The sequence below is a fragment of the Vidua chalybeata genome, chromosome 1 (assembly GCF_026979565.1).
Source record: "Vidua chalybeata isolate OUT-0048 chromosome 1, bVidCha1 merged haplotype, whole genome shotgun sequence".
Lineage (NCBI taxonomy): Eukaryota > Metazoa > Chordata > Aves > Passeriformes > Viduidae > Vidua > Vidua chalybeata.
The window spans coordinates 46579974-46724152 of record NC_071530.1 but is presented as its reverse complement, the minus strand read 5'-3'; the positions used below and the strand labels follow the sequence as shown (position 1 = coordinate 46724152).

Genomic DNA, 144179 nt, shown 5'->3' with positions numbered 1-144179 from the left:
TTGGTAATGAGGTGTGCCCATCCAGCATCCCGAGGAACAAATACTGTTAGAGAATGTATAGGAACTGCCAAGGCCAATGTGCTTCACCAGCAGGGCTTATTCCTGAGGACTGTGAATTATTTCCACTGACAGTGTGTCACAACCACTATGCAGTTGAGATTGCTGATATCTGTATCAGAGTGATTTGGAAATATGAAGGGACCAGTGATCAGAAAATGTATGAGCAAAGAGATAGAGAAGACCTAGTGGAAAGAGAAATATTGTGTTCCAGAATGTGCCCTGTTCTGGGACAGCAGAAAACTGTGGAACAAACTCTTACTAATTTTGCTTTCCCTGGACAAAAGAAGTTAGGACAATCGGAATAAGATTATGTCTCTCCTATGTACTTGTATATGTCCGTCAGCACCCTTGAGAGTTGAGAAAAATCTAATTTATTTTCAGAGATATATTTCTTTCCTTCCCTTCCTTTTTTGTTATAAACAGAAAGATTTATTGGAATCACTCCTTTTGATGTAGTGTGCAGGATTAGTAATTAGCCACACAGTCTGAAACGTGATGCTGGATATTAAACATAGCACTTCTCAAAAAAATATGCAATTCCTGTGATGATATAAACCCAAGCTTTATTTCTTACTACTTGTATGTTACAGATTGAAACAAATGTCATTTTATTTTTAGAGGTGTACTGCTCTTCTGAAGTAGTGTTGGAGGTTTTCCATAGCAATTCATGGTTGCTGAGTATGGGCACCTTTACATTTAAGAATGTGATGTTCTGTTTTTGTACACTTATAGTAACTTTTAAAACCTTTAGAATTGTTTAGTAGTATGTGCCTTTGTAGCCAGGTTCTGTGGGTGGCACCTGTTGAAATAAATTGCCTGAAGAGTTTTACTAAGGAGAAAACAGCCTGAAGGTAATTGATCTGCTGCAGGCTGGATCAGGCCCAGTTAATCTCAACGGTTGAGCCATCCCACAGCAATTTTATGAACCTTAATAAAATCAACCCTTCAAGTTTCTAAATGTTCCATGATTCTACTGATTTTGGCAAAAATTGAAATATCGTTTACAGGAGTGAAAAATCAGCAGGACGTATCATATTGCTCTTTTTCTATGCTGGTTAAGTACAAAACTCTATCTGGAGTCTGTACCCTTCAATCACTCAGACAGCAACAACAGACTCCTTTGGTTACTGAATTTATAACAAGGCTACTCAATTAAAATCAAATACAAAGAAAAGCAGATTGTGGGACTTTTTCTCCTGAAAAGCAGGTGGGGAAAATGGTATGTAGTCTTCAAACACTTGAAAGGTGTTCCTTTTATGCCTTCATTTATATTTAGTATGTAATAAGCACAGATAAATGTTTCTTGCACTATGAAACTGCCACACATAATTCATAGTGGAAGAAGAGCCTGTGTACTCAGGAGACTGTCTGTCTTCTATGAAAAATTGTACTTCTTCCTTGCTTGCTTTTTTGAGATCAGTGTAAGGCACGTCCTTTGCAGTTATCTCCCCAAAACAAATAGTAGTAGAAGGGTGGTTCTCCCCCAGCAAGGAGAGAAATATGAGCCAGGAGGACTTGGACACACAGGATTTCTGTCAGTCCCACAGGCTGGTTTGTTTAGTACCAGTTTTATCTTCACAACCTTATTGGGGTGTAAATGGCCTCACTACTACCACAAAGACAGCAAAAGCCACCCTGTTCTTACACTTCCATTGCCTCAGTAGCTGAATCTGAGCCAAAATTATTTTCCTGTGCTAACAATGTGACAGTTATCTATCTGTTTAATAATTTTTTTAAAAATACTTAGTAGGGTATTTGCCACATTAGACTCAAACCTTGTATTTCACAGGATAGGATTCATAAAAATAATTAGGAAAAGGAGATGGACATAAAGAGGTTGTAAACATTTTAGGAGAAACATATATATGTTATGTCAGAGGAAAAAAAGCAGAAAGGCTAGGAAAAGTAAACAGAGTTAAATGGAAAACTCAAACATAGAAAACTTGTTTGAGCAAGAACATAAAATGGAGAGTGCAGAGGGATAAAGAAAAGCCTGAAGACAGCAATGAGGAGCACCTGGGAGGCAAGGAATAGCTACAGTCAAGAAAGAGAAAAAGAAGAAGAGGTAAGGGAGGTAAGAGTGAAATTGATCTGTTTGGAGAGGCTGCATTTACTGAAGAGGTTACACTCTGCTATATTTAATCAACACTACCAAAAAGTGGTATTTAAATTAATATATTAATATATTCCTATTGGATGAGCCACTGCCTGAGTGCTGTTCAATGTGGAGTAGGAGAGCACAAGGAGGAGGAGGAACAGCGGCTTTGCTATAGCTGGGTCTTGTTCCACAGTTGTGCTGTATATTCACCACTCTTCAAAGAGGAGTAATTAGAGTAGGAGCTTCAGGGATGGTGACTGGGAGCTCCTGAAGCTCTGGAACAGTCATGAAACACCTCATGTCCCAAGGGTCCGCACAGGGTTTAGGTGCAACGGGGCCTTTTAACCTCTGAACTCCAAGCAAGGGTTTGGCTGGATCTTCAGGGTGCTCATGAGCAAAGCGACTGCATTGCAAAGGCAAACCCACAATAAAACTCCAGACGTAGAAGGAAGAGGGGTGTTTTCTGTGGTGCGGAAGCCCTATAGGACGCAGCAACAACACAGACAAGTTACCTTCTGGGAGTTAAATTTTGGGAATTTGGGCGGGCGGAGGGACGATGGGCACTTCCAGGGTGGACTCAGTTTAAGTAGACGATATTACAGAGATGAACGGCCCGGGAACAACGGGAAAGGCAACTGAGCGAAAAACCAAGAGGTGTCGGAGAACGAGGCCGCAGCACCGCGGGGGGCAGGCCCACCCGCACGGGGACGGACGGGAGAACCGCGACCGTCCCTCGGAAAGAAGAGGGAAGGAGTGAGCGCGAACAGCCCCGCTCCCACCTCCTCCTTCTCCTCCCCCTGCTCGCCGAGCTCCGGGGCGGTGCGTCCGTGAGCGGCGGGGCGGAGCGGGGGCCGCGGGGGCCGCTCCCCGCCCCGCCGGCAGCGCCGCCCCCGCCCCCACGTGTCCAGCCGGGCGGAGCGGGCGGCGGCAGCGGCGGAGCGAGGACCGGCCGCCCCCTCGCCCCGTTACTACGAGCCCGCCGGCTGGGGCTCCGCCCCGTGGCCTCCGGGCCCTGCCAGGGGGTGGGGGAAGCTCCTCGCTGAGCACCGCCCCCCTCGGCTCGGCTGCCCTCCCCTCCGGCGCGGCGCCCCGGCCCCGGCGGGGACTATGCGGAGATGGTCGTCCCGAGCCGAGGCAGGAACAAAGAGTCGCCGCCGCTCAAGCCCGGGCTGCAGCACCAGCAGCAGCAGTCGCCGGGCGCCAGCCCCAGCCGCGGCCGCCGGCCGCACTCGCCCGGGAGGCAGGGCTCCGGCGGGGCCCGCGCCATGCGGAAGGGAGGCGGCGGCCGGCGGGGAGCCCGGGGCGACCCCCGGGGACCCTACCGGGAGGGGCCCGCGGCGGACGGGGAGCGGGACCTGCTGGGCCGCGGCCCCCTGAGTCTCCTGCGTCTCTGCGGAGACCGGCTCCGAGGTGAGGTTCCTGCCCCGAACCCTGCCCCCTCTCCGCTCGCTCTGCCCCCGCGGGGATGGGAGCCGGCCCTTCCGCTCGGGAAAAGTGCGATGGAGCTGAGCGCCGCTTCCCGTCCCTCTTTCCGGCAAGTGGCGATACCCTTGCCCCGTGGCACGGGGTGGCTTTTGCCGGGGCAGGGATCGCCGGGAGGTCTTTTCCCGGGAAGCCGCAATCGGGGTCCGGCGGGCGGGAAGGTCCCTCCCGCGGGAGGGAAGGAGGAAGGGAGGCGGCGGGCGGTGTCTGGCGCTGCCCGGGGCAGCGGCGGCGAGGTCGCGCTCCCGCTCTGCCGGGCCCGTGCTCCAGCCTGTCACAGCGCGGGTATGGTAAAGAGAGAGAAAAGCTGACAAAACCCACACAGGGATCGGCGAGAAATGGGGGCGAGGGAAGGGGAAAAGGCTTTTTACCACTTCAGCATCCTTTGGAGGAGAAGTGGGGAAACGTGCTCTTTGTGTAAGTAACTCTTCTTAAAACAGTCTGTCTGGTGGTGTTGACTATCGCAGCTTGCGGTGCTGGCATGACCAGCTTATTTCTTCTGGAAAGCATGGAGGTTTCAGTATTCTTTAGAAGTCTGACTTTCTGCTTGAGCAAATTTGCCAGTAATATAGCTGTGTAGAAATTCCCTTTTGACAAGTTATTCTGTAAAAGTTACTTCAGAAATTAAAAACCTGATGATTTATGTAGTCACCTCAGTAGTCTATCTGTGATGTTTAAAGCTTGTATGTGTAGTTATGAACTTGCCGAGTGAAGTTTCTTTCAGCATTTTTGAGGTCTAGTTGAGATTTTTACATAAAACTAATGTTGCAGAGCTCAGATTTTTTTTTTATAGACGCTGTGCTTAAGTGATCCTTAAGGTGCTTGTGTTCTTTTGGCAGTATTTGTTGTCGACAGAAAGGCCTTCATCACAAAAGCTGATAGCAACATTTGGCTCACGTTCCTTCTGGGTAAGTAGAAGGAATACATCGTGGGGGAGCGAAGTACTGATCTTTTTACCTTTCTTTCTGTGTAATTGTAAATTGTGTCAAAATATATTTGGAAATACAACTTTGAAAAAGAAAAAAACAGCCAATATTGAAAAGGGACAGGAAATAACTTCCTACCTGGTAACTTTTGGAAAGCTGTTACTGTAGCAGTTGATGTGGTATCACAATATTTATAGGAAATAAATAGGAAAAAATATTTCCATGTATTTACATATTTCTCCTATCTAGTCATTAATTTGTAGGGGGCAAAAAAAAAGGCAGCAACTCTTATTAAGTAATGTAATCACAACAGCTTGTTCAGTGGAAGAACATACAGTTGTAGAGGGATGTAAATTCGGATGTTATTATCTTTGGGAATATTTTTGAATAAATAATGAAATGGTTAATGACCAAATCTTGAAAAAAACACCTAAAGTATTTGTAAAGAGATGCATTCCTAAAGTTAACAAACGTTAGGTCATAGCATATTTGTCACATGCACCATTAGATATACTCTAAAAGGTATTCTAATAAAGACTTTCAGGGTATTCCAAAGATGCTGGTACTATTAATCACATCACCAGTAGTCCTGGTTGCCAGAGGGAGTTTCTTCAGTTTGATGAATTACATTGCAAAGTAGTAGCAGGGAAACAGCCCTTAGCTTACAAACTAATTAATGAATAAAGTGTTCCTGAATTGCTTTGCTTACATCTGTTTATTCAGCATTTCCTAGACTTGTAGTTACTTAAATGAAACAGAAATGCTAAAATGATGGTCAGAATTGAAAAATGCTTTCCTCTGATTGAAATTTGAGAGCAGATTAGGGAGAGAGCTTTATAATTTCTGGAATTTGAATTTGTCCATGACACCTAGATAACCTATTAAATATTTCAGGGATTTTTTTTTTTCAATTGGCGTAATAGCAAAGTATGTACTAGCATACAATATTTGCAGTAGCAAAGAATGTACATATACTAAATATGAAATAGTGAGTTTTGATTAAGTTTAGTGGAATTTGAATTTTTGTTGTTGCTTTGCTTAAGATCTAAGGCCCATATTTTAAAAACAGAGGCTCCCACAGCTGGAGCTAGTTTAATTATAGAGTGTGAATTTTTTTCTCTTATGAATTATCTCCCAATTTACGTGCAGCAGTATAGTTGTCAGACTTTCAAGGATGTTCTTATACAACACTTCACCCTATTATGTTATTTGGTTTTTTTTTTTCATGATGACCATTGACTTGAGACCTTATTCCTGAAGACATCCTTATTATATTGCACAGAATTTCAGAATGTGACAACTTGACTAAGCTGCACAAGTAGTCAATGCTTGCAGGTTCCTCATTGTTTCCAGTTCTGCTGTATTCATACCTGGTCACTTTGTGGATATTTGCAAAATATGAATCAGTTTATTGTACCCTTCACATCCTCTTGGATTACAGTGTCTCAGCATTTGTTGTTTTCTTGGTAAATAAGGCCAAAGAATACCTCTATTCTTCAGTATTTAATTAACAGAATACTTTTTATATGCCATTCATACTGCTTTTCTTAGAATAACACACAAGCAAAAATAGGAAATCTATCAGATTTTACATAATAGCCCTGGTCTGCAAAAATCTTACCATATGCTTTGGTTTTAGGGCTTCTTAGGCTGGGTGAGAAAATGGCATCTGCAAGTTCAAGTACATAGTAGCTGTGTAAGTGTCTATAGCAGTAGGACTATAGTACTCCCTTCCTGTCCCCTCCGTCATTCCCTCTCCAGTAAGGACATTAATGTGATCAAAGGGTGGTAATTTGACAGCTGAGCTGCATGTTTTCCATCAGAAACTGGCTTAATGCAGTCTGTTGAAAAATGCTGATTTGGACTTAGAGTGGAAGTCTATGAATTAAGCCCATTGTCTCTTGAAATATGAGTAATTAACATTAATTGCTGTGTGATTATGAAAGATCTTCACTTCGTACTTATAATAAAATGATACTGTGAAAATGTATATGAAATTCTTCAAAATAACTGTGAATGTATTTACATTTACTGCATTGACTCTCAGTAAAACATTTACTGAAGGGAAGAATCAGATTTAAAGACATTGTTTCCTCTATGGAATAAGTGGTATGTCTGGATGTGAAATGTAATTTCCATAATAATAGATAATTTATTTGTATCTATAAAATACTGCATATTTGCCTTATTTGGAACCATGTGAACTTGAGTTAATGAGCAATACTGGTAACTAATATTCATTGGACTTTACTGTATATTCTTACCTAATGTGTGATCTGTCTTAATTTTTTTTTTTTTAATAGCTGGTGTGTGTGTATATGCAAATGTATTTCAGTATCTAATCTTACTGGGAATCTTGTGAATGTTGCTGAGAAATAAAATAATGCCTTGTGCACATGTGTAATTATTACTCAATAAGCAATAACTAAAAAAGGTATGGGCTGCTCTGTTTCTTTCCATACAATTGCTGCAGAACATGGCTTTTTTTGTATGGAATATGGTTTGCTGCATTGCTGATAGAGCTAATGTGCTTACCTGGAAATCCATGTCATATCAATGCCTGCTCTTCTGAAAGACATTTGCAGCTTTCCATGAGAACTAAAGTAAATGTCCTTAGTATAAAAATAACCCCTGCTGCTCCTGAACCTTTCCTAAAACATTAAGTTCTGCTTTCATCAAGCAATTTTGGTGATTTTTTTTTTTTTAGAAAGTATACAAAAAGGTGAAGTTTTAAGTGAAAGACTGAGGTCATTATTTTTTAACTGGAACTATATTTTCTAACTGTAAAACTCTGAGGGAAGTTTCAGTGTGGTATAATACCACCTCACCTGCTGTGTGAAGTGTTTAGCATGAGGTCAACGTTGTTAAATTGTACCAGCAGCCAGTTTAGAAATTTTTTTAGGTATTTTTTTGTGTGTTTTTCGTCTTGTTTTGTGATGGTGATTTTTTGTCTTATCCAGCTTCACCTTGAATCTCTTCACATACAAAACTTAAATTTTAAAATTAGGTCATAATGCAACACGCTACAGTTAGGAACCTTGTTGTGACCATGATAACAAGCACTGGCAGTATTAGCAGCACTTCCTGGCTCTGTGTTGGAGGAATATGTGAAATACATACATACATACATACATATATATATATGGAGTATATATATTTGGTATATATACTAGGGCATGAAGTGTACATTAAGTCCGCTTCCATTCCACATAAATTTAGTGGGTTTGCAAAGGTGTTTTTCTTTCTCTTATCCCTGCTGCTTTCCAGAAACAGACAAGCCTAGTCTTGTAACACGCGGCCTGAACAAATGTACATTCCCTAACTCTCGGGCTATATTCTGCATCAGCGTGCAGGCATTGCTGTGTGTTTTACCAATGTCCAAGCAACCTGACTCGTTCCATGTCTTCAGAGAGGCAGCAGCAGTGTCTGGGTGCCAGAAAGAAGGAAGGTGTGTGCTAGTCAGCACCCTGGAGAGGGACACAGTGCTCAGCACCTTTCTGGCCGCAGCTGGGTCTAAGCAGGGTGGGTGGTTGTCATCTCCATTTTCTCTCTCCTCCGTACAGCCTATGTGAACAAGAGGGTTCGTCATTAACAATGAAGATTTTCGTGGATTAAAGACAGCTAGTCTGCCAGATCATTCTATGGCAGAAAGCCTAGAGGGTAACTGAGACACCTTCAGTCTAGGAGAAGCATTGTGGTCCCCCTAAATGCCTTCCCATTATCACTCACTCAGGCAGGCTTTGCTTCCTTGGTGGGCTGCATTTGTTGTCAGCACTGCCCAAGTGAAATGGAGTGGTTCTTGCTCTCTTTGGATCTTGTCATGCTCAAGAGGTCAGAGGCCTGGACTGTTAACTCACTGCTTTATCTGCTTTTGTCTCTTCCCTTTGTCTCTCAGACTGCCTCCCTTGTTCTGTATCTATATGGCAGCAGTGCAGATAGTCTTCAAATGGTCACATGGAACCTAATTGTGTGCAGAGTCTATAATTTTTTATCAATTACAGTCTCAATTAGATTTGTGTTGGTTGTCATGGTCCATTTGGATTTCTCATATTTACAGCACAGTGTGCTCTGTAAATGAAAATTTATTTTATGAGTCCATTAGGAAAGAAAACAAACAAACATGACAAACAAGGACCAGTCCACTTAGTAGTACAGGCTAGTCTAACATAGGAATTCACTGAATCATCATTTAAGGCATGAGATTTTGAACTCACAAGTTCTATAGTTTATAGCTCAACTTAAAACTTCTAACTTGTGCACCTCTCAGCAAAATAATTCCCTAGATGATGGTGGGAGTTTCATCCTTCCTTTTTCATTGTAATGGTTTATCACCTGGGAAGCACGGAAGCTTCAGGGATCCAGCTGCTGCTGGATCTACTTCAGAAACTTTTTGGCTAAGCTTGCATTTTCACCTTAAAGCTTGAAAGTTTGGTCTGTAGCATTTCCATGAGTTAGCAGATTCTGAAGAAGCTGTCAGACAGTCAATACACCAGGAGGTGCAGGAGATGGCTGCAGAAGGCTGCAGGTGATAATGGCTGCAGAGTGACCTTAAGCCCTTTCAGGCCACCAGATTCTGCCTGTTAATTGCCCTTGCTTTGACCTAGCAGCGCTGCTTGCTGCTCGTAGTGTGCTTCAGGCGTTAGCATGAGGTAGTGAAAATCTGGCCAGGAGTTGAGCAAACACTCACAGTAGGCGTCATAAAAATTCTAAAAATATTTATGCTTATTTAAAAAAATGCTTTTAATTCAGTTTTGTTGTTGATAACTGAAATGTGTGCATTAGATGCTGGTGGGTCAGCTTGAGTGATGCAAGATGTAGGTGGAAACATTGCCTAGTGCTGAATACCACAGAAAATTTTCAAAGACCTGGCTGTGGAGGTTTGCTGGGGTCTTGGGTACCTTCTGTGCAGCTCTGAAGTAGTACTGCAATTACTGCAGTGAACATGAGTTCATGTTCAGTTATTTAAATATTTTAGTAACTTTGCACCTTTTGTTTCCTTTACAGCTGTTTTTGCAGGAGTCCTACACTGGTAAGGTTAAATATATTGCTTCAGAGTAATATGATATTTTAAAATAATAAAAATTTAATTTTTAGTTATTTTTAGAGAAGATGTTGGGATAATTTATATTTAGAACTTTCAAGACTAAATTATCTTTGAACTAAATAATTCTGTTCTTGTGAAGATGATGTGAAAGGTTTCTTAAGCCTGTTCAGAGAAGAGTGAAGCCTGCTTTTCAGGTGAAAAATTGCTGCTTAATCTTTCAGTGTCTGCATTTTAATTAAAATAATTACAGTTTTATGTATAATGTATAGTGTTATAGTATTGTTACTAATGCCATAGAATTTAATAAATACTCTGTGTTAATACTTTTTCAATTTAAAATTATCTGAATAGATGAGGATATTGGCATAATATATGAATAAATTACAATAGCAGTTTGTAAGTAAACTTTGGGTATTCATTGAATGGTCTTTGCTATCTATGACTTAGTACATATTCTAAACCTCTTTATTCCATTTTAATTGTTATTATTTTTTGGCAGGTGTCACATAACAACTCTTTTTGAAAATGACCGTCATTTTTCTCACCTGTCAACACTAGAAAGAGAAATGGCTTTTCGCACGGAAATGGTTAGATTATGTTTCAGTGTTTGGAAAACTTCTGTGTGTAATCTGATCATGGACTTTCCAGAATTTCTTAATACATTCTGCATAAGTATACATATTGATCTCTTACAGCGACTGTGCATTACACTTTTACGTGCAGAGTGTGTGACTTGCAGGTGATCCTTATGAATGTATCACTTCACAGTTCACTTAAAATATAATCTAAAAGTATGGTTCTGGAGAACCCAAAATACAAAACTGCAAGTATCTCAGACCTTGCTTTCAGTTATAGTCTTCTTATGCAGCCTTTGTTGTCTAAATATTTTTCAATTAATATATGTTGGCCTATATACACACACACACACACCCCTTTTGTCTGCTTTTATTTTGAGAATTGTGAAACACTATTTAATGCATAGTTACCAGCCCAAATGAGAGATTGCCAGGTCTGCTATGAAACAAAGTGGAAGGAAACCCACGTCACTTGTTTTGGTGGCAGTAATAGAAGAGATTTGGAAAACTGGATAGTCATCTTTAATAAACCTGTCCTGTTTGTTACGTTACAAAATTTGTTTAAAAATGAAGCTTGTATGTAGTGGTTCCTGAAGCAGAAGTGACATCTTTAATTGTAAATAATTAATCTGTTCTTCTGTAGGGTCTTTATTATTCCTACTTCAAGATCATTATTGAGGCACCATCATTTTGGAGTGGAGTATGCGCCATTATGAATGACAAACTAACTGAATATCCTTTAGTGATTAACACCTTACAAAGGTTCAATCTTTACCCAGAGGTGAGTTATGTTTCTGCAAATCTTTGGTTGTTTTAGCTTTGACTACAAATTTGTAAAAGTTAGTCTGGAAAATGTGTTTGTAAAGGTACAGTGACTTATGAATTGTTGCTTAAATACTGTATTTCAGTTCCAGATTTCAAATGAGAAAGTTACTTCATACATTGTGATCAATTTCCAAACTTCAAGTATTTTCAATCAATGATGAAAGCTTTCTAGATCTTAGTATTTTGTGCCCAAAAGTTGCAGACCAATTCTATACTTGTCTTTTTTGTTCTTTTCCCTGAAAGCAAGTAGGTTGCTGATGTTATGTACTTCAGGAAATAAGGCGTATGAAGTATCAGAAGTATGTGACAATAATGACTGAAGTGATACAGGTTGCAAGAGGTTATTTTGTTTTCCATTTTGAGTAGAACACACAAAACTCACAGGACCAAGCACATCACAGTTCCTAGTGGCTGTGAAATCCATGAGTGGTAATAGTTAGATGTTGCATAGGAAATTCTTCTGTGGAGGACTGGCTGCTGTTGATTTGTTGCATACTTAATGTTTCACTTGTTACCTGGTTGGATCACATTGCTACTCTGCTTTTTTATCAGTAAAAAGAACATGTGTTTAAAGTACAGAAATGTTGAGGTTTCTGTCTCTTAAGGTTTTGCCAGGGTGTCTCAAACATTTTGCTTCGGTTAATGTTAATTACATTTCTGTAATTTCATGTGTCAGCAGCTGTTTATTTTTATGAGAACCAGCCAATAATGGCTGTGATTGTTGGGTCCTAGCTTTTATACTCATTCTCCTTCTCTGTTGGAGCAGAGCTGCTTTCAGGAACTGTATGTGTAAGAGTTCTGGGTGTGCATGTATTTGTACAAGTTGCAGGTAGTGGTTTCATTTGCTTCTTAAGTCCTTGCTCTGGAAGAACTAAATGCTATGTAGGTGAGCACTTTTTGTTGCCCTCTCACTTGTTTAGGGTTTGCTTGGAATTTTTTTCTAACTCCAGATGGATTGCAATTCAGTTCTAGAAATGCCCCATTATGAACATCATTTGAATACTAAAGAGTTATTTCCTTTAGCTGAAAAATATTTCTTGACTCCAGCTACAGTCTGACTTTCAAAAATCAAGGATTACTGGTCAAATGAACTTGTTCTTAAAGACTCATCAGTATCATCCTGAAAGATGACTAAATAAATTATATTATGAAATCAGATAGAGTGGCTGACATTCTATAAGAACACTGGGTTGATTACAGTGCAAAATGTGTAGGTTTGTCTGTTCATTCAGATTTCTAGGATTATACTTGCTTGTAGAAATTGGTGATAAGGTATGAATTCATTCATCTTTTTTGTGCCTGTGTGGACATGCAAAGCAGACAAATAGTCTCCTCTACCCCTTTCAGTCATTTACTGCTTAATGTCTATATTTCCTGCAAATAGTGCTTTGGGGTTTTTTTTTTAAGTGTATTTCTTGAGTACTCCTGTTTCCACATAACAGTATTTATAAAACTGTCAATAGGTGCAATTTGACATTCGAAATACATTGTCTGAATTTATAGAATTTTCTTATGATTATAATGAGGCTGTGTGGTGAGAAGATGCTTGTGGATTTATTTGTTGGCAGTAAAATTTTTCCTTCAGATGCTCAGTATCCAGTCATGCTTCCTGAAAGCGTTTCATTTCCTGTTTGATATTTTGGGATCTTTCCAGCCCTTTCAGTCCATTAGTAGCACTAAGGCTGAATTCTAATAAAATGTTTGTTTGTTTAATGGATAGTAAAATTATATTAATCAAAACCAATCTGGAAAGCCCATTGCTAAATAGGATGTTAAATTAATTACGAAAAGTAAAACAATTCACTACTTTTTAAGGCTAGTTCAGCCAGTACTAGCCTTAAAAACTTTTAAAAAAAGGAAAAAAAGTAAAATGAGTGTGTAGCAATCAATACATCGTTTATGTAAATTATACATATACGCAGTAAAAAAACCTGTCGAAAGCTACAAGGTTGTCCTTGTAGCTGTACAATGTTAAAATTCAAATAAAGTTGATTTTTCCAAGTATTTGCTCCATAGTCAGGTTGTTCTAGTAATTGTAGTGTTTTCATTTCTGATGAAAAATTATAGATAATGTGTTAGTTTCTGTGGTGGAGAGATAATGTGTTAAGTTTGTTCTCTGGATGTTCATTGTTATGGAACAGTTGATATTTCTGTGTGTGGTGGTGATAACGAAGATGTGAGTTGAAATGAGGAGTGTGTTGCAAAGATCCATGTAGTTGGGTTTAAAGTGCATATTCAAAGGCAACTGGTGAAAGGGCATGACTTTTCTACGTGTTCTTTTGCAGCAAAGGACTGGCCTTGCCATAGAATGCTCCTGGGTCTGAAAGCTAGGCTTTTTGTTTTCCAAGTTCTGCATTTACTGCCTTATCTGATACAGAACAATAGAAATTCCAGAAACATCACTGTGCTCCAACTGACCTAGCAATTTTGTGCTGCTTACTGATTTGTTTCCATTTTTATGCCCATGTTAACTGTTTCATGTAAAGTAGCTTTTGGCAAAAAATAGTTTTTTTGCTTGAAATACCTAGCCTGATACCTTTTTAGGGAGTATTCACTTGTAAAATCTGCAGCAGACACAGGCACTTGTGACATAAACAGGTTTAATGGTTAAGTTGATTAAGTCATTGGATTTTTTTTTTTTTGGTGCAGCATTGGTTTGGCAAGAATGCTTTATATGCTTGGCTAATGTCACTTTTCAGGGCTGGTGATGCAAATATGCCATACAGATGTCCTTAACAAAGCACATTCAGGTGGTAAGAAGAAAGACACTGATTTGGTTCTCCATGTCTACTGATGTCTGTCTGGAGATGGGGCAGTTGTGTGCTTCATGTATGCACATGTGCACTACCAGAAGCACCAGGGCACAGATGTTCAGAAAGCTTCCAGGAATTCAGGATACTGTACTTTGTAAGGCACAATGTTGAGGCTCGGCGTCTTAGTCTAGGAAGATGTAGTTATATTTTAAATATACAGGATTTACATTGCGAAGGTGTGAAGGCCACAGGTGAAGTGAGCCATGAAGATTTGAGCCTTGAAATTAAAAATTAATGAATTTTAGAATCCCAGAACAGTTGAGGTTGGAAGGGCTGTCTGAAGGTCTTCTAGTCTCAACACTGCTCAAACCAGGGTGAAGTAGAGCAGGTTGCTCAGGGTCATCTCCAGTTTCAATTTGAATATACTCCACCTCTATGCAGATTGTTCCAGTGTTTATAACTCCCAAATAACCACTTGGTTTATAATTGGTTTATAACTCCCAATAACCACTCCCAAATTAAAAAAGTTTTTTTCCTATGTAAGTGGAATTTTTTGTATTTGAATTTGTGCTCATTGTCTCATCTCTTGTCAACCAAAGAGTCCGTCTCAGTCATCTTTATTCTATGTCCTTCTAGTCTTGCACAGCCCAGAACTGAGCTCAGCACTGCAAATAGAGTCTTAGCAACGCTGAGTGGAGGGGAAGAGTCGCCTTTCTTGTCCTGGTGACATCCAGCTGATGATATATTTGTCTTTTTTGCATCAAGGGCTTGTTGCTGGCTCAAGTATAAATTGTCCATGAGGAATCACAGGTCCTTTTCGGCAAAACTGCTTTCTAGGTGGTCAGCTTCCAACTATACCGGTACACAATGGTGTTCATCCCCAGTGCAGGACTGACTTTGCATTTCCCTGTTGGCAAGATTCCTGTTGGCCGATTTCTCCTGCCTTTTGATGTCCCTCTGAATGGCAGCACAAAGGATCAGTCTCTCCTTTCAGTGTTTATCCTGCAGATTTGCTAGGGATGTTGCCTTGTGCCATCATCTGGTATTAAGATGTAGAACAGATTGGCACCAGATTAAAAAAAATATCTGCAGTTGTCTCCTTACCTATCAAGACAGTTGTCTCAGAAGGTTATAAAGCAGGGCAGGTGTGATTTCACATTTGTAAATCCATGCTGATTGCTTCAAATCACTTTTTTGTCCTTTGTATATTTGGAAGTGGTTTCCAGGAGGATTTACTCCATCATACTCTCACACCCGTTGTCTGTTTTTCCTTCTTGCCCTTCTTGAAGACAGAAGTGACATAAAGAGTTTTATTAATTGTATGGGGAACAAGAAGAGAGAATCATCTTTCTCTGTGACACAGGGCAGAGGCAGCTAATACTGCAGTGGTGAAACATATTGTCAGTCTGGGAACCCCTGGGTTATAACTTTCAAAGCAGCTCAACTGGAATGACCACATTACTCATTTATGAACTCTATAAAGTCAGTTATATCCTGACAGAATAGCTTGGTAATGTTATTAACTAATGGCTTTGCTGTGAGATGAGTTCTCATTTTTGCTGTGTGTAAAGTACTGATGTTTTCTGTGTCAGGTGTTGAGATTTAGTTGAGTTGTTGTTATAAGAACATTACAGCATTTGCATGGAAAATGGAAATGCTCTCTTACATTGCATCTGGAAGCCCTTTGAATGCATGCTTAAAATTGACCTATCAAAATTTAACAGACTAAAAATCCTAAAGATTTGGTCCACTAATATTCTTGTGAGGTGGAGAAAATTAATTGGCTTGAATGAGTTCAGTTTGGTTAACTGTCCTCTATCAACAACATCTCTGATTTTAATATCAGATAAACAAAAATATTCAAATGAGGAACCTTCCAGACAATGCAATACATAGGGTTTTTTTTTTTCTAAATATTGCAGCTTGATGCACGAAATTATTTCTGTTATAAAGCATCGAAGTATCAATAGGCATACTTTTAGTCTGTTAATGAAGTCTGTTAGATGCCTCTAGGAAATTGTGGTCAAAAGTGCTGAGATAAATCCTGAGTTTGAAAATGAGCCTGGATGAGGGCCAGCTGTCATGAGAGGTTACTCTGGGCAGAAACTTCTAATCCTGTTTTCCCCTAGGTGGTCCTTGCCAGCTGGTACCGCATATATACCACCATTATGGATTTTCTTGGTGTACCGACAAAGACATGTTGGACTGTAAACAGAGGAAAAGGGCTTAGTCCTGTTGAAAGCTGTGAAGGTAAATTCTGGTTTATGATGGTTTCTCCTTGGAAGCATGCACTTGTGGCTTTATGTATTTCAAATACTCCTGTGTTACCAAGGGTGAAAAATGTGGGTTTTGCTTATTAGATAACTCCTCCAGCCTAGATTGAATTCCTGTCCTGGACTTCAAAACTTCACAGTTATGATCTGAGCCTTCATAATGTTGGATTGTTACAAACAATAAGATGTCCTAAATGTAGGAGCCTACTGTACATGTATTAATTTGTGTAACTTCTGAAGGATTCCAAATACATTCCAACTTCCTGCATTTCAAAATTTCCTCCCTCAGTTTTGGAGATTTTTTAGAGAAATCTTACCTAGTGATGCTGCTGAGAAGAATCCTCTTCCTCTCATGAGCAGCTATTCAGCATAAGAATTTCAACCTTAAACCTTGATTTGACACCAAAGCAAGGACACTGCCACTTTTTTTTCCCCCATGTTTGAAATATTGGCTTGTCAAGTACATATTAAACAATAAAAGTACCTTACCAAGAAGTGCTTTCGAGGTGTTCTACAGTCAGTTCAAGCTGAATAATAGATGATAGTTTGTGAAGTTGTTTCATTTTATCATTTAGAATGCTTTTGTGTGATGACAGGGTAGTATTTTTCCTTCGCACAAAGGCTGTAAGAACTTCAGAGCTTGAATGGTTCACTTTCTCTAATTTTGTAAGAAGCAATAAACAAGTGTACAACCCTTCATTCCTGTTTTTCATGAAAACAAAACCAACAGAAGCACCAGCTATTGAGACTACTGTGTTTTGTGAGCATATCATCATCTTACTTTAGAAAACTGTCTTGCTGTGTTTTCAGCAGTGGGAAATAATCAGTTTTGCATATGAAACTGAAGTTTTGCTGCCATTCATTTTAATGAATAAGGCTTTTTATGCTGTATTGCTGAAATGATTAGAGCCAGGAGGGTTTAAAGAAATAGTGGGAAAGAGAATAACGGCAAGAAGAGCGAGCACAGAAGTGTCTGTTAATGAATAAATTGAAAGACTTGCATTACTGGAAAATATCTTGGCTTATAATGAAACAAAGAAAGCAAAGAGCATTGTGTGTGATATGTTTAAAGATGGATTTATTCCTGCAAGAGATGGGAAGTGAGAGACTAGTATCAACTAACCTGTTCTAAAAAGCTCTGTGAAATAAAAATGTAATCTAGAGAATATTCTTAGTCGTATTTCTACCTTCTAAACCTCACAGGTTTTTCTTTGCAGTTAATGCATCCCTCTTGGCTTATTCTGTCACTGACTGCTGCAATGTTATATCTACCCCTACTCTTCCTGTTTTTTTTCAAAGCTGTGATCTCCTGATTGAATCTTCACAAGAGTCTTAATGACATCTACTTTTTTCTTTTGTCTCTTTCTCTAGACACACAGAGATACTATACTGATAGTTTATATATAATATAGATATATTAAGGTAGTATACTGATTGTATGGTGCTTTATAACCAATATGGCCTTTCTTCTGTATTTGACAACATATATTAACTGTTTTTTGTTAGGGTTGGGAGACCCTGCTTCCTTTTATGTTGCTGTGATTTTTCTGTTGAATGGATTCATGATGTCATTGTTCTTCATATATGGTACATACCTCAGGTAAGGCAGCTGAGACTGGGCTATTTAGTTGGTATTAGCTGTCTGTTTTTGGACAAAATTTGAAAAAGTGAATGTAAAATTATTTTTATGGGATATTGATTATTTGTTTGTACAACAGTAGTGCTTTTTTTTTACATGCACATTGTCACTAAAAAAAATTTTTCGAAAATTTTATTGAGGTTGTATCTCATTGATACCACCGGGTTGTGAATAAAGCTAGATATTTGTATGTGTTTTAAACAGCTTGTGACATATTTCTGGTCTTAAAATTATCACTGTAACTCATTTTTAAGCACAAGTTGAATGATGGTGTACTTTTAACCAAAACTGGGGTTTTCCCAGTGCTTTGCTTCAAGTCGTATTTGCTCGTATTTTCATTTTAACGTAACTGAGAAGGCAAAATATGTTTTGACCTAATACATTCTTTTGGACAAATTGTATGCACTTCCCTTTTTCTAGAAATTTCTTTTTTCAGTATCTGTCCTTACATTTCAGGAGCTGTAATACACTTTCATATAAAAATGGATTCCACATTCAGCAGAAAAGCAGAAGTGGAAATACTTCTGGAAAAACAGAAGTGTTCTGTTTACATCTGTTTTCACATGTTGGTTTTGCCAAAAAGTGAAAGGCAGCTATAGTTTCCTCTGAGAGATGTGATTGGTTTCCCCCTCACTCATTTTCTGGCTTCATTGTCATGGGTTTTCTTCTTTCTCTCTCTCAAGCATGTGCTGATAGTTAAAATAAGGAATAGCTCAGGGCAGGCACTGTCAGTAAAAACAGGAGGTTGCCTAGTGCATGTTTTGAGGAAGTAGGTAAACTTTGAATATTTGTGTTGTTAACTTGTAATATTTCTCTTAAGGGACTTATACATAAATTCACATTTTATATATGAACGTCATTGAAAAATCAGCGCACTCTTTATTTCTCACAACTTTCTTTAGAAAGCATCGACCTTGAGTTTTGTTTCTGGTTTGGGGTGTTTTTTGGCAAATTTTTGTTTTGTTTCTAGGGCTAACATTTTTAATGCTAAACGTGTTCTTACTGTCATTTTGCATTTTAGTGTTGAAGCTTTTCAAATTTATGGGATGTAAAGTTGAGTTTTACATGCAAGGATGCACAATTCCTGGAGATTGTTTTAGCACTTGGTATCTTTAATCCTCAGATTTTGTACCCAGAACCTACTGATTCTGTTTGACTTGTATATTAGTGATGAGTGAAGGATCTGAGAGGGTTTGATAGTTTTTCTTGGTTGGCTTTTTTGTGTGTGGTTGATTTTTTTTGCTGTTGTTTTGTTTGGGTTTTTTTAAAGAATCATAACAGCTGGCTGCTGCTTTTGTTTAGTAGCAAAAATGGTATTATCTGTCATTCAGAGTAGTAGTGAACTTGTGTGCACAAAAATGTTCTTTGCTTTATATCACATAACTTGAGCAATTACAAATATGTTCAAGCAAATAGGAACATTTTCTACTGCTCTTTTGAAATGGGAAAAATATAAGTAATATCTTTGGGTTTACTTTTGCTATTTATTCAATAGGTGAATTTGATATGGAAATATAAAAAATACTTAAGGGCTTAGAAAGCTTCTTCATGTTAACATTGCAGTATTTCACATAAAAATTATATTGTATTTTGCATTGACCATATAGTGAGTTTATATTAAATATGTTTTTTTTAATGTGCTTGATTTGATTACCCTAAATTAATCTTTTGATCTATATATGTTGGGTAATTGAGCATGCAGATTCTGAAATTTACTGCTCAACATCTTGGGGAAGAAGTACTGCATTTATGTTGCCTGGTTTTTAAAAGCACTGGATGTAATGATCTAAACCAAAATTTGTGAGCAGTGGAATAACTGTTTTCCAAGTTATTAACATTAAAATTGGTGTTCTGTGAAAAAGAGTTGATGTATGAAGGACTGGTGTGCTCTGAAATAAACACTGTCTAACTAGTATTTTAATATTGTATGTACTCTATTGATTGCTTTCCCTTGATGTTTGGAAGCTTTCCTCCCTTCCCCCCAATAAGCTTAGCTATACACAAGTACCGCTTCACATTTTGTAAGCAACATTGACCATGATAAGATTCTCTTGTACCTATTTTTCTTCTTTTCACAGTGGGAGTCGTCTAGGAGGCCTTGTTACTGTGTTGTGCTTCTTTTTCAATCATGGAGAGGTAGGTTTCCCTCTCCCACCATTCCTTTTTTTTTTTATTATTATTGAAGTTTAAGCTAATTCTGATTTCATTAAATGTAGTGATGTTGCTTATTTATTTGAGATTTAATTTAAATAACTTAATTAAAATAAATTAATAAGACAATTGAAAGCAAAATAGACTATGACTGAAAAATACATAGCACAGTCCAATGTCCCTTTAGTGCTTAAAATAAAACATCAGAAAGGAAATATAATGTAAATTGGTCCTGAGATTGAAACTTAGTAGCACAATGACTTGAAGTTTCAAAACAACAGAATACTCTATTTTCTTGCCCATACCACACATAACTGGGCTACATGTACTATATGAGTAAGCTTCAGAAGCTTCTTTAAATTGCTATATATTTTACTGGAAATTCATCAATACAAAGAAAAGTGCAAAGAAGCCTCTGTATTACTTATATACTATACCTAGGATACACAGAATTTAGAAATAGTGTATGTATATAAAGGATTCCAGTGCTAAACTTAAGTAAGCTGCATTGCAGGAAAGAAGAAATAAAGGAACTGTCACTTATATCATCTCCTGGTTTTCCCAGTTAATGCTGTTCATGTCATTGTTTCATATTTTGGAAGAAAAATCATAGCTTTCATTCTTATTCCTTTGAGCTGTTTTTTTCTTTTTTTTCTTAGTGCTCATTTTATGAATGGAAATTTGTAAAGAACTTCTAAATGGAAACTAACTACATTATAGATTAGTTTGGGGTTGAATTTATGTTTTGTTTTCTTACTTTACTGAGCTGAACTTGGTAGAGAACACTGAGCTATAAGAATATGTATTGTACATAACAGAATTAGAGATGCTTCCATTCCATTAAAGTAAGCTTTAACAGATTTCTTATAAAACAAAAATCTGTATGATAAAATAACTATTTAAATAACTATTCATTTGAAATGTCTTTTCTTTAAAAATCCCCCATGTATGCGTGGGGGATATTTAAAGAATTTAGGCATTTAAGAATTTAAGCATGTTAAATCATTGTCACCTATGGATGTTGAAGTGCCTGGTTGAGAACAGATAAACATTAGAGTTGCAATTATTTTGTGTTCTACGACTGTAGATACAGCATTTTATGTGGATTTCTGTTCTTAATGGCATCCTGAAGTGAAATGATGTTTGGTCCTTTGTTAGTGAATACTAATAGAATAGGTCCTGTTTTGCCAAGTCTGTGAAGGTGGTAAGTGTAACTTCAGAAAGAAATGTGTTGAAAACTTTCAGGTAGGGGTAGCAAAAAACCGTTTATTTCACTGTGGTACAGTGCAGTTCTTTCTGTAGGTGACTGCAGGAGAGCTTCTCTCTCTCTGTGAATGACTTGACTTGGGAAAAAAAAGCACAGATAATGTATTTTGGAGAATGGTGTGAAATCAGATCTGCATAGCTCTACACAGATGTAGTCTGGGCTTTGGTAGGGCTTAAGGAAGGCGACCCTGATTCAAGCTCAACTGCATGGATTTCTGGAGAACAGTAGGAAATACTTGCAGAGATGCAGTGTTGGATTCCAGCTGGCACTTCATGTTTGGTCTGTAGCTGAATGGAAAAACTCTGACTTATTTGATATTGTTGTGTATATGGCTATGGTAGTACCTGTAGTTCCAGGTGCACAGGGGGTCTCTCCTCACTGGGTGCTCTGTTGAATGCCGTGCTGTGGGTGTGCCTGTGTGTGTCTAAGAGATGCCCAGCTCTTTGATAGGCTTGTGATTATGTGCAGATCATCTTGTGTGGGTCGACAGTGGATGCAGTCGAGCTAGACTAGCTGCCAAAAACTTCCTTTTCTATTTGGGAAGGATGGGACTGAGCTACACAAGTAAGCCTGCTGCAAGCCTTGGTATCTCAGCTGTAATGCTATGTAAAAGTGGTATGTAAAAATGCTCTCTGACTTTGAGCTAGTCAACCTAAGGCTGGATGTTTTGGTTTGTTCTGTGCTTGTGCTACTGTATTTTAAAGATTCAAACTTAGACAAATCTGATATATTTCTACCTGCAGCAGAGTGAGTTTATAGCCTTGATAAATCATCCACAGATGATTGAATTTAGCATTACATTCCAAATATAGAAAAGTCGTGTAGCCCATGTTAGTCAATCCACTTCTAAGGATGCTTCCTTTTTATGATTGTGTATGCTCATCATTTTTTTCCTGTCTTATCTTCTCCAGTATCATAAGATTTGGTAAACCAAATGTTGCTGTAGTCTTGAAAATATGCAAAATGACTACACTGCTTTAGAATAATCATGATTATATTTATTGCTTATTAAAAAAAAAACTCATCACATCTGTGCAGTCATCTGAGGACAGCATATTAATACATATATTTATGAAAGGTTTATTTTAATGATAATTGGTGCAGCTTTTACCAAGAGTGCTTCTAGAGTCAGAGACTGTGATTAATGTGATGGGTTTCTGTTCTTTGCTTTTATTTTACACTATTAATTTATCATACTTGGGAAATAGCAAGACAATAAGCAAGGAATTATATAATGTTGATTTTAGTGACTTGTTTGGTAAGACAATATTTTAAAAAGTGGTTTAAAGATTCTGGGAAGCAAAGGAGAAGGAACATCTTGGCAGCAGTATTTTTGTAGATTCATTATAGTCCATGTTAAGATGAATTATATTTTTCTCTTGTAGCTGTAAAGAACTTATTTCTAATTTTTAATGCAAACCTCTTGATAGCCAATTTGAACCTGTTTTTTGTATGTCAAAGTACTCCTTGTAAAGTCGTATTTGTTCTTTTTTTTAAGGTCAGTGCAAGCACTTTGTAAAGAGCTGAATATAAACAGTCAACAGTTGTAGCTGAGCCATTTGCCATGAGGCCTATTATTTATTTGTCATGAATCCATTAATTAAGAAATTAATGAAAAGCTATTCAGTTGACTTCAGTGTATTATGCTTTGCTTTATTAGGGTTAAAGAGAATACATAAGTTATGTATAAGTAGTATAGGGTCTGTATGAGCTTCATTTCATGAGTTTAGTGTATTGGCCTGTTTCTCAGGCAGCTTCAGATTTTATACTTAATGTGCTGATACTAATAGAAATGTGAAATGTTTATAACTTAAAGAACTCTAGCATAATGAGGAATATATTGCTTTATCTTTCAGATCATCTCCCAACACACTAAGTGTGGCAAGTCACTGCATGAATTTGAGAATTATTTACCTAGGAGAGTTGATTATTTCAGCAAAATCAGGGACAAGTAGCTGCTGCCCTGCTTTTTTCTTGGATATTCTCTAGCTGCCACATTTCATTTTGGAAAAACAGTGATCTATTTTAATTAAACAGTGTATATTAGGCCCCAAGTGTGGAAGCCACTTTGTTTTCCTTCCTCTTTCTGACTAAAACCTCATATAGCTTGGTTTTTGCTTTATTGGAGTATCTGTAGTCATTCATTTTTAAATACAAATGCGCGGTTTTATGGAAGTGTATCAGTGAATGTTACCATCTAACCCAGTTCTTACTTTCAGTGCACTCGTGTCATGTGGACTCCACCTCTTCGTGAAAGTTTCTCGTACCCTTTCCTTGTGATGCAGATGTTGCTTTTGACCTATATTCTCAGGTACCTCTCAGTTTATACTGGGTCTTTACAATGCTTTAAAAAAACTGAATGTCACAGGACATTTATTTAAGTGCCTTTATTTAAATATTTATTTAAATGCCTCCATGTGCTGTAACAATGGTATCATTAACAGAGAAACTTTCCTCTGGCTGTTACATTGCAGACGCTGCACCAGTAGAACTGCAGTCATATTACTCACTTATTAAAAGGAAAAACTTTGCAACTTGAAGACATGATTTACATAAAAATCAGAATTACTGTGTTGGCAAATACGTGTCTAAAGTAAAAATCAGAATTTTTGGTTGATGTCCCTTCCTTCCCATGAGAAACAAGCTGATACTTCATCAATTGGTTTTGTCCCTCTTGGAGAGTGGTATGTTGGCTGCACGTAGAGGAAGCCTATGCTTTGCAACAGAGGATGCTATAGGCACCCATAAGCTAGTATGTTCTTGCAGTTTTCTATGACTAATTAACTAGTCTCATTAACTAGTTCAATTATTTAGAGCAGTCTAATTACATTAATGCAGGGATGCTCTTGAGTTCATTAGCCCTGCTTTTTCCGGTGATTATTTCTGGCTTGCAACATGATTATGTTCCTGTCTTGCCTCTGTTATTAGAAAATAAGCATGACCATTCATACTTAAGGGCTTCTCCACCAACTCCTTTGCATCAAATTTACAATGTATTTATGATTTAGCTGAACTTAGTACTTATAACCACCAATTTTCTTTTATTAGGTCATAGTGATTTGTAGTTATTGATGTTTAAAACAAAAGTATTTCCTGCTTGTCACTAATTTGTGTTTTTTTTATATGAGGAAAAGATACGTGGTGTCTAGAATTTAGTGAAACTTGAAACATGACATGTTTCAGAATTGAACTTGCACTTGAATCAACACAGGATTAAATATTTTAAATAGCTTTTATTTCAGGACATGGAGAATAGATTGGGGTTTCAGTTACAGATGAGTTTCATGTACTTGTCATTGTCTCCTTCCCTGAAACATCATTCAGGATTGCTAGCAGAAAGTTGCAGAAAGTAAATATGCTAGAAATGTGAGAGAAAGAAGTTAAATCACTTTCAAATGCAGACTATTCTGAAATCATTGTGATTTCAGCTGAAATGGGTATGGTTGTGACCTGACTGTAGAGTTGTCACAAGAAGGTGAAGCACTTGCAAATGTCATACTTTGGCCTGCTCTACTGCATACTGCCAGGAGAAGACTTGTTTGGTAATCAGTGACTCATCAAATACTTAGGGAACATTAAACATCAGAGCTGTTGTCATGGACACCCAAGGGAAAAAATATTACATTTATTTGAGCAGTGTTATTTGTAGTTGATCAATATCTTCCAAGGTAACTGTGTTTTTATCGCATTTTCTATTGTACTTTTCAATTATGTGCAAACACCTGTGTAATTGTACTTACTGATGCCTATTCTGTCTCTTTTTCCCAAGGATTCCGAGTATTAATACAGGAAGCTTGATTGCACTGTGTGTTTCTAATATCTTTTTCATGCTTCCCTGGCAGTTTGCTCAGTTTGTTCTTCTAACTCAGGTAAGTCCATATTTACCTCTAAATAGCCTCTTTGTCTAACCTGGGCAAATTGACTGCTCTGTATAGACAGCCATTGAATTCACAACTATACTTTTCTTTTGGTCAGATTTCATTCTCGCTGTCAGGAAAGATTCTCACCATTTACCACATCAATCTGGCTAGTCTTGAGTTTAAAAGTTGACTATTTACACCACTTACCATCCTGTCTCCAGGACTAAAAATATTTACTTTTCTCATATAAACAGCCTCTAGCCTGAGATCAGTACATTAGAACAAGAAAAAAAAAAAAAAACTTTGTCTTTTGAAGCACAAAAAAAAAAAAAAGCATTGATCAGGCTGTTAAAAATTTTAAATGTACCAGTGTTTGCATGGCATGTAATATCTGGCATGATTTTGCATGATTTTCTATATAATTTTGATGCGTCTGTGAGTAGTGCTGTAGTCTGAGATTCTGGACAGTTGAGGTAACTGTAGTTAGCACTGAAATCTGGTGAATGCTGAGTGGAACTGTAGGATACAGTCACACAGCAACTTCCTTTGTGTTTGAGTTGGTTGAAACGTAGCCTGTTGACTGAAATCCATCTGTGTCTCCAGACCTTTTCACTTATCTGCCTTACTTGAAGCAGATGATGCCTGGTTTGAGTTGATAGCTTTAAACAATCGTTATAAGCTGTGGTATGCAAGGTTTCTAACTGCATAAGAGAAAACCAATAAATTCTATAAAATATTGAGAAAAACTCGTCACTATAACCTGTTCAAGATGCTGAGCCTGAAATTTGAAAATTCAGGTTCACTTCATAGTTTCATTAATTTCCCATATGACTTTTAAGAGGCTGTCTAATCCATAAGTCAACAAGATTTATTTTCCTCAACAGCAAATTGTGGATGTTTCCATACTTTGCTGAAAACTTAAAATTAATGAGTAATTCTTTTGTGGTTTTGACTGATATATTTTGGGTGTTTTGGTTTTGGCTCGTTTGGGGTTTTTTTTTTATTGGGTTTTTTTTCCATTTTTGTTTGGTTTGGTTAATTTGGCTTGGTTTTTGTTTGTTTGGTTTGGGTTCTTTTGTGTTTGGGTTTTTTAATTTTTTTTTTTTAATTTAAAGGTGAAAGGTAATGTGTTAGTGCTTTATTTTGATGACTTGGATTTTGATAAAAGTTGAATACTTATTTCATAAATATTCAACTGTATTTGATAATTCTTCTTCAGAGTACCACAACAGGATTTTTGAAAGAAATAATTATGAAACACCTAAGTACTTAGCAAAAAGTAGCAATAAAAGTTAATGATTGTCTGAATAATCTTTTCTTTTGCATGAAGGAGTACACCAGTGCAAATTGTTTTAACTTCCTTTTCACTTTTGATTTTAGATAGCTTCATTATTTGCGGTGTGTATTATGGGTTACATTGACTCCAGCAAATTGCAGAAGATACTATCTGCTCATATGGTAATGCTTTTTTAAATAGACCTTAAGTCTTCTCAAACCTTAAGTCTTAAGTCAAAGCATGAAAAGAGACCATTTGTCTGAAGTGTTTTCCTTAGTTGCACAAAGGTTGAAAACATGCAGTGATGAGGGAGGGGTCTGGATTGGAACTAAAATTAGATTTTGAAAACTACTGTAGTCTTGACCATGCAAAAATCTTGTGGTTTAACTATTTGGGGAGATACTTAGAAAGGAGGACAAGAAAAGAAACTGTTAAGTTGAAAACAAATTTTTTTTCAAAACTGTATGAAAAAGTCAAAAAAGAAGGGAAAGATAAGTAAAAGATGTGTAAGTTTCTGCATAATACCTGATTTTAATTTTTAAAGTTGAGAACATGATCAAGTTTTGCTTTTTGAAGTGAGATTACAGTTTTAAATACAAAGGAAGATGTAGACAAGTTTTTTTTTAAGAAATGTGATGGTGTTTAAATTTTTTTTTTGCTAAAATTGTGTTATGCTAACTCAGTGGGTGAAAAGAAAATATTTCCCCAGAAAAGTAACTAAATTATATTTCATATGTTTTAAAACATTTTTTTGAAATACTGTAAATGATAAACTAAAGGCAGTGGTAAGTTCTATGTGATTCATTTCTCATGTAAAGCAGGGACAAAATAAGCAGATTTGTTTGGTAGCTTTTTGACAGAAGCAGGATGACATACTTAAGCTTTCTGGCTTATGTCAATAGCTATATCATAATTTAGGTGCCTAAATGCCATAAATAGCCTCTTTTCAGATAGATAAACAGTCATGTTATGTTACAGAGATAGCTTATTGAATCTGGGTAAACTGCCAGTCTGTTTCATGGTGTTTTCAATTATTGCCTCCCTCCTACCCTCCTCCTTCTGTGGAAAATGAAAGTCTTAACTATGTGAAGAGGGGAGTAGAAAAGTCTGCAAATTACTGTGTTATTTTTCCTTATTCCTGTGTATAAAAAACGACAGAGCTTGCTTATTGATTTTTGCCCTCCAAGTTGGAAAATGTAATTCAGATTGTTTTCTGTTAAAAAAGAGAGCACAGTAGATCAGGATGGTGGATGAAAGTTGTATTTCAGCCTTGAATTAGGTGCATATGATCAAACAGTCACAGTTCTGCTTCCTAACTTTGATGATGATGGTATTTTAAATAAATATTTGTCAGTTAGGAAGAAAGAAGACATCAAACATTCTATATAATTTTTATGTTTGTCCAGAATTCTAAAAGGTAACAAACAGGATGGAGAGAACTCATACAATAATTTAGAAAAAAATGAATACGTTAGATAAATTTCTGAAGTTATTTCTATTGTGGTACATAAATTTATCTTATGACCAGGATTTGTTCTTACATACTTTTAATAAATAAATTAAAACAATTAACTACACTTGACTACCTGCTGCCATTAGGTCCTTACAATCCATATTTTCAGAACAAATCTGCAAGTGTGTCAGGATTGCACTTTGCTGTAAAATAGGTGTTTTTAAAATTAAAGCTGTTAACACATTAGGTAATCCTTACATTTTCTATTTTAAATTGAATAATTTTTATTCTTTCAGGTATCTCTTCTGGTGTGTTTTATTCTGATGTTCGGTAATTCAATGTTACTGACATCATATTATGCTGCATCTTTAGTAGTTATCTCGGTAAGTTGCTTAAGAAGGATCATATGCTGTACTGAGACTGCAATGCTGTACTGTTATATATGTATTGATACAAAATGTGCAACTGCTGCACTACCAGACAGATGAGAAACATGAGAAGCAGAATTAGACCATAAAGATATCTGGTGAAAGGGTAAATGCTAATTCAAGAAATTATGGATTTACACCAAAACCTCTTTGTAAGAGAAACTCAGTTAAGATTCAGCTCTTCTACTTTTATAGTTCTCTTCGTTTTATAAAAATATAAAATTTACCATGTATGTAATTTTGATCAAAGTAACTGTAGCACAAGAAGCATGAGCAAGGAGGAGCTCTTAAATGCTTTTTATTGATAGTAAATCCTCGAGTGCAGAACAAATGACTAAGCCATATATAACAGTGTTTAAGACTGTTTGAAACTGCTGCATCATACCACTGTGTTAGTAAAATTATTCACTGAAGATTCATCATCTCACCATTCATTATCTTAATTTTTCTTTAAATAGGAAAAAACCCCACAACCTCTTTCAGTTTTGTATTGTTCCTCATAAAGGATTTATGTATGTAAGGAATAGGAGATAAAGTGTTGTGAACAGATCCTATTTAGCTTACTGCAAATCATCTTAATTTCTGGGTGTTTTTGTTTTTTGTTTTTTGTTTTTTTTTTTTTTTTTTTGTCTGTTTATTTATATTTTGTCGATTAGCAAGAGTGTGGCAATTTCTCACTTATGCTAGTAGAAAACTGCCTTGGCTGCATATTTGCTGTAGTATAGTTCGCTTGTTATGAATCTATTCTAGTTTCTTGTAGCAGCTTTTGTAATTATATATTAAATTCAGGTTGAGTTCTCAACCTGTTCAGTTCCTTGCCTGTTTTCTGCTTTGATAAAAGTATTTGTTGTTTGTGTATTATTTGGATGCTTATATTGGCCTCAGTCTCACATATGGACTGGATTTCTGGAAGCTTTTAATTACATTGTTCATCTAATTAGCCTAAAATGAGTCTTCCTTGTGTCATAAAATGAACATATTGTGAAATAGAAAGGAGTGACTCCTACTGCCCTCCATGCTCTGTTGCTGTACTTGAAAATTGTTTCTATTGTGCTGCCAGTAATTTATTTCTTGCTTCAGTGTCTTGTCGTTCACAGAAGCAGAGAGAGCTCGGTTTCCCACTGGTTTTGATTTAAAGAAGCTTAGAACTGAATAATACAGAATCTCCTTACTCGTTCAGGAGAAAAGTAGTCTTCCATTAATTGTACTCAAACTGCAGGAAGAGTTTTTATGTTGGCACATTTTGCCAGCGCAGGGTGAAATCATACTATATATATTCGTATGTCAGGTTGTATTTATTATGGAAGATTTTTTAATAAATGAATATATGATGCAATAGGCTTACCAAAAGGAAAAACTGCTAATTCAGGGTACTGGAATAGCTTGTTATTATTACATTACCTGAAAAAGTGCATTAATTTTTTTTTATTAGGGAATTCTTGAATGGAGTCCAAAAGTCTTGAAAAGGCGCAAAAGAGAAGTCTGTGTATGGGTAAGGAATTTCGAATATTTTGTATTTCAGGGAAAAACTGACTTTTTTTGGTTTTGTCAAATACAGAAACAACTGCTGGTTTCGTTTCTAATAATTGAAAATCGAGGAATATAGCTGAACTACTGTCTTTAATAAATTGTCAATTGTCAGCAATTAGTATTAAATTCCTAAAGAAATAAAGAGAGCATAAACACACATTTATATCAGAAAGCTGAAATAGCCTTTAAATGGCAACATGTTTAATTTCACATTGCCAACTTTATGTGTTTACAAAACCTAAGAACTGTATGGAAATCCTTTTAAAGTAAATGCCAATTTTGAAAAGGCAAGTAAAAGGCTAACATTTCTTGCAGAAATGGAGATTAAGGTACTGCATTAGATAATCACTAAAATGTGGATATCTATAATTTTTAAGGATATTTTTATGACAACAGCAAACATCTTAAAATTGCATAGGGAAGCAAGTTAAACACTGTAGAGTGTGTGGGTGGGGTTGGAGGGTAGTAGAAGTCATGTCCAAACAGGGAGAACACTCCCAAAACTATTATGAATAAAATGTAACTCTGTAGGAAACATGAGAATTGACTTGCTGCTTAAGACATAATGTCAACATGTAAAAACACCTGAAATGGGAGCCTACCAAGACTATGCCTGACTTAAGACCAGCATTCTTATTAAATGAAGGGTAGGCTGATAGCAAAACTGGATGAAATTCATACAGTTATTATAAAGGAATTAGACTAGGAAGGAATGAAAATATGTATAGCAAACTGCAGTGCATGTATACATGCCTGGCTGTAGTACCAGGGAAGATCAGAGTGTAGGCAAATTTCATGTCAGGTTTCTGCAATGGAAATCCAAGGCACTTGTGGAATGGCAAACTTTATAAATCTGGGTTTTGTAAAAGAATAAAAACTTGTATGATGAGGAAGGTGTTAGGCTGTATGTATGTGCAGCATAATGAGAGACTGTAATGAGAGACATCCAATGCAGCCTTTGTCGAAGGAAGTCACGCTTTGCGAAAGTGTTTGACTCCTCTGAAGGATGTAGATAAGGGTATGTGGGTGAATGTCACGTACATAAATTTCAGGAACTTTTTGGAGAAGCTGTCTAACTGGAACTGTAAAAGAAATTAAGCTCCATGAGATAAGGTATGAATGTTAGAAGGTCAGAAACAAAGGGTGGGATTAAATGCTAGGTGTTCAAAAGACCACCATGACTCTAAAAACATATGTAAAATAATTGATCCTAAATAAGGTGCTACTATTCAGCAGAGAAATCTCAGTATTCTTATGCAAAGTTCTCTGAACACACCAATTCATTACTGAGCAGGCACCAAAAAGCGGAATACTTGATGGAAATCACAGAGAAGGACCTGTAGAGAAAGCAGAATTTTTTTTTTTTATTTTGTAAATTCATATGTAACATTGTAAATATTGCATGTAGTCTCAGTCAATGTGTCTTACCAAAAAAAAAAAAAATTAAAAACTATAATGCCTTCCCCAAAATCTATTGACATTGAGTATGAAGATAATTATTAATGTAGATTTACCAAATAGCTGAGATTTTAAAATATGTTAGAATTCTACATCTTCTAAAATAAAGGTAAATACAACAAAACCAGTGAAGAAAAGTAGAATGTAATTACAGTTTTTTTAGTGCCCCATATGGTAGCAGCAATAAGCTTATAAGGAATAAGAAAGTTACTGTGGAAGAAAAACAGCCAGAGGCATTCAGTAAAGGACTAGGATATCTCCTAGGTATTTAGATTTCTTAGCAGCCATTAAATTGAATGCAGCCCCATTGTCACTTAAAAACCCTGGTTACATTAGGGCAAAGATCAGGTTTTCGTTGCATTCTCTCTGAAACCATCTGCTGTGAGTCCCAAGTACAAGATACTGAGACAGGTTGTCCTATTCAGTTGATCCACTTTTATAAGGAATTAGCTAGATTAAACTACACTGCCAAGAATTTAACTTTCTTGGTACAGGAATAAACTTTATACATAACTAAAAGTAGTAACTGGACATACTTTGGTTATATTCCCATCAACTTCTAACCTCAGATCATCTTGAGACAGTGATATAAACCAGCAAATTCCTCCAAAGATTTGAATTACCAGGCTAGCACAACCTGATAATATGGAGCAACTCTTGTCCAAAAACAATCCCTACACACTCATAGGCACAAAACAGATGGAATAGACAAAGAGGCTGCTCCTGTTTAAAGATAACTTTTCTAACCCCTCTTCTGCAGTGTTGTATGCAGTGGTACAGCTGTAGTGTAAATCGGTGGTGCAAAATTCTTTCAGTTGTAGCATAGGAGAGTTATAAGTAGTAGGTAATTTAAGAAACCTTTTAAAAAAGAAAAAAAATGTAGAAGATAAAGACATCCATTTCATTCTAAATATATTTTTCAAGGTCATTGAAGGATTTGCCTGGTTATTTGGGACAGTCACCTTGAAATACCTGACTTCTGTTGTGTTTGGAATAGCTGATGATGTAAGTTCTTTTATCAGAGTATCTGGTTGGTATCTTTCAAAAATTTTGTCATTCCTAATATTTGATTCTGATGTCTTACTGATATACTTTCCTGAATTTCCAGAATTTGTTTTCAGAAGTGTGAGAGAGATTGTATGTTTGCTTTTTCTTTCATTATGTATTATCACTTTGAGATGTTATTACCAAAACTTGCAAAAACGCAAATATTTTTACTTTTGTCTATGTGAATGCTCTGTATGTTTGTTTTTAAATGTGTATTTATAGGGCTTTGTTTGTCTTGGGTATCTTCTACCTGTGCCTTTATTTACTCAGTTTGTCAATTCACTCTTCTCCTAAACTAATTTTCAGGGCAGTTTTGAAATGCTTCTTGTAACAGGTACAGCCTTTGCTATATTTCAGGCCCTTTATTCTGTTGTTAAAAACCTGTCTGCAGATGTGTATCAAGGGTTAAAAGATAGGAAGGTCGAGTCTTAAAATATGACTACACAAAACTATACTCTTGTTGAATGCAATCACTTTTTTTTGCTGTTTTCTGCTTTTTATTTAACACTGTACAATCTGTGTTAGACCTAAAGATGTTATTTAATACACTGGAATTAGATTTTTGGTGCTCTGGTAACTACACTGTAAATGATATAAACTTCTGTTCTAATTAAAAATATTTCTCAATACAATAAAATTTCTCCTATTTATAATACTTTGTTATGGAAAACAGGACAGTTTTTGCTTACTACAGTTTGGTATTTCTTTCTTTTACCAGGCTCATATAGGAAATATATTGAAATCTAAATTTATTGGCTACAAAGATTTTGATACGTTAATGTATACCTGCGCTGCTGAGTTTGACTTCATGGAAAAAGAGGTAATTTGGTCAAAATATGTGATTTTGAAAGAGGGAACTTCTTGCTTTAGCGTTATTTGTAACTCAGACATTTGAGAACCGCATCTCCTTCAGCCATCCTAAGTTCAAATACATACTTGAAAAGAGAAATTAATGAACTAAAGGTAAATTTAATTGGGTTTATTGCATTTAAGTGAACTTTAACCGAAACAGTGTTTTGATTTTAGATCTAAGAAATATGCTTACTTGAATGAAAGAAATGCTTCCTCAGAAACAAATGAAAGGTTACAGTTCTGCAAACAAGATTTTATGGGGTTCTCAGTACTTGGTTTTGAGTATATGGAAAATGTACTGAGAGCTGCAAGGGCCTTATGTAGAAGGTTTAGACTACAGAACAGCATTGAAGCTTCATAATGTGGCAATAATAGACTTCTTTTAATTTATCAGTTCCTAGATAGGCATTTAGAATGTTTATAGATTAGTCAGTCTATAGTACTCAAATTCAGATGAGATAGAATCTATTTCTTATCTTTGGATGGCTTGCCAAAGAACTGGAAATAATTTACTGATGACTCTAGTATTAGGTCTTTAGTATGATTCCTGGGTGGAGTTTACATTTACATTTTACTCTAGGAAGATCTCCTTATATTAATTTCTTTAAAATGGTGATTGAAATAATTACAGATGAAGGAAAGCAATTAATGAACTTGATTTCCATTTTAGACTCCAGTAAGATACACAAAGACTCTGCTATTACCAGTTGTTCTGGTGGTTTTTGGGGTAATCATCAAAAGGGTAAGTGATTGATTTACTGAGTCACTTTTACCTTGAACTTACATTTCAGGTTTTTTTGAAGGGATTGCTATTTATTTATTTATTTATTTATTTATTTATTTATTTATTTATTTATTTATTTGAGATGGAAAGAAATTGATGTGTTGGGTTAACCTTTGCTGACTGCTAGGTGCCTGCCAAGCCATACTGTCATTCCCTACCCTCTGTATGATGGGGAAGGAAGAGTAGAAAAATCTCATGGGTCAAGATAAGTACAGGGGCATCACTCTCTGATTCACTGTCATGAGCAAAACAGACTTGAATTGAGGAAGATCAAATTAAATTTTTTGTGAATTAAAAATAAAATGCAAGAAGCAAACCAAAAACTAAAACCATCTGCTCATCCCCAGGCTCAATAGGTCCCTTCCATCGGCTGTAGTTGTTTTAAGAATGGGGTTGGCATAGGTTCTTTCCATGGGGTACAGTTCTTCAGAAACAGACTGCTCCAGCATGTGTCCCCCACAGCTTGCAGCTCCTGCCAGAAAACCTGCTCTTTTGTGGCTTCTTGTCCACAAGCTGCAGTTCCTGCCAGGAGCTGTTTCCTCTGTGGGCTCTCTGTGGGTTGTAGCATCCTTCAAGGCATGTGCACCTGCTCTGGCATGGGGTCCTGCACAGGTCTCAGGTGGATTTCTGTCTGCTTCACCGTAGTCCTTCATGGGCCTCCAGGGGAAAAAAAAAAAACTTACATCACCATGGTATTTTCCAAAAGCTGCAATCTCATGGTTCTCATGGAGCAGCTCCTTCGCTCCTTCACTGACCTCGGTGACTTGAGGGTTATTTCACTCCCAGTTTTCTTACTGCTCTCTCTTAAACATGCTGCAGAGTTATCTTTTTGTAAACATATCATCAATAAGGGCCCCACTAGTGTTGCTGATGAGTTCAGCTTTGGCCAGTAGTAGATCTGGTTTGAAGCTCTCTGGAACTGGCTCTCTGGCATTGGGAAGGCCCCTGGTCTCTTCCCACAGAAACCACCCCTGCAATGCTCCTGCTACTGAAATCTTAACATATAGTACAGTCAGAAAAAACACAGGCTTTCAGAAACATGTATTTAAAATTCTGTATTCTTTTTACAAAGATTTTTGCAAAGGTCCAGTCCTGAGTCAGTGATAAAACTTGATTTGGAAAGAAGTTTCTGTTATTTAGCTGATGAATACTAAAACTGGAGTTTATAACTGTTTTTGTAAATTTGATTATGTATAGTTTGTGTAAAAACAACTTACAGTTTGCACAGGAACAGATGGGATAACTGCTAACTGCCTGGCTAATTAAACATCCTCTAAAAGAAGTTTTAACTAAAACATTGCGTCTTTCATCTTAGCATTATCTCAAAAAGAGATTACCCAGGTGTAGTTTAATTTAGCAAATGTTGAAAATGCTTTAAAATGCTTTTGAAAGTATGTTCATACGTTTTGTTGTCTCTTGTTTTCTTCTTCAGGCAATTAAATATATTCTGTGGTCCTTATCTCACACAGGCCGATATGAAAAGTAAGTATTGTCTTCTCTTTTAATGTAAAACTGAATTTTGTGCTGGAAGTTCATTTTATTTGTTATATGCTACAAAATTCAGAATTCTACATTATGTAAGTCCTTTTTGAAAGGTTAGTTATGTGCAGTTCAGTAACTGAATGGATGCATTACAAACGGTATTTTTATATTATAACTAAAACTAAGGTTATCTGCTAAACCTGTTTTAGACATCTTAACCCATTTATGCCTAGATTTTATACCTAGTGATTTACTTTTCTGCTCTGTTCATAAAGCAGTATTTATGTGCCTTTTTTTTTCTTTTTTAGTATAAAAAGTGAATGCAAATTCTTTTTACCCCATTATTTTATTTCAGGTTATAAAGATACCTGAGTTTCATCTCATGGAAATAATTTTAAAAAATCAATACTCAAGATTTCCAAATAGATACAGGGATTGAGGAAGATAGTTATGATTAGCCATTTATTTCAAAACTTGCACAGAGGGGTAAAAAATTCTGACACTTGATTCATGCTTACTGGCTTAGTTGCATTATCTAATGCTGTTAGAAATTATTTTAAAATAAAACCATTTATTCTGTAGTACATAAATAATGATGGGTTTTGGGTTGTTATTTTTTTCAGAGAAGAACGTTTTAACCATGGTGAGGTAAGATTCTTTTTCTGCACAATTTTATTCCTATGTTAATGCAAATACTCAGAATTGAAATGGAGGTTGCAATGGGCTGATGCTCATACACATGGTTTTATTTGAAGCTGAGTATTTGCATCGTTATTTCCCTCATCTGAAGTTGGGCCTGGTATGTCACCAGAATAACTCTGAAATGTTGAACAAAGAAATATACTGGCCAATGGGGGTTTGTGCAAGAGAACAATCTTGGGCTTTTACTGTAGCTGTTCCAAAAGACATTGAAATTAGGCTGGACTTCCGTTTTCCACATGAAGACTGAGAAGGAGACTGGTTCCTTTACTGGGGTTTCACATGACATATAATATTCAAATTCTGAGATATGCCATAATGAATGTTGTAGTACACATGGTTCTTTTTAGTAAAACTGTGCAAGGCAAAGTAGTGTGTCCCCCTCTGGAGCCCTCAGCACAGGAAGAACATGGACCTGTTAGAGCAGGTCCAGAGGAGGTCCACAAAAACAGAGGGATAGAACACCTCTCCTATGAAGATAGGCTGAGAGAGTTGGGGTTGTTCAGCCTCGAGAAGAGAAGGCTGCAGGGAGACTTTAATGGGGCCTTTCATTGCCTAAAGGGGACTTACAAGAAAGACAAGGACAACTTTTTAGCAGGGCCTGGTCCAGTAGGACAAGGGATAATGACTTAGAACTGGAATCAGGTAGATTTAGGCAAGCTATAGGGAAGAAATCTTAATAACAATGAGGGTGGTGAAACACTGGGATCAGGTGGCCCAGAGAGTTGGTAGATGTCTATCATGGTTTAACCTCAAGTTGCCTTAGAGGAGGTTTAGATTAGATATTAGGAAAAATACCCAAAAGTATTGTCAAACAGTGGGATAGGCTGCCCAGGGAAGGAGTTTAGTCACCATCCCTAAAGGCATTTAAGTACATGTAGATGTGGCACTGAGGTCATGGTTTAGCAGTGGACTTGGCAGTGTTAGATTAATGACTGGACTTGACCTTATTTAGGTTATTTCAAACCTAAATGATTCTATGATAATCAATCAGATAAAAGCACTGATTGCAAAAATGCCTCCGATTTAGCACAGTGCTTTGGCAAGTAACACAGATTAATGTTAGGAGTAATAAGTGCCATATCTGATGCTTTTTAGAATACTAAAGCAAGGTGCTTCTGATTGTGTCATTATCAAGGATGATCTGATTTGCTTCTCTTATTCCATACTTTTGTATTTTGGGCACTAAAAAGCAGGGTCTCTTAACTTCTATAAAGAGGTTATACAAGAAATCTTACATATTCTGTTGTTGTCTAAGTTAAGCCTGTTAATGTCTAAGGATTTTTTAAATAGCTAGCTGTTTCTCTAGCTCCATTTTCTTTTATTGTTAATGTTTCTCCTTCCTGTTATTCCATTTATTAGCATACTATATGCACTTTAGATAAAAGATAACAGTAAGTCATTATCACCATCTTATTAACATCTTTACTTTGACTTGGACTCTTTCAGACAAGCTCATCATTTAAGCTATACTGAAAATGAAGTTGTATGTTGAAGGCAGAAATGAAAAGTATGCAAATTTGCTTCTGTGTCTTGTGGTTTTTTTTGTTTTCCTTTTCAGCTGGTATTCCACGCATTGCAGCTGTTGGCATACAGTGTCCTAGCGATTTTAATCATGAGACTAAAGCTGTTTTTAACACCGCATCTATGTATTATGGCTTCCTTGGTGTGTTCAAAACAGGTAAGCTTTTGTCCTGTAGCTATCTTAGTATTTAGAGTATTACACAGATATTTGTCCTAAAACAGATTTCTCTGTGTGTAATTGCTGAATCTGAGGGTACCAGATAAAAATAAACCAGATTATATTGCCTGTCAAAAATGGTTCCATTCTTCCTCTTCCCAAATAAAGCAAAAGTCTTGCTTTATGCAATGTGTCCAGCTGCATTATTATACAAGTTAACATGCTGTGTCTCAAGCTTGAGCACAGGGAGACATATCTTAGATTTACTGTATTTGCACACCTCTATGCCACGGCAAATTTTTATTGACTATTAATTTTATCCAGTGTTTGTCTTTGTTTACACTGTGTTTTCACAGCTCTTCCGAGCTTATTGCCTTGCATATTTCTTGTCTATTAATTCTTTCCAGAAGTCTCATTTGAAGTCTTGCATGTTGAAAACATTTCAGTCATCAAAACTCATATGCCTAACTCAGACTTCATCATGCTACTTTGAATAATGTGTAACATCAAATGTTACTAGATTTCCTCCAGATATAAAAGGTCTTAGAACAGGCTTTCTGTGTTTCATTATCTGTATTTCTGAGAAGTGAACATGATTAAATCTCTGTTTAAATAGCTATTTTAGAAGCTTTGATTATGCAGCAAAAGTAGGGTAAGTAGTCCTTTTTCTGGGAAGCAGGCAGGAAGGTAGATTGAAAAATGTCTGAACAGCTGGGCCAAGTGGTGCCAAGTCTGATTGAAGGCCAGTAACCTGAAGGGCCAGTGCTGCGTCCAAGACTGTTCAATGTCTTTGTTAATGGACTGAATGGTGGGGCAGAGTGTACCCTCAGCAAGTTTGCTGGTGGTACAAAACTGGGGGGAATGGCAGGGTCTTTCACGTGGTGCCCAGTGACAGCACCAGAGGTGATGGGCACACGCTGAAACACAGGCAGCTCCCTCTGAACGTGGGGAAACTTTTTCACTGGGAGGGTGAAAAGCAATGGCACAGATTGCCCAGGGACATCATGGAGTGTCCATCCCTGGCGGTATTGGGAAGCTGTCTGGACATGGACCAGGGACACTTGGCTCTGGGTGACCATGCTCAAACTGGCCTTCAGAGGTTCCTGTCACCCTGCACTGCACTGTGGTTTTGTAAAATGTCTAAAGGAGAATTAGGGTGCTATGGTGAAGGCAGTTCCTGTCTGTGGAACAGCTGATACCTGTGTCAAACAACTAGAAGATGAGCGAATGAGACAGATTTATGCGGAGAAGAGAAAGCTATCTCATGTTCGGCCAGCTGAAGAAATAATTGTTTTCCAGAAAACTGAACTGCTTCCTAAATGATCTTTAGAGAAGGGTAATTCTTTATAACACTGGACAGATTACACAGTATCGGTCTGCTCAAATGTGCTCATCCCTTTCTCGATGCCTGATGTACTTGGCATAGGTGAAAGTGCCAAGTGTTTGCCAACATCAAATTAATCTCTGCAGTTAAAATATAAAATGCTAAGAAATTATTGAAACCTCTTTCTTTCGCCACCTTGTAATTGAGTGTTTGGACTTAGGAATTTCCTCTACATGGCTGCTATTCTGGAAGATTCACAGGTGTTCAGTTTTGCAGCTCTTAGTTGTTCTTGAAATGCTGGCATCCTCTTAGGTGGTCTGGTCGTTCAAGCAATAGCAGTTACACTGGTTATTTTTCTAAGTGAACTTTCATAAGGTGTTTCTGAGCAATTTGTAATGTAGCTGCTTTTCAAAAGTCAGAAAAACAAAATGAAAAAATGTTCTTTTAACATGTAATTTCTAGATAACAATTATGATTTAAATTAAAGCTGTCCAAAGTTGATTTGTTCTTAGTTCTTTTTTTAACTGTGTATTTCTTGATGGGATTTTCTGCCCTGTTGGTTGTGGTGGTGGTATTTGTGTAGTTTTGTAGTGAAGTTCAGAACTATAAGTATTTATACATTTTGTGCCACAGTAAAGTCTGTGCTGACTCTTTTTAGCTGCATGGTGACTTTTTTTTTTAAGCACCTGAGTGATAGCATTTCAGTAATTTTTCCTGGATTGTTGTGGGTGTTTAGTACAGCAGCTGAAGTCATCAGGCCAGTTAGTGAATGCTGGTGCTTTTCATAATTGCTGCATGTTGGATCTTAGAGGATGCCACATGTCATAAGTGTGTAAATATTGGAAGGGAGGACAGTATTTTGTCAATATTTTTTTATCTGCTGCTTCCAACTGCATTTTGGCCCTTTGATTGTTCTGCTGTTTCCTATTGTAGAGTGAGGGTAAGCTTCTCATTGCAGATGATAACCTGTTCTGGGAGCTGCCCCTGTTGGATCAGGTGACTCTGGTCCAGTGAGTTTTCCTTCCTTCATTGAAGCATTATGGAGGCATAGCTGGCTTGAAAGAAACAGGTCATGGGTGCTAGGGAAGGGCTTTAGATTGCTGCAGGTCAGACATTTATTTTGTGCAGAAAGGGATAAATGACCAGCAGTGTTACATGATACGGCCTGGGAATATCCTGGCCCTGGCTTGGGCCTGAGGAGAAGTGTTCAAAGAAGTGAAATCTAACTTTAAGTGAACAGTGTAAGGGAAAATAAAATAGATTTCCTTGCCCTATTATTAGTGAAGGTTCTTTTGCCTGTTCAGCTGTTCCCCAAGTCGATGTTGATTGATACTCGTAGAAGACAAGCTGGATTTTTTTTCTGGTCTGACAGATGTGTGCTTGCTTTAGTAGAAAGAGGCTGATAATCTTCCAAGCAACACAGGACTGGCTTCAGCATGGTAGACAGACCCTGGCCCATAAGGCTGTTGAGCCACCATTGAGCAGATCACTTCTAAGACTTAAGCAAACAATAAGAAAGCTTTTTTGTTGTTCTTGTTTTGATTGGTTTGCTTGTTTTTGTAGGGCCAGGAGAATATCAAGTGGTTTTTAATGAGCTTTTTCTATCCTACTGGCAGCTGAGGAGAAGTAAAGAAAATTGAGGCTGAAAAATCCGATTGTATGTGCAATACGGATCCAGAACTTCTTGTATGGAGGAAGATGGGACTTGTGACAAAATGATTGATTAACAGGCAGTACACTTTATCATTGAATAAAGTTTTAGATGTTTGAGTGAACATAAGTTAATAAGTGACAATTTGGTTTTACAGATGCAAGAAAAATTTAAGCAAATTTAAGATAGGCAGTTATTGTAATTGAGGTCAATGCTATCCTTTCATCTAGCAGACCCTGAAAGCTTATCTGCAGTGTTATATTAGTATATCTACTTTGTTTTGAGGCTAAAAGTTACTATTTGCACAGAGAAAAAAATTTTGTATGTTGTGTTCTTTCAGTACATTGCATGAATCCCTGCACTTTCCATTTTACCATTACCAGCAGCTTGTGGCAGCTAATGGGCAATAACATGATAATGTTCTTTTTCTGATAAAGAATATTTTCATTGTCTGGAATGCTTTCTGATGAAAAGAAGTGACCTAATGTTGATTTTCATTGGAAAGTAATTCACTTCATAACACATTTTCAATAAAAGATTTTTAATGAAATAAAAATATAAAGTAGCTGCATCTTTGCAAAGGGAGAAACTACCTTCTTCTGTACAGCTGTATTTAAAGTATGAAAAACCTGTGATTAGAACCTTTACTTCTCTTAGGCTGAACAAAGAGGAGTGATTAAATCAGGGATCAGTTCAGTTTTGTCATTTAATTTACTGTTTGTGCTTCAAATTAGGCCCAAATCTGCTGTTGTTACTGTTCCGACTTTTGACCATTTGCATCCACACATTTCCTCTTTCTGTTAGGGGAAATGATACTATCCTGAGTGGAAATTTTGAAAACAAAATAAAATAGCTGGAGAAAGACTTAAAATATTCATTTTGGGAAAATAACCAAAAAACTAAAAACAGCCCAAAACCTTGAATTGATAAGAAAAAAAACCACATAAGGAACAGCATCCGATGAAAGAAACGCTTCTTTTGTATTGCATATATATTCAATCATTCTGGGCTCCTTGTGTAAACAAAATAGTGCTAAATTCAGGGACTTTGAACGTCAATGAGGCTTTATAAAAGCATGACAGTAATGTAATTTTCTTTGATTTTAAACACTGTGGAACTGTCAAAGTTCTAACATGTTAATGAAGTGACATTTTTGCAGCTGTTGGTGAAAAGGAGGTTTGCTCATGTAGAGCAGCCTACAAATGAATTCATTTCACTTCATCCTTCCAGATCCACACAGTGGTCAGGCCTGTTTGGGATATTAACTTTCCCTGGATAATATTGCTGTTCTTCTCAGAGTGTTTAGTGAGTCTTTAGGGATGAGAGTAGAGTATACTTTATTTTTGGAGAGGTGGCTGGAGAATTTTAATAATCTGAGGTAGTTTGTGGTTAGTTTATAAGAAAGATAACACACACTACCTAATTGGTGTAGTCAGCCTTATGGGAGCTTCTACTGAGAGAGACTTTCTTTTATTGTTTCATGCTTTAATTAAAATATCCCCAGGTAAGAGTACTATGAATGAAATGTATTTATTTAGCATGGGTTTGATATTTTTGATGTGTGGAGCCTTATATTTGGGAAAAAATGTAGTTTATACTTTCTTATTTTAGATTTAGTTCAAATACGGATTTGGTAAAGTGTTACTGCTGAAACTAAGCTTCAACACAGCAAATTTAGTACTACTTTTTTAATTACCCATTTTCATGTGTTTATGAATATTTGCTTAGAGCGTCCAGCAAATAGTCTTTAGGAAACAATGCAAGCCCCAGTTCAAGAAAGGAAAGAGTGATTTATAAAGGAGCATTAAGCTTACTGTCCTCAAAGTCTGTCTTTCTAATAAGTTTCAAAAGTTTGCAGTACAGTCTCTGATCGGTATACCACAGATAAAAACTCTAGATGGAAACAGGAGATAAAATATTGTAAAAGTCCAGGTAGCTTTACTGAGTCATCTTTACTTGCAGGTTTTGACATTTGAGATTTGACATACAACTTTAAAAGCTTACATTAACATGAATTTATAAAATTCTTATATTTATTTAGAATTGCAAATGAAATGTGCAATATTTGTTAAACATGAGTAATTATTAGGAATTATATTCTGAAATACAGTATGTATTATATATAATACTGTGTTCTGAACTATATTATAATACTATGAATTATAATCTCAAGTTCAGTGGAGAAGAAATAGCAGAGATAGTGCAATATATGTTGAGCACATAGTGCAATATATGTTGAGTTCCTAATATAGAGATAAAAATTAATTGTTCTGCATACAGCATTACAGAATTGCTGTCTAGGAATTAATCGATTCTTGCATTTCAGTTGTTTGGATGGCTCTTCTATAAAGTCCAGCCCAAAACATTGGTCTTTGCTATTTTAGCATTGATGACAATAGAGGGATCTGCAAACCTTCGAACTCAGTGGAACATCATGGGAGAATTTAGCAATTTGCCACAGGAAGAACTTCTAGAGTGGATACAAGTCAATACCAGACAAGGTAAACTATTTAATTATGTAGGATGTCTCCATTTATTGTGAGGTTGAGCCATGGAACCTGTCACAAATGACTGCAGAGGTGTTGCTACTATCTGTGGCTGTGGTCAGTCCACTTGTCCACATAAAAGCTATGTCCAGTGGAAAAAAGCACCAAAAGCTGTCTTTGTTAGACTCCCAGCTACTGATCTGGAGGTTCTAACCACTGGTGGAGTATTTTCAACAAAAGTGTCTTTGCCAAGTCCAATTAAAATAGGTTTTTACTTAAATAAGTATGTGGGTTCTGTATGTGAGTACATGATCAGCATTTTGCTAGAAAAGAATTAAAAATGTCTATGTGTGTTGTGGTTGCACCCCTCCTTTTCCTAAAATCTGTCAGAAAACTGGTTGGAAACAAGGTAGTTGCCTTTCTAGAGGGAATATATGTTAAAGCCATAGTGGACTGAGATTTTACTGTCCATTTAACACTGATGAAAGAGTTGTTATAATGAGTATATTATTCTACCCATTTGAGAAAAATAAGATGTATTAATTATATCTCCGTTCTTAGATGCTTAGTTATCTAATTGCTTATATTGAGCTCAAGGTTACAAAAAATCCAAACTAAAGCACTGATTTTGTGCATTTCCTGTTGATGTTGCATACAGCCTTTTAAAAAGGAGTACCCTACCCTTGTCATGTTTTTTCTACAGGATTACTGGTCAGATTGCTTCTCTAATTGTTTGATTCCTCATTTCAAAAACGCCTTTGATTGTGTTTTTCAGATGCAGTTTTTGCAGGAGCAATGCCTACAATGGCAAGTGTTAAATTGTCTACACTTCGTCCTATTGTAAATCATCCTCACTATGAAGATGCAGGATTAAGGTAAATTTTGCAGTTGAGGTTTTATTTGTGTCTGCTATTGATTCTTGTAATGTCTGTAATATACAGTAGGAATGGAATTGTGTTATGTTGTAAAATTTGTTAAAATCTCATAGAACTGGATTTGTTATTTCAGTCAGATTGAAAATGCGTTATTTATTGAGGATTTGTGTTCATCAGAATGGATACACTCTAGGGACACATATGGCTTCAAACTTACATACAAGAAAATCAGAATTAAGTTAAGGAATTGGATTTCATCAGTACATTTATATCCTTTCTTCATTCTAGTTTCTCCTGACATTGTAGACAGATATAATTTTTTTTTTCCAAGATAGCAAGTATATTTATTTCTATTAGCTTTCTATGATGGGCTGTCATTTTTTGTGATAATTGGTTAAATGTTGAAGCTGAAATTTTGTAGTGGAGTTACTAAGATTTGTACTCTTGTTGTTTTCAAAATCAGGATATTTGCCTAAATTGAAATTGATTTATCTGAAAAGGTCATGAATTTCTTTTACTAAATTTAATAGTGTAGCATCATTTTTTTGTTAATTTGGTGAAATTGCTTAAAAGAAATCCAACACAACAAAAAAGCGGCAAGATAGAGAGGGATAAAAGAGAAAGGGCAGGAATTTATTTTACATGACTTATGTCCTTAGTTCTCTACCTGACATTAACTGGCTTTAACTTTTGGTCAGCCCTGAACTGGTCAGACAGTGGGAGTTGGACGATCAGTGTAGGTCCCTTTCAACTGAAATGTTCTGTCCTAGTTACAAAATCATTGGACAGGGCATGTTTGGGAAAAGTAAGGTATAGGCAATACCTGTATTAAGTGTCAGAAAACAGATGGGCTTTAACAGCATCGTGCTTTGCACATTCAGAGGATATTACTGGATGTCATATGGACTGGAGGTCTTCTTAAAGGTCTTCTAGTTCCAAAACAGGCTCATGGTGTCCATGGGCTGATTTTGCTTGATGACAATAGGCGGACTCCAGGATTTGTGCTTTGCATTTCAAAATGTCCCAGCAAGGGCAGTGTGACCATAGTGACACATAGTGACAGGGATCTTTTGTGGGGAGACTTGGCAGAGGATTGATTCCTCCTGATCACCCCAGTCCAAGCAAGGTTGTTTCTAGCCTTGAGTATTACGTGGTGAATGCATTGCTTTGACATCTTTACGCTTCCAGTTCATAGTAACCATGGGTCTTGTTACATAGTTATCTCCTGCTACAGAAAAAACGGGCTGTCTGCTTTGTTCTTGGAATTATTATATTTCTGAAGACGTAATCATACTTAAACAAATGACACTATTAACGTAAACTTTGCTTCAGTATAGTTATCTTGTGAAATAAAAAAGTCTTTCTCTCCAGTCTAAGGTTAAAGCTTACATTTTCATGCTCTATTACAGCTAACTCTTAGATTTTTCTTTTTGAAGGGCCAGAACTAAAGTAGTGTATTCCATGTACAGTCGAAAACCTGCAAGTCAAGTAAAAAGAGATTTGATGAAACTAGGAGTGAATTACTACATCCTTGAAGAGTCATTGTGTGTAAGCAGAAAAAAGTAAGTAATCTCCCACTTTCTCACAAGAATAATGCACCCCTCAAATATGTAGTCTAAGATTCATATAAAGTTTTGGGATGTTGATTTGTGCTTTATTTATTAAAAGTGTCCAAAATACATTTTTGTCCAGCATCTGTAGATAGTAACTGATATAATTGACTTTGCCCTCATTAACAGCCGTGTGTTCTTTGTGTGAACCTGGAAAGCTGTGTTGTATGTGTTTTTAAATTTACTATAAAACTGAAGGAATTAAGTCATTACAAAGGAAATAAGCAGTTATTCTCTGATGGCAAGAACAGATGTGTGTGTATATTGAAAGCCTATTAATAGGTATGAATAAAAGGTGCAGAGTAAAAGACAGTTGGAGCACCAAAATGTTATGATCACTAATAGTCACTAAAACTTTTGTGACATTTAAGATGTTCTTCAGAAAGAGCTGTGCATTTACTTCCCCCCTCACCCCCCCTTGGTTTCTCTTTCTGGCCTCCAGAGCACAATTAGTTCAGATTTTTGATTTTATTTTCTTTTCATTTGGAATGAAATCAAATGTATCTGTTCAATTTCTTTTCTATTATCTTTGATAAAATTAGAATATTCTCAGTTATTATAACTTTGAAAGGCAGTTGTACAGGGAATTGATGTTGGCTGTGATCTTTTATAAAAAACAAGGAATTACTACTTTTCTAAGGTGTTTTATTTCCTGAATTTTCTTTAGAAATGTTAGCAATATGTATATCACCCTCCATTTTATAGGAAGATTTAAGGATCCCTGGTAATGTATAATGTGTTGCATAATTTGCGTTGTTTTATGTGCTTCCTCCTCCAAATAAATTCTTCATTAATTGCATAACCACAAAAGCCAGATGCATTTTACACATTCTCAATACTATTTTTAATTTACTACTATATTTATTGATTTTGTAATCTGATATTTTTCTAATATAAAGACAAATTTTTAAAAATACAGATGGCACAATCAAGTATTCATGGGGCACTATGAAGTAAGCTTCATGGATTTTTTATGGCATTTCTTCATTTCTCTTTTCATATTCCTATTTTTTAGGCCTGGCTGCAGTATGCCTGAAATTTGGGATGTCGAAGATCCTGCTAATAGAGGAAAAATTCCTTTATGTACCATTATGAGCAAGGATTCCAGGCCATATTTCATCACAGTATTTGAAAATAGTAATTACAGAGTATTGAAGATTCCAAAGGAATAACATTTCAATGCAATGAAGCATCAGTCTTTCAAATCTTTAAACTAGTAACTGTAAGAATTCTAAATCAGAAATACCTTTTTTACTAGACTTAAAATGGAAAAATGTATATTTTATTTTTTACCATTTTAAGTGAATTCTAATTATAGAAATATCTTAAACCTAACAGTTTGGATTTCTATTTCAGGGTCAGTCCCTTGAGATTTGCTATGCAAATGATTATATGTTTGCACATTTTATTTAACACTGATCCAAAAAGAGCTAAAAGTAGCTATGGAAAAGTTCGTAGGTGGACTTGAAACTACATTTTTTGGTGCATGTTATTGGAATCCTATTGATATTTAAAAAGAAGACTAATAAGGGTAATATTTGGAGTAAGCAATAGTTTAGCTTCTCAGTGTCCAAGGGTTTTTAGCATTGTTATGCATCCAGAATAAGCTGGCATAATATACATGAAATTTTTAAGGGAAAATGCTTTATTCAGGAAAAATCTGTCATAGCCTTAGAAAGATACTAAAATAAATCCTTCATTGCCTTAACTAGACCTTCAGCGCCTAACTTGATAAGAAATTACTTTCAAAATTTAATGCCCTTTTTCCTTTCCCTATATATTAGATCCTGCCTGGACTTTTTCATCAGCATTAAAGAAAAATGAAATTTATCCCAGTTGTGCTATGGGTGTAGTCAGTTGTGTGGGTATAATTGCTCCAGCATTATTAGACTGGTTCTGCTGTTTTTCTGTCATCTTGATGTCACACAAACCAGTATTATAATTAGATAATAGACAGCTCACTTTCCGAGATACCCGGTCCAAGGACACCCTTTAGTCATTTAACTGACTTGGTAGAATTTTTGTATGTTTATTGCCATTGGGAGCTATCACAGTAATTGTGATTCTACAGCATCATAAGAGTGCTAAGGTCTGATGTTTCACCATGTGTCTTTCATGGTTTGGATTTGTTTCAACTAGTTTTTTTTTTTGTTGTTCACATCAGTCTGTTGGTATGACTGGTCTTTTTAGCCCTCATAACATCTGGTGATCCTGGATGTTATAGGGACACCATCCATCACGCCTGTAACAGTGTCAATTAAATGGGAACCTGTGATAAAGTAGTAGTATAACAACTGATCAGTATTCTAAAACGTCTTATTTTTTATAATCTGTTTTATTGAGAGGGTGAGGGAGAATGGCTGAAAATGCATTAGCTTTTTAACTTTTACAGAGTAGATTTTGGAAAAATTTCTATAAGGAAACTCACAAAAAAAAGGGCTTTTGGGAAGTCTCTTTTTAAAATGTTAAGTGAATTCAAGGAAGCAGGAAAAAGTCTTTATATAAACATTGTGACTAGTGTTTCGGCACAAAAAGGTACTGTATTTTTATGAAGTTTATGCCAACTGTTGACATGTACTTACGTGGTTAAATAAAAAAGAGAAAGATGGAAATTGTGCTCATGTTTCTGGTAGGTGTTACACTTCTCTTATGTCTGTTAAACTGAAATTTAACACAGTTACCACAGCAGATACAATTGAAGCCGAACTTCCAACTAAAAAAATGCACAGAAGGGCTGCAGATGATTAAACCAAAATCGCACACCTCTTTCTGGCTTCCTTTTTATTCAAAATATCAGTGCAGAAATATGTGAAAAGACTGGTGGAATGAAGAAATATTTGGAAGTTAAGGTTCAAAGATGTGCTTTAGTAAAAATGTTCATCATTTGTTGAGGAGGTGACTGTTACTCAGTACATGGCCAGACGCTGCAAATTTTCATCTCCAGGGATATTATGCTGTTCCTCTCTTTAAACTGCTCTGAAACCCAAATAATTATTTTCATCTGTTTGATATTAATGTGATAAAATTTAGTAATGAAAAAGTATAGAGTAAAAAATGCAGCATATGATTGTGATGAAGAAATCTGTGAATTCTTGAATTCTTGTGTTATGAATTTCCTGTCATCTCAGTAATTTGCTCTCAGTTTCAAAGGAAAAATTTTTATTTAAATGACACAACATTTAACACATAGGAACACCATGTTAACATTATGCTTTTCACTGCAACCTCAGCCAGAAAACACAAGTTGGAGGCTTCTTAGCTCTCATTGAAGTTGCTTTTCTCTTCGCAACATCCAAATCGATAAATGTGTAACACAAGTAAGTTTGGCTTTAAATACATGCAGGCCTTAAAGTAATTTAGGCACAAAGCTGGAACAGTTCCATACTTGAAGACAGTTCCCATTACATTTTAGTAATATTGGCTAATTGTGCTGGTTTTGGCAGTGGGCCTGTGTTTTGGCAGAGCCAAGGTGTACTGCCACACTGGATGGGAAGTTGGGGGTGCGTGGGAGATGGGGACGAGACACAGCCAGGACAGATGACCCAAACTGAACAAAGGGACATCATGCTCAGTGTATAACAAACTGGGGAGAGGGAGGAAGAAGGGAGGGATGTTTGGAGTAATGGTGTTGGTATTCCCAAGTCACTGCTGTGGGTGGTGGGGCCCTGCTCTCCCAGAGATGGATGAGCACTTGCCTGTCCATGGGAAGCACTAAATTAATTCTTTTTTTTTTTTTTTTTTGCTCGTGTTTGCAGTTTTTGTTTTTTCTCTTAAACTGTCTGTATCTCAGCCCATGAGTTTTCTGGCTTTTGCTCTCCTCATTCTCCCCTTGATCCTGCTGGTGGAGGAGTGAGCAAGTGCCTGTGTGGGGCTTTGCTGCTTGCTTTGGTTAAACTATGACAATCTGCCAGAAATGTCTGTTGGAATCTGAAATACTGCTTGCTTTGCATTAAATTTCTTCAGTACAATGGGCACAGTTACAATTTGGTCTGATAATTGTGCAAGCTTAATATTCAGTGTGGAATCCAAATGAAGCACCTTTGTGAAATGAAGGTGCTAAGTCCTATTAAGTATTGCCCTGCACTTCATTCTATTAATATACCATTCTAGAAAATGCTCTTTTGACTTCCTTTGCAGTTCAGTTGAAACAGTGAACTTGAATCAATCTCTTGAATTTTTATGATTAAGACATGGAGTTCCAAAACACAGGACTCGCTCCAAGTGAAGAAAACTCCTTTACCAAAAGCAGATATGTAAGGAAGGGTATAAACAGGGTTGTCAGAAATCAGCATTGTTTTTCTGCATGGCATGCAGAAGCTCTAAATATGAGAGCTGGTCAGCTGTGCAGAATTTGCTTGAGTAGTGAAACCTGTCAGTGCTACAATAAGTTCTCAGCTGTAGCTGTACAGTATAAGCACTTTTACTTCAGTACAAAATCAAAGTCATGTATTGTGATGAACTGTTTGTAGTGGAGCTTTAAGCTGACCTTTTAGGTTGCAACGCAGTACTAGGAGGATTTACAGGGGTAGGCAGAATCTCCTTCTCAGCAAACTGGCTTGTTCCTGATTCCATGCTATAATTTTCTATTATTGATGTAATTCATATAATGTCTGAAAGCATCAGTTGTTTGAGTGGGTTCATCATGTAATAGTTCAACAACTTTATTACTTCCTGTTACAGCATATATAGAACACTTATTGCCAATAGATCAAGAGGTATGGATAGAAAACACAGAGTGAATGAATAATATTGATTTCATATCTGGCTGAGGACTCAGAGAGGATCCCTGTGGCCAGTCTTCTACCTGTCAAGGTTATTAATGTTTAAAGTGAGTCTTGAGTGCAAGTAGCATTTGTTTTGCCTATTTGGTAGGAAAGATGAGGTCCAGTTTTTAGCCTGAAGAATATGAAAACACTGACTAGATTGCATTTAAAGGTGATACTGAGCCTGCAACAGGAAAACCTCTCTCCTTTAAATGTTTACCTGAAAGGAGACAAATCACTGGTTCATTCTTTAGGCTTGACCAAGCTTATTTTCAAAGCCAGTACACCAAATTCTTTCTTCCATTACTAATAATCCCTGTGTTTGAGCACCTGAACAGTATCATCTGCATGTTACTGAGCAACCGATTGCTCAGCTTCTCTGACTACAAGTCCCTGGAGTGTCTTGAGATGCTGTTAGCAAATATTATTTACAGACAGTTAGTGTTTTGGTGTTGGTATCTCTGTCTGACCTCTGCAAAATAAATCCTAACTTCTTCTGAAATATTGGCGTTTATAGTTTACCTACTTCTGAAAATCCTGCTTTTTTCTTGGTTTAAGCAAGGTAGCAAAGCCTGAAAATAGCCCAGAGTAGGATGCCGCCTATTTTTTTTTCCTAAATTAGCTTTATGACGGTGTATGATCTGTTGTCTTGCTTTTATTTGGAATGTTAAAATGTAATGTATCTATAGTTGGAGAAGTTTTTCTTCCACTGCTTACTAAAAAATTTTTGAAAAAGCTAAAGTTATAATCAAGCTTAGTAAATGCATTGAGCCATTTGACTCAAAACACGAATTGTGTAAAAGCACTAGGTGTAGATGTTTTCCTTAACCTTAATTTTCTTTGTTCTAGATCCTTGCTGGATTTAGCTGCAGTTATCATACTACTGGCTGCTGCATGAATAATCTTTGATTTTATACACTTTGGCTATTTTTGTGTTACTACATAATCTGGTCATAAAATGATTTGTGTTGGAATGGTCCTTAAAGATCATCCAGTTCTAACCCCCTGCCATGAGCAGGGATACCTCCCACTAGGTCCAGGTTGCTCAAAGCCTCATCCAGCCTGACCTTGAAAAATAAAAAGAACAATTATTGTGAGAAAGAATAGATGGTAACAAGATGATCAAAAGAAATTGTATTCCACAACTTCTTTATTGAGAACTTTAATTTTAGAATTTACTACCTGCAATGCTTAAAAGCAATGAAACTTTACTTAGGAAGTGGTGCTTACAGAATCTGTAACTAATTTTAAGTTAATGACGTCTTGCCTATTTACTGGAAGAACTACAGGTTTGTTTCATCCATGAAGATTTGCCTGAAATAAAAATATATTGTAAAAAAGCTTTTGAATTAGGAGCTTGTGACATGTATTGTTTTATTGTCTTTCTTTGAAACCTCGATGTGCAACTAAATTAATATTTGAATTTAGAAGGAAACCTGTCAGCACTGATGGCTTGTTTTGTAAAGTTGCCCTTGCACATAAGGAAATAGTGAAACAATAAAGTTCCAATTGAAATAAATTGAAAAGCATAAATATTTGCAATGTCAAGGGGCAGCTGGAATGTCGAAAGGAAACATGGTTTCAATAAAGTCAGACTTCATTTGGAATGTCTCTTTCTGTTTTTTTTTTCTTTTTCCTTTTTCCTGTGTTCCATTTTGTTTTATTCTGTTTCTCTTCAGTGCTGGGAAATGGGATAAAACTGAACAGAATAGACTTGAGAAAAATTGTATAGCTGAAACTGAGAAGATGTTTGTGTCTTCCAAAAGTGACCTGGTTTTAGTAATTCTTGTCAAAATGCCTGGCTTATGCCAATGATCCGAACATGTGGTCTTGAACTGGTGAGTTAGTGGGAGCTGGGTTTGTTCTTAGGGAGGACTACGTTGCTACTACCCTAAGCAGCACATCCAGACATAGGCTTTACTGAGGAATTTCTTTAGGCTGCTGGAAATCTGCATGGTATCTTTTTTTAGGTCATAGTGGAAACCAAGTTTCTCAAGGACTTTGATTTCACCTTAAGAGCACTTTGAAAAAATGTCATGGTGCAGACCTTTGAAAGGAATATAACTTGGTCTGAAGTACAGAGGAGGCACTCTGGCCAAAATGAGGGATTGTTGGGATTCTTAATCAGTGGGAACATAATGAACAAAGCTTAGTACAAAAGAGGTGAAGGAATGGCTTTTCCAAAGTCGTGAATTATTTTGTGTGCCTTCATTCTAGAGTGTGCAGTCCTGGCCCAACTTCCAGAAAAAAGGTATTGGTCAAGTCAGTCACTCAGAACTGTCTACTTAAACTGAAACTTTCATCTCAGGAGAAAGGGAGAGAAGCTGATATCCTACAAGTAGCTTACTCTGGGCTATGTGTGTAATAGTTGTTATAAAGAGTAGCAATAGTAGTAATAACAGTAAATCTTGAAAGCTTTTCAAGAAATTAATACGTTTTTATTTTAAAAAGATTGCCTGATCCTCAATGATCACTGCTCCAAGCTGCCCTTTTGCTTTGGATGTAGGACTAGAGTTTATTCATTGGTTTTTGCTGCCACATGAAGAATTGCAGTCTTTCCACTCCAAGGCTCCTTTTTTTGTTCTCTCTCCAAGACTGATGTTAAAACCCATTCAGACAAGTCACTGAAGAAGCAACAGGACGATGTTGCTCTGCTGTGCTAAGCATTTCAGTTGGTAAGCTTTTGTGAAGAGCTGCGCTTAATGAACATGTGACCTGTACAATGCCCACTCCTGCTGTCAGAGTTTTTGAAACAGAAGAGGATATGTCCAGTGTGTTTAAAGCCACAAAATTTGAATGGCCTATGGTTGGTGATGTCACTCCATAGCACTATTGTTTACCAGCTTAACTGCTTGGTTTGTCTTTATTCAGGTGGGTTTTCTGAATTGTTTCAAATCATCTAGACTCTCTTAGGCAGCACATGGTTGCTGTCACCTTTGCTATTAGTGAAGTAAGGCACAGGACCTCTGTTCCCTATTGTCTCACTGTGCTTTCCCCTTCTTCCCCCATCTTTATACCACATTTTTACCCTTATTATCACTGTGCTTCACCTAATGCATTTGTGTTAAAAGTTATATTCACACTCTGTGACTAAAGGGATTTAAATGGTGTCTGTGCATAGCAGGCAACTACCATGGAGAGCTACTTGTTTCTGCGCTCCCCTGTTTAAATTCCACTAGTAAGTAACAACACTGATGAACCTTTTGATGTTGCTACTACTCTATAAATGCTTACAGTTCCTTATGGGACTTTCTTCTGTAAATTTGTGACAGGAAATTACAGTAAATACACATGAAAATTTTACTTTCATTTTATAAATCAGTGCAATTTCCTCTGATAAAGTGACCAAAATGTCAGAAGATATTCTCTGACAGTGTTTCAGATCACACTGATCTGTTCTGGTGGGTGAGGTTACATTTGTTAAGAACCAAGGATGAAGGAAGCACACAATTTTGAAATACAATTGAGGGTGAACATTTAATCAGTTTCTGGTCTCCTGATAGCCCTTCGTACTTTCTCATGTGAAGTGACTGTGTGACTGTGGGCAGCCTTCTCTGTTACCATCTGAGCTGATAGCAGAGGGTATGTGAGCAGAGAGACAATTTCAAGGTAAAAAGCAAAGGAGCCAAAACCTCTTGCTGTCTCAGCTTATTGAGTTCTCTGTATCTGTTGTTTCTGCACAGTCAGTGGCAGAGGTCCATTGCAGGGAATCTTTCTGGACATTACTTGCACCCTTGGACACAGACCCCGTAAATGAGGTTCACTGACTCCTTTGTGAGTGCCTAAATCACAGCTGTGAGAACAAGATGGGTGGCGGAGAGTGACCAGCAAGGTCTGTGTAGGAGACGTACTCATAGCTGGGAAGGTCACATTCTGTGCCATGAGCTGTCACCATGGAGCATGCTGACCTGCACAGCTGGCATGTCACAGTTCAGGCAGGTTTCATCTGTAGCAGGTATCACTGCCAGGTGAGAAGCCATTCAAGTGCTACTCCAGCTACTTTAGGGAGGTTGCCCTTGGTTTTAGTCTACATTTTCAGTATCCAGGAACCCATTTACTCAGGCTTTGCTTCATGAGTGGTTGGGTTCAGTCTCATCACTGGATGAAACTTCCCTACCCATTTACTAGCATGTGTGTTTGATTTTGGAAGGATTTAGAGAAGGATAAACTAAACTTTCCCTGAGGCAGAGATTTTCTACTTCCTCAGGATTACTGAAGTCTAAGCACACAATTTGTACAAGCTGTAATACCACCTCCCAGAACTATTCTGTGACTGAGAAAGATTGAAAGGCTATGGGGAGACACAGCCATCACATTCAACTAGAGAAAAACATCAATAAATTATTCTTCTTCATTGAATTAAATATAAAATGAAGGATGAACATTTGAAGAAATGAAAAGCTGATTTGACTTTGAGAGAATGGCTAATGCAAAATACAGTTATGAGAATCTTAAATACAGTCTTTCTCCAAATCTTTCTAAGGTAAGTGATATTAAAATGGTGGAAAGATTTAGTCTGGCTAAAGATGTATTTCCACATATGTGACAACATAAACAAAAGTGCCACTGGTGAATTCATTGTCCCCCAGCCAGCACTCATGCCAGTATGAAATTTCATGTAGTCAGGGCCATAAATCAGATCAGGAATTGGTCCAGATTAAACTCATCTGGGAAAATAATTTTTTCTTTTTTTTTTTTACATCAGCTGACTTTGTAGTCTCATTCATCACACAGCTACAGGAACCTTCAAACGACCAAGGAGAAAAAGCATCATGGAGAAATACACAGATAGTCAACCAGCTTTTTCAGTGGCTAGGTCAAACAAGACTCATAGGAGCCTGGGATACTGGACCTTCAGAACAGCCCTGCTCAGTCAGGCCCTACCAAAAAAACTTCTGAACTCTTACCTAAGTTCAATGAAATTTCATGAGGAGGTAGAGCTCTAATAGGATATTTCATACAGGTTTTGGTGAAACTGGTACACAGGAGGAAGGCAAGAGAGGTCAGTGTTTTCTTCTGCACTGCAAAAGCAGCAGAACCCAGCTGCCTGATTACCTCTGCCCCAAAACACTATTGTCTCTGTGCAGGTATAGTGAGGACATGGGAAACGGGGGTTATTATGGTAAAGGAGAGAAAGCTAAAGAAAGCAGGCTTTACTGTTCATAGGGCTATTAATTAGGGTTTTTTTTCTTTGGAAAGTGCTTATATTTCAGAGCTTTTTCCCGCAGCTTTGTGCATAAAAGCAAGAGAGAGACCTTTCACTGGAAGGATCGAGATGCCTACGAGGTATCTGTAAGGCATACTGGTTGCATCAGCCTGATTTTAAGATATTATTTCCATCCTCATACTCCAGACAGAAAAGCCCCTCTCCTGCCTCATATCTGCAGATTGTGCTTAAGGAGTGTATGCACATCCCTGCCCCTTTCCTGGCAGCCCCATAGCTCAAGGGCATGGAAACAGAGGCTCCAGCTGCCATGCCCTTCCTGAGTTAGCACAGGTGGGACCAGCACCTGCTGCAGGGTGGACCAAGAAAGAGAGGCTGTCTGAATGTTGTTTGGAGTGCTGGATACTCCAGCAAATCACCCATGTGGCCTACAGGGACTACAGTCCTGTTTCCAAGGGCACAACAAAAAGCCAGAGGGGGCTGCAGGTAGGTCCAACCCAAGGTCCTGTAGACTTGCAGGCATAAAAATATCAGCGCAGGTTTGGAAAGCAAGCTGTGGAGCTGAAGCATTTCTGTGGGTCTTGTGAAGTGCACAGGTTCAAGGGGACTGGCTTGGGGACAGTGAGAACGTGGAGTGTGTTTGTCAGCATTTGACCTGCAGACTCCCACAGCTCTGGAGAAGAACAGTGATGTGTGCTTCTCTAATATAGTGGGTTATTTCCTAAGGTGTGGTTGAGTCATATTTATCCCCTTTATTATCTGCTGATAGTTTAGCCAAGTCAACCAAACTTAAGGGTGAACAAGGCTTCCTAGTTTGGGCCCCTTCACCAATGCAAGTGGAATCTGCTGCAAAGGGCTAAACACTTGCAGCTGTCCATGAAGCCACTAGGAAATTTGACTGCAAAGTATCAGTTTAGACCAGGTGATGCAAGGCTCCTGTGTCCATGGAGATGGAAGGATGGGCTTCCTCACAGGGGTGTTGGGGATATAATTTCATTGATGTGTCTAATGCAAATCTGTGGTGTGATAATGGCTGTGAAATAGAAATCTAAGGCAGCACATCTGAAAAGTGTGGAGTAAAGGAGGTGTGTGGCCATGCACTGAACACTTGGGATAAACTAATGAAAAAGAATTCATCAGGGTAGCCTATTTCATGTGCTGTATAAATCAAATATAGTTTGTGGCAGTAATTCTGTTCTATAATGTATGTCCACATGTAGAAAGAATAAATAATAAAAATAATCAAAGAATAAATTAACTGTCACACGCAACCAAAATTTTGGCTTGGGCTAGTTTTGGAGGGATTAACTTTGACACATCTGTGGCTTTTCCAGTGTGCTGTGTGGTCCAAGGGCACGTGAATAGTGGATTTATGTTAGGCACAATGCAGGATCAGAGTTTTCATCCATGGTACCCTCACAGTGCTTTATCCTCAGAGTACATTTTACCAGACAGTTTTAGAAAGCTTTGACAGCTCGAAAGGCTGCCTGCTTTCTGAGTACAAAGCCAATGTCAGCAGCTCCACAAACTGCTGTTGCTGCCAGAAGGCATGGTCTGCTGGCTCTCCATCTCCACCCTCTCCTTTAGTTAGCTGAGACCTTCCTGCAGCTTTATGAGTAACAGGATATAGGAAACAGGTCAAGGTAAGACTTGGTGTTGCTGAAATTAAAGCTGATTTAAAGCACCTGTGTAAATTGTGTGTAGACATGTGTAGCCAACAGCTGAGAGATGAAGGTGAAGGAAACATGCACACTGGAAAACCTTTAGCAAGCCCTCTATGACTCTTGCTGTATGTTACAAAGTCACACCCTAAAGCCTGTAATTGTGAAAAGTGGGTACTGGTTTTGATATCAAAGTTGAGTATCTGTGAAGATAAGCATTGTGAGGTTGTGAATGTGTCCTAGGTAGAGAACTGACCACAGCTGAATACCTTACCAGCTCTGCTTGAGAGCTCTTCTGTTGCAAGGGAACTCCATACTAAAGCTGCAGATAGATTTTCTGTCGTTTATAAAAGCACCACATCTCTGCCTTTTCTAAATATCTCTGGGGATGGTGACTCAACCACTCCCTTGGGCCGCCTCTTCCAGCACTTGACAACCCTTCTTGTGGAGAAATTTTCATAGTATCCAAGCTAAACCTTCCTAGTACAGAGCTGTAAGATTTTAGCAGTTGTTGTCCCAGACACTGAAGCGCTGAAAAAATAATGACTGATGTGTTGAACATGACTCAGTACCCAGTAACAGCCCACATGGAGTGGGACAGTGCCCTCCTATTATGCAAAGGCCTGAAGGAGTTTCTGGAATCTTGCACATCGAGGATACCTGGCACCTAGAAGACCTGAATTACAGTTGTCTGGCTGGAAGACTGTTTATTTGCTAACTGAGATCAGTTTGTTACCTGGCAGCACACTGTAGCATCTGCTAATTGACTGGGAATAAAGCTCAGTGACAACAAGGAATTTAGAAACACTGAACTGAAGGAATGCACATCACCAGCTTCAATCCAAGGGTCCAAAGTCATGGTCCAAAGTGGCTGAGGTTTGCTTTCAGTTCAATGTTTCATATGCTGTTATCTGTATAAATTCAGTATGTCAGAGCTCTAGAAAATTGCTTTTCTTGCCTTTTCATATTCTCCATATGTTTTTGCTCAGGTAACTGCAGAAAGACAGCTCATTTCAGTGTAAAATTTCTTATGTCAATATTTTATCCTTTGTAAGCTGTATAACTAGATGAGATGTTAATACATAACCCAGAAAAGAATTCTCACTTTAAATGGAAATGCAAAAATAATGGAATTTTGCCATTCTGGAAATAGTTGTTTTCCTTTGGATTTAGGTTGATTTAAACACTCTTTTTTCAAGTGCTGGCTTACAGCTAAGAACAAGGAGTGAGCCTGACCCTGATGCTTCTTGACATGGTGTTGCTGCCTGTGTACAAATAAGGACGGGATGGATAAAGGGCTGGGAGCATATTGACTCTGCAGGCAGGGATTTAAAGATAGCAGCTGGCATAAAAGCAGAGGTGTAAAGCTTTCATATCGGTACCTCAAATGACAAAGGCAAAGTAGCTGCAGCAGTGCTGGCCCTGAATGTTTAGGCAGAAATGCGTCTGAGTTGCAGCGGTCTTCGTATTCTGCCCGGTCAGATGAAAAACCACCTTGTGTGCCTCTGTACAGCGGTGTTTGCATCCCTAACACTGCTCTGCCAGTGTGAAGGAGAGCAGAGATCCCAATTATTGCTCTGCCAGTGTGAGGGAGAGCAGAGAGATGCCCAGGCATCGCTGAGGGATCCTCACCTCCTGCGGCCCAGAGAACACCTGGAGACATTGCAGGAGTGTGGGGCTCTTGTCTGAACTACAATGGGGCTGAGAAGCACAGCTCTGGTTCCTACCTCCAGACGAGTATATTTCAAAGAAGGTAAAGAAACAGCCTCAGAGCCTTGCAGCAAGCTCAGTGTGGTGTAAATTCTTGAGGCAATGCAAGTAACGAGGAATTCAAAGTGTAGTTAAAGGTCATGAACTTCGCTTTCAGTACTACAGCAAAATACAATTAAAAAGAGACATATAAATAACAAATATGTGTGTCTTGATGAATATAATGGCATTTTGAAAAGGACAAAGGATTCCCCTGAATAATATTTAAACTTTCATGTTGCAAATTGCTCGAATGAATAAAAATGACATTTTTAGAAGGTCAAAAATTGCTTCATAAAGGCATCTAATCTTTAGAGTTCAGGAAAGAAATCTACTTCTTATAGCCATGCTTCTGTTCATGTTGCTCTAGACTCACTTCCAGCTGAGGAATCTGAGCTGTGGTGGAACTGACCCTCTTTGTCTCTGGATTAAGGTGTATCAGTCTGGACAGTGGCCCTTTCTGGATGCTTTTCATTGCCAGTGACTATGCAAGCTCAATAAACCTCTAGGTAAAGTCCATCCCTGTCCCAAAGAAAGCTGAGGGGGAAATTCTGAGCATTCTGTGCAAATCACAGTTTACGTGGCAAAGCAAAAATAGCAGGCAGAGGAGGCTGATAGGATTTTCTGTAGATGTGTGGTTGGCACCATTTTTCTTCAGCCCTGCATAGAGATTCTTTGTGAGCTGCCTGAAGTGTCCCTGCTCTTGCTTTTCTGCTTCTGCTCTCAGATTAGTAAGAGTAAGGGCTTCCTTACTTTCTGGGAGATGTTTAGCCATGGGCATAGAGTGTGGATGGTGGGGCCAGAAGGGTGAGGGAAAAGTAGGGGCTACCCCAGTACAGGCAACTCAGTGTCCACTACCTGGAAACAATGGATTGAACTTGTATTTTGGTGCTCAGCCTGTCTCCATTCAAATACACACCTAAATGTGTTTTTGGCATCAGTGGTGTTACAGACAACACAGTTAATTTCATACCACTATATCAAAGAATTGTCCCTACTCTTAAACCTTATCCCCCTGAGGCAAATGTCCCAGGGAATGCAGGAGGATGGGGTTGGAGAGATGGTAGCATGACCTTTTGTAGAAAGGGTAATCAGTGGGATAAAGTTGCAGATTTAAGTACCCATCTGGATTAGAGCTCTGCTGTTGCTACATTGATCCAACGTATGGAAGTGCAGTGTCTGGCTTGCTTTGAAAAATGCAGCCAGCAAGGAGCAATGTTGTCCTCTAGGAAATGTGGTCATGATCCTTCCTCCTCTCCCTCCTTGCCTGGCGGATGAGGAGAGCAGTTCAGCAGGGGATAAACCACATTGCCATCATTTGTAATGGGTTAAACAAGGGTTGTGGGAATTTTGAGCTACCAAACTCATCCCCATCTGGGAGGGAAATATGTCACAGATCCAAATCTTCTAGGGTCTGACCTCCTCATGGCAAATTCTCTTTCTTGGCCTGTATTGTTAGTCTTTTACATAGGACTGTACCTCACCTGGAAATGGCATGTGTTGTTGTGTCCCTTTATTTGTTGTTTTCTTTCTATCAATTTTGTGCAATTCCAAGGCACAGTTACAGTGTGGGCTGAGTAATTGTGTTGCTGCTTTACATGCCTCTTATATAATTATAGTTACAGAGACAATATCAGCCTCCTTCTCTCTAAAGTTGCACCATGGTAAGGCTCTTTTATCACTATTGCGTTTTGGGTAATTAATTTGGTCTGCTTAGTCTAGCACTGACTTGTAAAAAGAAGGATTTTTCTATGCTATCACCAAAGGGTAACAGGCATTATAGGCACACTTGTTCTTGGAGAGTCCCAAGGGTAACAGGGGTGCATGGCACAAGCTACAGCAATATGTGTGGTTAGCATTAGATCAAGGAACAGAAGGAATAGGAAGGCTTGGCCTGATCTCATCAGCAAATTAGATTAAATAGACTTGGCAGGCTGATTGAAGCTCTAGTTGTCAGAGTGTCAGTGAACCCTTGTTCGTGAGCTGATTGGAAAATTGCAGTTTTCGTTCTGGTAACTTTGAATGCCTTCCTTCCCTTCATCCTGCTATTGTTTCACTCTGATATTTGAGAGCTTGCTCATTGTGGTTGATATTTCCAAATAAAACAAAGTCACATTCAGTAGCAAAAGAAATACTGTTTGGGATTTTGCTGTAGGAACAGTTGTGAGAATGGAATTTTTCTGATAAATGTGTAAATAACTGAAACTTGGAGTTTGACCATCTGCCCACATCTGTTTCCAGCCAGCTTACTTGAGTATACCTTTGGATGGATGGTGACGTGTTGGGAAGGCAACTTCATTTCATCTTTCCTGCCACTCTGTACTGACTGATGAAGTGAGCTCAAGGTCACTGTGTACCCTGGTAGGTCTGACACTTCTTGCAATGGTGATGACCTGCTGTTGTTGGACTACTGAAGATGTACTATGGCAAGCATAAATGGCTGAATTGTGGGGATCAGTGATTTCACTGGTCTTTGGACCAAACCTCCCCATCCTCAGTGTGGGCTTGTTAGCAATGAATTTGTTCTTCAGGAGTTGTGGTGGGAAGTTCTAGTTAGGTCAGAGCAATGCACCCACCAGCCAGTGACAGATGCACTCTGCGCAAAGTGAGAGGCTCACTTTGGGGAAGTCTGAAGTGACACCGGGGCCTGATTCTGCCTTTGTCTTGCAATGTTAGAGAAATTTTGTCACCAGGCTCTCATGTCCACTAGATACTTTATTGTCACATACCAATCACAGTCTCTGGTAGCTCGAGCCAGGTGCCTCTAAAGATGGACCCCAAACAGAGACATTGGTTCCCTGTTTTGTTACCAAATGTTGCAATGTTGTTGTCTTCATACTCTCTTAGGTCAGATTTGGTGAGAGTTTCAGCTAATTCTGCAGTCAATGTTGTAATGTGTCTGTTCTAGTTCATATACCATGACCTAGGGGCTCTCCACTCTAGCTATTAATTTTTAAGCAATATTTAAGCTGCTAGCTTTGTCTATTGTAAATATTATTAATGCCCAGTCGTTAGCTCCAGATTTCACTTTAATCCATCTTTGACTTACACAACATAACCATAGAGTTCAGGTAAAGTTCAACTTGCAGCCTAACAAATCTAGATATTTATGTCTACTTTCAAATAATATAAAAATGTCAACAGGCAGGCTAACCAGAGACAGGTCTTAGCTGGAGCACCCGTATCTTTGTTCATTTCGTGTGTCTACAGGGTTAAGACCTTTGCAGGACCACCCTGTGTGGGAGTGAGGCAGGAATTTGTGTAGAGTTTGCTACTGGTGCCTCCAGTTTTCTGTCAGTTAAAGGTGTCTCATCAGGCTTGACAGTGTGCAGGCAATTTTGCACATGGATATGTGCACCCTTTTAGTGATCCTGGTGCAGATTTGATCTGTCAGGGCTGCTGCAGTTTGACCTCCGACTGTCCTCTACAAGCATGTCCCCACCACCTCCCAGCATGCTAGTGGTTCTCAGAAATGATCTGGCTAAAAACAACCCTAACAAGAATAAACTTTTCTTTCTGGCTTCAACAGCTGTGAGAAAACCCATTGGCTTCAAACCCCCCACCCCCCCACCCCCGGAGAGTTGCTGCCCTAAGGCCTAACAAGCTGTCAGCCTAAATGCTGCTACAGGATGCCCATCCCTTCTTTCTCAGGACCCTTGTCTGTAAGTGCATGGAGATGTAGGTGAAACTGTCTGCCCTGTTATTATCTTCTGTTGAAATCATGAAGAAGAAACCAAAGGAAAACCAGGAAGTGGGACTTATTCCATCACAACCAAGGGTTCTGCTCATGCTTCTAGATGTCTGCAATTTGCAGAGACTGCAGCCCAAAGAATTTTTAAGTGAGTAAGTCGCTAAGTGTTGTGGTGGAGGGTGGAAAAGAAATTAGATCAATTTTATCAGTCAGAGTTTAGGTGACATTTGAGATATGCTAAATTAACCTTCAAAATTTCTCCAAATGTCTTGTTTAGGAAAAAAAAAAAAAAAAAAAGATATTCAGTCTGGGTAAAACAGACAATGAATGAGTGCATGTAAACTAATTCCCTAAAGCATTCATAACTGCACTTCCTCAGCCTCCAATATTACATTAGGTAATGAATTATTTTCAAATCTGTCTTATTGAACAAAAAATACCACCGTCTGAGCTTGAAGGGGAAGAGGGAGCAATATATTTAAACTAAACCTGGATGCAGTTGAACACAGAGAGATTATTAAAAAAAAAACCCTGAATATTCACAATATTGCTTCCCCGTTCCAATTTAAAAAAATGAAAACAGGCTTAATTCTGTATTTTGTTGCTAGTACGACTTTGCCATTAGTTTGTGTGATTCCAGTTTCAGACCTTAAAAAATCTGTGATGAAAACTGAATGAAATATTAATATAGGTTAAATCTTGTGAAAATCCCTACCAGGCTTGCCTGGTGCTTGTAGGCCCTGTGCTTGCACTGCCACACGTGAGATGGTGACAAATATACACGCCCCTTCAAAGAGAACCTGTCTTTTGAGGATAGCTCAAGCATGCTAGAACCCCAGTATTGTTTCTGGAGGGAATAGATTCTGCTGGTCTAGGTGCCAGGTTCTCTCAAGGAGAAGCCTGGCCCATTGCTGCCTGGCTACAAGCATTCTGGCACTTAGACAAGGCCAGTTGTCAAGTCTTTCTGAGGCAGTACATCTCAATAGTCACAGTGGACCACACTCCCCGTGGGGATCAGCAGAATACACTGCCTTCAGGAAGGATTAATGCCCACTAATCCTCCATTCAAGAGAAAAAGACTCAGGTGTTTGCCAAGCCAATGAGCCAGTTTAGTCCTTTCCTGTCTCCCTGCACTTATTTTTTTTTTCTTTTTTTTAAATAAATCCTTCTCAAAATTACAAAAGCAGATCCAGGCAGTCACAGTGACTCAGCTGTAGAGCCATAAACAGTCCACATTGCAGATTAAATTTGAAATTGGTAATATCATTGTGCAGCACTGTGAAAATGTAAAATCACTCTTTTCCTACTTGCTACATGCAAAGTACCACATGAAAAGATTCACATCAAGCCAGAACAGTTGCTAGAAGAGGAAAAGGAGGAACTGACATCCTCAAAGTAGTTAGAAACCATCTCCCCCAGCACCCTGTTTTACCAGTACTGTAAATACAGTACTGAAAAGGGAGAAAGGAAACAGATTCAAAAGCAATATATGACAGAGCACTCATCCAGATGAATGTTACAGGGAGTGGTATTTCACCACTTTTCTGTGATATTTTTTACTTCCAAAGATAGCAATCATGATATTTTTAATCTGAAATCCACCCAGAGCTACTGCAGGTGCTGCTCATTTCAGTCAAGCATTTAAGAGTTTACAAAGATTTAAACTGATTAAGTGTTAGAGAGGAGTGATGAATTCCAAATACTGATGTGCTAATTACTTTAATGCATTTGTAGTGATTTCTTACAAGCATAATTGCCTTTCTTATTGAATCCAGCTCTCTTTGTTCCTTGGTCATGGGGCAGAATAGATAGGAGTGTCACCAAACCTCCAAAAACTGGAACAAGACTCCTTAACACCAATTTAGTGTTAAGGAGGGCATAATTTATTCAGGCACCTGGTTTCACAGTCTGTTCTTTATCTCTCTTTTTTATATCATCTTCCTGTTCTCATAAGGTAACTGTCCCAACAGTGCATAAATAGTATCACGTTGTTGTCCAAATTCTGGCTTTCTCCCAGATAAACTAAACAATGTTTGTGTGTTCCTTTTGATTTCAATGTCAAAATTTCAATTGACAATATTAGGAACAGGAAATCTCCTTCATAATCCTGTGAGTTTCTTCCTGCTACCCAACCATGGTCTTGTTCATCCCTTCTGTTAAGATGCTCAGTTTACTCTGTGTCCTGCTGGGATGAGGTTAGGAGTTTGCTTTACCCAGATTTCACCCAGCCACTGGTTTTCCTGTGTCACTTCAACATGTCCTAGAAGATACTGGGGCACTTGACTGATTTTGATTCTATATTAATAATCATTATTTTGTTTCTATCCCAAACCAAGGATGCAAAAATCATGTTGGAAGCTGGACAATCATTTTACCTTTGTTTCTTCCATTACACATTATGGCTAACTATTGCTTGAAGGGAAGAGGCAAAACCATGCAGAATATAACTCTGCTTTACAAATCACATAAACTGAAGAAGAAACTTGCTGAACTGTGCTTATAAAAGAGAAGCTCTTCAGCTTTGATACGAAAAAAAATAAGATGAGGAATCCAGTATTTCTTCCTCATGGTAGTTCCCTCCAGTAGTTAAAAACACCCAAAATCTGTAAAAGCTTTTTGAAAAAGGTGTGATTTTTATGTCTGTCCTTCCCATTGTGTGTGGAAAGGTATTGAATGACCCCTTGTTTCTTTTCCCTGATCTCCTTTGATCTCCTGATAACATTGGGAGCTCATGCTTTGTTCTTCATCATTATTATCATCTCTAGTCCCTTTCTAGTCTTGGGCATTGCATCCACAGCACTACTTTCTTTAGATAGAGGGGACATTCTTTTCCCCTTGATGCATAGTTTGGTGCTTGATTGTACTCATGCACCTTTTGTATAGGACTAATTTGCTGAATGTCCTTGCCCTGCTTTTGTGAACACTCAGCCCCCATCAATGTTTATCTGTTTGACATCTGCATAGCTTAGCAGAAGTGATTTCCTTTATATTTTCAAATCACTGATAAGTATACTGAATCAGATCAGTATGATATTTCTCCACATTCTTTTTTGATCTGCCTACAGGGTTCAGACTGCATAACACTCGGTAGCAAAGCAATTGCAAGAACCCTGGGGAAAGGACTTTCAGTGGAAGGTGATTCATCAATGCCCTCTTTGCCTGTACAATCCTGGCAGAGGGCACCTGCAGCCAGCTCTGCCTGTTCCCCACTAATCCCCTGCATTTCCTCCTGTCCCTTTTCTGTATAGCAAGTGGAGCTGGAAGATTAGATGGAAAGGAGACCCCTGTCATCAGGGATTGTGTGGGGATTGCTCTGGATTTCAACACACTGCAATATGGTGACAGGAGAATTTCTGATGCACTGTAAGGGATTTATGAAGCTGCAATGGGGTGGCAGGAGAAAGCCCTAAATGGGGGGGTTTGGAATGCCAAAATGTCATGCTGCAGTTCTGATTGTAGCTGTGGGTTGTAGTAAACAAGCTTTCCTGATAGTCACTCTACTTGAAAAGTCTTTTTTTTCCCCCTCTGCTTTTCAGCAATGCTTTAAAGAACTTAAAAGCAGCTTTACAGCAGAAGTGCTACTTCTGTCTCTGCTTGCAGGTATGCCACCTGAAATAGTATGAACCATAAATTACTTTAATAGATAACAGCAGAAACTTAAAAAATCTTTGTGATTCAAACTTCAGAGGCAGCTAATGTAGCAATTCAGAAGAGGAAAACTGGGAAACTGCAGTCATATTTTGTGCTGCTGGCTGAAAAGATCATGAAATGACTTCAGCTAATCATATAAAGATTGTCAGTCAATAGAGCAGTGGTTCTGTGTTTAAATGGTTTAATGACTCTATTGGTGAATGTCCTGTAGCTTGATAATCATTTGTCTTTGAGTTAATTATCTGAGTCATATTAGCTTTGTGAAGCAGAAATGGAGTGGTGGGCGGCTTTTATTACACCATAGAAATAGTAAAATCAGAGTGCTATACTTTTAATCTTAAATGAAAATGTCTTGGCAGAGACAAGCACTTAGGGCACTTTTACCCTGAAGCTCACCTTCTTCTTGAACAAACAGCAAAGCAATCAGGCATGCTGAGTCTTTTATCCAAAAGCTTTTACTTTACTAAAAAGACATATGTCAGAGTTGGTGTGACTGTCTCCTAGACAGAAGGGTGATGTATATGCAGAGGCAGTGTCTAAGGATACAGCTGGGTGCAGCAGCATGCAGAGGTATCCAAACTGGCTCTGAATATGGGTACAATGACCAGGGTACTATGGCCCCAGACTTTTTGCCTGTAACCTCATGCATGCACAAGAATGCCATACAAAGGGCTACTCAAATGATGGGCTTGGACATGGCTTTTGAGCATGAGTAAATATTTCCTGGGCTTTTTCCAGTCTGATTCCTTCTTTCTGCAGTCTGGTGTTCAGGCTGCAGATGCAAGTGCATGGTACAAGTTACCCCACAGAAACCAGGGTTTCCCCAGGGTGAGAAGATGAGAAAGAAGATGAAAGAGAAGATAACAATGAATTCCCAAACTCTCCCTGAAGAGAGTGACACCTGTGAAATACTCCAAGCCCACTTTTAAAAGCCTATCTACAACTTTTTGCCACAGTCTGAGGTCAGGGTAACACATTTTATTAAGACTTTTTGTCAATTGGGACCTTTAAAGCATGAATTTTATGCTGCTTAATCCCAGTTTGCGCTAGGAAGGAGTAAAATGCATGAGAATTCTGATCTTGACTAGGGAGAGGGTTGTATTTTCCCTGAGATTGCCTTTAGTTCCTCTAGATGTGACTCTGAGCATACTTGGTGCTCCAGGAATTATGTTATACCACTGCCAAACCCATGTCAAGATGTCTGAGGTTTGTGCAAAAATCCTGGAAAGATTTGTGTCCCATAGTGTCATCAAATACACGTTGTTTCAAGACTGCTGGTATTCTATGATATTGCTGTCTCTCCTGTCTGTGGTGTAATTTGAATCCACTGAATTTCAGCAGGGTATCAGGACATTCTTTCAAGAAATAAGAATTACCTGTGAAATAGGAAGCAAGCATTACTTGTTTCACCACTCTGTCACCATTTCAGTGGTTCCTCCCATCCCATTTCTTTGGTGTTTTGTTAGATAATTCTATGTCAGCATGCACTATTTTTCTCCTAGCATTTTTCTTGGCTGACCTGAAGAATAGTCTCTGCAACCTGTTTTTTAAATGTCAGTTTGTTTTGAGGTGGCAGTTAAATCAGTTCAGTCCTGCCTGAAATAGTAAATGTAAACACATTAAACAGGTCTTGTGCTCTTCCTGAACAGAGCCTGATCAACTCCTGCTGAAACCAACAAAAAGAATCTTCCTGACTTGTGATAGGGCTGGGTTAATCTACGAGAAATATTTATTCATCACCCAACAGGTCTCCTCCAGCAATGGCAAACTGAAGTTCATGCTGCTTTATCTAAGAGAAGAAATTAAACTGATTAGATACTTTCAAAATATAGCAGCTTAATTGCCTTCAGGCTTTTGCAAAGTCTCCAGCTGGCTAGACTACTAATCTTTTGCAATTATTCTCATAATTATAAAATTAAAATTATGCCTGTTTTCTGATGATTGATCATAGTTCAGAATGGCTCACACTTGAGTTCCTCGATATATGGATGTAGGCCTGATTTAATGAACCCACCATATCTTCAATGAAAGGTGATAAAGACCTGCTGAGATACATAAACAGAGAACCTGGCTCCAAATATTAAACAGGTTCAAATGTGTAATGCTGAATTCCCACCAGGCCCTTTCTGATATCGGAGTCCCTGTGTGAGCCATATCAACAGCTTGCCTCCATATATTGTTAATTAGGTATCTCACCCACGGCTTTGGAATTTGAAATGAGCGTTTACTGTAGGCATGCAGTATGGTATGTTGCAGTGATTCTTCCTGGCCAAGCAGTGCTCTTTAAAAAAACTGAGACAGAGCCATTTGCCCCCTCTTGAATCAGGTTAGACTCATTTGCATGAAATTTCTCTCTTTATTTCCCTTTTCATAAGAATGCAGACATTTTTCCAGACTCGACAAGAAACCCCAAGCCACATGAAAATATTGGTGTAGGAGGGAAGATAGGCTAAAAATGCGGGGAGGAGCTGCAGAGGGGTGTGAAAGCAGAGGCAGCTTGTCCTGGTTTTGCCTGAGATAAAGTTAATTTCTTCTAAGTAGCTGGTAGAGTGATGTGGTTTGGATTTAGTATGAGAATAATGTTGATAACATACTGATGTTTTGGCTGTTGAGGAGCAGTGCTTACCCTGAGACTTCTCAGTGTCTCATGCTTGACCACTGAGCAGGTGCACAAGAAGCTAGGAGGGAGCATGGCCAGGGCAGCTGACCCCAGCTGGCCAAAGAGATGCTCTGTACCATAAAATATCATGCCCAGTATTTAAACTGGGCAGGATTACTGGTGGTGGGGATGGTTTTTGACATTGGTCAGCACATGGTGATCAACTCTATTGTGCATCCCTTGTTTTTCTTGGGCATCCTCTCTTCCTCTCTCTCTTTTTCAATTTACTACTGTTATTATTTTATTTTACTTTGTTTCAAATATTGAGCTGTTGTTAGCCTACAAGTTTTTGTGGCAGGGGAGTAGCAAGCAGCTGTGTAGTGTTTAGTTGCCAGCTGGGCTTAAATAGCAACACAGCTCCAGGGTGCTCCTCTGTGAGGGTCTTCTCCCTAGAATGGGAAGTCATGAGATGAGTCTGAGGAGTTTAATACCACAGAGTGGAAGCTGGACACCATGGGGGAGTGGAATTCAGGAAATGTCTTTTTATTTCTAGCCCTGGGGATTTTGGATCTGAGAAGCTACGTGAAGACCTTGCTTAAGGATGTTGCTTAACCCTGTAGCCAAGGCCATGGTGATGCTGAAGTGCCTCTCTTTACCATTTGATTCAGAAAATGTTCTCTGCATGCAAAAATAATAATATAATAATAATTTGCTACAAGAACTTGATTGACAAAAACTATCTCCAGATGTCCCTACACCTTGTCCCACATTACCAGCCCATTCTTTGGGGAATGTTCTGGGAATTGCCAAGTGTTTGATGACATTTGACTTTCTACTATGAGCTATCTGACACCCACAGCATCTCATAAACACCATAATGCTGAGTCACCTTTAAATTGCTATTTTGGTACCATATTAAAACTGAGCATGCTTCTTCCACCTACATTACATATATACAAATCTGTACTTCCCCTGTTTAGGTTTTAAAAAGCTCTCTTGGAATAATCCTCCCAAGGAGAAGATTAAGCCAGGAGGTCCAAATGAGACTTGGTGATATTTTGCTACTTGATTGCTTTAAAGTCTCCTTTCACTCCCTAAAAGCTATGTGAAGTGCCTTTTAGCTTTTAGCACGACCAAGGGAGTCTGACTTATCTTTAATTTTCTGTGTAAAGCATTTAAGGGACCCAAATCCTTTAAGTTAAGGACACTTTATCAATTTATCGTTACAAGAATTTTTCCCGTTGGCATTAGTCTTTCCTGCCCAGGAGGCTGTTCTGCTGTCACTCCATACATAACTTAATCAATTACAGGCTTTTAGTCACTTCTTTGTAAAACCATGAGCACATGTGAAGGTAGTAGAGTGGGAACACGGACAGTAGTGAGTGGATCCAGGTTGTTTGCAAGCCACCAGTGCAGCTGTGGGCCGCTGCTCCAGCACAAGGTTGTCATGTGAGAAGAGTGTGAGTGTCTTGGGCAAAGAGGACAGAGGATTGAGCTTCAAAGAGCACTGCTTGTATAACTCTGCTCTCTTCAGTATTGATCACAGCCTGAAAGCCTGAACACAGTCAAAAAGGCTAGATGCTACCTTGTACTTTCCTGAAATCTGTGATGTGAGTTGGCAGGGCAGCAATGGGGAGAGCATGGTCATGCCTGAAAGTTCATTGGCTTTTCCAGTGCTCTCTCAGCTAGACTTAAGAGGATATTATCTCTCCAAATAGAAGTTCCCTTTGATGCTATTCATATTAGGTCTCCTCACTGCACTGTTAGAGAGACATGGCCATTAGCAAGATCCAAAATGAGAGGAACAACTCCTGGTCCCCTTGAAAAGCTTGTAGAGAAAGCTTTATCTTGCCTTGCCTTGCCTTGCTGCGGATTTAGATCTCAATAAACAGCCATAGCAGAAACTAGAAGGGCTCTCTTATAACTCAAAAGCTTGTTTCCAACCCATTCATCAAGGTCTGGGTAGGCTGATCATTTCATTAGATAAATTGATTCAAATCTATTCATAGTGGGACTATTCCAGAGGGCAGGGTTTGTTGCAGACATATGTTTTTAAGTAGTTTTTTTCTTTTTCCTCCTTTCCCCACTGACATTATTGTCTTAACAGGCACCAGAAATACCCCTTTTCAGCTTTCCATTTTACCAGCCTCAACAAACCAAAAGCTGAGATTGTTATTTTCCATGTTCCCTCTTTCTCTTGTTTAACACCGAGTGGTCTCATCAGAGAGCAACAGTGACACTCATACAATCTTAGAGATCTTCTGACAAATGCTTCACCAGGTACCTGTGGAGATCATATTAGCCCCCCTGACCTCACTGGCTGTGGTGGTGTCAGGAACCAGACATCCTCTGGCTGAGGATGCTCAATGCTTTCTTCTCTTCAGACATTTCCAGCTGAAGAGTTCACAATTTACAACAGAATTTCTCATATTTGTTAACATAGTGTTGTACTTACCACATTTCTGCTGTCTGGGTCCTGAAGCCATCATTTGGGTCATCTTTCTATGTGATGCCTCAGACTCTGTTCATTTTTACTGAGTTTATTAAAGTTGCTGAATTTCAACCCATTTTCATTTGCCTTGCTTCAGACTAAATCAACAGCTAAGATTCTAATTATGTACCACTGTAACCAAATCACCCTGAGGAATCAGCGAAATCTATTTGTAAATTCATGCATAAGTTGTATACCTAACTCTCTACCCCCATATTTTATGCATACTCAGAATAAGAAGCCATCAAAAATGACAAAAGATTATCTAATGAGCCATTCAGCTATAATGCTTATCTAAATTAAACACTGTGTAAAATAAATTAGTTTGCTAAAGAAAATGAAGCATATTTTACCTTTCACTAAATATTGCATTTACTCCACAAATTAATCACATTTCTCAAGGTTGATGAATAAAGTAAAATCCCTTCTTCTGTAAGCACCAAGGCTCTATGTTGGAAGGTACACACAGATAGCTTCTATACCTGTTTATTTTTATTTGTGGAATGATTCCTCTCTTGATGACAAAAGGCACTTGTGCTCACAGCATATATGTATGCAGTTATTTTTGTGTGTGTGTGAGCTTTCTGCAATTTCTTTCTTTCATTGTTCTTTTTCCATCAAGTGTTTATGAAAAGTACATGCAGTCCTCATGAAGGGTAAAGTGAAGTGGCAGGTAGCGTGATGCCTTCTGTGTTCTTGTTTGAAACATATCTGCACAAACAGAGAATTAGGACTTCTGAAAGGACACTGATTTTGAGGCCTCTCATCAACAAGCATATTCATTGTAAAGAGAGCCAAGAAACTATTCTCAATTATCGTGGCTCACAGTTACCCCAAAGTGCTCATATCTTGGGAAATTCTTTGCCAGTGTTGTATGGGGTTCAGCTGGGTTATTTTTCTTTTGTTTTTCATAGGGCCCCATGGTTTGAGAGAGGATTTTCTTGATTTCCTGCATCTTGTATTGTGAAAAAAAAATATGGAATCTGAATAGACATAAAGATTTCTGTTATTCAAATGTCAGGGCTTGAACTAAAATAAGTATTAGACTTGTTTTTACTTCTGCTTTCGTGTCTTTAGAGACTGCTGTTAGGAGGGGTCTGGTGCTTGCAATACCTTATACTCCAAAAGCATACTTCCATAATGACATGTGCTTGATTCCCATTAAAACAATTAATATTTAAATGCTTTGGTAACTTGTAGAGTATGCACCTTCATTAATTTATGCCTCACAAAAATAGAAGATGTGTAAGAATAATTTTTTTTTTTTTGTTACTCTGTGGAAGTCAAATCATCCTATGTCATCTCAAAATGGTAATTATTTTCCCATGAAAAAAATCTTTCAAAAAGAGCCCCAAACCTACAAACACAAAGTAATGGCTACATTTTTCTTTTCTTGGACTGATAATGTCTGCACCTCTAAGCACTGGGTTGGCAGTGTGCAGGAGGGTGAAACGTTTTTCTAGGTAAAGTTTTGCTTTGATGTTCTTCAATGGTCACAATGGGCAATGTTGAATTTTGCTGCCTTGCATTGGATTTTAAAGTAAAAACAAAAAAAGAAGACAGAAATTTCTGAGGTAAAACCAAACTGAAAGACACTTTACAGTTTTAGCAAGAGATGGAAATCTGGTCCAAGAGATCTGAACTTTAAATTACATCAAAAATATCCAAAAGAGAATTAAATAGCTTTCTCATTCAGATTTTATTTGAAACTTGCACTGAAAGCATACCTGTTTTCTTGGATTAGTGTTAATTTGGAAAGTATCCTAGTCCTCTGCTATTCATCTGAGAGATGAATATCTGATTTTTCATGCTGCTCAGGAATCTACAGTCAAACAGGACTTCATCATTATACAAGGCTTCATGTGCTAGCAGTCATGCATATGAATACTTCTGTTCACTGTGGGAATGTAAGAAGGATCTCACAGATACCTCCATTAAAGCTGTTGAAAACCAGAGGTCCTCCTGGGCTGTCATGGACAAGCCAGCTGGGTGCCCTTTTTTTGTTGTGTTCAGTCCCCCTCTCTGGGCAATCAGACCTCGACACTGACTTTTGCTGCCTCCTCCTACGTGTGGGGTCTGTCGGAGCAACTCTTGGCACCTTTAAGCAACTAACTGTTCAACAGATGTGGAGCGAGTTGCAGACAAGGAATAAGAAACCTACTGGAGACAGATGAAATTGCCTAAATCTCTCTCCCCAGAGACAAAGGAGGACCGTACGAGTGTTTTCCAGACTAATGGAAAAACTCAGCTTTACAACAGAAGATGTGGAGAATAGAAAAAGGTAATAAAATACCATATTTTGCACAGTAAGAAAGCAGTGTAGAAAATAAAATTAATTATTTATTTCTATATTTAAGCACTTGGAAGGGATGCAGACAACAGCACTATGAGCCCATTTCTGCATATGAGAATCCTATGAGGAAAGGCATCACAATCATATCCAGAGGAAAAATGATAAGAACAACTTGTAAATGGTATATAGTACAATAATGAATGAAACAAAAAGCTGTTTCTTTGAAAATAAGTGGATAACGACTTTATTTCAGTCCAGAGTCCTACATTAACTCATTCATATTCCTAATTTAGATGGATGGGATAATTCATGTGGTGACCCCAGTGAACATTATGTAAATTTTGGTGGGATTGAGTCATACTAAATTTGCAAATCAAAGTACTGCTCAGAAATGTTATCTGATTTCCAGGTATTAAGTCTAAAAACTCCATTAATTGTTCAAAAGTAGGTAGTGAGCGTACATTTATTAGATGAAAAAGCTAAAATCTACAATCTATGAAGCTTAAAAAAACAGTCCAATTTTAGGAAAGTTATTACATGCCCATGGGAAGAAAATATTGTCTTGTTCTTATATACAGCCTATCCAAGGTCGCTGCGGTAAAGGCTGCTGCAGATTCATAGTTTTAATTAAGCAGTAGCAAAATTTAGACATAGAATCTAAATAACAGAACTTCATGGTAATAAAAAGAGATACCTTATTTATTTTCCTGAGAACATAAAGCCCCATGATTTTATATGTCTCCTACTTAGGAAAATGTATTTTTGTAATATAGGCAATTATAAATAAATTTTATTCAGTTCTTGCTTTACAGGGAACAAACTCATTGCAAAAGATCATAATAATAAAAACCCCTTTTTAAACTGAGTCCACTTAAGTAAGAATAATTTTTTCACTGGGAGGAAACAAACTCAGTTGCCATACAGCTGGTTAGAGTGCATTTTTAATACAAACACTTCAAGCTGCCTTGTAGTAAAATGAACATTGTAGTTAATATCACCCCCCCACCTCCCCACACCTGCATGAGAAATTTTTCCTTACATTTGAGAATAGTGTGGTGGGGAGATGCCCAGAGGGCTGGGGAAAGGGGATGCCCAGGTGCTTGGGCACTCAGCAGCAAGGTTCTGCGTGACCATTGGTCCTCTGTGAAATCTACAATGAGTTCACAAGACTGAACCATCAACAGATTATTTTTTTCTAAATTTAATTCAAGTTTTGTGGTTTTGCTTGGGTCTTTTTCCAGCTCTGAGTTTGTGCAAAGATGTGTGTGGCTCCCTGCATGATTTAAGTGACAGGGATGATTTACAGTGGTACAGGATAGGGAAATGCTGGCATGTGGGTGGTGAGAAAGATCTGCACTGGCTAAGTGCCCTGCATGGCAGCTCCCCATAGGATCCTGAAGAGGCTGCTCAGGGCCTTTGCCACAGAAGTGTGGTAGGATCTGCATGGGGTGCACCATGGCTTCTGGGAAGGGCTTGTGAACCATTCAGTAGCCCAGAAATAAATGGCTGTCCAGATGTGTCATGTGAGAGTCCTGCTGGAACACTGGGGTGCCACTGATGTGCCAAGGTAGGACAACAGGGAAATATCACACTGGAAGGGGAGGAAGAGATACAGGGACAGTGCTGCTGGTGTCAGTTGAGAAGCTGGGTGAGGTGATGTGGCAGGCAGTATCCCAGCCATCCATTCCTGTCTTCTCTGGCTATGACTTTGTAACTGCTTCTGTATGAAACCCAGATATAATTACATAGAGTGACAATGGTGTTTTCTCATTGGAAAAGTGCCTGTGTTTTCATTTTAGCTGGAGTCCTTGCTCTGTAATTGCTTGTAAACACTTTATCAGTTATAAGAGCCAGATGGTGCAGTAGATGGCTTTTATTGACTCCTGAAAAATAGAGAAGACTCTGACTAAACATCATTTACAATTATTTTTTATGTTTTGAGCACATAGATTACAGCTTGCTTTAAACAGAGGGTCAAGATGAAGCCTCACAACAGAGGCATGCAAACCCCTCATACTGAGCTTGGCACTGGCAGTGTGCAATTGATGAGGCTGCAGTGCCCACCCAAAACACATGTGCTATAAGGTGCACAAGAGCACAAGGTGCAGGCTCTTGCCAGTCAGTGTCCATCCACTTCACAGTGCACAGGGCTTGTGGGGACCTCTGTTTTCCTCTGTACAGGTGCCAGTGTGGCTTTGCAGAACATTGTCTGTGCTAGATGTATTCTGGTTTTGACAGGACCTGCATCTCCTGCCCTCCATTGCTCCTTTCCCGGAAAGTCCCCCCCAGCCTTTGAGTTCTTCTTTCCCTACAAAAAAAAAAAAAAAAAAAAAAAAAAAAAAAAAAAAAAGTCAGAATTAAAGGAGTCAAAAATAGTTAATCATAGAGTCAGAGTGACAGTAAAGGAGCAATACTCAGAAGGGGGGCAGAGGCTGTTGCTGAAGAAGCAGTAGATGAGGGGGTTGACAGCACTGTTCAAGGCTGGCAGGTTCTGAATAATCACAGATGCGTAGAAGCGCTCTTTGGTCTCAGGGAGTATGTTGAAGTTGTCCAGGATATCAAAAAGAAAGTAAGGGCTCCAGCAGAGAATAAATGCTGCAGACAAGACAGAGAGAAGAAGAGCTTGACATTGGATAGTTTAGCAATTTAGGGAGGTAATTACACACTCATGGAGCAGCTGTCATAACATAATATTTGTTCATGCAAAAAAAACCCTTCTCCCCATTCAGGATCTTATTTAAGAGAATAGTTATTAGATTGTGCTTTTATTTGTCTTTATTTTTATTTTAATGCCTATAAAATATATTACGTGTGTTTCTGTAAGTGTTTGGAGTGCTCCCTCTAGACATATTGAGACACTTCTGAACACTACACAACACATAAAGGGTAAATAGGTAGCCAGTTACAGCGTCATCAGTTATAGTGAAGTGCTCTTTTAATGGTCCCCAGAGTGAGCAGCCAATCTAAATGTACACACAGCCAAAGTGCTGCTCTGTGACAGCACTGCCTGTCACAGCCACCTATTAAAATAAGGTTCTTAGACACCCAGGAGCAAGAAATGACACTCTTTCACACTGCATTATGGCAAACCAACATGTCACTTGGCATGCTGGATGGAGATGCTGTGTACATGGAGTGTGCAGGAAGATTCTCCTAATTTCCTGTACTGCCATTTGAGAGGTGAATTTGAGGAGAGGAAAAGAGGACTATACTGCTCATGGCCTCTGCTTTTGTTCAGATGTGGCAGGCAAAAAACATTAGCCATAGATCTGGCTTTATTTGCAGGCATAGGGAATAAATCTGTCTCTCACAAATTTCTATGCCATCTCTTCTCACAAAGGCTTTTGATTCAGGATTTGCATAGAAATGCTGGGACAGGCAGTTCACTCAACTAAGCTATAAGTACCTGGGTTGCAAACATACAGGTAATTGTGAAATCAGACACATGATCACATCCTGACCCAGATGAGACAGCAGAATAACCTTGTGCCTGTTTTCTTGTCACATTAATCAGAATTTCTTTGCTGGCAGTTAGCTGAGTGCTCACTAAAAATGCAAGGAAGAGGTAAGCTCCCTTCCTGTTTTCTAGAACAACCAAACAGGAGGTGTCTATGCACGGATATATGCAAAATAGCAATACACAGTGCCAGAGTGTGGATCATAGCACTCACTATGCAGAACTTTAAGTGGCTTTAAAAAAATCCATGGATGTTAGGTGTCAATCTGTTTGCCCATTAAGAAGTGCTGGGTGCCTAATATTATCAAGGTCTGCTGAAATACTTGAGCATTCATGTGAGCTGTCAACATCTGATGGCCTTGCATTAGTAGTTGTGTCTGCCAAAAGCTTTCTCTGATTGCCGCACAGAAAAGTTCAGACACAGAGAAGCTGTTCTTGGTCTTAATGAAAAGTACGAATCACACTGGCCTCTCTCACGTCTGAAGATGCTGCCACTAGACAGTCAGCTAAGCTACTTAAGTGGCTGTTATCAAAATATTCTTCAATTTTGCACAGTGTTGGAAAAAACTTTTCAGTGTCAAGGGATGACTGTCAGACTTTTGGTTGACTGCTTTGGTTCCTTTCCTGCATGTCTCTGGCAGCTAATCACAAGCTCTGTGTAATGCTGTCTTTATTTATTGAGATAGAATATCAGCTTCCTAATTGCATCAGAATAATGTAATTTCCCTAGGAGACAGAGAAGTCATCTGTTGCCCAGTTGGGAAAGGAGAGCTCATTCTTTTCATCTCAGCAGGCAACACCACTGTGACATCAAATACAATTGCTGCACATCTCACCTTTCTCCTCTCCTTACACCATCTCAGCAGCTCACAGGCCATACAGTGTCTCTAAGCCTAAAAGACAACTCAGTTGCCAAATCTTTTGGCAGTCTGGATAGGAAAGAGATTACCTCTTCCTTTGTTCCTTTTAGACATTGTCTCTTTACTTTCTTTATGCACACCAGGGGCTGCACATCTAATTTAATTTAAGGGTTATGTCAGATACCTAAAATAGAAACGTATCAGCCAGAAAAGAGGGGGAAGAACAAGCGGGGAAGAACAAGATCAGAAGGTGTCTGAGTAAAGCTCCTTTACCAAGCCATCTACTTTGCCTGCTGATGATAAAGGTTGCTGAGGAAAAGCAGCTTCCTAATGTCAACATCCTCCCTAACTACCAGCTCTGGGGCTTTTCACTTACCAAGGATGATTACAATGCTGTACTTGATCGCTTTCACCTTTGCCCTGGATATGAACCCACGACTGGTGTAGCCACGGGAAGTTTTGCCACCTGGGAAAAGAACAGTTCAGCTAGTGAAAGAATAGTGAAAGGTGTGTGGATTTGTCAGTGTGTACCTTGACAGGCAGGACAGGAATACACAGTCTCATCTTTCTCTGGTGTCAGTTAGGACCTCAGTAGTTCCTGAAATTTGGACACTTGCAAGTCTGCTCAAGTTGGACAATCAAAACTTGAGCCACCCAAAATAAAGAGGGAAAAAGTAAGCAGAGTAGGTCCCCCCGAAGCATTGAGGCATGTGTAGTCTTGGGATGGAAAATACTCTGATCATTTTATAGCTTTCTGTGGCCAGGAATTTCTGATCTTGAGCAAAATTCAGACTTGCAAGGATATGTGAAGACACAGAAAAAGTGTTGCTGAGTATATCCTAGAAAAAACCTATTCTGGAAATTATCAAAGTTCTAGGAACAGAAATTCTAACTTCTAGAATAAGTAGTTTTTAATTTTTATTCATTTTTTCACAGATGTTTCTGTTATGTCTCTAAAGAGAATTTAGTGTCAAAGGAAAGAAGGTAAATAATGTAGAAATGAGTTATGAATGAACAAATACAGAAACCTCATTCCCACTGCAGTGATGGGGGCCCAACATCACATGTTCATGTGCAAGCACTTCCAGATTTGTGAGGATCAGCTGGAATTGAATCACAAAGCTGGAGTCACGGATAAGCCGAGACTCACCAGGACAGCTGGATATGATGACAGCCTGAGCTTTGCTCTTCATCCAGATGGTTCGAATCACAATTGAGTATATGACGCTGCAGAAGGGGAAAAGTTGCTGGTATTAGGCACAATAAATTTAACAGACATCCTGGTCATTTGTGCTCTAAGAATACACTTGTCTATGTGTAAGGAGTTCACAAAGGCAGTGGGACTGCATAGGAATAATAATAGTAAATGACAATAATAATAATAAATATGACATGACTCTCCCACAATATATTTCAGAAGGAGATCTGAATACTTTTCACCATGGAAGTCCTTACGGTTGTCCTGGCTTTGTGGGTGTCAGTTCTGAGGCTCAGAGGAATGCACTGATTCGGCCAAAAATCTTTCAGGCAAGAGCTCATTGGTGATTTTGAGCCAGCCAACACCAAATCCATCTGAGTATCAGCCCTGGAACACTAGCTCTTATGAGGGACGCAAGTGAGGGACCTGGTTTTACTGTATGTACACTTCAATTTTGTTGTTACTTTTTGGTCAAGAAGCTGGTGAATAAAATTTCAACCCAGGGAATCTGATAAGGGCAAGATCCATGAGAAATGTAAATAAATACAGCAGTGCTCAGTTTTGGGTCTCAGGGTCCTGTGGTGGAAATCAAGGATAAATGGGAAGAGCTAGATGATTCAAAACCAGATCCACCACAATTTGCATATTTAGAGAGGTTTATATACTTTCAATAGGAAAGATGGAAAGTGCCCTAGTATACAGTGACCTTGGATAGTTATGGACTTTCCCTGTGCAATAGCCTATCTAGACTTCTACTGATTTAATATAGAATGGATAAAAATAATTCCTTCAAGATGAAGTGTTGTTTAAACCCATGTCCTGCTTGAGGATGTTAATGGCTAGAAATCTTAGTGGTTCTCATGTGAAAAAGGTGTAATGAAGGACATAATTTCAGGGTGTTTTATAGAGGCAAAAATGTGTCTTACTGTTACGTGGCTTATTTTTGTTATCAGAAGTGGCATTATACTTATTAGTCCTTTCAGACTGATATACGAGTCTTTCCTACCTCACCCTCAATTGCTAGACATGCTTGCAAAGGCAGAATTTGTGCTCAAAAAACTATGAAGGTTTGGAGGTTTCCCCGTCTGTGGAAGTTTGAGCCATCTGGTTTCCAGGCTCAGTAGGTGAGAGCTGTAAATTCAAGGTGCAGTCTGGGCTGCGCAGCGGAGCAGTAGCGTCCTGGCCCAGTGAGGGGTTTGCTCGCATCTGCCGTGGACTGCAACTTGCTCTCCTTAATCCCTTCAAAAGTCCAGCTTGGCTCCCAGCTGATTTGAACATTTTCCTTTTATCTCCTGGCTTTCAAGAGCTGTTTATTTAACAGCTCATACACTTGAAACTTGAGAGTTTCTTTGTACTTTTTACAGACAATGATGGAAAATTCATGTACCATTTCTCCTTTGATTGTTCCAATGAATCACAATGTATTATAATGATAATTGTTGTCATCTCAAAAATCTTACCAGCTCACTCTTAAAAGTCCTGTTTCTATTTTCTTCCTAGCCTGACCTCTTTATTTGCAATTGAGACAATGTCCTCTCTGATGCATTTTCCTTTGTCCAGCACGTAACGTCCAGAGTTTCTTAAGCATCAGGACAAAGGGGTCTAACTCTGTAGTCAAAATATTAAGACTCCCTACTTTTGGCCAAATGCCATAAGGATTGAATTATGAACCCAGGCTTCTCACTTGCTTTCCCTTTGACCCCAGAATTCCTGCCCTCTTGGCAGCAGAGTCTTGTAGGAGCATGTCTTTTGCCAGATACAGTTACATTATCTGTCTTCTCATTGGCATTTCACCTATGAGTGAAATGTTATCAATCATACATACTGATTAATTTGAATCCTTAATTTTTAGAACTCCAGAGGAAAATCGAATTCTTGTTTTCATCTAGTAGCTTATAAAGTGCTGCCAACATAGTGGATCTGTGTTGGTGTTTTTGCTTCTGTTTATCTTTCGTTTTTCTGTAGCTGAAGCCAGTGGAGCCTTCCTTATCAGGAGTGAACCAGAGGTGGTGTAAAACTGGTCAGAGTGGGTGTCAGGAAAGTTTACATGCTAGGTAAACTTCTGAGCAACTCTTGTGCCAGCCACAGTTATTCATTTACGATTTGATCGCTCTGGGACTCCAGTTCGTAGTAGTGCCTAACCCCTTTTTTTTTTTTTTTTTCCCCAGCAATGTTGACATGGAGCTGAGAAGCTGGACTTTCTAGAAATGTGTTACCTAAAGCATAGGATCACAACAGGCACAACAGGCAACTGCATGTGTGTTTCAAAGCCACAGAAGTAAAAAGAGGGCTCTTATGGAAGAGAAGTATTTATCTTATGAGAGAAAATCAGCTTTTTTTCAGAATACATTTGTAGCTCCTTTCTTTCTTGTAAAAGGAGGCTGGAGGAGGATGCAGAGGTTGGTCAAATCTCAAAGAAATTCTCACTTGGAAAATGAAGTGGCAGATGAGCAAAGATTAGCAGGAAACAGATGACAAACTGGTATTCAGAAGAGTGTTTGGAAATAGTCTTCAGCATTCCAACCATATCCTAATTTATGTTCCCTTCCTCTGGACACTGAACTGCTCAGCCTTCACTGCCAAGACGTAAAAGCACATGGTACACCTTGCCATAAAGCTCTTCTTTTAACCCATGTAACACAGCTGCACGCTGCTTGCCCTTGTCTCCACTGAAAGCACTGGGAGATGTGATGTGCAGCTCTTGAGGTCCAGGTGTTGTCAGGCTTCTTCTTTGTGTCTGTCTAAGTGCACAGCACACTGATCTTTCAGCCCAGGTTGTAGGTGAGAGACTAATGAAAAGGTACTAAGGTGGAAAAGTCAAACCTGGATGGAAAATTCATCCAAGCCATTCTGAAAAGTAGCTGCTCAGGCTTTGAAGACTACAGGATAGAAAGGACATGCTGTTGATCTGAAAATGTGATTTTTCTAACCCTGATAAAATGCATATCTCGAGAGGTGGAAGGAAAATACAAAAATATGGCTCACATTATGGGTGTATCTCAGAAATTAAATTCTTCGCATCTCCAAAAACAATTTAGCTTGATCTAAATTCTAAAGGATAAAGAGGCATGTTCATCATAGCCTGCTATTAGTTAATGGTGTTCAATATGCCTCATTGGTAATTACAGCATTTTTTATCCATGTAAATACGTAACTTTGGTTAGTCATACAAATGCAACTGTGAATAATTGCACCCCATCTGTATTTTTAATTCATAGACTTTTTTTTTTTGAAAATAAAATGTCTTCTGGTAAAGCTATGTACTGATATTAACAATCATAAGTGTTATTGATCTTTAAATGCAGATTCTTTTGAAATAATTGCACTATGATGGCGTCCCACACAGCCTTAGTATTTTCTAGTAAAATGAGCATTTACCATGGCAAAAGTGCACTTAAGCTCCCTGTTAATTACTTCTATTTATCATCCAGTATTGCCTATTTTTCCTTATACTTTATTTGTGCAAAGTGATGTGGCTGCTTTGTTTTATGGCAGCTAATTTACAGCGCTATTTGTCTAGAGAAAAAAGTAACCTCATCTGAACAAACAAACAAATTACATTGCAGGCACATGTAATGGATAAGTGAAGAGATGGACAGATATTAGTACATATGCACAAGATTTTTATTTAGAAATGGAAATTGCAAGCAAAAAAGAATAGCCTCACTGAATCAAGTTCAAAAAATGACCTTTGGTATTTTTATTAATGGCATTTCCAGTCCCTTTATTTGATTTAATTCAGAGAAATACCTTTTATTTAATCTATTTTTTATTTCTTTGCAATGCCTTGGGTTTAATTCCATATTTTTCCTTTTAGCTGATTTTGAGGGTTTTTTCTCTTCTAATTATTTTTCAGCTGCTCCAAAGCAAATGTTGTCTTTGGAGTTCAGATTTTAAACAGCAGATGGGTATCTTTTTCCTCTGTGCTTCAAGAGGAGCTTTAGCAATTTTTTTTTTTTTTTAATATGGGTTTGCAATTATATAAGGTAAATGTCTATATATTATATTTATAATATTAAAACATAAAAAATATATTTAGCAATCATGAATAACAGCTAAAATCTCTGAATTTCTGGATACTCAAGTGCCAGAACATAATTATGATTTGGCACAGAGTAGCAATGCAGAATAGAAACACAGTAGCTCTTCTGTCTCCCCATCACAGGTTCTGAGGGGGCCAGGTGCAAATATTTCCTGGAGAGCAGTGTGTAATCTTGATTTGAACCATATTTAACCTCTGTTCAACAGTGCCCCAGAGGTTTTCAACTACCACAGATACCATTTGAGCTTTGCTTGGTGTGTTTCAGAATAGGAGAAAAGGCTTTGGCTATAGCTGATGACACTTGTCTCAGAAGAGGAGAGAACTAATTACTGCAGGTTCCCTAATTAGGTTTTTTGAATTTTCTTGGGTTTCATAGGTTGATAATATCAACTGCAGAAAAAGTGGTAGAATAATGTAAATAAGAGGGAACAGGCCAAATTTTTAAGTACTGTATAGAAATACCTGACTCAGGATCTGTGGCTCTTCCTGTACAACACTGAGACAGTGGGGATAAGGGAAGCTTTAATATGAAAAGAACAAATATTCTCCACTTTTTTCAGCTCTCAAAGATATCCACACACTTGGATTAAAAACACCAATCATAGCTTTTAATTTTCTTTTCATTGTTCAGGTCTTGTTCATTGGTATTATAATCAGATAAAAAAAAAAAACAAAAAACTTGCTGAAAAAACCACAAGCTCTTTGATAACTGATTGCTGATTCTCTAGTTGTGAAGAAGTAGTAGGAATAGATCTCAGAAGTATTAAGATCTTTCAGGCTGTTGCAGTTTTCTTCATAAATTACCTTTCCATATATATATTTTTTATAAAAAGCAGGGGGTGAGGAGGAGAGAATGCTGTGTTCTTCTGGTTCATGTTTTGGCTTGGAATCTGTAGAGTCTGCTCACACCACATCTGGGGGTTTAGCTTGTCAGTGGAAGGGTTTTCCATGGTGAGCATAAGGTTATCAGCTAAATAATTCATTCCATGGGCTGCAGCATTATGAATAACACAACTCCTGTGAGTTAGGTGAAGGCTGTCAGGAACATGTGAGATCAGCTCTACAGAGAGAGCTGAGGGCTGGATGAGAGAAGCTTAAAAGATGATGGTGTCTGAACAGTAACAAGTGAAAACAGCTCAGCCAAAGCAGCATATCTAGTGTGGAATTAAGTCCTGCACCTGAAAAGTAAGATTTTATCCTTTGTATGCACTTCAGATGAACAGCACCAGAAAAAGTGCTGTCATCAGAGAACTGCTTTGCTCTAGAGGTTAGGTTTTCAGCAGATTCAGGCAGCAGAACTAATTAAGAATTAACTCTGCCAGCCAGTGTCCCACATTGCATCAGACACCTGCCATGCAGCTAAATCAGAGTGCTTCAGCAGAGAAAATGAAGCAGCTGCGCAAACAATATGAATTCTTGCAGAAAAGGTTTTATTTTTTTTCTCTGTATGTATCCTGCCTCGCTTCCTCACAAAGTGTGGTGTATGACTTAGCTTCTGGCTTATATGTATTCATGGCTTCTTCTACTGATCCTTGACCTTTCAGCTACACATTTATAGATCTCTCCATTTTTATGTCGTGGCCTTTTTTAAATAACATCTTCGGCTAAAGGTCATTAAATTTAAAAAATGCCTTCCTAAATTTATTAAATCACACCTTTCATTTTATAAATAATCTCTTGTCAGAGTAACACACAACTGGAACATATGTGCTCTCTCTCACTCTTACAAAGCAGCATCTTGTTTATCATCAAACCTCCTGTGCATCTGAAAATATTGGGTGGAACAAAACTTTTACAGAGAAACCGAGTCCCTGGGGGTGTTAACAGCCATTCCTGCTGTTCTTGAGCCACAAACTGCTTACCAGAGTATTTGTATGCTGCAGCCACATCAGGTGGATTAGCTTTAAACTCCTGGACTGCCAATGATTTTTAAAGAAATAGATGTCACACCTTCAGGTTATGTGGCCAGATGTTTTACAGATACATCAGCTGGGAAGTTGCAACCTTCACTTTTATGCTTGCGATTAAAAAAGTGTTCTAAAAAATAGCCATTTCCTTCCAAATTGCATAGATTTTTTTCATAATGTCTCTGCTGACCTTGCCCTAATGCTAATCCTCTTTTTCTGTGGTTTTAGACAATCCTCTCTGTTCTGAAGAAAATAGTGTCACTGACAACTAGAAATAAATAAGCAGAAAACAAATCCTTCCCTGCACCACTCCCCTTCCTTCCTTCCTTCCAGTGCCAGACACCACTTTGGACCTGTCAAAAATCTGACTTCTGCTAGCAAGGACACAGGAGCATTTGTGTTAATAAACACTGAAACCAGGAATGTTTCTGGGCACATGATGGACACTGCGCTGCCCCTGGCTCAAAACCAGTGGTTTTAGTTCCTGTCCTGCCATAAACTTCTTGTGTGAATGTTGCTTAAGGTTAAAGCCACAAAAATTTTATGATATTTTATTCATGTCTCACATGTCAGGGCGATCTCATGAAATGCCAGTTTCACTGCCTTTCTCTTTCCCCTCATGTCTTCATCACCTTCTTACTTCTGGGGATTTACTGTAAAGCAAGTCACAGAGCTGATCTGGTTTGAATATCTTTCTTTGGCAGGGAGGGGGGGAGCATAATGTCAACAGCTCTGAAATATTTATTGCTCTGTAGCTTGCCTTTTCTTGCCAAACAAGTATAGATGGCGTGTAAAAGGAGTGGCTGGTCTGTAATAGAAACCATACAAATCTGTATGTTAGAGTGTGAAGGAGATGTTTCACACACCTGTGGAATGACTGGTAATTGAGCAGGATGTGGGTTTTTTCCCTGAAACACTTAAGATGCTGGCTAGAATTTCCCAACTGCTACCTATTTGAGAAAGCTCATAAAAGAGCCCCTTTCACAGTAACAGCCAGACTAAAAATTTTCTAGTGCCTTTCTTTTCACTGTTAAATTGCTTTTTGTCTGTGCAGTATATGTTTATTGTTTTTGCTCCTACTGCTGAGCTGCAGATCTACCCACATTTTTATTTACATATTCCCAAGAATATTTTTTGTATATTGAAAACTAGGCTGGCTTTCAGAGACTGGAAAACATGCAGAGAAATGATCCCACCTAGGAAGGATAACTTGGGAGTAGTTTTTCCTTTCTTCTCATCCTGTCCTTTCTTTAAGAAGAACTTTCTTTTTTTTTTTTTTTTTTTTTTTTTTTTTTAATTTAATTACTATTATTATATCTATGTAATCTGGTACAAAAAACTGGAAGGTTTTGTTATAAGCAATTTATAAAAATCATCCCTTTTCTCTAAGGAGCAACACTGGTCCATTTTGAATCCATATCAAAAAGTCAGCTAGATGAGTTCAAGCACCACATGGTTTTGATTCTATCAGAGATTTTGATTCTATCAGAGAATGACTTGTTGATAAAACAGTAAACTTCAAGGTTATGTAGTCAGTCCTGTCATCATCTAGAAGAGATCAGCCTCTGCCCACCCCACTCTCACCCAGGGTACTACTAATGAGCAGGGAGCTAAGGGAGACTCATGGCTCATCACTTGTTGGAAAAGCAGATGGATCAAGCGATAAATCTAAGGGACATAGCAAAAATAGTTGTTCTTCTCAGAGTCCTAGCAGCACCAAATTATGGGGGGAACAAAGGAGTCCCAGCAAATTTTTCTTGCTGCTGACAAGGAGAGATGGACACCAAGAAATATGATTGTAACCTTCGTAGTGAAAGAAAGAAAAAGAATGGCTCTGAGAACTGTCACTGATACTGGCAGCATTTTGAGGCAGTTAGGAAGCCTCACTCCCCTTTCACATCTGATTTTGACTGCTCTTTTGCATTTGTGGCTCCTCATGGCTAGTTACCTTCTGTTTAATGGCAGCTAATGGCAGTGCTCTAGAGGGAGGCTGATCACTAAGCACAGTCTGCAATATTGATTGACTTCAGTTTAATACAGCTTCTGCAGATTGTCTTTGTGATTTGAGGCAAATCAGTCTCAAATATCTGCAGCTTAGGTTTCCTATTACAAAGCATGAAGAATTATATTTGTTCATATTTTAGGAGTCGTTGGCAAGTTCACTACTTGGAGATTTCTTTCCAATCCCGCTGAAGGAACCCTTGTCGAGTACCGTGAAGCGTAAGAGCACTTCAAGTTAATTTTAGTTTAATTAGTGTTAAGTGCAGTTTCCTGTTCTTCTATTAAAATTATCTTTTGTAATAATGGATAAATATTCATACTGGGTTTATAAAGATATCTTTCAAGCCTGAAGCTGTGGAGATAAGTGGACACACTTAGAGATTTGTTCGTTTTTTCAGAGAAAATGTTTCTGGCTGTTAATACCACACAGAGAACACCCAGGGCAAGTACAATGACCTGTGTATTATGTGATAAAAACTAAAACAGCTATGCAGCAGGTATGGAAATGAATTTGTAATGAGTAGAAATTAAAGCATTAAGCTGATTGCACACTTGACAGCTTTCACCACACATTTGCTGACTGGGCTACGGACTTACCTGATAATGATCAGAGGAATGAAATACACCAGGAAAGCCACAACTGTCATGTAGGGGATCCAGTAGGAGTCATCAGGCCAGAGAGCCCAGCACTGCACTTCCCCATTGGAGAGCTGCCGTTTCCCAAAAATAATCAGAGTTGGTATGGAAAACAGGAAAGAGAGGCTCCAGGCCACTCCAATGAGCACTTTCGCCTGCCTTTCTGTGTAACAGAGTCAAACAGACAGTGTCAGTGGGTTTGTTGGTGTGAGGGAACCTTTGCAGCACTATTGACAGAAAGGGAGGAAGGGAGGAGGAAAGTCTGTGAAGAAAGAGAATTTTAGGCTGCAGCTGGCTGGTGCTGAAAAGACTTCAAAGAAGAAAAGGATTTAATCTCTTTCTCATGATAAATTGTCATGCCATTAGGAGCTTGTATTTTCAAGTTTTATTTAAGGATGTTGAATCTGAAACACTATGAGAAAGGCACTGGTCAGGGTCAGCAAATCAGAAACATGAAATGCAAATGGTACCTCTATGCCACTGAGAGAACATCACTTATGGATGTAAAGGACCCCATGCCCTACTGCATGCCTAGTGATGTGCCTTGAAAAGAAAAGAGAGAGAAAGATTGCAAAACATTTCCTATGAGGAAAAAGAAAAAGCCTCAGTTCAGGAACAGAGCAAGACTGCACAACCAGCTGCCTTTAACTCCATCTTCAACTTTACTGTCCCAAAGAAACATGGACCTGAAGAGCCTGGGCATCTCCTGCACTTCTCTGTATGATGATGGGGATCCAATTTAGCTCCTGCTGATGAATCCAAGCCATGCCAGGAGTAGACTGCAAACCACAAGACAGGGCAGATGATGGTGCTCAAGTGCCCAGCCCTGTTTTATCTGCTGCAAAATACAGGACTTGGGAAATCCTGCTGGTCTTCATGGTGAAGGAACTAAAGGACCCCAAAACCTCTATCAGGTTTGGGTTACTGTATCCTCTTGATTTCTGCCACTGTCAAGTGAAGAAAAGCAAGTGGGAAATGAAATGATGTCTGGTGGCACCCATAAGATTTTGTAAATATCAGTGGGTTGGAGCAAAAAGTTCCAAGGTTTTAATTTTCAGAAACCTGCATCTTCTGGCTAAAATCCAGTTAGCTCTAGCTGAAAAATGTGGGGAAAAAGGGTTTATCTGTGGAGTACCCATGATTATCAGTGACACTTATTCCTCCTCAGCCAGATTGCAAGAGGAACATATGAGGACAGATATATATGTATATTTTTAATCTGGGAGCTTTAGTGTTCAAATATTTTATTGTCCTAAAAAATACCCAAGGTTTTGTGTGAAATAAAAAACCACTTTAAATTATGCATATCAAGAAAAATGTCTTTTCTCCTTGAAGCTCAAAGAGCAATACAAAACCATGTGGGCAAAACATTCAAAAAGTAATTTTATGCTTTATAAAACATCAGTTGCAAATACTCAGTTATCCTGCTCATTTTTAAATGCTACCCACGTTCAGGAAAGTATGGTCTTGCTAATCTAGGGCTTAAGGGAACTCTGATGACATCTGCGTAAGTAAGAGGGTTAGATTAAGGCTATAAATATTGTACAGGCAAAAGAGAACTGTGAAATTTCTCGAAGTATAATAGAATAAACTTAGCAAAAGGAATATTAAGAATAAATTAAAAAAAATATTTCCTCACAGAAATGACATTTCAAATGTGGCTAACTACTTAAATTACAATCATGCAAGCCTCAGTGTTTTTCTAACTATAAAAGATTAGAGCTGGAAAAGAAACTTTATTTTTTTTGTACTGTATATTGAACAGAACTGGGCAATTTGGGTTGGGCAATAGCGGTATTTCTTTGTGTTTCATTACATTTTTCCTGCAATGTTCATTTATTTTTATATTTAAATGTCCCTTGCATTTGGTAGAAAATGGCCTTGCTATTCTAAAGGGCTTTTCAGGCCACTGATAGGTAAACAGATTTTTGTTTTTTTGGAATAATGTTAATTTTCTGCCTCACCAGCAGGGCTTTTTTTATGCTGCATTTTAAATTGTTGCTCTAATATGCTCAAAATACCAGAAAAGCACATAGCTAGAGCTGTATCAGTTATAAATGAAATCAAACAAATCACTTTTGAAATACAATATTCTGTTGAACCAGTCTAGGCATTTTCCTTTAGAGCTTTTCAAACTGTGGTGGCCAAGACTAACTCCCAGGGTTGGAGTGGGAATCTCAGCTGTGAGCTCTGGCTCTGACTCTCCTAAAAGATGTTTCCTTGTGACTGTCCCTTTTGCTCTGCTCCCACCATCCCTGCACTGTGACAATGGGTTTGAGTATATCTCTCTGCTCCCAGCAATATGGGACCGGGGGTCACCTCTTGGAAGGAACTTTGCTTCCTGCCATCAAGAATGTCAATGCTATGCAATCCTTTGATAAATTGAGTGCCACCTTAAAATTAGGTTTTAAATCCAGAGAGAGCAGAGCTGTTCCAGAATCTCAGTGACAGCACTGTTTTCAGCCCAAAGCCACACCATCAGTTTACACCTTTTTGGGTTTTGGGTTATTGAGCAGTTCTTTTTTCACCTGTTGTTTAGTTTGCATATATTTTTCCAACATGATGAAGTATTCACAAAATATTTCCTGCTATAACTTCTCAGTTTATTTTTTTTTGATCTTCATTTTACAATTTTTTCTTAGTACCCTTTTAGTTGTAGAATTAGGTGTCTCATAGTAAAAGCTTTAGGATTTAAATGCATATTTCTTTCCTATACTGCACTTTCTCTGGTCATTTATATATTTGAAAAGTATAAAATATTCAGCTGTTGAAGTTTGTTTTCTTAAAAACCATGCAAAGAACAGCTCATTGCAAATACTTTCTAACAGGACTTGAGGTTAATAACTAAATCACAATTTTGAAAAATTGTTTGACATTTTCAATGTGGAATGTTTGATTTTTTTTTTCTTCTAGAATGATATTTCAAGGCTACATGGAAACATAATTTTTCAAATCACTAAGAAGAAAGAACTCTTTTGTTTCTTGATTGAAGGATTTTGGGGGGATGAGTGTTTCATTTTGAAAAGAAATTTGCCACAGGTTGACTCAGAACTATTCATGAAGCTCCTCTGTGTCATCACCAATGACAAAGATTTGTAAATCTCTTTGTTCTCCATCTGTAGAATAGCTAAGAGGGCATTTCAAAAGCGTCCCACACAGCACCTCTGCAAGGAATACCTGGGTGCAAAAGGTGATTATTTTATGTATATTCCAGAAAGTTGCTATGAGCCTTCTTTTGGATTTACAGCTCTCTTTCTCCCTTTGAACATGCTCTTTGCTTGTGCATCAGTGTGTAGCCAGACCTTACAAGACACAGATGGATTTTGTCAGTGCTCTCTCTGCTTGTGACCTTTTTCCCCAACCAGAGCTACACCCAACTGATGATTTTGCTACCCTCAACTGGGGACAATGTCTGCTTTTCTTCAGTTAAAAAAAAAAAAAAAAAAAAAAAAAAAAAAAAAAAAGCCCTTTATGGTCTAGGTATAGGAAATGGGATTTATAAAGGCTTTTATGAAGATGTGAAGTGATTTTTCATGGGTTCTTTTTCAACTTCAAAGTGCTTTTCAAAGATTACCCATCAAATTATTTAGTATACCCAGGCAGTAATTTAACAAGCAGTGCTTTTCCTGTACCATGCATGAAGAAGTGGGTCTGTCCCACAGCTCATCCTGCTCAGCCAGCAGGTTCATGAGCTCCCACCCTGCCTGGTTTATGAGCTCTCCTGAAGGAGCTGTAGAGCAATGCCATCCATCCCAAAGCCTGCTGGGAAAACCTTGATATTCATCTCCCTGTTCTGAAAGAGTTGATCTGCACACTGGGGAATATAAAGCTAAATTTCACACAAGTTTTTGAAGCTTTCAGACCTTAACATCTGCCAAAGCTGCACCACTGTCTCAGCTGTGATTGACTCACAGGTTTTTAAGGCCAGGAAGAACCATTAATCTGATCCCCTGAATAGAGCTGTCTGGCAAAAGCCATCATTACTCCAAAACAAGAATGATATTTGCATATGATTAAAGCACATCTCCAGACCTCATGGTTCTTGTAACCATTCTTCTTCCTCCCCACCTGCTATTTCTGTTTCTTCACTCAGTGCAACATACTTAACGCCCCACTTTGCCTCTGTGGGGAAGAAATAATTTTGTTTAAACTGTACTGCTAAGAGGCCAGGATATATCTGAGTACTGTAAAAAAAACCTGAAACCAAACAAACAGAGAAAATTATAAGAAACAATAGATATCCAAACTTATACGCTATCTCTTTTGAAGATACATCAAACTATTGTGTGAATTCTCAGTACCACACTCTCCATCCAAGTTATTTTTTAATGTGAATAAATAGACAGTATAGATGTTGTAGCTTCTACAGTCAGTATAGTGGAACAAGGGATAGCTTTTGCCCATTAAAACTTTCTGAAAATGCAGGAATATAATGAAAACCATTATACTTTTAAAAATGTCATTTCATTCTTTGCTAACACAATAGTTATAAAAACTGCTGAGGGCTAAGTGGAGTTTAATAAAACTTGAAACCACAGCTAGTTCTTCCTTTGGAAAACTGTAACAGAGTTCAAATGTAGCTAGAGCAGGAATGAATAATTCATAACGACAAGGTTAAGAATTTTGAGAACTAAAAAATTATCTAATAATGTCTATAGCAATAACAAGGTACCAAAATTCTCCTACCTCCTTGCAAGAACTTCATGGGGTAAACTATGGCATGATACCGGTCTATGCTTAGTGACACGAGGACGTAAGTTGAGGCATAGAGAAGGACCACCTGGGGCAGAAAGTATAATGAGACAACAGGTGAGACACATCTATTGCAGAAGGTGATGTCAGCAAGAACTCTGAACTAGGAATGTTTCGAAACTTACTGGGGAAAAAAAAAAAAGGAACCCCCCGCCCGCCTTGTATATTCACCCAGGTATTTTTCCTTTTTCCTGTCCACAAAATTTAAAATATTAAATATGCTTTAATGTGCTGGACCTCTAAATGAACTTTTTCAACATTAGCACTTCTGTTGCTAGAAAAATTCTACACAGCGTTTTTGTCAGAGTTTACTGCTATAGGGGCACAAAGTACGACGAGGTTTTTATACCTGGAAGTAGCGAACGACCCTGCAAACGATATCAGGGGCCATAAAATCTCCAGTGTAGCGCCAAATGATGTCAGTCATTATGTTGATGAGTCCTGTGAATGAATCTACAAAGAAATTAAGTGAAGAAGCATTGGAAGAAGCAAATACATGACTTCAGGTGAACCACAGAGGCAGGTAGGACCCTTGGGATATATCAGCTCCCCAGTCCTAGGGGCAGTCAAGCCATGTCCACTCAGCCCAATATGCTAGAGGAGCTGGAAAGCCTCAGAAGACACCCCATAATTAGTGTCTAAGCTTGATTACAGCTGTGACAAATACTGAACCACTAAGCATCCTTTATTCTTTATCTGTTATTTCACTTTAAAAAGTTTCCTGCAAAATCACCTGAAGTGGCAACCAAAAGCTGCTAAAGTTAGTGGAAATTTTGTCAGGAGTTAATTTGCGAACTTAATTAATTAATGACTAACCACGCCTTGTCAGCTTGAAGTTAACCTCCTTATGCCTGTACTTTTATATTTGCCAAATAAAATACACCTCAGGCTATTTTTGCTTTTTTCTTCTTCTTTTTTTTTCCTCCTGCAAGAAAAGCTAAAGAGATATTCCAGCCTTTGTTCTGTTTCTTATTGAACAAGTGAGTGCTCACAGAGATGCACATTTTACAAATGAATCACAAGAACTGGTACTCCTGTTTGACATATGGTTGATATTAAGTTTTGTCTTTAAAACCAGCTTCTCTCACTTGGACAAGATAAATGTTTTCAGTGCAGTCCATGGAAGAAAATGTGTACCAGTCCAATGTCCTGCCACTTCAAGTAATGTGTCATGTTGCTCTTCTTGCACAGGTTACCACAAAGGGAGAAAACTGGTTAGGAAAACTTTTCATGCAATTTTTCAGGACAAAATCAATCTATATGAAGAAACAGCTTCAGTCTATATTAAAAAAAAAAAAAAAGTGGTGAAGTAAAGTGTTTCATTTTGCTACCACCATTTTACACATTCAAAAACCATCTCTAAAATTTAGTGTGATAAAGATATTTTAACTCCCATATCAGAAGATTTTTATTTGAAATTTATGCTTTTGGAAACAAGATATTTTAACAATTGAAAAAAAATGTTTTGAGAAATAAACAGTTTTGGTCATTATTTCCAAGCAAATAGGCATGTGTTTTGCAAAATAGGTTTCTTCTAAGCCCTTTGAAATTACAGAAATTCCAGATATTTCTAGCTGCAAATTGAGATTTCAGCTTAATGCTTCAGAAAAAGCAATGTGTTTAGCTTCACTGGAAAATCAGCGTTATTTTTTCTGTATCAGTAATCCTTTATCTCCTCATTTTCTTCTTTCATTTATCTTCTTCTTCAAGGCTCAGTTCAAAATTAAATTAGTGTAACTACATTGCCTCCCTCCTTATGACTACTGTTCAATTAATACTGGTTTGCTCTTTGTTCTCGCAGCGTTTCCCAGAGAGTTTCTCTCTCTTCTCTCTTCCCCTGCCTCCAGAGAGAGGCTGGAACAGAGAAAATCTCCAGAAGGAAGTCTGTGGTTTGAAACATTATGTTAAATACCGTTCATTGACTAGGGTGATGGGGTAAGGAATGATTGTTCCTCTGATGAGTACAGTGGCTTTAAGACTTTACTGAAAAGACTGCAGGTATATAATTAAGGTGGTCTTTGAAAAAACCACACAGTTTAAGTGTTTCAAAAAGTGAAATGCATCCTCCAGCAGTGGTTCCAACCGATCCCTTTCCCTTTCTTTACTCCTGAATTATTGATTCATGTTCTCTCTCTCTACAGTAATGAAATATATATTGGTTCAAAGTATTACACATCAATAGAGCTTCACCTCAGGGCATCCTCCGGCTCTTGATGGTCTGAGCATCTGCCAAGCAGGTGCTAAATCAGGGTTCAGCTTCCCTCAGGAAGGGGAGGGCACAGAGGCTGCCCTCCCTCCTGCCAATCTCAGTGCTCTGAAGAGGAAAGGGAGGGAGAAGGCACAACACCTCAGTTATCCCCTCATTTCCCTTTTCTCACGGCCATCTTCCTATCTCTTTTCAATGCATCGGAGAGTGCTTTAGAGGTGCATCCTGCGGCTTCGGTGGGAGATGGGAACAGCATCCTGGTGATTTCCTTCAGGTAAGCAATTTGGCAGTCCCAAACAACACACTTTCAGCTTACATCCATGTCAGCTTTTTAGTTTGCATCAGGAGTGTGGTTTTTAACCTGTGGATGGCCCCCACTTCACTGGCTCATGTGATGGAGATCCCCAGGGGAACGGGCCTTTGTTCAGCTGATGCTTGGCCCAAAAGTACTCTCCAGGGTTGCCCTCTATGCATCCTACACCATGCAGCTACCAGCCAGTGCTCAGGCTCAGGAACCATGGCAAGGTTTATGCAGCAGAAGCAGTTCCCTTTTCAGAAATACAGAATGTGGATATCAGCTCTGTCTTTTTCATTCTGCAGGCCTCTACCCACTGTGTGTCATTACCTACAAATATATCTATAGCCTTAAGTACTTCAGGAGCTTGAAAGACAACTGAGAATTGTCTTCCCCTTGAGAACTGTTGAGTGAGGTTTTTCAGGTGACTGCAGAGGCTTTTAAATGAGGCTTAAACTTCACAGCTTTTTTGTGCTGGCAGCCTCAGCTCCTCTCCCCCAGCAGTATGTTTTAAGAGCTCCCTGTGCTGAATTTCAGAATTGTGGAGGGCTCGGCACGAGCCTCCAAGCACGTGCCCCTGAACACAACACACACGTGTGTACCAAAGCCAATGCACCCAGCTGCCTGTGTGGTCCAAATTTAGTCAGATTTCTCAATGCCTTTAATTATAGAAACATTCTCCCACTCAATGCCCTCATGCCCTCCTCAGGTTTTAGAAATATCTCTTGTCTTTTCAATCCTAAAAGTACCACACTAACTTTTTTCAGAGGATCCTTCAGTCCTCTGCTGCCTGCTCCAGAGGGTGTTTCTTCTCCCATCTCTGCAAAGGACCAGGCTCTCTCACTATGACCACACATGTCTCGAGGGTTTGTCCTGCAGACTTTACATAGGGCCACCAAGTAAATAATGTGCTTTGTGCTGGTGATCAGACAGCATGAAGGCAAAATGCAGCAAACCTACAAATTATGACAAAGGATTGCTATATCCTCTCCAGAGACACAAGTACCTAGTGCAAAGCTTTATTAGTGATTTAGACACTAAATATGCTGCTCATTAATTTGTTCTCTTATGTTCATCACACCTTCAATAACTAGACTTTATATTTTTCACACCTTCACAGCAGTTTTTCTTACAAGCCTCTTTTTGCACAAAGCCCTAACATGCCAGCACTATAAACCTGGTGGAGAGATAATGAATTGCCAGCAGACCTTTTGCCACTGGTAAATGAATCCTCCTCAGCCTTGTATCATCTCAGATGCAATTATATCCATGACCAAGGCATCTTGAAATCCTCATTTGCCATGTAATTTGAATTGCTGTAGTAGAGGTCAGTGTGTGGAAGTCAGATGGTTTCAGCAATGAGATCTCAGCAGATCACACATCCTCTGGCTGCTTTTGGCAAACTTGCACCTCAAACCGTGTCACTGGATTGCATCATTGCCATCCTAAGTGTTGAATGTCAGGTACAGGAAGCTGACATAGCCAGTGCATTGCTCTAAACCTTAGTGTCCTCATTACTTTGAGTATCCTCACCACTCCTTACAAAGCTGGTGGCTCAAGTGTAAGATACTTGTGTTCTTTCATTGACAAATGTTCCTGAGCCAAAAGGCACCAAGATAATTTCTGAAAAGTGTCCTAAACAACCTTCACTCACAGCTGTGTACAAGCTTGTGATTGCCACTGCCTTCTTAATAGTCTTCTAAATTTTTTTACTAAGTAGTGGTGTGTTTACTGTCGTACTGTGTCAGCATTGCTAGGCAACAGTGAGGTTATAGACCCATTTAATTACTCAGAAAAATAGGCAGAAATTCAATTAATGAAATATATTCTCTTCTGATACAAAATAAAGAAGCCAGCAAGTGATAATTTGTGACTTTTAAGCCAAATGTATATTCAAAGAAGGATACAGATGAAACAATTCCTTGCTGAAGAGAGAATGTGGCACTAGTGTGATAGGAATGGAAGAAGTTTGCTCTTGAGGGAGAGTGGATTTTCTATAAACAAATGTAAAAGAAAAATTCCATGAGATTTCAATAATAAGAAAAAGTAGAGAGAGGTAGGGAGTAAAGATGGCTTTGCCTGGGCAGAGGGAGGGAAGAACAGCTTTTTGGGGTTTGTGCAACTGGACAGGCCTGCAAACCTTTATCTGCCTCCTTGTTGCCACCATGGCCACAGGCAGTCCTCAAAGGCACAAGTAGTGTCTGCCTTTACAAAGCTGTCAGTATTTCAAAATGCAGCATTTTTAGACAACATTTATCAAAAAGGCCTAAAAATGCCTGAGAAGGAGAAGCACCCTGTAGTTCCCAGAGGAGACTGAAACATGCTGAATATAGAGCACCAGCATCTGTTGTTGGGAAATATGTCAGGTATTGAAACAGCCTGTGAAAATCCTGGGTCCTAAAGGCCAACATAACCCAGGTTTCCATCATTTTAGCAAAATGCCTTTGGATTTTTTTACAGGCATGAGTGAGCGCAAGCATCGCCTCTATACTTTTGAGTCCAGGAATCACTTGGTTCAGGAGGTGATTGCAGTAGCTTGGGTGGTGGGTGCCACCTCATATGACTGATCTCAAAAATGTAAAAAAGAAATAACTGCCCCTGGAGGGACAAATTTGAATGTCAGCTTGCTGTTGGTGTGAGTGAAACAAATTTTTGTGTCAAAAAGCCCTCCACAGAGAAAGAAGTTCATTATAGAAAGCAAATTAGCAATCTGGCTTGGGAATAGACAGGTTACAACTGTCTCAGATAATATGTTCACAGAAATTAATTGACTTGATGGTATTGCCAAAGGGGTGTACCTGTGCAGACTTCAGGATATTCCTTTCGTTACAACTAAGGAGGTTCAGACAAAAATCTGCACTAGCAAGTCTACAAGAAAATATCTCTATCATTTGATTATTACTACTGACACCAGTCTTCTCTCAAGATACTTACCCTGAAGATGAAAGTATTTTCTGTCAGAAGTGGAGAGCAGATTGCTGGTAAGCTGCGATGGGTTAAAAAGCTCCACATGTCATCTCAGCTGCAGTTTCAATTTCCCCTGATGAGAACAGTTCTATTAAGTCGGATGTGGTGATCCATGACTTCTTGGTGAAGCTGTGTCTTACTAAAATACCTTCTCTCTTTTCGTGTCTCTTACAGAGTGATTCCATTTTAACAAGGTATATTTTGTTCTGCTTTGTAAACAGCACCAAGCTGCACAAGGCAACACAATATTTTGTAAAGCAAGAAAAAGGGTGCAAGCTCCTGGTCAGGGCTGAGCATTTCATATGGCTCATTTTTTTTTGGACCTTGTGATGTACATTCCTATCATCCACCACTCCCCAAAGAACATATCCTCTGGAATCAGAAGCAGCAGTTCCCTAACACCTGCCTGCAACAGAGTGATAGACTCTTAAAACCAAAAGTGGCTTCATTACCTATGACAAAAATAAGGTCCTGTCCATGATTTCTGAACTGATGAGGCAGCCACTGCTCTCTGACCTTGCTGCTGTGTATCACGCTTTATGTGCTGTCAGCTAACCAGAGTCAGTGCTGTTAAAGCTTGCCTGGCAAGTTAGCAAAACCCATATCTGATATTTCTGCAGGCCTGTGTGTGCGAGAAATTTAAATTAGGTGTTTTTAGGGGTCCTGGAGGCTGGCTTTAGTACAGGCACAGGGCAGAGAGAGCAGGAGAAGCTGCCTTACCTCCTGCAGACACCCCTGCAGCTCATTTTCTCCCACTCTTCCCATGGTCTGTGGTCTCCGCTGAAAATTTCACAGGTGGCTTTGCAAGTATTCACTGCACTAGAAATAATGTTGCAACCACATTTCCTAAAAACTATGCCTAGCTCTCTGCTCTTATTCAGGACCTGATAGTGAAATAGGTTGTGTCCCTGCTCTGGGCATATGTAAGAGGAGACACTTATAAGATGCCTTTTCAAATTATGACATTTTAGCTCTTTAGACACTGAGCCACGAGAGCCTGGTGTATGGCCTCTCCATGCAGTCACAGTGCAGCAAGGGACTGCGTGTGGGTGCAGGGGGCCTGGGTGCAAGAGTTACCCTCATGCTTTAACAAGTTATTCCTCCTCTTCACAACCCCTCCAGGTGCATTTATCTGAGTTTATGGTGGTTTGCAGCCCCTTGCTCCAGCACTGCAGAGCATCTGGGCACCATGCTGGAGACGGGGCCAATAGGGAGGATGGTTGACAACCCCAGGAGCTGCCATGAATCTGCCAATCCTGATTTTAACTATTTTAGAAGTGTTGATGTGAAGCAGATGTGATTGTTCTTATGCAGTGCAAGGATTCCAACTCTCTGCCAGAGAATCTCAGGCAAAGGGACAGAAAATGTGAGCCAAAAATTTGGAGTGGCCTAAGTTTTTGTGGGAAATCGTCAAGGACACCCACAAGCGCTTTGTTCCAGTGTGGTGCCTGCATTGGAGCATACGTTTTGCATTGGAGCAGCAGTTTTGCCACAGGTACCAACAACGTGTACTGTGCTGCTCTTGGGCATTTTCCAAGCCTGGCAGCCTGGAACAGAACACCAAACATAATGTATGAAGCAAAACTCACTCGAAAATTGTCAAGAGAAAACCTGCTCAATTGACCTGTTAAAGCTATGTGGATTTTTTTTTTTGTGGCAGAAGTGATGTTTTCTTTCTCTTTCTGGCTCATTGGAAGTGACAGGAAATTTTGTTGAACTGTGTGAGCACCTAATTTATTTGTTGCATTTCTTATATTTCTGCTCTGAGATCTACTTTCTCATGAGATGAGGCAGGCCCTATTAGGCTAGGTGTTGTAAAGGATGGATGCAACAATGCCCCAGCCTCACTCCATAGCTCATCCAAGTTGAAAGATGAAGGGCTGAGAAAAGCATATACTGCACAGTATCAACCTCTTAAGAAACAGCACTTACAAGAGACCTGGAGATCAGGTCTCTAGGAATTAAAATTCTCCATGCCCTGCCATTGTGAAAGGCAGTTTTGTTTAATATGCCTCTATTAGTATATCTCTTCCTACCACACCACTGCTCTGGGGATAGAGCTAGAGGGGGCTGGACTAATCCAGTAGTTCTGTCAAGAAGGAGCATGGCAGCCACCGAAACACGGCAGGATAACAGGAACAGCAGCAGCAGATCAAATACAGTGGCGGGGGGGGAGGGGGGGTGGGCAAAACAGAGGGCTTTGTCTCATTATTTGGAAAAACTGGTTCCTCCCACAAAGTTGAACAAATTACTGGAGAATGGTTTCCTTGTAAAACCAGGATGTATTATGAAACTGTCAGAACAGTAAAGGCAAGTAATTTTCATTCAGATGCCCCCTTCTTCCAACCTCTGCAGATACTGTGGTTTGGGATTGGCAGTTGCCCTTAGGGGGAATATTCAGGGGCAGATGAATTTGGTGATAATTCTGAACCCTAGAACAAAGTTTCCTCTTCCCATCTTGTGTTGCTTGCACATAGATGAGATCACTTTTCACTAGATGAAATATTATTTTGTTGCACGCAGTTGTTTAGTGGTTCATTCTGTGTAAAGTGAATGAGTCTCAGTGTAAATGCAGAAGACACACTCTTGTGGATCGATTTGTCTTACTTAAACACAGAAAAGCAAGGCTATGCCTCCTCAAAGACAAAGGAATCACACTGTTTGTAATTCATTGCTGCTGTATATATTTCAAGTGGTGCCTGTACTTTTAGTGTTTTCCAGAAAAAAAATTACCTTCTGAGATACCAAGTACCAAACAGTTCCATTTTAAATTTCCTTTCCCAACATCTTGTATATAGATGCTTCTGCTATTTCTACTGAATCCTCTGTACTTATCCTTTTGCCAACTCTTTACCTCAAGTATTTGAAGGATTGCAGGTTTATATCTTGGTCACAACAGAAACTGCATGATTATCCTCATCTAAAAATGTGGGCTATCCCAGGAGTATTTTCTGTTGGTGTAGTTCAGGCACCCAGGTGACTATAGTCATTGATTACCCACTCTTCTTCCAACACTGCCTTAGTTGGCTCAGATATTGTTGGTGCAGATACTTTAGTCTAAGTAGGAGTGGTAACAGTAAAGCCTTCTTTCTTCCCTCACAGCAGACTGTAAATCAGACTCCCATGGTGCTCAAGCAGTGACATTGCATGCTGGAGCTCAATTTTTGTTGACGCTTAGGCTTTCCATTACAGAGTAGTCGATAGTGTTCATTCCCATTTTTGTATCTGCTTTGTCCCGTCCCCCCTGGTGTTTGCTCATAGCATCAACAAAAGCACACTGGTTAGTTTCATTGGCAAATTCCCATGTAAAATCATGTGGAAAAGGCAGATCAGGCAAACACACACTGAGCTGTTTTCTATTAAATATGCTGCAGTGCCAGAACAGGCTGAAAATTCATTACATGTGGTCTGGATCTCAGTCCTGTAATTGAGCTGAACATGGCCAAAATGGACTTCTAAGCATTTGGTCTTAATAGAGCAACTAGGTCTCTGTAGCACCACATGATATCTTTGACCTGAATTCCATAAATCCTGTTAATCATTTATAAACATTTGGTAACCCTCTAGGCAATAGAGTTAAAGGGAGTGACTCTCCAGAGAAAACCTATAAAGCACGTGAATGTGAGTTGGACATATTGGCAGGTGATGAACTACTACATGAAAATGCTGGATGTGTTGTCCTACAGCCCTTTGCAAAGATGGGTAAAAGGAAATGTGTCAGTGTTATTGTTAATGACATAAAGACACTCTAAGTAAATAAATATCGCTGCTTTAATATGCAAGAGGGGAATAGAAAAACCCTCATCTTCTTAATGTAACTTCAGTGCATGCAAAGGCTATTTCCAGAATAATTTCTGTTCCATTGCAACTAGATGTGCTGCAGTACAGATGATGGACTAAAAGGTGCTAATGATGTATTTGTACTTTTGATGTCAAGAGTTTAAAGTCATGTCTTTTAATGGGAGCTAATGAGATCCTAAGTGATGATTCCAGGTAAAGCATAGTCATTATGTCCATGCTGTTGGCAGCACCACACTCGTGCAATCCTATTTCTCAGCATTTACTGCTGGCACATGAAGAAAGACAGGTAGCAAACTCCACACACTTACCTATATTAAACAATAGAAGTCAAATTCTCATGTAGAGTAACTGTAAAATAAATGTCCTCTATGTCAGGTGACAATCCTGCCTGGATATGCATACAATTTAGAGGTAATATTTTCCAAGTAATTCAGAAAGAAATCCATTTCCCCCCTTAATGCTGAAATATTGGATTCAAAGGATTATACAATTTATCTGCCAAGCACCTTTTATTTAAAACAAAACCAAAAACAAACATAACACAGCTGTCATTAGGATTTGAATGTCTGAAAAAGGCTGAAGATAGGAAAACCATAATCAGTCCTTCAGGACCACATAACAATTCTGTAGCTGTCAAAACAAGAATTAAGGCTTCCTATAAACTGACATAAATTGGCACAGCAAAAACTGACTGCTGCTGATGTAGAAAATGCATGGTTCATTTCGTTGACTGTAAGTGTATCTACAAAACATATTCAGGGCCACCATAGGGCCACAGGAAAAGCTACCAAAATAACCTTCCTAAGGTTATCAAAATAACCTTCCTAAACCATCCTCATGTCTGGTTTTGCTCTGGAGCCCCACAGAAAACCTCGAATTCACCTCTTGCCCTTCATGTTTCCCTGTGCCTCACTACATGCAACAAGAATAAAACCCCACCTCTTCTTGCACTCTGCCTTGTTCGAAAAATGTGGTGTTTTGAAGAAAGTAATTTATGAAAAGAGTCATTAAACAGGACCATTGCTTTTGCAGCCAGACTTAAGAGATGCTGCTGCTCCATTTTCCCAAACTATGTTACTGATATGAATAAAGGCTGTGCCTATGCCCCCCGTGCACCATGTCTGAACTGTGGCACTGCATGGAGCTGGTACATCAGATGTTGTCAGTGTGGCCAACATCTGGAGTCTCTGACTCCTTCCCTGGGCTCCCAAAGGGTTCAACCTGAGACCGATATGAGGGTACAAAAAACCTCCAAGACCTACACAGAGCTTTGCTACAATGGAGTCAAAGTCCCCCACCAGTGTCAAAAGTATTTGGATTGCATCTGAATTTTAGTTTAAGGGCTAAGCCAGCCAGCCAGAAGCTGTGTCAAGGTTGCAATCGCAGCCCAAAATTGAAACTCCAGCATGCTAAAATCATAGTTTTTTCAAAATGCTTCACTTCTTTTCCTGACCAAAAATGCATGAGAATCTTTGAGATTAATAACCAGATGTTTGGATTTTCCCTGAAGGTAATTCACTGAGATTGATTGACTATAAAGAGTGTAAACAACTCTAATTTGAAAGCTAAAATCAATTGACTTGTACCTTTTCCACATCCTGTCAGTCAACGTCCTAGCAAAGTACTTCTGAAATTGGAATGTCTTCCCAAATGATGAATGAAGTTTTGTGTTTATTTAAAATTCACACCAAAAATGTAACTGTGAGAAAAAATTAATGAAGGTCCAAGTATGTTTATCTATATCTGAAGCAATGAATGGTCAAGAGAGATGTGAGTATTTTTACAAACATCTTAGAATCATAGAATTATTTAGGTTGGAAATGATCTTTGTGATGAATAAATGACATAATCAACAGACTTCATAAATTCAGCAATATGAAGAATTTATAACCACTATCATTTCAAGAACATTCTCCACAAGGCACAAAAAATGTATTGTGGAAATATTGTTAGCTGGAAACAATGCTAACCTACCAAAGCACTCATACTGAAAATGTATTTGGTATACCAATGAGTGAGTGTTTAAGGATTTGGAAATAGAATTGAAAATGTCAAACTCTATCTTGCAGGAGTCTATTCATTTGTAAGATTTCAGAATGATCAAAATAGTCTTGAGCAAGAGCAAAATATTTTGTTTGTGGTAGTATCTGCACACAAAGAGGCCCAATAGAAGAACTCAAAACCATTTCCTTTTACAGATCCTTTCAAATTCGCATTGATATTATAAACCTTGTAAGTGGAGCACAGAGTTATTTAAAAGTATACCTTCAAGGGGCATGGTTTTGGAAGCACAGCTTTGTTTTTCAAATCTTGTTGAATTGATTTTTTCCAGTCTATTTGTATTAGCTGCGTAGAGGATTCACAGAAATGCAATTGTGTATTGTAATTTGACTTTGATCACAGTAATTTTCTTTCTTGTGTCTCCCAAGCAGTCTTCTAGAAACTACAGCAGTAATGGTATGCAGCAGTGAATATTGAACTGCTTGCAAGCCACTCAGGCAGCTCATAAAAAACATTATTAAAAGGCAAATGCCCTTTGTGCTCATAACTTCTAAAGTACACAAGCTGAAGTGCTTTAATACTTCTAATGCATTTTAATATATTGAGATGTGCTCTCTTGGAATTGCTGTCATGGCTTTCCAGCTGACAGCTTGTGCTCTCCTGCCAGTCACTGTGGTCTGGTCTGACTCTGACTCTCCCTCCAGTTCAAGAAGTCAGGGGTCTGAGCATGGTTTGCTGGGAAGCTCAGTGACTGGCACGTGCCACAAACATTCTTTCCGGAGTAATCTCATCTCCTACAGTTGGAACCTTTTCAGAGCATCCTGAACCACTGCCCTTCTACTAATAAGTGTTCTCCCAAACCATGGAGGCTCTGGAAAGGTCCAGTCCTGCAAAGGTGCTTTGGCTCACCTGCTAATGTGTATCTGCTCCCAGGGTTCTGGAGACCTGCGAAGGCCCCAGAGGACAAGAGCATTTTCTGTGCCCATGTGCTGTGTGTGCTTTACTGGGTAGAATAATAAAGGAACCATTTTAAAGATAATCCTGATGTTCACTGAGAAAGTGGCGTAGTGCTTTATTTTCTGGCTGCATTAAACAGCAATCTTCCTATCTCCTAAGGTCATCCCTTGCCCAGCAACATCCATGAATGTTATGTTCAGACATACATAGCATTCAGACATATGAGTTTTCTCCTTTACCTGAAGAATTGGGAGCACATCTGAGGATGTGCTTTCTCTCAAAATTACAACCTGTGCAGGTGACCTGGAGCTTTCCCCAGCAAGAGAAGAGCAACAAGACTTGCTGTAGAATCCAACTGCTGATCAAGTATTGCTAATACTTATAGTGTGATTGGGAATTCTTCTACCATTTATTATTTTCTGTAAATTTTGGTGTTATTATCTTCATATTTTTTCCTATCTTGACTAGTTCTTTTGTAAACTAAGCATTAACTTTATGCTGTCTACAGGGTCCAGGTTTTATGGCTTTAAGAAACATTTCTGCAAAGTGCAGTCAAAAAGGATGCAGGATATGTTGGAACATCTAAAACATTCACATAGACAATAGGCACCATTCTAGTCAGTATCAAATTGTCAGCATATGATTTTTTTTTTCAGTTGGCCTCAAGATCTTTATCCCAAATAACAATTTCTCTATTGGCTCATGACTTCCCCTAAAATGGAAATTACTTTCCATTCTGATGTATTTTGGTGTATTAGTGACTTCTCTTTAATAGTGAGTAAACTGTACTGCCTTTATTTCCTCCTCTCCACTGCTCCCCTACCCATTCTCCACTTCCAGCTCTGAATGTAGGTACTTGATTTGGATAACTTTGGTCTATATACAAGTGTGAGTGCTGCTCCCAAAAAGAGCACTTAAAAGTTACTTTCAGTGGTGGAGTTTATGCCTCCACTGTAACCAAAAGAAGTTAGTAGGCAGAGGGCTGAAATTCAGTTTTAAGTATACAAGTTGTTTCATGCTCCATGCCTTTGGATATGGTATGCACTTACAGTAAGGTAACTTCAGAGTGCAAAACATGATTTTAATGCCATTACTGACAGAAAATTCATACTTGAGGCAACATACACACACTTTTCCCTGCCCCAGACACAGTGCAAAACAATTCCATGCTGATTTCCATCAACCATCCATTTTCTCCAAGGCCTCAGAAGATGGCCAACACTGAATCTTGTCTCACTTGTTCACAACCAGGTAAGCTGGGGTGCTACATGCCCGCACTACTCAAAAATGTCTGGTTTAACAAGCATTTGGTAGACATGTGACTGCCTTTGAGAAATACCTGAGGGGAGCAAAAAGTGCTCTATTTTGAACAAAACCAGCTGGTTTATTTACTGCATGGAAGGCAAACTGGGAATTTGAGAGGCACTTGATGAGTACCATGTTGTGGTGTCCCATTGAACCTGGCAAGCTGTAAGTACCAGTATACCCATGCAGGGAGACTTAGAGATGGTCTTCACTTACAGCCAGACTGCAAAGGCACAGGATACATTACTGATTTGTTTGTCTAAGAAGTTTCAGTGTTTGAGAGAGAAGATTTTACAGCATATTATGAGAGGACGCTTCAGAGAAACTAGGTTGATGTGCAACTGATGTGGTTGTCACTTATTAATATTAGATTAGACACCTTGGCAAAGCAAAGATTTCAGGTGGGTAGTTTTATCACTGTGCTGTCTTTTGTGCATTAAAATTTCATTAGAGTTTCTGTCTCAGAGCAATGAGATTTGCCACTAATAACTCTTTGACACAAAGAAACTTATTTGATATTTGAGTAACACAACACTATAAAACCTCATCAGAGCAGATCATCAGAGTGTAGATGCATGGATTCCATGAGTGGATTGGTACTGTGGTAGAGTCTTCATGGGTCTCATGCTCCCAGGACTGTGAGGATTATTCAAATGGAATTTGCCATCTAACAAGCTCAGTACTTAAAATGTGTCAGGCTTGCTGTGTGCCTGCGTGTGCTTCTGACAGAGATAAGAAGGAACCCAAATTTAAATTGATTATCTGAATGAAAAATGGAAGAAGTGTTCATGGTATCTTCCTTTCAAAAAGATGAACAAAATACCGAAAGACCCTTTCTTTACCAGGGTTATTTACAAAGCTGTCCTCAGGAGTGGTGGCACTGGATTCCATGCCAAGGATGAGGAAAAAAGCCACTCTGCTTTTCAGGTCTTTCAGAGGGAATCTGCTACCAACTTCCATCAGTAAACAGCTGTGAACTTGCAGTTCTTAAGAAAAGGCTTTAAATAAAAATGTCTTATTTAAAAAAAGAAATGAAGAAATGAAGAATGTCTTGATTTCTGAAAGTTTTGCATGTTTCATTAAACAAAGATGACTGAGCAGCAAATGGCACTTCTTGTATTTCAGATGGCTTATCAGATATCACTGGAGAGGCAGTTTCATAACAAGCATTGAAATTACCATATTTAATATACTGTAAATTTTTTTCTCTGGACTTACTAGTAATATAGCAGTAACTCCAGCACTCCCATAACACATTAGAAAAACAGTGATTATTATACAGTCCCTATCTCTGCAGCATAGAAGAGCCATTTTCTAAGAGGGTTCTCCATCCTTTCCACATGTGACATCAGCTCCTGATTTTCTCTCTTCCTATGGGAGCTGGAAATGAAAATGTGTTGAAATCATTCTTCCATTCAGGACTAGAAAATGTCTATCAAAAAAACCAATACCATCTCAAAATGTATATGGGTTTTTGTTTGTGTTTTTTTTTTTTTTTTTTTTTTTTTTTTTAGGAAACAAATAAACATCTCTTTTTTGACATGTATCTTCAAGTTCCCATAATTTCAAAACAAACTATCTCCTCATGCAGACAACTCCTTATTCCTCACATCTAGTATGCAGGTTTCTGGCATATTTGAATAATGCTCTGTCTATTACTCTATTTTGCTAGCTTGCAATGAAAGTAAAAATGTCTTGCAAGAAAAATTTCCTTTTGTTTGTTATCAGTAACCTCTAAGAAACTGGCATAATCAACCACTTCTGCTTTTCAGTGCTGTTATCCTTGTTCCTTAAGAATTAGCAAAAAGTTTGAATTGTGAATGAAATGTTTCAAGATTTTTCCAGATGTAATTTCCATGCTATTTGACTGATCGTGTTCTTGTTAAGCAGGTCTTCACTCTTCTTTCTTGCTTTCTACTGTCTGCAACATAACATAATAGGAGTGGAAAAACATGTGACCTACCTGCAAGTTTTTTTTTGATTTCAGGGCTGTGTTGTGTGGGTGGGTGGATGTGGGTGTGTATTACATGTGTGCAAAAACAGAATGAGATCCCCATTGCATCCTTCAGTAATTTCAGGTGGTTCTTTCCACCAACACAGTGGGACACAGCACTTATAGGCACTGAACTCAAGTTTTCCTTAGTTAATCCTTAAATTAATCCTGACCTAATCTATTCTATGATCCTAAAGATTCTCCTTTAAGGCTAATGATGCAGCTATAGTGTTAATGCACAAGTTTGGAGTAATATTTGTCACTTAAACTACACTTTTGTTCCATATCCCATTTAGGTCTCTGCAACTACCTGAAAGGACATAGTAGAAAGTTGGGGGGCAGTCTATTCTCCCTAGAATCAAGCAATAGAATGAGAAAATGGCCTCTGGTTGTGCCAGGGGAAAATTAGTTTTGCTATTAGGAAAGATTTCTTCACAGAAAAGGTGGTCAAGCATTGGAACAGGCTGCCTAGGGAAGGGGGTTAATCATCATGCCTAGATGTATTTAAAAGAGATGTAGATGTGATATGCAGGGACATGATTTAGTGATGGTGTTGGCAGTGTTAAGTTGGACTCAGTCCTTTCCAACCTAAACGATTCTGTGATTCTATAAACAAATTTTCTTTTGGCCAGTGCCTAGAAAATCTTGGACAAGTTCCAGATGGCAATTTAGAAACAAATCTTAGCACAAAAGAAATAATCCTGCACTTTCCATCAGGTAACTTTGCTATGCCTTGCTGTGTTTAAAAATAAACAAATGGAAAGGTTCTGAGAAACACCTTCTCTGTAAAACTTTGTATTTGGGGATAGGATTTGAGTCAGAGCCTTCTGAGGTCTGACTGAAAAGGAGGAAGATTAGGTTCTTAGTTGTCAAAAATGGATAGTAATCCTGACATATTTGGTGATGTACAAACACTGGAGGGATTTATATAGTCAACTTTAGAGATCTAAATTAGGAATTGAATCCTTCTGTGCCAGTCAGTGAAACTTAAGCCCAAGTATAGAGCTGCTTGGAGTGTTTTGCTCTGTTGGCTATAAATTGAGCATAGGGAGGATGACTTTGTATCTCACATACCTACAGTGAGGTGCCTAAAAGAGATGGCATGAATAATCCCTAAAATACCAGTGTGAAAGAATGCAGTTATGAGATTTAATCCAATTATCTCTGTGACAATTACATCCCATTTTTCTTCCCAGGACTGATGTCAAGACGAGGCCTTTCTTCAGACCTACTTCTGTACACATGGCAAAAGGCTAACAGGGCATCTGCCCTCCACCCTCCCTGCTATTACACAGAATAACAGGATATTCTAAGTTGGAAGAGACTCTCAAGGATCACCAAAGTCCAACTCTTAAGTGAATGGCCTGTATGGAGATCAAACCCACAACCTTGGCATTATTAGCACCAAACTCTCACCAGCTGAGCTAATCTCAGTATTAATGATGTTGTATAAAGCAAAAGGTGTAATTTTCCAAATAACAGTAACTTCCTCAGGTGGAGAAGGTCACAGATTAAAATTGCTTTGGTCAAAGACCTGCAAATGTAAATTGCCACTGATGTAGTCAACCACCCAGCTGTAAGTCAAGGAAGGTATCAGAAGATACTCGTCTAATCTGCATTTCACTTGGCTGACTAGAAAAGTTACCAAGATTAAAATTTTGTTGTTCTTTTTTCTGTTTCTTTCAAATACCACATGGCTGCTCTAGCATATGAGACCAGACCATACTGCATTTTTGTCTTACAGCCCTCAAAGTGCTGTAGTCACCCATACAAACCTTTATGATCTCCACACAACCCTACTGGTATCAGCAGAGCTGTGACAGTGCAGTAACTTAGCTGCACAGTGCAAGTGTAGCACAGGCTTAGAGAAATGATATTGCAGGTGAAAGTGGAGGAGTAAAAAGCTACTGGCAAAAAAAAAAAAAACAGCTGAAAGGAAATGCTTTCATTTTAGTCACATGGGTGTCTAGTCAGGAAAAACATTTGTATGCAAAGATCTGAAGGAATGACAGCTTCTTTTGAAAGAATAGAAATGGTAAATGTGGACCTCCTATGCAGAAATCTGTAGGTGGGTAGGTGGAATCAAGTTTAGGTTGTGCATGTCTGTTGAAATAAGAAAACAATGCCTTTGATAAAGATAGGGCATAGAAGGTCCATTCATCACTTTTAATCCTTTCAGAAATGACTTATTAGCCAGGAAAAGCAAACAGAACAACTGATTCCATCTTAGTTTAAAATTGCATGATCTGGGGTGAATTTGGGGAGATAGGATTGTCTCTAAGACATTACATTGACATTTCTTATTTCCTTTCTGGGGATGTCCAGGGGCCCAAACCTTAGGGATGGCATTCAGAAACACTCCCAGATGACTTAGGAATGGAAGTCTGGTGCCTGCTTGTGATTTTAAACATACACATACACTACAAAGGAATAATCATTGCACACTGTATTGCATACTTATATATGTTGCAGTTAGATTTCCCCCTGCTTTAGAAGCAAGAGGATTTATGAACTAAAGCCTATTAAGTCCCTAAAGACCATATAAGGAAAAGTCAATGTCTTTGTACAAGAATCAACACACCTACAGAAAATACTTCGTAACTCAATAAAATACAAATTAAAAAAGGATACATCTGACTTCAGAGTGTTAAAGTGATTGAGATGCAGATTAAATGAGGGCATATCATCTTTGTTGCTAAATTCTCAGGTCCCAGGTGGTCCACTGGAATGTGAAAAAACAACACATGACCATATCCTACACTAAACGTGGTACTGGAACTGCTGACAAGCAGAGAGAGTGTGTCTGCTGTTTTGCATTTGCAGAGGAAGACACAGTTCCTATCCCTAGGCACTTACTCTGAAAATTCCACACAGAGTCCTTATGTATGATGAACACACAAACTGTCCCCATCCAGAACAATTTAGTGCAGCATTTAGGTACTGTACTTTGAGGAAAGAAAATACTTTTTTCATGAGTTCTCCTTGCCTGTACTTGGCAAGGACCTCAGCTCTCTACTTGGGTTTAAGCTGCAGAGTGATTTTTGCTACCTGAAAGGAATCTGAAGACCACTGTTCACAGAAATTAGACAGAAAACCACTGGTTTAAGGATGTCTGCCTAGTGGGTTGTGATTGCTTTAATTACAAATCATGAATCATGGACATCTTGTTCCTGCATTTGTAAGATTAAAGTAGGCTATACAAATAAAAGTCATTACAGGGTTTTTAAGGGGATGATCATGCTTGCTTCCAGTAGCAAATTACCTTTATATTGCCACTAATGGGAGGGACACTGCATTCTACTCCTATAGTTACTGCACTTTTTTTTTTTTTTTTTTTTTTTTTGTGCTAGTGCTGCTGTTTCCTACTGCAGTGAGCTCCAGTGGATAGAGTCTAAGCAAACACAAATACTGTGTCCATCCTTGGACTTTCAGTGATCCCCTGATAAAGTATTAAATTATCTAAAACTACATGAGCATTAAGAAAAATATAACAAAACAAGCTTCCATCTGTGGGCTGGTTAAAAACACTTAGGATTTGGTTTGGAATTGAATTCTAAAGCAGAAGTTGTTGTCAGCAAACCTACAGCTCATTTCTGCATTCTCCAAATGTCCCATCTCTACAATAGCTCTCAGCCAGCTTTTTGGGGTACCTCATTCTGGCCTAAAACTCTCTGGTTACTGCATTGAGATTTGATCCATTGCTGTTTCTTGGTCTTTCCTTATAAACTTGCTTGACTCCAATCCTTTCAGGCACAAACAATAAAGGCAAAGGTGATCCAACTGCCTTAGACCCCAGGATTACTGCCAAGTCTCCAAGGCTACCTTTTTTTCTTACAGTCCCAGTCTTATGGTATGATAACTTTACCTTTTCAAGGAGGTAAATATTGCACTAAAAGAAGTTTATTTTGCTTTAGACCTCACAGGGAAGTAGCGTAACTGCATGGATTGTTTGAGTACTAGTCCCAAATTCAATGTTCCTACACTACTAGACTGGACCAGATCAAAGTAGTATCAGGATACCAAGTTTTCTATGTCAGACCTCTTGCTTCATGATTTCATCTCTAAAACATAAAATCTACTCTGTTTTCTGTGAGCATTTTCCTTTGACAGGCTGACCAAACACTGTGAAATAGAGGCCCTGATACCCCTAAAGAGAAGAAATCTCCTTCACATAAAGCTTCTTTCTGTCTCTCAGTTTTGATGCTGAAGTTCACTTCTGGTTTCCTTTCCTACCTTCTGAGGATATTCCACTTTTTACCCCATCTACTTTTACCCCATTCTACTTTGTTTGGGAGAAAATGCATTTTAAGAGGGATGCATGTATTGGATATTTTCCTCAGGAAAACAGAAACTATGTTTTGACTAACCATTTATGCAGAGAGAAATGAATACATACAGACATGCAGAAATACTCATGGCTCTTTACATAAGAAATCTTAGAGTATAGTAAAAGATGATTCATAGTATCAAGCTGGAATTGTACAGCACCAGTGTCCAAGCTGCATATTACAAACCAGGGAACTATGACTCATCCTCAAATCTGAGTAAAAGTTCAAAGGAGAATTTGAGTCTCTCCTAGATGTTATTAAATCTCCAGGAATGGCAATGTGTAGCAAATCTGTTTTACCTTGTGCTGCCACAGGGTATTGCAGGCTGTGATCACATTTATCTTATCCTGCATTATGTTTCAGTTTGTGGGGGCACGTTAATATATACCTAACTTAAAGTCCCATGTTGCTTTCCTCTTACTGAATTTATCTTCTTGGCAGAATCAGCATGGAAAAATGATTGTTTCTTTTCCAGGCAGCTAATGCAGCCATGAAACAAATTTTTTCATTCACATAGTTTCATGGGATGCATTGAATATTCAATACTAATATTGCTGTGTTTACTCCCAGAGACCATTTTTGCTCTTGGTAAATTGAAACACATTTATTCTGTAAATGCAAAATGAAAGCTGTACTAAATGCTATCGTTTCCATAGCCTACAGAGGAAAGGTGGATATAATCTATTTCTTTCTCTATTTATCAAGCTGTGTGTGCAGTCAGGTGATTTGCAGAGTTCTTAGACTTCCAGATATGTGTTTGGGAATCAAGCTGCTTGCAAAAGTGGGGAATTTGATGCCATTGGGTACTCTGTAAAATTTCAGTGTCTGTGCCTGAGGGAATATTAACAAATTGCACTCTTTCTTCCCAATCTTGACAAACCTTTTTCAGCAGTGACGGGAGTATGCAGTGCAGAACACAGGTGATCCATTAGCAGAGACAGTTTCCTTATGGTAATTACACTTTCAAGAGGTTTTAGGACATAATGAATATAAGAAATGCACATGTCCTTCTCTCAATTTTAGCCATGAATTCTGCAGTATGATTGTAACTTCCTCTAAGTTTTCTTTTCTGCAGGTAGGACAATGAAACTCTCACCTTTCTTCAGCCTTCATATTTTTCCTACAAATAGGAGACAATTAGTGTGGAAAGAGGAGGAAGACAGATTTCAGGGAATTAGTTCAGTTTTGTGCATTAAGTTTCTGTGTCTTAGGTGGACAATCGTGTAAATCATATTGGCAGGTTCCAGCCAAGACCAGCTGGCAAGATAGGCACGTTTTCCAGTATAACTGGGAACTCTATGGACTTTTTGGCTGCCAACAGTCCACCTCCATTAAGGTGACTTGCTGATTTAGCTGCTAATTGGCTCTGTGCAATTAACTTCCAATGCTCATAATCACTGTGATGTCTAAGGTACTTGTAAAACTGATGAATTTGTATGTATGATTTCTCTAAAGTGCAGAAATATTCCAAGTATCATTTTCCTGATGAAAAGCTAGAACAGAGACCATTATCTGTTAATAATGTTCTACATGTTAATTTTGGTAATGGTGTTATTATATTAAGCTTTTCTACAGATCATGGAGTAACAAGTCATCTTCATTCCTTCAAGTCATATAGAACAAGAAAGAAAATTATTGAAGGACAGGCACAGTACATTAAAGCAGTCAGTACCCAGTACTCTACTGGTTTTGGTGCAGGGAAAAAAAAAAAAAAGAAGAAAAGAAGGACAAAATTTGTTCATGTTTAGCTCTTGTAGCTGCACAGTTAGATGCACTCATTTAGTGCATTTAACTGGAAAATTAGTTGGTACTCTCCGCCTTCAGTCATCTAATCCAAAGTCCCCCTAGAAGTCAGTGATTGACTCAGTTGGTTCAAGTCTCACAGTCATGCTCTCTCTAGGCAGAAGCAGCACAGAAATAAAGCAGCACTCTTTGCTTTAGCAGAGTCCATTTCCACCTATATGCTTGCGCTGCCCTCTCATAGCAGATTCTCAGTGTATTGGCTTTTTACCAAACACTAAACAAAATGATTGCAGCTGGTGAGGACCAAGACCTTCAGCTTTCTGGGAGCAACTGAGGAAAGTAATGATACAAATATCTTTATATCACTTTTTAAATTACCTCCTTGTCTTTTTAATGTAATTCTCAAGTCATCCCTTAGGATGTGGTCTTTATACCATAATATGGACTGTACATCTACATATGTTTACAGAAAATCTTTTATTTTCCTGTTTATATGTAAGCTACCATAGAAGTTAGATGATGTTCTTTCTATTTTCTCTCTCCATTACAGCCACAGCAATACATATGTGAACACATATTTCCAAACAAGACTGTCAGATTATAGCTTAAAATCTGGCATACAGTGAAATGCCTATATGTATTTCTACCCCTAACAATGGAAAAAATGTAACACGGTTCCTAAATTACTGATCTCTGCTAAATGGTGGAATAGAAACTAAACTAAACTTTACTGAACTAAAGGTCATGACATTTCAAGTTCCAAATTTCCAGATGGTAATGTTGGAGAAAAAGATATAAATAAACTACCTACTTCTCATCAATAAAAGGAACTTAAATACATTCCTCTGTCAGTAGTAATTAAAGTTGAATGGAAAATGATGAGAAGCAAAATTCTTTCTTTTCATTCATTCTCTTCATTTCTTTTCATTCAAATTTAGACTTTTTTAATGTATTGCATGATTGGTTTTAGAATTGGTCAAATAATAGTAGTTCTTACTGTTACAAAGTACTAACTCTTTGGCCCATAAATTACATTTCTTACCCACTACTACTCAAATAATTTGATATATGCCTCATGTCCACTGCTTTTACGTTTTGAGAGTAAACATAAGAAGGCCTTAATTTGGTAGAGCTGGGTAAACTGACCCGTACAGATATAAATGTGTGCACAAACCATCTTTTCTGAAAACAATATCTCACTTCAATACTTCCAGCTTTATACAGTGCCTGTGAACTCATCCCACTCTTTGATCTTGGACCACTTGGTGATTTCAGTCGGAGGCAAACATCTTAAATACACTAAGACTCTGAAGTTATGTGAAATGGCATCGGGTAGAGGAAGATGTAAGAGATTTCCTGCCAGGAGAGATAGCTATGCCATGAGCATAACTTGTGCTAAGCTCAGAAGAAAAGTGTTTGGGGAAAAGTGCTTAGAAATACCCTCTTCGCAGGGTAATCTTCAGAGCTTGCTCTTTCTGAGAAACTAAATTACCTTGGAGATAGAAATCTGTAGGAAACCTAGCTTTAGTTCCAGTCTGCACAGACAAACTTGTTTCTAAGAACAACATTTTTACAGAAGAGGAATATGCCCAAAGGCAAACTGAAAACTGAACACAAGGCAAATATGGCAATATTCCTCTTTGCTAAATTAGCTGATGCTGAGTGATTAGTACTATTCTTCAGCTCAGCTGTTAACTCTTAGCTGATTTCCTAGTGCTTAATTCCCAGATAATTTCAAAGAGATTTATGCATGAACTGAGAGTTATACATAGACTTAAATGAGGTACTGACACAAGCATTGTATAAGTGTATATTTAATGTGAAATATTGTGAATCCAGGCTTCAGCAACATCCTTAAGCATTCTGTAGTTGAAGGGATTACTCACATTCCTACAGATCCCTGCAACCTTGAGCACCACGTTGAATTATGATGTAGTAAAGGATCAGTAAGAATCTTCTCTAGATTTGCGGAGTGGGTTGAACCACTGCATTCTGTTGGTGTTGAAAGAAGCCTCAATCAGTTAGTTACTTCTCATCTGCATCTGGCTTGGCAACCATTCAAGAAGAACAACAGCACTCACTTCCTATTCATGTATTATGCACAATTTTGCTTTTAATACCTTGTTTATTCTAACACAAAGGCTACATTTTAATTTCATTTTTGGTACTACATCAGTGGGAAAATGTGAGAATTGAGAGTGCCACTCAACTATTGAGCCTCAGATCAATAGACAAAATTTATTAAATGGCTTTGAAATGCCTGCATTGATAAAGATATATCCATTTTTCTTCTTTCTGCTACTAAGCAGAAATAATAAATATTTTAAGGACGTCAAAATAGATGGAAGTAGTAATATTGACTAAGCAGAAACTGTTTGCCAGGAGATTAGGCCTTAGTTGGTAGGATTTAAATATGCTTGGCATGTCAAAGCAATGTGACAAGTCAGTGTTTTCATAATGTTCTGTGTCTACCTCATAACTTGTTGTGAAAGGATGATGGCTGTTGCCAGCTTGCTTTGTTCTTAATAATATTTTTAACGATAAGAAAGTGAAATGGCTCCATTTCAGGAATTAAGTCATTTCCTTCTGCCAAAATACTGACAAGCAGTCTTGGTGCGGGAAGATAAATTAGAGTTCTGACTCCTGCATCACAAAAAAGAAATCAACACTGCTTGAGATGAGCCTTGCTGTTTAAGCTGAAGTTACTTCTTTTAACGTTGCAGATGTGAATGTCAAGTGAGTTTTCTATGTGAATTTTTGTAATATGAAATGGAACAGACTGTTGAACTTAGGCAATTTTTAAAGTTAAGGATAATTTTAGGGAAGGGGAAGTCAAAGAATCAGCAAGTGGAACACACAAATCTCAGTCAAATTATACCATCAGCTGTATAGCCCTATTTGCTGCCCACATCTAATGGTATATTTGCCTTGTTGTCTTTGCCACTGTCACTGATTCTTTCAGCTCCCTCAAAAGTGCACTTGCAATACGTTCTCCCTTCATGCTGACAGTATTTAAACCCCTAGTGAATAGCTCTCCATAAGCCATTCTAATACAAAAAGTCCTCTTTCCTATGGGTACAAAATGGAAAAATTCCCACTCAGACACTTACCCAGCACGGCTACAGCAGTAGACTCCTCCCAGAACACCTGACAGTAAGTATGAAATGGATAATGTCCATCTGGGGCTTTTTCTGCCCTTCTTTCTTAGCCTGTACTTCTGATTGGCTGCCTGAGTACACTCCATACATCTGGGATTGGGAACTTTTTGAGCAGAAACTGTTTATTTTGAAACTCCTGTGAACACTGTAGTGCTTGATCTGTGATTGATGCTTCCAAGCTGTGGGGTGAGGCTGTATTGACCTGCCTTACCTGATGGAAAATACTGCTGGCTCATGAAGGAAGCGGCATAAAGGTCATGACTGAGATAAGAAGTAAAACCGTTTGTTACAGGTGACTCAGGCAAACAGGAAAACCAGCTGTCAGCACTTCAGAAGAGGAGTCACTGCAAACCTTCACCTCTTCACCTTGCAAGGATTCTCACATCACCTGTTACAGGCCTGCCTCTTTTCATCAATTTGTATACCCTGGTCTGTTTCGGCTAAGAGTAGTTCTTCAAAGGGAACATGCTCCTGAGCAGACATAGTTGAGACCATAGAGTTCATTTATTTACAAAAATGCACATTGAAAATTGGGCAGTGTAGTGCTTTGCTTTTCCAGTTTAAACACAGGTACAACAGACACCAAAGGAGGATGTAGTATTGTTGGAAAATCATATATTAAATGGTTCTTTAGTGAAAAAGTGCTATAATTCCTACCATAGCTTAGGGGGGGAAAAAAAGCTATAGAAGCTTATAAATATATCCTATATACACAAACAGTACAACACAGATGTCTTGTAAGCAGGGATTAGTAGCAGGACACTGTTATAGAAACAGCACATATTTTCCCTTGGGAAACTTAAACCCCCACAAATGTAGTCCATTCAAGACCACGGAGAAACAATGTGCTGCTTATGCTCATTTCCTTTCCTTCTTGCTGAGACTGACATTTTACGAACCAGGCTTCTGTACATTTCACATTCTGTTTAAAATCTACAAAGTCCTTGGATCAGCATCCTTTTGTCCATTAAAAAAAAAAATCTAAATGCATTCCTCTCCACCTTTATATTGTTATATTTCCCTTACTTCATTAAACCGGACAACATGAAGTTATTTTCACTCTTCACTGCAGGAGCATAATTGATGGAGTAGTTTTAGTAGAAAAACACAAGAGATTCATCTTAAACTAGTTTAATTTAAGCAGTTCCATGACAACAGCTGGAGACATAGCTTCTGGGAAATGCAGATGCAAACTCAGACTGGAAGATAAGATTTAGTGACATCAATGAGTTGCAGCTGCTGCATACTACTACATCTAGCAGCATCTTTTTAGATCAGAGCCAGACTGAGCCCTAAGATAAGTAGCCATCCATTTGCTTTATGGCAAACTGCAACTGGACATTAGGTGGCAACTGAATTCTTAACCACTCAACTCGCATTTTCTTATTTGTCATTTTAATAGTTATTCCTGTGCAGGCCAGGTGCCCTTTCCCCTCCCATACACTACCTGTGATTGCCAGCTGAGTAACAAAGTAGGTCATTCGAGATTTTCGCTTCCTCCTCCAGGTAGAGAAAAGCACGATGGCATTTCCAGCAATTGTGACAATAAAGAGAATCCAAAGAGTCACCAGCTGCTCTGTCTGCAATGGAAAGAAGGGGGAAAAGCATATTGATGAGTGGATGGACAGTCACTTATCCTCAGACAAATCAGATGAGAATGAAAAACAGGAGTGAAATTTGAGTTTTGCCAATTGATTTCAACTTTTTAGTCTAAAAGACATTCTTAATTTTTTTTTTTTTTCAGAAAATACTTAACATGCAGCACTGCTAGTGATGTTCATTCCAGTTTGGTTTGCAGTGGCTGTATATTACTTTTCTTTTCACAAAACCACTAGCAGTGTCTGTATTCTGCACTTAGTGCTAAAACAAGAGTCAGCTCTCAGCTTTCTTGTGCTGCTCCAGCAAACTGTGAAATAACCAGCTGCCTCACTTCATAAGGAATGTTGATAGATGGGCTCCTTTGGAGAAATGGGGGAAATAAATACTTCTCTCTTTCCCAACTTCAGTAAGTCTGAGTCATTCACAAGCCCTATGAAATTCAGACATCCACTCCATGATCTAGATGTGCACCAAGACTGAAAAGGAAGCATGACCCACTAAAGAAAAGTATACTTGTGTAGCGACTGAAACGTGATGACAAAACGTCCCCTAGTGGTGTGTGTACAAAGAAAACAAGGTAAGAAAGCTATTCGTGCTCTCAAAGCATTAGGATGCTCTGGCTGCAGGATCAACACCGTATGTGTCCACGTTTGCTTGTTTGGTGAGGGCACACCCAATCTTTACATCCTAGCAACTGTTATAGGTTTTGTCAATGCAGTCGTTTGGGATCTTTCAATTCAAGACAGCAAACCCGCAACATGGGAGTTAGAGGAAGATGGAGGAGGCAAGTGAGGACTGCAGCTGAGGAGAGGTGCCAGGTGCTGGCCCTACAGACGTGGCCTCAAGGACCAGTCCTGAGCAGGTTGGGGGAAGGATGCTGTCAGTAAGACCCCACCTACCTGACTGGGCTGATAGTAGAGCAGAAGCCAGGGAGAACACTCATTAAAAGCATTTGTAAGTTACTGTGGTGAGCAGAAACCAGAGCTCCTTCTGCTTGGAAAGAAAATAGCTCACTGTGAGCATGGGGAGGGAAGGAGAAATGAAAGGACTGGAGCAGGGACATGGATTTCCTGCTTTATAATTAGCCTTAGTGCCTTCTCAGCACTTAGCCTCATTCCTGGCCAGCAGTCTTTGTCTGTCCTCGTCCCTCCCATCGCCCCCCCCCCACACCCCCAGCCTCTCCTAGGAAGCAGCCTCAGCTCTGCTCCACGTAGGGAGCCACACTACCTTGTGGATCACGCAGTCGTGCAGGGAAGGCAAGACCTGATGAGGGGCAATTTGATGTGGCACTCATCTGTGCCTGAGCCCAGAGATTAGTTTAAGCAAACAATGAAGGCTGTGTAGAGAGGATTTCACTTTTCACTTTTCCCAGCATGATGATTTTCACCAACATAATCTACCATTCATGTCATCTCACCTAACTTTAAAGTTCTAAAGAGACACAACTATTCTAAATTGTCTTAGAATTGTCTAGGTAATAGCAGTGTCTCAGAGATGAGTCACCACTCATCTCACCTACCTTGGGATGGGTTGTCTCCACTGAATATAGAGTGACCTAGATGAGACAACCTGTGTGGGCTAGATACATAGCTTTTAGATTAAAAAAAAAATCCATCTTTTTGGGGTATCTGCAAATCTCTTGAATTTCTTGGAGACAAATTTCCTTTAAAATGTGTGGCAGAGATATGGTGGAAACTATTTTTATGGGGATGCTTTTCTTAGTACAAGAATTGGAAGGAAATGTCTTTTTGGAAGACAATAAAATCATGAAAGATAAGATTTCACATCACTTTTGCCCTTGAAATCAATGATTTCTCCTCAGGGTTTGTTTTGGTTTTTCCATTTCAGAAAACATATTTCTCACATGAAGAAAACTAAGGGACTAGACTTGTTCCCATTTTCTTTGGTATAAAATCAGAAGAGCATTTTCTTAAAAGGAATTATATGCCTGCATTATACTGATATAGATAGGAACAGAAGAAGGATCTGACACTCAAACCTTATGATTCCACAGAAGAAATAGCTATGGAGCATCAGAGGCTGTGTTATAAGGATAAGAGCACAGTACAAATGGTCAGATTAAATCCATTCTGCCAATTTAAAAGCAATGCCTAACAATTAAGCAATGTTAGACTCCAGAAATTAAACCAGACTGCAAAGATAACTTAAAAATGCAAACACTGAAAATAGAGGTAAGTCTGAAAGGGCCGTAGACAAAGAAATAAAGCCAAAATTTCTATTAATCTATTTGTGGGAACTGCTATTCTGACAAAAAGGAAAAAGATCTCATTCCTGAGGATTAAGGAGCCATAACAATAGGTAACTTAAATCACTGCAGCCTCTCTCGGTCTGTGTTAACTTGCAGAATGAAAACTTCCATGGTTATTAATGGGATGCCCACTGTGATAAAGGCCTTTGCAGAGGCTAGGATTGGAATTCAAAATTATCTTCATGAATTGGAAATGTGTACTGGGAAAAAAGCAACATGCTGTCCAACCAGGAGAAGTGCAGCGTAGTGAGTGTAATCACACTTGGTTGGACCAGCCTGCAAAACATCAACCCTCACACGCAGCACATGTGCCAAGTGCCCCAGAACATTATGGAATCACCCTACCATGAGAGCAACAGCCACCACCACGTTGGGATCAACACCAGGCTCATGTGCCTCTGCTCTGATCTTTACACTGCACCATGCCCACTCCTGGGCACAGTGCTTCAAGAGAAACACACAAATGAATTGACATAAAGGATATAGTCAGGCAAAATGACTGAATTAATCAAGTTGCTAAATCCAGGAAAAGCTGACTGTAAGAAAAGATGAACATAGCCTTGAGGACACAAAAAGACTAATGTAAAAAAGTAAAGGACTAATCTCTTCTTTAGATCCACTGTGGGCTGGACAAAAATCAAAACTAGGGTACAGAATTCAGGATGAAAATTTAAAAAGAAAAATAAGGTTTTAAAATATATCATAGATAGAGAGATTGATTGAGCCAGGAAAACTTCCATCTGTGAAGGCCTTAAAAATAGTTATTAGATTAGACAGACAGCTGATGGATCTTTGAATTTCACTCCAGCGGAATTTTCTCTAGTTTTATTCATCATCTTCAGGTTGTTTAGACAGAGAAGTGTTTAGTTTCATGTCTTGTTCATTCATCAAACAAGAATCCTTTCTTAATAACAATCCTGGACAAGGTAATTTACAAAAAACAATCCTCAATAATATGATGTGCAAACATCAGAAGCATTCTGATAAAAAGGAAGATAATATCTCCCAAACTTCTTTTGACAAGGGCTTCTTTTGAAATGGGTATTAATAATTACACTAGATGACAATGCCATGAGAGACTAGTGTCATACAGCAGTTATTTCAGGTTAGAAAAGCTAGAGATGCTGTTAATGTTATTAAGGTCACCAACAAACGAAAGTCAGGAGGATTTCCTTGACTTGACTCAAGCCATTGCACATGCTGCTGTTCCATAAGGCTGCTGTGCTTGGAGCATGGAAGTGCTCAACATCCAGAGAGCATATTCAGGTTTTGCTATGTTGCTCCAAGATTAAAACCAGGTTTAGCCAATGAAGAAAATGCCTATTCATGGGTGAAATGTAAGCCAGAAAACCTTGGCTGTAAAAAAGGCTTGTCATTTTCTTTCTCTAATAAAATTTCTGAATCCAGAGGCTGGAATAAGTCTAACAAGAGGTGTATTCTGCTTTATATTTGAGGCAGAGATCACCCCTGCAAACCCCTTTAATCAAGACCATAGTTAAATCCTTCTGGAGATGTTGGGTGGTATTTTGGTACCACAATGCCATCCCTCCTTCCAGTTCTACCCAGCCAACTTCCTTGCTCTGTCTTCTCTCAGGATTTGTATCCCCTTTGCGGGGGAACACCAGCTGTGACTGTGGAATGGGGATATATACCTGATAGCCCATTCCAGTGGAGGTGCTGCTCCTCATGTCTTGAGGTGCAAAAGCCTTTGTCTGATATTTGAGAAGTTGCCTAATAGAAAGAGAGGTTCAACTATCAATGGACAAAGATTATTTGTACTTGAACAGGGACACAATCTAAAACAGTTTAGCGCTAGCTGCTGAGGTTGCTGGGGAAACAACCTGGAAAAAAATAGGTTTCAGATAAGAAATGAGCAAATAGAAAAAGAGAGGGAGAGATAGTCCCTCCATGCCTGGAGTGGCTGACTGGCCTCTTAATATGAGAACTGCAGGCCTGTGGTAACTTCTTTGTCCTTGGTAACTTCTTTGTCCTGCTGACCTGGTATCTTTCTGCACCATCTTCTTGGTCTCCTGGGTGAAGAAGAGGCATGATCCCTCATATCACAAGCCAGTAGCAGCTTAAGTCTCTGAACAGCTTTTTCTTAACAGTTGATAAACTCTGGGAATACACAAATGATCTTGCCTTTGGTATATTTTAAAAATTATGGGGTTAGTGTAGCAGCAATTGAGATTGTAAGAGAGCTGCAATCATGAAGCAAGCCAAGCAATTTTGCAAGAGTGCTCTTAACACATAAGAAGAATATATAAATCCCCTTGTTAAATTGGGTAACTGTCATGTTCATGGTCAAGTTCGCCACTAGCAGATTGCATTGCACTTTAAGGAGGGAAAAAAAGAGAAAGATCTTTTCTCATTCTCTAAAATAATCACATTAATTGCAGACCACATAGAAAAATGGAGCAGTCTAGATTAGCAATTTTTTTTTTATCCTACTGTAGAAGATCTGGAATCTTGAACATTAAAAACTGAAAATGTTCAGGATGGATTTGCTATTTTAACATCCCCCATTTAGGATGGAAACTTAAAATTCTTAAAAAAAACAAACCCAAAAGACCCCAAGAAAAACCAATGCTCCCCCCCCCCAAAAAAAAAACCCAAAACCAGGAGAATTAATTTCCATAGGCAGAAAGGTGCCATGCAGTTCGACTGATTTCTGTCAGGGATTTATAATCGGCTTATCTGTAAGGCAAATTGCACTTTGGACTCCAACACTGAAGAGAATAAAAGAAATACACCCATTAACCCAATTAGGGAATTTTAAAGGTACTGGCTAAACCTCTGATATAATTCATTGACTTTTTAAATAAATAAACAAAGCAAAAATAATAAAACACCTCTTCTCCATACTGCCAGATTTCTACACAGCAGAAATCCTAGAGGAGCCTTCTGGGGTCTAAGTGCTACCTACAATTATCTGGCAGGAGGGTGCAGAAAAGATGGAGCCAGATTCTTCTCAGATGTGCACCATGAAAGGGCAAGAGTCTACAAACAAGGGCTGCAACATGGGTCATCTTGGTATGACATTACGAGAAAATTGTTCTTCATGAGGGTGGTCAAGCACCAGGATGGGAACCCAGAAAGGTTGTGAGATTTCCATCCCTAAAGATACTCAGAACTTAAATAGACACTGCCCTGAGAAATCTGGCATCATTTGGATTTGCTTTCAAGTGGTTGGATCAGGCGACCTCCAGAAGTCCTTCCCAACTTGAATTATTATGCACACACACAAGTATGCATAAGACCTATTTTCTAAACAAATAGTCTTAAAACTAAAAGACACTTACACAGACATAATCAGATGAGTGCTTTGCACACGTTGCATATTATTTGTTGTATCAAAGAAACATGAACAGCTCAGATCTTTCTGGGAATCTTTATGTAAATTAAAATTTGCTCTGCAAGTAAAGAGTATGGGTGTAAAGGCTACTGACATGGAAATGGTAAAACCATAATTGTCTTAAGAAAAATGACGTTAAAAGTATAAAATGGCATTTTTCTTATATTTATTTGAAGTCCTGAGATGAAAAATTTCTGCTAGGTGTGATCAGCTTAAACTTGGCTTTCAGAAATGAAGTGGTATACCACCCAAGGGGTCATGACTATGGTTATGCTTACTACTTACAAAATAAAGGTTCTTTAGTACACAAAAAAAGAACAAACTTGGTTAAACTTCCAAGGAAACATCCATATTTCATCCTGTGCTGAAACTTCCTACACAAGTTGGGTTGTGAAAAAACCCCACAATGTAACAGCAATCTGCTTTTGAAGAAAAGCTGTAGGTGCGTTGCATATACTTTTAATTGTAGACAACAGTTCTGACTGTCAAGAAGGAAAAAAGTAAGGGGCACCAAATATCTTACAAGAAGAGGCACAACAAACAGAGTATTTGGGCTAGAAGTAAGTTTCACACAGCAAATACTAATGACCTGAATGTGAAGATTCAGATGATTAATTCAAGTCATCTCCTAATGCTCAAGAAAAGAAAAGCTGAAAAAAAATGGCTGAAAAGTTCTTGATTCATTTGCTGATAGGCCTTGTCTCAATAAGAAAGAAACATGCTCAAACAACTGGGCAGGTCAGTGAAATCTTCAGCCTTAGCTGTCACAAGTAGCAGGAAATTGTACTGTCCACCCCTGTAATACAAATATGTTTCGAAAGAAGGTTCTCCATCCAGCAAGGCAAAACTGAGAAGATGTTTCTACACAGATTTCACACAAGATATTCCTGAAAATTCTGGGAAAACAATTTGATTGACACTTAAAAACCCAGGGAAAACTCATGTGAAGGTAAGAAAGACTGGGAGAAAAGAAAGTTCAAAGCTAAGTTTTATATTTTTTCATTGAAAGTGCTTCCGTTGTGATTGAATTTGGGAGAAACACATTTCAGCAGGCAACAAGCCCTCTAGGAGTTTTGGGTTTTTTTTTAATTAGTGTGGCCTGGAATGGAGCCTGATTCAAAGTGCATAAACACCATTTCAGCCCCAGGTTTGACTCTGGGACTGCTGCTTTCTCATTTAAATGCTACTGGTTGTGCTTGATAGCCCTCCTATCCCTTGTGCAAAGGCTGCCTCACTGAGCTGCTTTCTAACTGATTGCCTGGGTTATCCTCCCAGCCCAAGGTTATAGAACATTCTGGCAAAACTGGGATTCATTGCCACATGAAACCTTCACCAACATATCAAATATGCTGGCAACAGTCACTTCCCAAAGAGTCCTTATCATTGGAAAAAACACACAGCTGGAAGGAACATGATTTTTTTCTGTTCTGTTGAACTTGAGAAGCAGTTTTGTATGAGTTTGTGTTGATATGGTATTCCACTCATATGTTATGTTTATGTGTTACATAGAGGAAAGATCTACAATATTTTCTTCCTTTTAGTTTTAGGAAAACAGAAAAGCTGAGAAAGTCTAGTCACTAAATCGGGACACTTCCTCATGGAAAGGGGCAATTTTGTTATCAAGATTACTTTTTCATCTTTTTGAAATCCAGCAATTTTTTTTTTTTTTTTTTTTTTTTTTTTTTTTTTTTTGGTGAACCTCTGTTTTTTTAACAAACCTATTTCTTAGCTCTGACTTCATCACCATGGATGAGCAGGGTCCCTTCATCTAATGCATGCTAATTGCAACAATCTTTCCAACCTCAACAGCTGAACAAGCCCCCACTCTGTCCCCAAATTCTCTATAGGTGTGATGGTGACAGTCAGTAACAAATGTGATTAATTCAATTCAATTCTATCACCAAATAGTTTTTATTTCCCATTCTGTTGTGATTTGGTACAAAACAGATAATTAATGTAGGCAGTACTGCTCAGTTATTGCAGGATGTCTTACCCATTGCACTCTAGAATTAGATAGATATTCCTGATTTAAATGTCATCAGAAAACATAAATTTTTAATAGTGTATCTAATTCTTTTGTAGAATATATTTAATGTAGAAAGATAATATTAGATCACTCAAAGGTCTATCCATAATTTTATGATTTTTGACAGCCCTATTTAAAACTCCAAAGTGTTGTTTTTCTTAAGCACTTGAAATTATGACATATGCCTAATTGGTAAAATTAAAATATCTTAAAAAATGTAAAAGATTTATACTTTCTAGGCGTATTTATATAGGAGAGGCAGACAGGTGCAAACCATGTGCCTGTGTGGAGCACAGGGACAGTAGTACTAGGGTTGCTATTGTAGAACAGCCCAAATCTGTTGGCTCAGAGCAGCTGCTCCCTGTTGGGCTGTCATACTGCCAGATCCCTTCTGTGCTGCATTTAAGCCACTGGATGAGGCCAGCCTGGCCAACAGCACTGCAGCGGCAGTTTCCCAAGGAGATCGTTCTCAGCACAGCATCTCAGGAATAGCAACAGTCATTACAGCATATTGCAGAGGCTGTGTTCAGGAGTCCCTGACACCTTATTTGTGTAAACTTAATCCTCCTCCTCTCCCCCACTAAAAGATTGCAAAGTTACCTCTGGATTATTTGATATGTCTATTTTCTAAAATGTGTGATTGCATTTGCAGAGATTACTCCAGAAATTTGACAGCACCCATTATTATTTTCCTATTATGTATTCAATGATGGGATGCTCAGTGATATTTGCTTGAAAATCAGAATGAGCAATAGCATAAGCAGATACTTTTCAGAAGATAAACCAACTCCTACATTTGGATGAAAGGATAGGGACATTAGACTGTGACTTCAGCATTCTCTGAGAACACCTGGAACCAAATCCATGTAACTGGACAGTCCTACAAAACCTCTTGACGTGTTGGTCTCCTCAACTCTTTGCTGGTGATGGCAAAAACTCCAACCTTTGAAAAGAGCATTAGCTCCATGGATAAGCAGCCCATGTTCTTAGAGTTGTGCTTACTTGTGCTAGGTTGTGCTGACCTGTTTAATATCTGAGCTACATGGGCTAAAACACACAGGTACAGGGAATGCTGCAATGTTGGGGGAGTACAGTCAAAGACATATGTTTAAAATAATTTGTGATGGGTTTGATAGGCACACAGTTCTTCCTGCAAGCTGTAACACTTCAGTGTCACTGCTGTGCTATTGCTGCATGGCACGGGGACCAGGGTTCATGAGGCCAGAGGCAAGGGCGTGTCAACATTTGGACCAGTGATTGGGGTTCCTACTTGGCAGGGGGGACACTAGGATTCCCAACAATCTTGGATGTAAACAACAAAACCTTTGTGTCCTGCTGCACAGGTGAGGACTCTACACAGCAGAAAACATAAAGAACTACTTGATGGATTCCCAGCTCTGCTGGGAGGTAGGAAATGATGGTGGGAACACAGTCCCACTGAGAAAACTCGCAGTTGCTGTTCCTTTCTCTTTTTGAGCACTCCAAACTTATACTTTCCTGCATAAAAGCAGGGCATCGTATTTCTCAGCAGAGCTCTTAAAACAGAGATGATCCCTACTAATCTTTCTGAGGACAAGCACTTGCTCCTACCATTGCAAAAGCTTCTGGGATATTTAGTATCTGGCAGGAGGAGATGCTTCCTCCAGCCCTGACAAAACCTCCCAAACCTTGCACAAAACTGGGCCAAACCTACTTTGGAATTCTGAAATTCCAGCTTTTCTCCAAGCAGGTTTCTGGTTTGTACCTTGTCATGTTTGCAGAGTTAAGAAGGTCCTAAAGTAGAGAAAGGCTAGAGGTATTTAGAGGATTTCTGCTCTTTCTGTACTACTGTATTTGGCAGGTGCTATTGATGCTTACTTAGAGCCCTTTTACACATGGATTAAGCACATATGGAGGAGATTGTAAAGGGATGTAATGAACTCTCCTTTGGTTTGGGAGGCTGGAGCTGTAATTAATACCAATTTATACATCTGTTCTGAATTAGGTGCTGAAGCAGCCAGCAGAATTCCTTGTAGTTTAAGTCAGTAACCTACCGGATACCCTACAGAATGGCACCTAGGAAGAAAGATGATCTGGGTTTTCAGGGACAATTTGCCATAACACAGCAGCAAGACCTAAATGGCAGTGGGAATGAGGCAGCGCCTTTGCCATAAAAAGCACCAGCTCACCTTGCATGCTGAGTGGTGCATGGATACACCCAGTCCTGCCCCAAAAGCTGCCATTCTGTATGCCAAGAGTCAGTTTAGTTAGGCCACATGGCCCCAAATTAGACTTCATTAGCAAAGCTTTGATGAGCAGCTGGCCCTTCCGTAGTAATGACTACCAGAAGAAAATCTGCATTCCTCTAAGTGGAGGAAATGCTCAATTTTTGAGCTAAAATAAATCAATAAAATTCCCCCCCAGACTTCCTCCCAAAAAGACAACAAAAACCTGAACTGGCAAAACATTCTCTAATGTGAAACTGTGCACGTTTTAGTTGTTAAGCAGAGGAATAGACAGAGGTGCAAATTTTTCTAGAAGAGAAGCATTCACAGCTCAGCCTTTCTGGCACTGAAATACTCTAATGCACATTATTTTACTTTTGTCATGTTGCCACCACAGGATAACACAGACACTACCTGGGGTGGGTACCAGCCATCCTCTTGCAGCTTGGGAGGAAAAGAAGACACAAGCACATGCTCATGTAGTTTGAGCAGCATGTGAGATACCCTGGCAGCTGTCATTGGGTAAAATCATTAAAAAGTCATCAACACAGGTACAGGGTGTCATTCTCTAGTCTCCTTTTATCAGTTTAGATCATGTTTTCCTATGACTGCTTTGATGAGGTAGATTAGTTACACCTGCATTTTCTAAGCAGCAATAGCTTGTGTGCTCTGTCCCCAGGCTCTGGGGTCAACCTGTGCAGTGACCGCTCACCCACCCTGCCTTCACAGTCAGCCACAGGCTACAGTGTGTTTGAAAATCCAAACCTTATTTGTAAGCTACATTTTGAACACTGAACTCTGTTTTTCAAATTCATTCAGCCTGTTCCAAACTGAAACTTAAATTATTTTAGCTGCTGAATTATTTTAGCATTTTAAAGAGGAAGATGATGTTGCTTGGCTTGCTGAAGAGGGCAAGGACACAGCCACAACATGGGCAGAGCTCGTGGATGATGGCCAGCAGAGTCAACAGGTATCAGCAGCGCCTTCCACATGTGGGTTTTACAGAGTGCTGAAATTGCTGGCAGGGAGCCCTGTCTTCCCTGCACTGTAGTCATCAGAGCAGGTGCTTTCTCCTTCCTTTCCTACAGCTGCACCAGCTGTCACTTGTCTCTAGCGTCAAAATATTTCCATGCCTATCAACAGCTAGTAATTGATATGAAATCAGTGAGTCTCCTTGCAAAGTTCATGCTACATGTGCCAGAGCCAGGCAACCAGCAGAGACTCAAGAGCAAGTCTAATGAGAAGCCCTCAGCTACAGAATTGTTTCCTTTAGCAATGGATGAGCATGCATGACTATCCTTGGTTTCCTAATTATTGTAATTTACTCAATCTCTCCTATTAATGAGCATTTTTCTGCCTGGGGACTTTCTAATCTTGGAATTAATTGTCACTTTTACCATTATAAAATACTGCTCCCATGACATTGTTCAGATTTACAGCCTTAACTGTGAAAAGAAGACAGGAGATAGAGAGAAAGTTTTTAAAATATTTTTCTTGTCCCTTGTGATTTTTTTTTCAAGAGCATTTTAGGAGTCTAACATGGAGAGAAAAAAAAAAAAGGAATAAAAAATAATTTTCACCCTTGAAATCCTAGGTAGGAAGTATTACCTTAGCAATTATAAGCAGCGCATTAAAAGAGACCCTCACTAATTAAGACTGGCACTATGGATCATCTCTTTCTTAATCAGGGCTGGGAACCTGCTGTAATTCCACTGATTCCACTAGGATTGTGTCAGAGCACTACCAATCTCACAGATACAAAAATCGCTTCTGAATATATCCCCTTTTACCTCACATGTTGTCAAATTATATAAATGCCTGGATATTTCCAGCTGAAATTGATCGCTTTGGTGCTTAGGTCCAGAAGGAATGGCAAGGCACTCCTAGCCAGACTTTTTAATGACTTGAACTTGTACAACATACTGTAAAAATAGACACGTGGCATTCAGAACAAAATTAAGCAGTAGCAACAGGCATAGAAATCTGAAGGAAATATGAACTTCAGAACTTCACCAATCTTTTCCCTACATTTACATATTGTTAGGGTGATGTTTAGTTTTGTAGATGACTGAATACACTTCCCATTCAATTCAACAGCATTCACTACTGAATGACTCATCTGATGCATTCTTAACAACAGATTTCAAAAGACATTGCAACCCCCACTCAACTCACAAACAAACAAACAAACAAACAAAAAACAAATTAGAACCTGTCCCTCATGATTAAAAAAAACCCAAACAACAAAAACCCTGTCTCACTTGTGTACAATGTTTGTTACAGCTGTAAAATTGAAAAGAAATCCCTTATGTCAAGATGATGCATCTAAGAAATTACATTAAAATGTGTTAAAATAATGCGAGATTTTGACTAAAGATGTATGTATAATTACAATGCCTCTACAAAAAAACAGTACTGTCCTCTCTTGGAAGGGGATAGAGTTAGTTAACACATGTAAATCTGAAGTCCAATTTCTACAAGTATTTTGCTTTCAGTAAATGCCTCACACATGCTGTCATCTGTCTTTGTAGGGAAAAAACCCCACCAATATCTGGAAAAAGAAGTTAAAGACTTGCCTCCCCACATATGTGCTGAAAATGCTCCAAAGCTGCAAGCATTTGAGAAAAGTAATGCACTCCTTAAAGTAATACCTTAAAGGAATAGTAAAAGGATCCCCACTCCTCTTCTGCCACCACTTCTGTAAAAGTCACCATTTCAGTGAAGGTGACAAGGGTAAGATCCAGACAGCTGGTGCCTCCCTGGGAGCTGCTGCTGGCTTCTGTGGAGTTGACCTCCATCACTGGATTTTGCTTAAGTTGTCTAGGTGCTGGTTTTAGTAAGAGTTAATGCAGCCAGGCTTCTCCTGTAAAAGCACAGCACAAAACCGGCTTCTCACTGGCTACCAGAGGTGTCGGGCTTCAGTGCAGCTGAGTGATAGGAAAAAAAAAAAAAAAAAAAAGCAAAGCCACGCTGGCATTCCTTTGAGCTTTCTTTTGGTACAACTCTGACAACAGCCATCCTCATGCTCTGTCCAACAGCAACAGCCAGTAACAAAGTCATCATACATGTGCCATGTGTGCCATGTGCTTTGTCGACTCTGGATTACCTCGCACCCCAAACTGTTAGCTGTAGAGTCAGGCACACCTGTAAAAGCATGGAGCTCCTCCCTGCACTAAGCCCAGGAGCCTGGGTTTTCCACTCAGCAGCTTTGCTTTCTTACCTTAGCTGAGCTCACTATGATTTTGATTACCTTTAGTCTTATGGTATATCCATAAACAAATACCAACACACTCTCCCATATTAAAAAAAGCCCTATTAAGTTTGTAGGCTTAAGGTACCTGTCCATATCTACCTGACTTCATAAATAGACCTCTCCCTCACCTCTGCAAAGAGCTAGAGTGTGCTGTATACCCAGGAAGGCAATGCTTTCTTCACCATATGGAAAACCTGTCTGGAAAGGCACATCTCCTAGATATTTAGAGGCTCAAGACTGTTCAGAACAAGGTAATCAATTATCTCTCTATTCACAGATTTTCTGGGCACTGATCCCACATAGCCTCTGTTTATTCAGATGTTTTTACCCATCTCCAGTGGCATCACCCTAGGTTTACACCAAGGGGACAGATCAGAGTGCACTTACCTTCCCTGACCAGAGCTCAAAGTCACTCATAAATACAGCACTTGTTCAGCTTTGTGAGAATGCTCTGCCCCAATGACACTGCAATCCTAAGCAGAACTTGATGTGTTTGACACTCACACCCCATTAATTCAATCTCTCCTTATCTGCTCATGGCAAAACTCAGTCCTGCGTTTATGTAGGCACAGATGGCCATGAGAGAGCTCAGGAGTCTTTAAACTCCTCTTTCTTGCTAGCACAGCACACCTTTTCCCAAGGTGCTGGAGCAGGGGTCTCCACAACATGCCTACATCATCCATGTCCCCAATCTTCTTGGGACTGTGCCCATCCCTGCCTACATAAGCAGTAAGAGAGGGGCTACTATAAGGCCCTCCAGCTCCCAGGGCCAGTATTAACAGGGGAAATTCAGGGAAATTCAGGTCCAAATTTTGACTCTGAACCCTCCCAAGTTAGGACATGCCTGGATCTAGGGCTTTGGACCCTGTTTCTGTTCTAGAGACTGCAGAAACCTCTGAGTGTCTGAGCAATAATCAGACACTCCAGAAGATGCTGGAGTCATCAGAATCATTCAGTGGAATAATTTAGAAGAGGGAATCAGTCTACAGCAATACAGATAATCAGTACCAGTCACAAGGCAATCAACTCTGACTAATATGCACCAGTGATCAATATTTTACGGTGACAAATGATTCATGGGTTGGAACATGAAATAGATAAAAAAGAAATCTTATAAAGAAAAAGGATAAAAAGAAATATTATAGAACCACAATATTTTGCTGAAAACCACCAGGGAAGTGCTCATATATATCTTATATAAAAGAGAGGGGAAATATTTTTGCTTTTTTTTCTGACTGATTATACAGGTTGACTTTGAAACTCTGCTAAGAAATATTTAGGTAGCATCAAGGCTTCTTGAAAATATTTTACCATTTTTTTACCCCTCTCCTTCCTTCTTCTTACCTTTCTTTCTTATATTTACAGAATTCTCTTAGCTAGAGTTAAAATTGATTACATCGAACTTTTGGGTTTGATGGTTTTTTTGCACTTTCATTCCTACAGAGCTGTTAAGCTCAAGCATATTACAGGCACTAAGAGGCTTCTCAGTGTCTACCCCATATGCCAGATCATGCGCAGCTCTCAGGGCTAACCTAGAGTGGGCTTTGCCAGCTACTTTCTCTAAGTAGTGCTGATGGTGCTGCAAAAGATTATACTGTGCCCTGCTCCAGCACTCTCCATTCTACACAGGGCTAATTCAGATTTTCCATCACTACTAGCTTTTCTGCTGGTGAGGATTTCTCAGTTGCTGTCATTGCCATGTTTTGTTGAGGGCTGGTTTTGTCAAAATGCTGTTTAGTCACATAATTTGAAGCCATGGGCTGTCTGTAGTACCACATCTAGAATTAAGCTAATTCTCTAGAATAAAATACTTTGTTTTTAAACCACTACAAGTCATTGCAACTCTTTGAAATTTGGTGTTCAGACTTTTTTCCCCACCCCACTCTCCATGATGATATTAAGGAAATTCTGAAATGAATGGCAAAATAAAATATTTTATGATTCAATCCCAAAACTTACAAAAGGCAAGATCAAATCCTAGAAACTCCTCTGTGCTAAAAGAATAGTTGATTGATTCTGGTAACTCACTTTGTTTTTTCCTCAGCTGGGACCTTGAAAAGTCTCTGAGAACTTTCAATGTTTTAAGAGATTGAGACAGTTTTACAGGGAGAGAAATTCAGTCTTCTCTCTGCTTTAATGTAAAATGCTGCTCAATTATTATTGCAAGACAGTTTTTTATCTAATGTATAATAAAATATGCTTCTTCCTTCTTAACCTTTAGAGTGGCTTTTTTTTTAAAGTCACTGTATTGTAGTACTGCACCAAAGCATGCTTCATAAGTTGGAAAGATATTTTAAAAATCCATAAGCAATAAGAATGGATTATTTGAAAGAAGAATGGAGACAACTTGCTTTAGAGGCCTCTTCATTTGCCGTTGCCTTTATCTCAGCCTTAGAAGCTACACACATTTAGTTTTCTTAAATAAAACCTTGAACCAAAGCACCAGAAAACCTAAGAGCATAAATGGTTCCACTGAAAGGTGAAAAGAGTATTCTGTGGTTGCTGTGTACAGCAAAACTGATATCCTGAGTGTGCAGAAACATGGGGGCAGATGTTCAATGCCTATCTTTTCTCTCCCCATAGTGGCACGGCACTCACTCCCCTCTGGAAAGAAGAGGAAGCCCTGTGCAACTGCAGAAAGTGAAACCAGGAGATTGATGTGATGTGATGTGATGTGATGTGATGTGATGTGATGTGATGTGATGTGATGATGTGATGTAGGTAGGTAACTCTGGAAAGAAAAGGTTTAAAAAAAAAAAGAAGGAAAAACAAGAAGCAATGAATCAAAGTTTTTAAAGATCAGGTAAAAAATTAGTGATTTTGATTATTTAAGCCTGAAATTCCTCATGCAAAAACTCTGGTCTTTCCTGCACAACAGCTGTGAAATGCAATAGGTGGAGATGGGTCATTTTGTGCACCGCACTGTGGATGCTCCATGGCAGGCAGAGGTGCCATCACAGAGGATGTTACACTCCAAAACTCAGCAGCAGTAGGAGGGACTATGCAGGCATATTTGGTTCCTCCTATGCTATCCATTTCTGTATCTTGACTTCCCTGGCAGAAACTGTTGTGTGGCAGTATTTTTGTGCATGATGCAGATAACCTGCCAAAAGTCAATCAGTGTATATATTCTAATGTGTCAAATTGTTAAAAAGATCAGGCACATCTGAAATGGGCAGAAAAAAAAAAATCTGCTGAAGTGCATATTATTTTTTACTGAGACTTTATGGTAGATTTATTTTTGTTGTATTTAGGCATCATTCAAAGTAAAATTAAAAAAATATTTGGTTTTTTGCTCTTTGGAGCTTTGGCACCCTGGAGTAGTTAGGCATAATCATATTAAATGCAAAGAGCAAATAACGGTATCAGACTGTAGGAAGAAAGAGAATTAGATATTTCTTACTCCTAAAAGAGCAGCAAGTTAATTGCTTTTCTGCAAAAAAAACATGCTTATCCAAATCTTTATATGCCAGGTTTGGAAGAGGAAATTTAGCCTGCTCTTCCCAATGCACAGCTCCTCCCCAAAAGCTGAACATTTGGGGCAATTCAGAGGGACTCAGCTGCTGGCTCTGGCAGCATAGCACCACTTTACAGCTGTGTGCTCTCATCCCCGCTGCACAGGAGAGCAGAACTGACACATTAGTGACACAATTCCTGTTGTCTGTCAGAAACTCATCCTCCTTTGACTTAACAAGCTGTTTAGCACACACATTGGGTTCCTTTGGCACCATGCCTCCAGAGGGATGCAGACCTGGGCATCCCAGGTAGGTTGGATTGATTGCCTCAAATCTGGAACCAAAAACCATGTGGTCCCAGTGCCTGGGATGTGGCTGTGTCGTGGTTTGACACGGAAGTGAATTTTTTCCAGGAAGTTGGGTCAAACCAATCAGTGGTCAGATTTGGATATTGGCACCTGGAGTGACCACTGAAAGTATGGACACGCCTCTGAGAACACAGGGGGTTAAAAGCAAGAACTCCCAGGAGAACTCTCTCTTTTGGTTCCGGTCGTCAGAGAGTGCAGACTCCCCCCTGCCCAGCTACGGGCTGGGTGGGGGAGGGGAAGCCACGCGGCCTTGTCCAGGTAGGCCGAGGGGCTGAGGGTCTGGAACCGAGCCAGCTCCTGTGGACGGAAGGGTGGAGAGAAGCGAAGATGCCTTCCCCCCCCCCCCCCCCCCCCCAAGAGGGAAAGAGACAGAGAGCCTAGCGGCACCTGGAAATTTGCCGGCAGAGGAGAAGGAGAAGGGGGGGAATGTTCAGCGTGGGAGAAGGAACACCGGACCGAGATATCAGCCGTCCAAGGAGTCTGAACATTTAACCCTTTCCAGGAAATGAGGGCTTTTTAAAAGTATTACTCCTCCTTGATTTGTAGTGGAAGAGAGATAGTCCGGGAACTGAGATGTTAGAAGAAGAAATATTTAGGTGGGAAGAGATGATAAAGTAGCTTTTGGCTGGACTTTTCTTGTTAGCCATGGACTGAACCAAAATCTCCTGCAATGGAGACTGCATTTTAGGGGGATGCGGTGGTGACCCAGGGAGACCTGTTTCAGCTTCGAACAGCACAAGAATGGCGAGAAACGAAGAAAGCTGAAGAGGGAATGGTGATGCCCTCTGTCTTCGGGAAGAAGATGAGTCCTGTTTGGACGCCTCGGCCCCAGGGGAAAATGGGGGGGACTGTAGTCCCAGGATGAGAAACTGAACTGTTGTATCTTTGGGTCTGTGGCAAAGCATCCTTAAAGGAGCCCTATGAGCAGTCTGTCCATGCACGGTGGTGAGAGCACTGTGACATGGAAAGGAGAGTGTCACACTGGCAGATTTTTTTCTCCGGGCGGTTGCCATGTGTGACAGGGAAACACAGGGGGGCAGCTGTGTTTCCTGGGGGGTCTGTGGTGCAAGAGAGACTTCTCTCTCCCTTGATAGTTTGAGTATGGATTACCTGAAGGGTGGTAATTTGATCAGGAATCCCAGGTGATGTTTCATGGCTGGGTGTTTTTGGAAATTGGGAGGAGGAGGGGTGTTTTAAAAGGTCTTCATCCTGGATTTAGTTTATGTGTTTTCTGTATTAGTAGTAGTTTAATAAAGTTTTTTTCCTTTATTATTAAGCTTGGGCCTGCTCTGCTCTGTTCCTGATAACATCTCACAGCATTTATTTAGGGAAGGTGCATTTTCGTGGGGACGCTGGCATTGCGCCAGTGTCCAACCATGACAGGCTGGGAAGGGATGCCCATGTTTCTGGACTCTTGTAGGTCATTGCTGTATATGAAACAGAGGATTTCATGTGTGCCTTACTTAGGATGCAAGTATTCCACACATTTGCACTCACATTTATATAATTTTTGAGCCCCTCCAGGTGGAGATGACATCAGATTTCTAAGACTTAAAACAGCAATGATATTTTGTAGGCTAAATAAACAGTTATTGGATTTTCTTGACAGAAACACCTAACATCCATTCTCCACCCTCCAGAATGAAGTGGCTGTTACTAGGATTTAAAATTCTGGGAGTCAAAGTAAGATTTCTGAAGCTGGTTTTAACCTCCTCCCAAGCATTTAGTTTCAGGATCTGCATCCCAAAGCAAAACGTGGTAGCAGCATGTTGACACTGCCAAACTTAGCCATTCCCAGGATGCTCTTTGTGAGGTGTGAATTTCAGCTACGCTCTGCAGAGACTCCAGGGTTGTGATTCTGTCCCATCTGCACCGCATAGATCACCTTGGGCCACAGGGCCAACTAACAGCACACTGCATTCACTGCATCCCCAAATTCCTTGGTTGTGGAGTTAGAGGCTAGCAATTACAGCTGAAAAGCCCTTCTCTTTGATGGAAAAATTTGAGTTTGATTTTCATGCAGAATCTGTATAAACTTAATTTTGAAATATTAAAAGCATTGCAGAATGAGATAACTGTTCTCTGCTGGGCTCCAGGCTGATCTGTCTCACCTGTCAAATCTCTATCCAGCTTTGAATCAGATCCCCAAACTGACGGAAAGTTGAATTTTCCGCTTAATGTCAGTTTCTAATCATATCTTTTGCAAATGCTTAGATTTTACCCATAGTAAAACACTAGAGTTGCAAAAATCACAGAACATTTTTATAATAAATAATAAAATGCAAGTTGGTTGTTTCTCTTTCTTATATAATTTAAACTTTTTTTTTTAAAGAGAACATTTTTCCTTATCTTTATTACTGTTTGTCATCTTATTCCAGATTGGTTCATTTTGCAAAAAGGATACACAGCCATTTCTCATTTCTTGTTAAGAAACTTTTGCAGAAGAATGAGGAATCCTTAAGGGATTATCTTTGAAAAGAAGCAAGCAGATAAAGAAAACATGGAGATGAATGTCATTAAATATGAATATTGTGTTAGTGGAACTGTCAGACACCCTGAGATTTCAAATCCCTTCGCTCTGTTCCCCTCAATATTACCATCAAGGAAATCATCTATTTTGCAAGGGCCTGATTCTCTATTCATTTAGTGTGTTGCAGAGCAGAATTTCTTCCTGTTCTGTGACTAGAATGGCAAGTAGCTTCCACAAAAAAGGAGCCAAGCCCCATGAACTGAAACAGATGCTTGATGAATGTGCATTCCTATAAAATTTTGAGACAGTCAACATAATCGCTTGGAGTGTTCTAACTTTTAAGGAGCTGAGCAGGTGGCCAAAATGTATGGCATCCATCAGGTGCTGGCATGTAGTTATGTGTACAGATGCCAGTAAGTAAGTAGAATAAATTCACAGCTTGCATCACCACCAGAAAGATTTTTCCTTCAAAATCTTCCACTTCCAATTGCCAAGGTACTGTCTGCCCTTCTCAAAGCACTGCAGCTGGAAAGGGAAAAGAGCACAGAAATAAAGCCAAGCTGCCAAAAGGGAAAGGTGGCTTCAGGTGAGCCCAGGCCAGCTTCCAGCACAGCCGGCAGGAATGCAGCCAACCCTTCCGACTGCATCACCCAGCACACCGTATGTTCATTAACAAGGCAACTGCAGGGAATAAAACACCAACCATATGCTTGTCCTGCCCCACTCCTCCCTCTATTTAAGGTCCCACTTAACTACCGTGAGCAGCAATGTATCTTGAGAGAATGGCCAAAAGCCTGTGCAGACACAGGTACTAGATCCTATTTTGTCTACAGCTGGCATCAGCAGCTTGTTGTAAAATCTCCTGAGTCATATGCCAGAGCCTCAGCAGTCCAAAGCTCTGTTTTCCACAGTACAGAAAGGCCATTGGAGGAAAATTGGGTTCAGGATTTCCACAAGCCAACTTCTTGGCCACTTCTGACACGTAATGCATTTAATATCTATAAATAGGAATCCTTTTCAATTCTGTTTTCACATTGTTACTTAGAAGCAATTTTCTTTCCTTTTCCCGTGTTTAATTGAACCAAAACCAATTTAACAGGCTATTGACAAGATGATCATTGTAAATCCCTTCCAACTGAAAATAGTCTAGTCTAGTCACTTCTATACCAATTCTTAATTCATCTTAATCTACAGAGTATGGATAACCACATTGTATCTGCTTTGGGAGAGTAATACTCCTCTCCTCCCACTCCTTACTCTTCTTTCTGCTGCCTTTGGTGAGTGCACCAAGAGGTCATTTCCATTATTCCCATTCAAGCCTGTAATGATATAGGAATTACTCCCCTGTTAGATTTCAGAGGATGCCCAGATCTGATACACCTCTCTCTTCTTCTGCAGGGGATGATCAAATGACTAAGAGTCAGGCTTGGAGTTCAGAGAGCAAGTACCTTGCTCTTTTGCACATTCCCATTCTGACCCTGACCAAGAGATCTCCCATCCCGTAAGAAACAGTTTTGGAAAGTGAACATGTAACAGAAACTCAGGCCCTTCTGGATGTCATTCCCCATTCACCTGGATGCTCCTGCCTGCATAGTTATCCCCAGCTCTGGGTACATGTCACAGCTGGTCTGTGGCTGGACAATTAATTCAGCAATAAATAAGAAAACCAGCCCGGTTCCATAAAGCAGCCCCTGGGTTGAGCTATGATAGGATGGATTTGAATACTTACAGGGATTTCACCCAATCATGTTCCACCCTAACCTGCAGACATCTCACTGCCACAGGAACTGAGCGGTGTTTAAGCCAGACCAATGAGCTGTCCGGACTGAGAAATTCAAATCCTCCTTGTTCCAGACTGAAAGGCAAGATGTATTCAGTTACCATCTGTTAGAGGTGGGGCAGTTATCTTCTCTTAATTGGGCAGTTGTCTTTATCTCTTCCACTAACAAGTCCTCCCTCCGGAGAGACATCTGCTGATAATGGGCTATTGAATGTCAATAGGCAGTGGCATGACTGATAAGAACTATAACATCCCATTGTGAGATGCTCTGCCCAGAGGGAGGAGCCAAGCATTTCTACCTAGACATAATCTTGAGTTTCTGGAACACCATCACAGCTTTTTCTGCACTGGATTTCCCAGAGGAACAGCTGCTTCTTCCATTGCATCTTCAGAGGAAGACTACACCTTTTTCTACAGGATCACTGCTCCAACAGAACCACACCTGACACTCCAGGAGGAATGCAGCCATAATTCCGAATTGGACTGCTGCCAACACCCTGACTAACAGGGTGTCAGGTTGTATTCTGACTCTGTCAGTGTTGTTTTGGTTCACTGCATTGTTTATTTTATCTTTTTATTTTCTTCCCTAATAAAGAACTGTTATTCCTGCTCCCATATTTTTGCTTGAGATCCCCCCTTAATTTCAAATTTACAACAGTTCAGATGGAGGGGGTCCACCTACTTTTTTTTTTTTTTTTTTTCCATTTCAGGGGAGGCTCCTGCCTTCCTTAGCAGACACCTATCTTTCCAAACCAAGGCACTCCTATTAAGGAGGGTGAGGACAATAAAACAGGCTGCTGTCGCATGAGAATCCTGGGGTGTTTGTCGTCTCTGTCTCCAACCACTGACTCCATGTAACACATGGTGCCCCATGTGAGGATCCAACTCAGCCATTCACAACAATCAACCACAGTATTGCAGGGAGACAGGAACAGCAGCAGAATATTGCTGCAAACAGGCGGTGGGATAGCAGAAAAGACCCTGAAGGTAAGGACTTTCTTTCTTAAAAAAAAAGGAATTAATTATGACAAGCGGGCTCTGCTAGCCCTGCTCATGTGGTACGAAAGCCATGAACTTGATGTGTCTGAAAGGACCTTCTCAGAGGGAAGGACTGGCCAAAACATACTTGCCACAGCCTCCATTGGTGATGACACAAGCGATCAATGTTATAAAGCCATGGAGGATCATCCTGGACTTAATAAAACAGTGAAATAATGAGCAGGGGATGGGGATGGATGGAGCGGCCACAGAGCTCTGCGAAACCACTGCACGGAGCCAGAAAGCAGCCCCAGGTGGGGACAATATGCCAACCAGGCATTCTGTCATTGTGCAGACCCACAGGGCCACCCCACACTGGGGCGCGCTGTTAGTGGAGTATTCCCCAACTGAGCAAAGCAGTGAGGAGACGCCACACTGCCAAGCATGCTGGGCAGCAGCACAGTTGGTTCTTTGTGCCCCTCTGCATCAACTCCAGCTGGCCCTGGCCACTGCAGGAACATGCCCTCCTGCTATGGGATAGATGGCACAACTCAGGCACATGAGCCAATGCATGGTGGAGTAGGGGCCAGCACGGCCACAATGTCCACTCCAGGCTGCTGTCCCAGGTCGAGCTGCGCCATCATAATGGCTGAGCACCCCAGGACCATCCCACAGTATCATGTGGTCCCCAGAGCTTCCCCTTCCTGCACCTGCACCAAGCTACTGTGCCAGGACAGCCCATGATGCTGTTTTGGGCGAGCACACCATGCTGTGCTGCTCCACAGGGCCAGACCATGTGGTGGCCACTCCAAAATGTTGTGCAACACCTCTCTGCACCACCAAGGTGGGTGAGAATCCTGCAGCCATGGTATCACGCCATGTGGCTGCCAGGACCACACCCCCACCACTCTGGCTGGAGCAGCCCACACTTCACATCACCATGGAAATGCCAAGACTGCCCCCTCCTGAGATTAAGGGCACTGCCTCCTACATCTCTGTGGAGCATGGCCATGCCTCTGTCAGGGGGCAAGGCTCCACCTCCAGTCCAACCTCTGGGGGGCATGGCCCCACCCCTGACCCTGCCTCCGTGGGCAGGTCTGGGAAATGCATCACCAGGAGTTCCTGCAGATGCAATACCCGGGGCCAGTATCCCCAATGCAGCACTTCTGCCAGAGTTGCAGTTCTCTGAAGTTGCAGATTTTACCAGACAAATATATGCAATGGTTTCCACCCCTACTCCACCTGTGACTATCCCTGAAAAAACCAGAATTGCTCAACTTATCTCTTTTAAGTTTTGTGTCCCCAAAACAGATTCTAAGGAGCGAGAAGACCAAGGCTTCCGATCGACAGGACAGCCCCAGGTGTACTGGACTCAGGTTGTGGGTGATCAAAGATGTAAAATAGTTTGCACTGCTACGATGCCTAAGGCAAGCCCTTCAAAGATAAAGGTCAGTGGAATGACTGACACAGGGGCAGACGTCACTCTGCCAACATATGGCTTTCATCATGGCCTACTATACCTGCAGGATCTGCCATTGCTGGCCTCAGAGGGACCACACAGAGCTGCTTGAGCAGCAATCCTGTGTTGATGAAAAATCCTGACAGCCAAACAGCTACAATCCAGCCTTACATCACTACTGCACCCCCGAACTTTCTGCATGGAGAGTTTGGATGGGAACGGATTTTTAACAGAGGCCACTGTGTTAAAGGGCATAAGGTATCCCGCACCAGCTCTGAAATGGCTTCCTACTCAGCCTGTGTAGATACCACTGTGGCCCCCTGAGAAAGAGAAGCTAGATGCCCTAAAATCATTAGTACAAGAACAGCTAGCTCAAGGACACATAGAAACACCTATGAGCCCTTGGAACACCCCATATTTGTTGTAAAAAAGAAATCTGGTAAATGGAGGTTGCTCCATGACCTAAGAAAAATCAATTCTGTGATGGAGGGCATGGGAGCTTTGCAAGCTGGTGTCCCTTATCCTACAATGATATCTGCCTCCTGGAACATCCTGATTGTGGACCTGAAGGATTGCTTTTTCACTATTCCACTGCACCCAGACGGTACCCCAAAGTTTGCCTTCCATTAATAACACTGCACCAGTGCAATGCTATCAATGGTGAGTTCTTCCCCAAGGCATGAGAAACAGCCCTACAATCTGTCAATGGTATGTTGCACAAGCACTCTCATCAGTGAGAGAACAGTTCCCAGGGGCCTACTATTATCACTGCATGAATGACATTTTGATTGCAACCTGAACAAAAAAGGAACTCTCACAGATTCAGCCAAGCCTGTTGCAAGCATTAGAAACATTTGAGCTGCAGGTAGCACCAGAGAAGGTGCAGCAGCAAGCACCCTGGAAATATTTGGGACTCAAAATAATGAACCAAACTGTTCAGCCACAAGCAATTCAATTTTCAAACAAAATTCAGACTCTAAATGATGCACAAAAAACTTTTGGGTACTATCACCTGGGTCAGATCATATCTAGGATTAACCGATTCACCCTTATTTGACCTTTTCAAAGGTGATCCTGAATTAATTTCCCCCAGAAAATTAACCCCTGAGGCAAAAGCTGCTCTTGAAACAGTGGAGCAAGCTATCACAAACAAACAAGTCCACCGGTATGCCCAGAGGTGTGTATCACTGTGTTAATTATTATTGTTAACTTTCATCCTACTGGTATTACTGGAGAATGTAATACACACTGGCCTGACCCTTTGCACATTCTGGAGCGGGTGTTTTTACCTCACCAGCCAAAAAAGACCCACCGTCTTTGAGCTAATTGCACAGTTAATCATCAAATGTCGTCACAAATGTCATTTACAATTGAATGCTAGAGATCCTTCACAAATTATTATTCCTGTCACATGAGAGCAGTTTGAATGGTGTTTTGGTAACTGTACAGCCTTGCAAAATTTTTCAGGACAAATCACTTACCACTTACCAAACCATATATTACTAAAGTTAAGTGGCAAAACTGCACTGTCTCTGAAACCTCTAAATAGCTGAACACCCGTAAAAGGTGTTACAGTGTTTACTGACGGTTCTGGGAAAACAGGAAAGGCCATTGTGAAAGAGGAAGGTGGGTGGCAAACATTGGAGGGATATGAGAACGGATCACCTCTAATAGTAGAGCTACATGCTGTAGCTATGGCTTCCCA

The 144179-nt window shown here is 39.1% G+C and overlaps 2 protein-coding genes and 1 long non-coding RNA gene across 3 annotated transcripts; 1 reads left to right on the top strand and 2 right to left on the bottom strand.

Annotated features, from left to right (window-relative positions):
• Positions 1 to 2219: 2219 nt before the first annotated feature.
• On the bottom strand, positions 2220 to 3028 carry LOC128794540 (uncharacterized). The gene is made up of 2 exons (XR_008433182.1): positions 2938 to 3028; positions 2220 to 2637 (listed from the first exon to the last, which is right to left on the bottom strand). It is a non-coding gene; the product is annotated as an uncharacterized LOC128794540 (long non-coding RNA).
• Positions 3029 to 3138: 110 nt separating this feature from the next.
• On the top strand, positions 3139 to 48210 carry DPY19L1 (dpy-19 like C-mannosyltransferase 1). The gene is made up of 23 exons (XM_053959969.1): positions 3139 to 3568; positions 4480 to 4548; positions 9571 to 9595; positions 10110 to 10197; positions 10829 to 10966; positions 15893 to 16013; positions 17543 to 17636; positions 19754 to 19811; positions 23313 to 23404; positions 24863 to 24962; positions 26334 to 26411; positions 27979 to 28065; positions 29543 to 29602; positions 32023 to 32103; positions 32864 to 32965; positions 33668 to 33739; positions 35214 to 35263; positions 35887 to 35911; positions 37524 to 37643; positions 42945 to 43119; positions 43880 to 43979; positions 45416 to 45541; positions 46605 to 48210. The coding sequence occupies exons 1-23, from the start codon at positions 3274 to 3276 to the stop codon at positions 46759 to 46761; spliced, it is 2313 nt and encodes a 770-aa protein (XP_053815944.1). The 5' UTR covers positions 3139 to 3273; the 3' UTR covers positions 46762 to 48210.
• A 27592-nt stretch (positions 48211 to 75802) lies between these two features.
• NPSR1 (neuropeptide S receptor 1) lies at positions 75803 to 131509 on the bottom strand. Its single transcript, XM_053936556.1, has 9 exons — positions 131363 to 131509; positions 118706 to 118838; positions 92854 to 92957; positions 92439 to 92532; positions 87714 to 87915; positions 79119 to 79195; positions 78345 to 78434; positions 76066 to 76246; positions 75803 to 75959 (listed from the first exon to the last, which is right to left on the bottom strand). Exons 1-9 carry the CDS (start codon positions 131507 to 131509, stop codon positions 75866 to 75868), a joined length of 1122 nt encoding a protein of 373 aa, XP_053792531.1. The 3' UTR covers positions 75803 to 75865.
• Between the last annotated feature and the right edge of the window lie 12670 nt (positions 131510 to 144179).

What these genes read in the sequence shown, in the direction of transcription:
- DPY19L1 (XM_053959969.1), top strand. Translation starts at nt 3,274, where the DNA reads ATGGTCGTCCCGAGCCGAGGCAGGAACAAAGAGTCGCCGCCGCTCAAG. An exon ending in ATATATGGTACATACCTCAG is followed by an intron (nt 17,637 to 19,753) that starts GTAAGGCAGCTG and finishes TTCTTTTCACAG; the next exon opens with TGGGAGTCGTCTAGGAGGCC. An exon ending in TCTTTTTCAATCATGGAGAG is followed by an intron (nt 19,812 to 23,312) that starts GTAGGTTTCCCT and finishes TCTTACTTTCAG; the next exon opens with TGCACTCGTGTCATGTGGAC.
- NPSR1 (XM_053936556.1), bottom strand. Translation starts at nt 131,509, where the DNA reads ATGGAGGTCAACTCCACAGAAGCCAGCAGCAGCTCCCAGGGAGGCACC. An exon ending in GGGTCGTTCGCTACTTCCAG is followed by an intron (nt 92,533 to 92,853) that starts GTATAAAAACCT and finishes TTTCTGCCCCAG; the next exon opens with GTGGTCCTTCTCTATGCCTC. An exon ending in AGCCTCTGCCCCCCTTCTGA is followed by an intron (nt 75,960 to 76,065) that starts GTATTGCTCCTT and finishes TTTTTTTTGTAG; the next exon opens with GGAAAGAAGAACTCAAAGGC.